Raw genomic sequence first — 144179 nt, 5'->3', positions numbered from 1 at the left:
TTTTTTCTTTCGCGTTTTCGAACTCAGGGCATGATTCTACACCAAAAATGATCATCAGCTTACCGAGTTCAAATATGCTGTAAACTAGTGTAATGGAATAATGGAATTTTATTGGAGGCAGTATTAGCACCGACGAAGATACAGACGGAGCAGTAATCGTTTTTTTCGGTACCACTTTCTTTTTCACCCTTTTGCAAGCCCCTCTTGTTTTCTGTAATATGCTTGCGTTGGCTAACCCCTTGAACGGGCGAAATGAGGGAACTGTCAAGCGACATGTCAACAACTTGTTTGTTTACAGTTCTGCTGTTTGCTACCTAACCTTAGGAAAACTTCGACCCGTTCTACGGACGATGAACACTTTATATATATATTTATTTGATTAAAATCTGTAGTTTGGGGTCTGTAGTAAGTTTTGGGAATATTTTCGGTCCGGATAACATTGCGGCATTCGTGGAATAGGTGACGGCGCATACGAAATGGTTGTGAGCGCAACTGATGGTATGCAACTGAGGGTTCTCCGTAAGAACGGTTGGCGGTGATTTGACCACTTTGACCAGGAGGAAACGCTGTTTTAAATGTGAGAATTTCAAATCGGAACACAATAGAATTGTTTAAAATTATTTTTGTTTTCAGGTGCTTGATTAGTACAAGGCTTGTTGTCCTTTCTGAACCAAATCCTACGGAAAAGTGTCCATCGTAAAGCCAGCTTCCAGTCTAGTCAGCATTCGGTCGGCCAACTTCGGAGTAATATTTAGTTCGCCAAAATTGGTTGAACAGGGAGTCGATGATGGAACTAGATCCGCCAAAATGCTCGAAAGCGATTTGGAACGTTTCGATGAGGCGGAAACAAAGCGGTTCTATAAAATGTATACATTCCCCAAGGGTCGCTCTTCGTGCAGAGGTTCGAAGGAAGTCGAGAAGCAGCTGGCTTTTGGGAAGACTTCCGGCAGCCGGATTATGCGGGCCTGGAGCAAAATTAGCCAGATCGACTCGTCGGCGCTGCGGTTCGAGGCGCCCAAAGATCCCGACCAAGTCTACCGGCAGGATTTCTATGAGTTTATTGCGAAATGGCGCTAGGTGTGAAGTAGTTTCGGATGTTAACTATCCGGTTCTTACATTTCAGTATGATTGTTTTTGATGTTCAAATAATGTTCTCTAATCAACAGTTTGGTGCACTTTTTTTTAAATAAAGGCTATTGTATCCAATTAATAAGTATGAACTACTGAGGAGCCATCCATATATCACGTGAACGTTTTGGCCCCCGAGAAAAATCAAATGGGTTGTGAATTCGAACGAATCAAATACGAGTGATTTCTCGCATCGCTATACAATGCAGGTGCACGTGGTTAATCTAATTAGCAGTTTAGGAGTTCAAGTTCAATTCAGATAAAAAATGGATAAAAAAGGGTCTTTCAAGAACTATTGGAGATAAAACGAAAGAATGACTCAATAATTTTTGGACTAGCTCTGGGTGTATAAATTTTAAATCTGGGAGGACATGAGTAACAAATTCAGATCAAGTTAAAGGGCCTGATTACGAGTGTCACTTCACGGTGAAAACAAAAAAGTGACACCGGTAATAAGGACGGTGAAAGTGATTCCTATTTGATTAACCCACAACTTTTTCACCGTGGATTCGCAATGTGTCACCGTGATCGATTTTCACCGTGAAGTGACACTCGTAATAAGGCCCAAAGACTTTCTTAAGAAGTGGGAGGACATGGTGAACCTTCTGAGTGACAAATTTAGATCAATTGGAAGTGTGTCAAGAACTATTGGAGTAGCTCTATAAGTTTTAAGAGTTTTTGTCACCTCGCCACGTGGGAAGACGAACCGTCTTCGGTGCAAATTCAGTTCAAGTGGAAGAGTGTCTCAAGAACTATTGGATTAACATTATAAGTTTTAAGCGTCTTGCGTCAAGTGGAAGAGTGTCTCAAGGAACTATTGGAGTAACTCCGTAAGTTATAAGCGCCTTGCGTCACCTCGCAACCTGGGAGGACATGGTGAACCGTCTGAGCTACAAATTCAGTTCAAGTGGAAGAATGTCTCAAGAACTATTGGAGTAAATCCATAAGTTTTAAGAGTTTTGCGTCACCTCGCTACTTGGGAGGACATGGTGAACCTTCTGTGCGACGGAAGTATGTCCAACTATTGGAGCTCTATAAGTTTTAAGAATTTTGCGTCACCTCGCAACCTAGGAGGACATGATGAACCTTCTGAGAGACAAATTCAGATCAAGTAAAAGAATAACTCAAGAACCACTGGAGTAACTTTATAAGTTTCAAGTGTGTTGCGTCATCTGGGAGGACAAGGTGAAACTTTTGAGCAACGAATTCAGATCAGATCACTATTGCAGATTCACTCAGATGTATTGGTTGCCTTGTTCTGAATCCTAACGAATTTTCGGATGGATCATAGACCATTAATCTTGTTAATTGCTCTGTTTCCACATCTAGGTGAAAAGCAGAAAATCGTCCACGCGTTTCACATCATCGATGCAATGCACCTGGGTGATCTGGAAGTTCTTTCTCGATTGACGGCGCCAGTGCTCGAAAACGACTTCAAGCGTTTCAATTAGGTGGAAACTGTGAAGATTTTCTACCGAAAAATTGATTTTGAACGATGAGTTTACTGCCCCTAGTCCAATTCGGGAGAACCTGGTGAACCTTATTAGATCAAAACTTCTGGAACATATGGAACAGCTGCAGAAGTACTGTTCCAAAAGTAAGTTTCTTGCATCACCATGCAATTCGGGAGGACCTGGTGAACCTTATTAGATCAAAACTTCTCGGACATCTGGAACAGCTCCAAAAGTGAACTGTTTCGAAAGTTTCTTGCATCACCATGCACAATTCGGGAGGACTTGGTGAACCTTATTAGATCAAAACTTCTGGGACATATGCAACAGCTGAAGAAGAACTGTTCCAAAAGTAAGTTTCTTGCATCACCATGCAATTCGGGAGGACCTGGTGAACCTTATTAGATCAAAACTTCTGGAACATATGGAACAGCTGCAGAAGTACTGTTCCAAAAGTAAGTTTCTTCCATCACCATGCAATTCGGGAGGACCTGGTGAACCTTATTAGATCAAAACTTCTGGGACATATGGAACAGCTGCAGAAGTACTGTTCCAAAAGTAAGTTTCTTGCATCACCATGCAATTCAGGAGGACCTGGTGAACCTTATCAGATCAAAAATTCTTGGACATCTGGAACAGCTCCAAAAGTGAACTGTTTCGAAAGTTTCTTGCATCACCATGCAATTCGGGAGAACCTGGTGAACCTTATTAGATCAAAACTTCTGAGACATATGGAACAGCTGCAAAAGTACTGTTCCAAAAATAAGTTTCTTGCATCACCATGCAATTCGGGAGGACCTGGTGAACCTTATTAGATCAAAACTTCTGGGACATATGGAACAGCTGCAGAAGTACTGTTCCAAAAGTAAGTTTCTTGCATCACCATGCAATTCAGGAGGACCTGGTGAACCTTATCAGATCAAAAATTCTTGGACATCTGGAACAGCTCCAAAAGTGAACTGTTTCGAAAGTTTCTTGCATCACCATGCAATTCGGGAGAACCTTATTAGATCAAAACTTCTGAGACATATGGAACAGCTGCAGAAGTACTGTTCCAAAAGTAAGTTTCTTGCATCACCATGCAATTCGGGAGGACCTGGTGAACCTTATTAGATCAAAACTTCTGGGACATATGGAACAGCTGCAGAAGTTCTGTTCCAAAAGTAAGTTTCTTGCATCACCATGCAATTCAGGAGGACCTGGTGAACCTTATCAGATCAAAAATTCTTGGACATCTGGAACAGCTCCAAAAGTGAACTGTTTCGAAAGTTTCTTGCATCACCATGCAATTCGGGAGAACCTTATTAGATCAAAACTTCTGAGACATATGGAACAGCTGCAAAAGTACTGTTCCAAAAATAAGTTTCTTGCATCACCATGCAATTCGGGAGGACCTGGTGAACCTTATTAGATCAAAACTTCTGGGACATATGGAACAGCTGCAGAAGTACTGTTCCAAAAGTAAGTTTCTTGCATCACCATGCAATTCAGGAGGACCTGGTGAACCTTATCAGATCAAAAATTCTTGGACATCTGGAACAGCTCCAAAAGTGAACTGTTTCGAAAGTTTCTTGCATCACCATGCAATTCGGGAGAACCTTATTAGATCAAAACTTCTGAGACATATGGAACAGCTGCAGAAGTACTGTTCCAAAAGTAAGTTTCTTGCATCACCATGCAATTCGGGAGGACCTGGTGAACCTTATTAGATCAAAACTTCTGGGACATATGGAACAGCTGCAGAAGTTCTGTTCCAAAAGTAAGTTTCTTGCATCACCATGCAATTCAGGAGGACCTGGTGAACCTTATCAGATCAAAAATTCTTGGACATCTGGAACAGCTCCAAAAGTGAACTGTTTCGAAAGTTTCTTGCATCACCATGCAATTCGGGAGAACCTTATTAGATCAAAACTTCTGAGACATATGGAACAGCTGCAAAAGTACTGTTCCAAAAATAAGTTTCTTGCATCACCATGCAATTCGGGAGGACCTGGTGAACCTTATCAGATCAAAACTTCTCGGACATCTGGAACAGCTCCAAAAGTGAACTGTTTCGAAAGTTTCTTGCATCACCATGCACAATTCGGGAGGACTTGGTGAACCTTATTAGATCAAAACTTCTGGGACATATGGAACAGCTGAAGAAGAACTGTTGCAAAAGTAAGTTTCTTGCATCACCATGCAATTCAGGAGAACCTTATTAGATCAAAACTTCTGGAACATATGGAACAGCTGCAGAAGTACTGTTCCAAAAGTAAGTTTCTTGCATCACCATGCAATTCGGGAGGACCTGGTGAACCTTATTAGATCAAAACTTCTGGGACATATGGAACAGCTGCAGAAGTACTGTTCCAAAAGTAAGTTTCTTGCATCACCATGCTGCCGGTGGACGCATAAATGTCCCATGTGCAAAAACAGACAATCGAGAAAATCGCGTCCAAAGTTCGAAAAAAGTAAATGGTCTCAAATATGAAGTATAAGTGCTGAATCGTGTTCTAACATCAACCAATTTTGAATTTGAGCACTAATTTTTGTTTTAGAGCGATTTTATAGTTCCATAGGATTTCCAATGGAACGTGACGCTTATGCGTCCACTTTTAAGAATGTTACAAATTGGCCTTGCATTTTTTCAACAATTTTCGGAACAAACTACCAATTTTTATTTCCCCATATGATAGTACCCCATGAAACATGGTCATGGGCTGCAAAATCTCAATATTGCCAAAAATGCACATGGGACAATTATGCTTCCACCGGCAGCATGCAATTCAAGAGGACCTGGTGAACCTTATCAGATCAAAAATTCTTGGACATCTGGAACAGCTCCAAAAGTGAACTGTTTCGAAAGTTTCTTGCATCACCATGCAATTCGGGAGAACCTGGTGAACCTTATTAGATCAAAACTTCTGAGACATATGCTGCCGGTGGAAGCATAATTGTCCCATGTGCATTTTTGGCAATATTGAGATTTTGCAGCTCATGACCATGTATCCTGGGGTACTATCATATGGGGAAATAAAAATAAGTAGTTTGTTCCGAAAATTGTTGAAAAAATGCATGGCCGATTTGTAACATTCTTAAAAGTGGACGCATAAGCGTCACGTTTCATTGGAAATCCTATGGAACTATAAAATCACTCTAAAACAAAAAATATAGCTCAAATTAAAAATTGGTTGATGTTAGAACACGATTCAGCACTTATACTTCATAGTTGAGACAATTTACTTTTTTCGAACTTTGGACGCGATTTTCTCGATTGTCTGTTTTTGCACATGGGACATTTATGCGTCCACCGGCAGTATGGAACAGCTGCAAAAGTACTGTTCCAAAAATAAGTTTCTTACATCACCATGCAATTCGGGAGGACCTGGTGAACCTTATCAGATCAAAAATTCTTGGACATCTGGAACAGCTCCAAAAGTGAACTGTTTCGAAAGTTTCTTGCATCACCATGCAATTCGGGAGAACCTGGTGAACCTTATTAGATCAAAACTTCTTGGACATCTGGAACAGCTCCAAAAGTGAACTGTTTCGAAAGTTTCTTGCATCACCATGCAATTCGGGAGAACCTGGTGAACCTTATTAGATCCAAGGGGAATGACATATCCTTTTCTAACCGGAATATCCCCATTTATCCGTTTCAAACCGTCGCTAACCGTGTCTAACCGCTGCTCACTTAGCAGCTCGCTTAGCAACGGTTAGCGACGGTTAGAAAAGGATAAATGCGGATATTCCGGTTAGAAAAGGATATGTCATTCCCCTTGATTAGATCAAAACTTCTGAGACATATGGAACAGCTGCAGAAGTACTGTTCCAAAAGTAAGTTTCTTGCATCACCATGCAATTCGGGAGGACCTGGTGAACCTTATTAGATTGTACAAATCTAGTGCGTGGGACATCTGGTCCCAGTAAACTCCAGAAATGAATTTTATAATAGTAAATTTCTTACATGACCATGCAATTCGGGAGGACGTGTAAAACCCTATAAGATCAAACCTCTGCTTTTAGACTTAGTTTAAGTCGTTATTTTGCTTGGTTTTTGTCGGATATGTTACAGCAAAATCACTTCCGACCCCAGCGCCCCATTTTATTTATTGAATATTCTAAAACAATTATCACACGTATGATTATAGTAATAACACTTGAAGTTATAGCGTAGGTCGGTACTCTGGATGTAACGATAGTGAGATTTCTGTTTGACGACGGATTAGTTCCTCCATGAAATATCGTTGGACTGGCAGTTGATTTGATCCTGGAGTGATTGATGAATATCATCCATGGTTGTCAGGAATAACTGAAATGAAATTTAAAATGACTTGTTTATGATTGCATTCACTGCAATGTTTAAAATTAGGGTGGTGTGGGGCAAGATTGGGGGCCCTATGATGAGCCCTCATAACATCGTACATATCAAATTGTTTTTTTTTTCTCCTCTACTTTTCAATATGTATAAGCTGTGCTAAAAGTCGATAAAAAGTTCATAAATTGCAAAAGTCAGAGCCAGAGACTGTACAGACTGTGTCAGTATGGGGGAATCAAAACCACAATCCGTGGCTTACATTGTGCCTAAATGGCTGGCGCCGCTAACCACGCAGCCCACAATTTACAAAAAAATGGCTTATTTTGCCTAGGATCTTAAGGGTTTTAGTACGGGACAAGATGGGTCACCTTTTGGGTAAAGACTCGAGACACTGAAGACCACCTTACAGTACACCGTATCCAATAAGTTCTCATCTTGGTTCTCATACAAAATAAAAATCTAGAAAATATAATTTTAATTCTCATCTGTGATTTATAGTTTAAACACAAAAGCATGTATTCAAGGGATACATAGGAAATACTGATTAAATAAAGCATACGGTTTAAGGTGAAACATCAAGAAATCCCATTGCAATTTTCATTTTCATTTCGCAGCATTTGGTTGGGCAATGAGAGCGCAAGTCAGTCCAAAGCCGATGATAAGGAGGGGTAATGGCTGAATAGTCTTTGCTGACCACATAAACGCCATGGGATAGGAAAAGGGTATTTTGGTGTGGGATTAGGGTGTTGGAACAAACTTGACAATATCAATGCTATTCAGATGCAAAATAATTTTAAAGCTCAATAGTGAATCGCATACCTTCCAAAACCAAAACACAATAATCCACAAAATGCCAAGCAAGTCATAGAAAGAAAAAGCGCCCGATTGTTTATTTTGTCAAACAAACGGAAACTTCTACACTCTCCGACTTGCCAGTCACCCCGGAAAAAATGTCTTCAGTTCTGGAAAATATATTATTCCCAATTAAGCCTTTAATCGAATTGTCCGCGTGGTCTTGCAGTACCCCTGCTAGGTAAGAACCAGTCATTGCCATACATATTAAATGCTAGACATGGCCCCATGGATAGCATTTGCATATGTAAAAGCTTTGCTGATGTGACTTTCCTATTAGGCAATTCTCTCATCTCATGTTTGTCTTCAAAACCTTGTCAAGCATAGAAAATTGAAGGTGATAAACAATACATTACAAGGTTCGAATTCCCATAGAATGAGATCATTTATTCGCACTACAACACCATACCTAGAAGATTATATCACATTGGCTGATTACAGTACAAATCTGCATTAACATGTCTAAAGGGTCTAACTCGTTTTGTAAACAAACATTGTTTCTGTCGCTGTAGGGCTCATCTCGATCCGCCCGCGCATCTGGGGGTCGTTATCAGAAAGAGCGAAGATAGATCTTTCTGATAACGGCCCCCAGATGCGTGGGTGGATCGAGATGAGCCCTACAGCGACAGAAACAATGTTTGTTTACAAAACGAGTTAGACCCTTTAGACATGTTAATGCAGAAATGCGAAAAATCTCCCTTTTCCCCCTATCCGCAACCCGGGGACGCGCCCTGTTGGATTTCGAAAGCCTCGGAGAATATTACAAACCTTCAATGGCATTCCCATACACTAACCCACATTGCCTATTCAGGGGTCTGACTGGGCCTATTACCCTCCCTCAGTTTGTAATATTCTCACCAACTTGGAATTATATTTTCCCGGCACATAAATGACTTCGACAAATGTTCGATATACTATGCAGCAGCATGATCAGTATAACTATATCAGAAGACTTGAAGATCTGATTTTTACAGAATTGTTTGCCATTGGTTATACATTCAGCTATTCCAATCATTACTGCAAAGCACATCGGCCACATGCCTGAATTCAAAGCTTCCTGGAAGATATAATCCAAGCCCAAGAAAGAAAGAAATCCCATTGCAATTTTGCATACAAACTTCGAAGCATCGAACCAAGCCGCACCTTATTATCCTGGATTTGTTCACTTGCAAAAAGAGGCAGCTTTTCCAAATCAAGCGCATTTGTTTACGAATTTTTAAGATTTGTGCTCTTGGAGACGTGAGTAGGGGTCCAAGTTGACCATTGTGGCAGCCATATTGGTATTCTTTGAAGTTTCTCCTTAAAGTAACGTTATTTTCTATTTGTTTTATAAGCCTGCTTCGGCACGCAATGTTCGAAAAGTTTTTTTTTCTTCGATAGCTAAATATTGTCCATAAGGTTAAATTTTAAGTTTGCATCTCAAGTATTCTACCAAATAGATCTACTAAGGCTTAAACAATACACTTTTTAGTGATTATTTTGTGATGAAATTTCAAATAAGTTCAACTTGGGTTGATTACCTTGAAAATGACCGTACTTCTCCAATACAAAATCTCATATTTTGTACCTAATGATTGTGCGCATAGGATATCTAGCTACATGAAATACTATTCATTACAGTACCTGCTGGTGTCATAATACCATCTAAGAGATAAACAAAAATACGCCAAGTTGATCAGTTGATTGCAATATTTTTTTTAAATAATAGAGATTGCTTGTTAACTATTATGTATTCATCTCCCTACAAATTCTATGAAAAATATTCAAATTCGTTCAATTGTCCTATCGGTCCTACCTAAATAAACCATGTCATTTTCTCAAGTGTAGCCTAGAAAAATGTCAACCTAGTCATACACAAGTAAGTTGTTCAGTTAATAAAAGCAGTCAGTTTTTCTCCAAAATGTCACGTCGAAAGCATTGACGTCAACAATGCGTTTGAGTGTTCGCACGTTAGCTTCGAATCTATCAACCCAATTAAGTGCTGCAAATCTCCTTCCCACTTTTAAATTCTTCAGTCGATTTTAATTGCTTTATTTAAAGAAAATATAACCAACTAACATTGTAAAAAATCGAAAAAAAGCGAAAAAATAAATAAATTACTAATCAAAATAAATCGAGAAACGTGGGAAATAGAGCCCAAACAACAATTTGAAGTCAGCTGGCAGTAAAAGGTTCCAAAACTTGTCACAAATCCTATAATGCTTTTATTAGGATTTGTAACGATCATCAAAACCTTCTCAAATCCAAGCGACTTGGAACTATTGCTTGGGAATAGACTCTAATGACCCCGGCGTTTCCTCCGTGTTTATCGAGCATGTCTGATACATATGATCAACCATACTCCATCTGCAGCAACCGGTTCGTGATGAACCGTTGGAGGCACATTAAAGTGTTAAAAAGGTGATATGTTTCACTAAAGAACACTTCATTACAATAATCAAAATGAAACTCCTTCACTTTAATACCGTCAACCCCTGCGAACTTGGCCAGGGCATGATACAAAAAACAGAATAATAATATTAGTAGTTATTAGCTTTGTACGACTATCAACACGCATGAATATGTAACTTGTATGAATGGAATCCATATATAACACACATATCTTTTCGAATGATAGCAAAGTTTATCTTACCTTATACAATGGTTGATTAGTTAGTAGGGGGTGATACACAAATTATGTCACGCATAAATCGACCTTATTCAACCCCCCCCTCCCCCCTATGTCACACTTTTTGTATGCGACATTACCTTCCATTACCTTTTGTTCCGCCTGTAACAAGCTGTCGTCGTAGAATAGCACTCGTCCTGGTTGTTTTCATGACCTTTTTTGGAACGCTTTTGGTCCAAAAACAAGGAATACACCTTCCGAATATTCTCTTCCGTGGTTTCCTCCGCCTTGCGTCTCTTGCTGACCAAGCTGGCGGTCGTATTCGATTGAATAGCGTAAGCGCAAACTAGTCTCGGTGGCAATCCTTTTAATAATCATCTTCGTCGCAGCGAATCTTTACTGCCCCTATTCGCATGACAGTCCCAAATTTGCTGGGTTGCCTATCACAAGAGACTGTTATGCGAAAAGAGGCAGTCTAGAACTTCTTTGATTTCCTTTGCTAAGTAGAAGTAGAAGTAGAAGTAGAAAACCGTTCGAATGATGATCACTCGATCGAGCAGATCGATTGGGATTCCGTGCGGGCTGCAATAATTGGTTCCACGGATTTTGGTAATGCCTCGATTGGTGGCCATGATTACGACCGGGGCCATATCGCTTTTCAAGGTCCTGTTAAGAAAGGAAAAGCATTCGATATCCAACATATGGGCCTCGCCGAAGAACAGCACTCCGGGATTGATTTTCGCTTTACCCTCTTCGCGTCACTCCATGATCTGATCGCGGACTTCCTGTTTGATCCCACCGGTGTTCCTGCAAACAGCGTCAAGAATCCGTTGTCCTGCTATAGATTACATCGATTTCGTGAAGCGTTTCTGCAGCTCTTCCTCCGGGCACTGGACGAATCTTGTTAGAGCTCCTGTGGCATCGTAATATTTTGCCCGTGCCAGTTTGCTGACCTTCCCGGAAGCCTTATCAATCTTAATGACATTCCCAGCTTGAATCTGCTCCTTCATAAAGTACTCGACGATCTTGTTTCCGAGATCATAGTATGTCTCTATATCCGTGATCTTGATTGTCATCCTTCTGCCCCGTGCCGGAAGCCGGACGATCGATCTGTATTTCCACAACTTTACCCTTGATGATTTCCGTCTTCTCCTTGATAGGAACTAACTGCAACACCTTTGCACAATGGATCTCCGAACCGGGCATCCTCGTGAAGGGTTTTTCGTTGCCAAGGGCCTCTGCTATCCTCACGGCAATGGCCGTCTTTCCCACATTAAACTCCCCGGACAACAAAATACACCGCCCGACTATTTTCCCTTCATGCACAATCTGCCCCTTCAGACCGGCAGCCCGCCGGGCGTCTTTCTGGTTCATGCCCTGGGACACGGTACGAGCTTCCAGCATATCGTCCAACCCGAGCCCACCTGTGAAATTAACAGCACGAAAAAGATAAAAAATAGGATCGATCAACGATTGGAAATATGATTGCGCAGCCAGAATTGGTGTAATGTCATCCATGGGTGATTTGCTGGCGGCAGCTCAGCAACAAGAGTGACTCTTTGCTACTTACCATTTCAAACGACAACGAACGGCTTTCGGTATTTTCCGGTTTCCGCTGGGCACGAACTGAAATCCAGGATGAGGAACTGCCTCCATCTTCCACGTTGCCTTCAACAGCAGCATTTTCTCGAGCGCACCGAAAAAATATATATCTTAGACGGCATTAAATAAATAAAATTTTCAGACCATGCACCAAGTTTTTCAAACATAAGCAGAGTAAACAAAACATTGTTAGGCGAGCGAGGCGAAAGCAGGCGAAAAAGGGTAGAAACTGTCAAAACTTGGTGAGAAGGGGTAAGCCAATGCTTAAAAACAAGGTCAAAACGGTAATCACAAGTCCCCTCGGAAAACTCATGCCCAAAGAAAAAGAAGAAAACATGGTACCGAAATTTTTTAGTGGTTTGTACCGCACTCTTACGTCTGTATAAATTCGTCTGTGGTATTAGTAATAATCTTCTCAACTTGGGTCGCACATTAAATTAAAATTGTGATTAGAACAGTTTATAACACTTTGAACGGTACTGTAACTATTTCAGATCAGCTGCCATATTGCTTTCTCTGGAAGGTTTACAATCCATCCTCAAAAAGAGGTATTATTTGGTTGATATATGTGGCGTTATCAATTTAAATCACTGGCGCTTTATTTATGGGTGAGTAAAAGCGGCGGTTTCACGATAAATTTTTAACCGCATGCAAAACATCACTGTCATTACTGAGTAACACCCATTTCTGAATTAGGTATCTGATAAGATTTGAAAAGCCATCGAAGCCATCGATAAAAAATATGTTTCAGGTTGAAAAAAAAGTATATCAATAAAAACAATCTGTTTATTTTTTTTCTGACAGTTTTTTGCTTCACATTTGTTTTTCTTCATAATTGGTTATGAAAGTTAGTTATATCACTTAAAATGTGCGTAATCTCAACATCTGCATATGGTATGTAATATAAGTGTATTGTCCAAGTTATATTACATGAAATCAACTTAGTTTCAACTAATAAAAATTTTTGTTCTATGAATGGATTTTGCAAGTTTTAATACTGCCAAATTATTTAATTATAACTAATAACTACACAAGTGTCCAATTTCACGTACTGAGGACGTCATTTTCAGTACTATAAGAGTATTCGAATACACCTTATGAAACTTGTAAGATGTTTTATAAGCCGCCATTTTTTGCGCTGTTTTGATGATATAGGTGTTCAATTTCAAGTCAATTAAACAAGAAAAATACTTCTGAATAAGTTGTAGAAGTGTCTTTTTAACTGTTATGTAACAAGCGGTGTTACTTGGGACTTGGAGGTAGTGCATACTTTATCTACCGATTCGTGCAAGAAGGCAGTTCGGCGATTCGTTGCTCGCAGAGGTGCGCCACAAGAAGTGTACAGTGACAACGGCACGAACTTCATTGGAGCCAGTAAGGAACTTGAGGAAGAATTGCGGAATATTAACCGTAGCTTGAGCAGCACATTCACCGACACGAATACCCAAATGGAGATTCAACCCGCCATCGGCCCCACATATGGGTGGATGTTGAGAACGGATGGTTCGATCCGTGAAGACGGCACTCGGATCATTGCCCATGTCCCGAAAGTTAGACGACGAGTCGTTTATCACTTTGCTGGTTGAAGCGGAGCACATGGTGAACTCGCGGCCTTTGACGATTCTTCCATTGGACAGCGAGGAGCATGAATCATTAACACCGAACCATTTCCTTATGCTCTACTCAAACGGTGTTCGACAACCAGTCAAAGCTCCAGTGGATGAGAGACAAGCTTTAAAAGGCAGCTGGGAGCTGATCCAGAACAAATTGAACTCGTTCTGGAATCGCTGGATTGTTGAATACCTTCCAATAATATCTCGGCGGTCAAAATGGTTCAGCGATGTTGCACCCATAAAGAAAGGACCCTAGTTGTGGTCGCCGACGGGAAGGTATGGAACCAATGGACACGTGGTCGTGTTTGTCGAAACTATCCAGGTAAGGACGGAGCAGTGCGACTAGCGGACGTTGAGACAACTAATGGAACTTTAAGCAGGAGAGCGGTTTGCAACCTGGCTATTTTGGACGTAGCTAGGCAGGATGAAATAGCAGTGGCCGATCGAGATGATGCAGATAGCGACGGGCGCAGTATAACCAGTAATCGCGGATACGGTGCCGTTGAACAAAGATAGGCACGGCACGAGGGGGAGGATGTTGTAGCGAATGCGTCTATTGGCGCGCCCCCCGAAAGCTTAGACTGTTTGGATGCGAAAGTGTGAGTAGCGTATTCATGCAGAGGCGAACTGTCAGAGACGGTGATAGGCAGAAAAATTGATTATCATTGTTTTGATATCGTGTAGAAAACCCTGAATTGTTAAAGTGAATTGTTAATCTTTATTAATTTGCATAAATACTAATTACAAATAACTAATTCCAGATTTATTTCCAAATCGCACTATTGCGAAACAAAAGTGAACTAAAATTACCTTAAATTACTAAGTACGAGACCAATTGTAAGTAAACTTATCGTTGCTATCTTGTGTTTTCTAACAAATAAACATCTTACAGCTTTGAGCTGATTCTCACCGGCAAAAGGTGAATTTTGCTATAAAGAGCTCCGAAAGGTAACCCCGACCGCAACATAGGGCGAACCAAGGGAAGGACCAACGGTAGCTGTAAAATACGAAGGCGCATCATCAGTGGAAGTCGGGCTTCTACTATGGGATCCACAAGAACCTGCGGTCGGAAAAGATTCACCCCCGCACCAAATGCACCATGTGGAAAACGCTGATAAGACCAGTGGTACGGGCAGATCTCGTGCTCGAGAAGGACATGCAAGTCTTCAAAGTGTACGAACGGTGCGTAGGACTTTCCTAGAATGGACCCCGACCTCACAGCACTCTACGGCGAGCATGCAAAAAGCCGCAAAAGCTGGAAGGACACGATTGGCAGGTCATGCTGTGAGAATGCCGGACAACCACCCGGTGTTGATATACAATCTGGAATGAACTAGACGTTGTAGAGCACAGTGGACAAGGCTGACGAAGTCGAGATGGATTTGGCGAGTGTAAGACATTTCCGAGGCAGCGAACCGGAATGTGTAACACAGAATTATGAACTCAGTCTTAGGGCATGTCCATAAACTACGTAAACTGTGGGGGAAGCAGGGTTTCTGGCCAAAGTCTACGGAGGGGGAGGGGGGTCTGAGATGGCCAACAATGAGCCAACGTAGTTTATGAACAGCGCTTTATCTGCGTAAAGATGTTGTAGTGAACAAATATGGGCAATGAATGAATGAAATGAACCAGAACATAATCAACTGAGTATGTCAAGAATTCGTTTTTTTTTGTCCAGCAAATTTAATTGCCATGCTGCAAGGATGCATATTAGCCTGGTACACGGTTTATATGGGAAAATATAAAAAATGAAAAAATTCCAACTCCTGTATACTTTTTGAGCTCCATTTTGGTCCCATATCAACTGTGCAAAATTTCAGATCGATCGAAGAAACTATATTTTAGCGCCCGCCATTCTTAGTTTTTCATACGATTTACTATGGGGAAAATTTACTTCTTCAAAGAAAAATCGCTTGAGGTCACCCATTGATCCCTAAAAATAAATCGCTGAATGATTTCTGTAGATAACTTCACGAGGAATCAGACCTCCGAAGACCGCAAAGCGATGCGACATTCGTGAAAAAAGTTATTAAGCCTTACCCGATCGATAAAATGACGAGATTTTATTATTTATTGTTATTCCTTACATGTTAAACAGCGTTGGCATGTCATTCGGTTTTCAGTCAATAACTTTTTCCACGTGCCTTAGATCGCTTTGCGGTCTTCAGAGGTTTTGTTCCTCGTAAAATTTCCAACAAAAATCATTCATCGATATATTTTTAGGGGTTAAGGGGCAATCTGTGGCGATTTTTCTTTGAAAAAGTGATTTTCCCCATAGTAAATCGTATGAAAATTGAAAACGGCTGGCGCTAAAATATAGTTTCTCCGATCGAGCTGAAATTTTGCACAGTTGATATGGGGCCAAAATGGAGCTCAAAAAGTGTACAGGAATAAAATGTCTTTTCGTGTCCCACACTAATGCATATTCCACCAAACAAACTTCAACGTTTGGTTGAATTACCCGAACCGCGTTGGTCAGCTTCCATCACCTTTAGCAACGTGCTTGCAATCTGCACCCGACCGCTTCTGCTAGCCCGGAGGGTTTCGGTCAGTCAGTCGCAGTCTGGAGCTTTTGTGTCTACTAACGATAATAAAAAAATCAGAAAAAAATCCTCCCCGTCAAGGTCGACAAAGGCGGCAAGAAAAAAGAAACCGAACAATAAAAGGACTTGCGGGGGATTTTCCAACGATTTTTTTTGCTTTTGTCGCTATCGTCTCGCGCTTCTTCGCGAGGATGGTCAGTTTCACACCAAGTTTTCTGTTTTTACGGCTTTCCCGGCAGTTTGCAATCTCCAGTCGCGCACACGGAGTCACAGCGTAAGTCGATAAAAGTGGGCGCGGCGGCAGCCAGCGGTCCAGGCCAGACCGTCTTCCCCGTGAACTCCAGCTGCTGCTGCTGCAGCCGGGGCAAATCGATATTCTTCGAGATTTCGCTTTTCGGTTCATTCATAGCTGGTAGACTTCTTTTTTTTTTCTTTGTTGCTGTCTTGCGGTGCAGAACTTCCAGAAGTGATGTCACGAGGAAAACTTTCAATTTCTAAAATTTCCTTTTCTTCACATTGCCCCGAGGAAAAAGAACAACGAAGCGTAATAATTTATGGCGCTCCCCGGGCTTTGCTCTCCGTTCGGTGTAATGGAATCGGAAGGTGTTTGAGTTTGAGTGTGTATGCGAGCCTGAGTTTGGTGGTGTGGTTTTGCTCCTTCGGGCTACCAATCCGAGAGGGAAATCTATCTAACGAGATAAATTTTAATGGTTCTCCGGATTAAGTGAGTTTTAATTTAATTACAGAATGCGGCGAGCAGCATTCACGTGCGGGCACATTAGAAGATCGAAAAAGTGCAAGACTGCGATACAAGGCGCACGGCACTACAGCTAAACGGCAGGATTAATTATTTTAGTAAATTTGTTCCTTTGGCGGTCCGGCACCTGATGGCTTCTAGGTTTTATGGCAATTTTTCGGGGGTAGGAGGAGAAGCTTTCTGTTTCGAACCGATGCATTTAATAGACTTTTGTGGGCTACCTGTCACAGTTGATGGGTCTTTCGATAGTGGAGCTGGTGCTGCTGCCATGGCTCCTGGTTCTGTTTTGGCCAGCTCAATTAGGCCAGCGGCAAACTTTGAAATGAGCACCGAAAGTTTATGTCATAGAGAGCGGTGCCGTAGTTAGGATGTCGAACAACGTTTAACGAATAAACGTTATTCGGTTTGTTTTGTTTTAATTTTAATTTTCGAAAGAATTCCTTTGGCAACTCTATTCTAAATTCGATTAAGAAATCATTCGGCAAATTCTATTTAAAGATCTTTGACTATTTCTTTCAAAATTCGTAATATCTTTAATTTTAGACCTGTGTGTCGAGCAGGCCCGTTCACAGAAGGGGGAGGGGAGGGTCGGTTTAACTCTCATAAAAATCAATGAAAGAAATCGAGGAAGAATCTTTGAAGGAACTCCTGAACTAATTCAAGCAGGAACTTCTGCAGGAATTCCTGAGGGTTCATGAATCAATCTTAGAGAGATCAGTAACTTCTGAAGAAATGTCTGATTGGAAATTTAGAGGGTTTGGAGGCGAATGAATTTAAATTAATAAATTTAAAGCCTCAAAAAAAAAGAGGAACTCCAGGAATAATCTTCAAGGAATTATAGTTGGAATCCTCATAAATTCTATGAGGAGTCTCCGATGGAAGCCCAGGAAGGAATTCTAGGAAAATCTCCGAAGAATTTCCCGGAGCAATTCCTGAAGAGTTCTCTGGCATCCCTGGAAGAACTCTCGGAAGAATTCCAGAAGTAATATGTGGGAGATGCCCTCAAACAAATCCTGGAGGAATTCTTGCGGACACTCTTAGAAGAATCCCTGAATTTCTGTAGGAATTCCTGAGGACACTTCTGGAGAAAACTCTGATGTAACTCCTGGAAGCATCCCTGAAAACTCCAGGAAAAAATGTCCGGTAGAACTCCAGGAGCAATCCTCCAGGAGCAAAACTCCAGGAAGAACCCCAAAAGAACTTCTGGAAGAATCCCAGAGAGTATCCTTAGACCCTGCTGAAGATCATCCTGGAGAGATCCATGAAGAACCTCCTATAGGTATCCTTGAAGGATTTCCAGGAGGAATCTCTGAAGAAACATCTACACAAATACCCGAAACTCCTGGAGGAACCTAGGAAGGAATTCCTTCGTTAGAGTTTGTCAGATAAACGATAAGAATTTACCGAAATTTTATGATATTTTACAGAATTTCGTTAAAAACCCGTCACCGAACGCTCAGAAGTTGAAATTTTGGTAAAAATTACCGTAGCTTTAAACTTTTGGACTAATCTCTGAAAGAACCCCTGAAGGAATCCCTGGAGAAACTCCTACACAGCTAGTCGCGATAGATATTTTTACCGAAAACTCAACTGCTGAGCGTTTGGTAAAGGGTTTCAACGAAATTCTGTAAAAATGCCATATTTCGGTAGAATATTATCGTTTATCTGTCAAATTCTAACGAAGTTCGGTAAAAGTTGCCAACCGATTTTTTCCTGTAAAACAAACTTAACGGTTGAGATTTTGGTAAAACATTTCCGAAGTCGGTAATTTTTTCTAAGTATGTAGACTAATCGGAAGGAACTTCTGCAGGGCCTTTTGATTGATCTCCTGGCATCCTTGAAACCTTCCAAAATAATATCTTGAAGAACTTCTGGAGGAATAACTGAGGGAACTTCTGAAGAAATCTCCCGAAGAATTCCTGGAGTCTTTCTGGAACAACTGGGAAGCAACTCCTGGAGCAATCGCTGAAAGAGCTAACGTATAATCCCTGTAGGAACTTCTGCAGGAATACCTGAAGGAACTTCTAGATACTGTTTTGAGCAGTCTCTGTTTACCGTCTCTGCGTTCTAAAAAAAACTCCTGAAAAAATCTGCATGAGGAATCCCGAAGGGATTTCAAGAGACATCTACGAAGGAATTTCAGAAGGGATTCTTGCCCAATCTGAAGCCTCATTTGCAATCCCTGAAGGAACGCCTGGAGAAACCTTTGATTGGAAATCTAGAGGAATTCCTGACGGAACTTCAGAAAGAATCCCTGAAGAAACTCATAGACTAATCTGTGAACGACCTCCAAAAGGAATCCCTGAAGAATCTTCTGGATCCTATACATCCTCGAAACCTCTAAAAAGAATATTTGAAGGAACTCCTGGAGTATTCCCTAAAGGAACTTCTGTCGGAATACTTGAGAGATCTCCTAAAAAATCATGATGAAACTCCTAGAAGCCTCCCTGTATTCTCCTGGATGAATCTCTGAAGGAATTCTTGAAGAAATCCTGAAGAAAAGAACTAGAGAAATCCTTGATTGGAATTTCAGAGGAATCTTTCCTGAAGGAATTTCCGAAGAAACTCTTGGACTAATTCCTGAAGAAACTCTTGCAGGAATCCTTGAAAAAATATCTGGAAGAATCTTTGGTGGATTGGTGGAGTCCAAGAGGTATCACTTAATCCTTCTAGAAGAATCTCTGAAGATACTTCTGGAGCTATTTGAATGATTAATGAAATCAAATGAAAAATGAAAAAAATAGTTGCAAGAGATTCGTATTTGAATGGAAGCCCTGGTATGCCATCTGATTTTTTTAAGAAGTTCTTAATGAGAGGCTTCTGCATAGTATTTCTAAAACAATAGAAATGATAAATATAGAGACCTAAGCACCACTTCAAATTACCAGAACGTAATGTTTTGCCTTTCTCGTACACCAAGGTGTACCGAAAGGCTATATGTTCACTCCAAAAACGAAAATTTGATAGAGCCCCCGGAGGGGTCAAGTGTTATATACCAATCGACTCAGCTCGACGAGTTGAGATGATGTCTGTGTGTATGTATGTGTGTGTGTGTGTATGTGTACAAAAAAGGTCACCTCATTTTTAGATAGTAAACATCAACCGATTTTAACGACCGACGGTTCATTCGACGCGGAATCTGGTCCCATTGTTTCCTATTGAAAATGGTTCGGATCGGTCCAGCCGTTCCGGAGTTATGACCATTTAGGTGTTCCGGATCGGTACCCCAGGAAGTAGCCAGATATGAAAACGCAACAAACCCACACATGCGACCCATCAAACCACGGCATTTTCGATTATCTGATGAACGGGAAGTAGGAAAATAATCTCAGACTATATCTGAACCGGTAGTGTTCCGGAACCGGTTCCGGGTGTCCTGCCGGAAGTGGCCAAATGTAAAAGTGAACATAACCCATGCATGCGACACATCAAAGAGCGGCTTTCTCGATAACCAGTTGAATGGTGAGCAAGAAAGTAGTTTCAGACCATATTTGAACCGGTAGTATTACGGAACCGGTTCCGGGTATCCTGCCGGAAGTGGCAAATAAAAAAATTGAACCAAACCCATGCATGCGACGCATCAAAGAGCAGCCTTTTCGATAACCAGATAATCGGTAAGCAGGAAAATAGTTTCATACTGTATCTGAACCGGTTGTGTTCCGAAACCGGTTCCAGGTGTCCCGCCGGAAGTGGCCAATTAAAACAGTGAACCAAACCCATGCATGCGACACATCAAAGAGCGGCTTTTTCGATAACCAGTTTAATGGTGAGCAGGAAAGTAGTTTCAGACCATATTTGAACCGGTAGTGTTCCGGAACCGGTTCCGGGTGTCCTGCCGGAAGTGGCCAATAAAAAAATTGAACCAAACCCATGCATGCGACGCATCAAAGAGCTGCTTTTTCGATAACCAGATGAACGGTAAGCAGGAAAATAGTTTCATACTGTATCTAAACCGGTTGTGTTCCGAAACCGGTTCCAGGTGTCCCGCCGGAAGTGGCTAATTAAAAAAGTGAACCAAACCCATGCATGCGACACATCAAAGAGTGGCTTCTTCTATAACCAGATGAATAATTAGCAGGAAAATAGTTTCATACCGTATTTGAACCGGTTTTGTTCCGGAACCGGTTCCAGGTATCCCGTCGGAAGTGACCAATTAAAAAACTGAACCAAACCTATGCACGTGACGCACCAAATAGATGCTTGATCGATGACCAGATGAACGGTAAGCAGGAAAATAGTTTCAGACCATATCTGAACCGCTTAGGTATAATAAACTGACGAAGTTGAAGAGATGAATCCAACTGAATGCGTCTGACGATGACCGAAGAATAGTAGGTCGAAACGCGTAACGCTTAACAAGCTGTTTCCGATATTTGTCACCGATAATTACCAATCAATCCACAAATAACATATCTGAACCGGTTGTGTTTCGGAACCGGTTCCAGGTGTCCCGCCGGAAGTGACCAGTTAAAAAAGTGCCATGCAAACCCATGTATGGGAAAATTTAAATTTTATAGCATCAATCCCCTTTTGTGGTTGAGATTACTACGCACAATTTTGATGCAACTGGTTAAGCCCTCGCGCTCTGTAACACGGTTGAAATTTAAATGGGTTTTATTATGAGAAATTTCACTAGCTTGCACTTCTTTTTGTCAAATTTTACTTAAATCTTATAATCAATGATAATAAAATAAAGGCTAAAGTGTGCAGAAAAAAATTTGCCGAAACATCTTGATAATGATCGGCATCCAGTGCTAGTGAAGTTTGTCAAGCAGTCAACTGAGAGGTTTGATATTTTTCAGCTCTGCTTATACGTTTAACATAATTCATAACTTTTGAATATGAGCCATCAATAAGTTTCCAAACTCGATTATGGCTTTGATATAATAATGTTGCTTTTATAATGTTGCTTTTCTGAATAAGGCTGACACAAATTTCGATTTTCTCTTAAGTCATGAGGGGTCCCCCTTGGAAATCTTATTCGGAATTCATCATTTTGAGGAAGGGCACAAATAAATAGGGGAGATCGGGGCATAATGGACACCTGGGGCGAAATGGACACCCCTATTTTTGTCGAAACCGTTGACTTTTATGCTAATCTTTTAATGCATAAGTATAAAGGAACAAATAATCGTTTTATTTTTCCAAAAGTACCATTCATATGCCTCCAATATAACCTAAACATCATTGAAATTGAAATATGTTTTCCATATGGTGAAATTCTTATAATTTCAACACAGCAACAAATAAGGTATTACGAGTGTTTGAGTGTGCCCACCATAAAAACAAGTGAATTTCCACCTTATCTGCATGTATACGTAGATTTAGCAATGGATAAAGTATTTTATTCGTGATTAGAATTTACTCAAAATACAAATTTTAATGTTGTAGTCGATTTGGGGCGAAATGAACACTGGCAATTACGAATAGATGTACGTGCATTGCATACTGTTAGGCGCTTAAGAGTGTTTAAAAAAACCAATTGGATTATTTTAACCTAAAGTTTATTTAATTTACTTTGATGTTATGTAAACTCGCCTAAGATGGAGTATTTAATCTGTGGTATCGATCTCCGTGGGCAAATTACTTAACTGATCGATGTTATCAAAGAAATGGCATAACATATGCAGGGGTGTCCATTATGCCCCGTACCTTCTCTGCCAGCCCTAAAAACACACGATTTACCAATCATTATTTCTTCACAATAAATACATTCTACCTGCTATAAATGATTGAAATACGCAGGAAACCAACTAAAGTTGTAAGTCAACTAATATAAGATAAGTTGGCTTACAACTTTAAAATAATATGTTAAGGTTTCCTCTGTTATACAAGCCTAACGTACTCAATTGCTTAGGGTGTCCATTATGCCCCTCATCTCCCTTAACCAATAAATTTTTAAATTTTTAGGTGAAATTAGAATCCTCTAGAAAATTTATTACCAAATCCGATGAGTTAAGCGGATTTGATTATTGTTTGTGTATTTTTTCATCAAATACATTAATTATTTATCAACTCTACTCCCCCATTAATAAGTCAACGAGCACTGTGACAAAAGAAGAAAATGAGATTTGTTCCGTTCTAGAGTATTCTCAGAATTCAGGAACACTTTAGTTTATGGATCTTGAGTACATGTTCGACGAGAAAGGCACTATCACCACTAGGTGGATTAATCTGGGTTTTTTTTTTTAATTTCAATTACAATAGGGGGTAACTTTGGTTATAGGACAAAACGTCGAAGGTCAAAGGGTCGACGTTCAAAAGGTAACGCCTCTGAATCCCGCCGAAAATGGTCGGAAACATCCTGAAATGCCTCCAAAATCCTCCTTGGACCCCATGTAACACACCTGAGAGGCTCCGAACCCCCCGAAAACTCCTCGTAACGCCTAAGTAACGCCTCTGAATCACGCCGAAAATGGTCTGAAACATCCTGAATTGCCTCCAAAAATCTCCCTAAACCAAAACCCCTACCCCTACTGTTTCTGAGTAGCTTTCCCTCATTTTATGCAGGGCATAAAAAAGGTGCATAAATTAAAAATGCATAAAAATAACTTGCATAAAAAGAGGTTTTAGTGTATTATAATTAGTATTTCCAATATAATTTTGCTCTCTTTTGAACATTAGCTGTTCTTTTTAGTAACGCTTCATGTCAAAAAATTATGGCGTACATCATCGTGCTGCAGGCATAAATAAATTTGAAATCCGCCTCTCGCAGCTTACGAATCTTGGTCCTTCCAGCTGTATTACCAACTACAACCTTCGAGCTATCAACCTTTAAACCTTGTTAATTTACACATTTTGTCCTAGGATTTTTTTTTATTTCGACCTCTCGACCACTTGTATTGTCGACCTTATGCCCTAGTGATTTTTATATATCGACCTTTCGATCTTTTGACCACTTGTAGTTTCGACCTTTTATCCTAAACGATCATTCGACCATTTGACCCGTCGACCTTTTGGCCTTTCGACCTTTTGAACGCCGACCTTATGAACTTCACTTGAGAGAGTTAATAAAAGACGTATGGATTGGCTGTGATTTTTATATATCGACCTTTCGATCTTTTGACCACTTGTAGTTTCGACCTTTTATCCTAAACGATCATTCGACCATTTGACCCGTCGACCTTTTGGCCTTTCGACCTTTTGAACGCCGACCTTATGACCTTCACTTGAGAGAGTTAATAAAAGACGTATGGATTGGCTGTAGTCTGAAGAACGAATGAAAAGTTTTATTCAACTGTTTGGTCTATTAAACAATCGTTGCTAGGGTGAGTGTCACTATAATAGACAGTCGTAGGTTACTACAATTAACTTCAATCTCAATACTCCCCCTTATCCTACGATGCCAAGCATTTTCTTGAAATTTTCATGAACTTGCTTTGTTAGAGGCTTCGTGAATCCGTCTGCCGGTTCCTGCTTCGTTGAAACGTAGTCCAGGGTTACATTTCCTCGATTTAGCGTCTCCCGTACAAAATGATAACGAATATCAATGTGCTTCGTCCTCGGATTGAAACCTTGATTTTTGGCAACGCAGATAGCCGACTGATTGTCACACATGATCGGGACCACCTGCTGCTCGTCGAATTGCTCGAGTAATTGCTGCCACCAGAGAGCTTCTTGTGCAGTTTTTGATAGCGCAATATATTCGGCCTCACACGTCGATAAAGCTACGGCGTCCTGTCGCTTGGAGTTCCAAGATATAGCTCCTCCCATTTTGGTAAAAACGTAGCCCGTCGTAGATTTTCGTTCATCTGCATCTCCTCCCCAATCCGAATCGGAATACGCCGTTAGAGTAGGATTGTAGCATGTGGAAAACTGAAGACGGTTGTTCAGTGTTCCTTTTAGATACCTCATTATACGTTTTACTGCTTCCCAATGACGACGTCCAGGATTGCTACTGAACTTACTGACCATGTTCACGGCGAATGCTATGTCCGGCCTTGTTGCGTATGCAGCGTACATTAAGCAGCCTACCGCTTCCTTGTAGGGTAAGAAATCAAGCTTTGAACTAGTCAAATTGTAATCTTAATTTGAACCATTTCGAAATTCATTAAAATGATACACTTTTTGGGCAAATCTTGTCCCAAAAAGGTTGGTAAATGGATTCTCGTAATATAACCTAATAGAATTGACTTTAAAAGCATTGAATGAAGCGTTTTTTCATTGGAAATAAGAAATTGAAAAATCACTGCGATTTCCCCCATTTCCCCCCCCAGAGGAAGCACATTTTCGGTGCACTCGTACAGCTCACGCATTGTATCACACGCAATAAGTGAATACGTTAATTGAAAGCAAATTCATCGTAGAATCGACTAACCGAATAATATTCCACATTATTTGTCATAAAATTATCAAATTTACGTAATTATTACTTGGAGAATCTTATCTTGAATTGAACCATTTGTAATCTAGATTTGAACTAGTGAGAGGGGGCGAGCTTCTAGTGTTGGCCGGCAGACTGCGCTAGTGGCTGCTTTGTTTACTCTTGGAAGATGAAAAATTCCAAATTTTGTTTCCAAATTTCTGAAGAATTCCGAACATTCTGAGTTGAAATTCCACTGCCTAATGAAACATAGTTATGAGAATTAGCAGATCCATGTGATTTTGGGTTGTTTAGCATGAAATTGGCTGTTGTGGGAATTGCTCGAGCTGCTGCCGCCAGTAGTTCAAATCTAGATTAAAATTGGTTCAAATTATGATTATGATGGTTCAAATTAAGATTAAAATCATTATTGACAAATAATTGAATTTTTCAATGAAATGTGGTGCAAATGTAAACTTTTTACCACTTTACGAAAAGCTAATACCTGTGTCTTTCATATACCTGAGACTTCACCGTAGTAAATTATTTCCATGTGGGTGAAAAAATCAGTCTAAATTCCCGATGCTTCAGAAAACCGCATTTTGGTTCAATTCATGATTACCTACCCTATGGAACTGCCCACTGGAGTCGAAACGGAATTGCAGTTCGCCATGTTGAACCGATTCAAGATGTCTTCCAGATACTGCTGCTGATCCAGGAATAGCCTTCCATTAGAACGATCGCGCGTTATCCTAAATCCTTCATCTTGAAATGATTGTTCAGAAATGCCTTCAGTTTCTTTTTCAGTGCTTCATCATTTGTAAAAATAAGGAAATCATCCACATAGATAGTTACAAAAATCATCCGTTGGTCATTGATTTTGAAATACAAGCAGGGATCTATTGAAGATTGTTCCAAACTAAATTCCTTCAAGGCCTTGTCCAGCTTGTCGTGTCCAAACACGACTTGATTGCTTCAAACCATATAATGCTTTTTTTAGTTTGCACACTTTGGCAGGATCTTCGACAAAACCGTCTGGTTGTTCCATATAGATCGCCTCGCCCGTAAGTTTTCCTTGCAGAAAAGCACTCACTGCGTCCATTTGTTCGATGTCCAGATTATGCTCCACTGCGACTGCCATTAGATATCTGATTGTTGAGTAGCGCACCACGGGAGCATAGACCTCGTCATAATCAATGCCGTAACGTTGGGAGCAGCCTTTAACGACCAACCGTCCCTTGAATCGATCCACTTCTCTTGATCTTTCGTCCCGTTTGTTGCTCAGCCTGTGCTTTGAATTGTTCGTAGACATCCTTCACTTGGTTCTTGGATTCGACAAAGTACAGGAACACTTTGTGACTCGCATCATCAACGAACGTTGCAAAATACCGACTTCCGCCAATTGATGGGACCTCGATGGGACCACACACGTCCGAATGTACTAGGTCCAGCACGTCTGTGGCACGGGTAGCACTAGAATGAAAAGGAGTTCTACTGTGCTTACCTTGCGCACATGCGATGCAGTCGTCCATATCCGTCATCCGCAGCTGTAATCCGTTCACCAGCGAAGTCGTTTTGGTCATGAACTGCTTGCTTAGATGGCCTAATCGTCGATGCCACAGTTCCACCTCGGACATCAAACACGCTTTCTGGATCTTCTTCGTGGGCAGCTTATACATTCCGTCCTCTTGAATGCCAGTTACAACAACATCTCCGTTTTCATCACGCACTTCGCAGCCGTCGTTCTTGAACAGCACCGTCATGTTCTTCTCGCAGATCTTGCTGATGGACAAAAGATTCGTTGACAACTCCGGAACCATCAAGACTTCTTTGACTTCTTCCAGCTCTAGATTTACCGTTCCTTTCGCCACAGACTTGATACGCTGACTACTTGCGGTGTCAATCGGATGCACCCAATCCATTTGCTTGACAAATCCTTCTTCAGTCCGCGTCATATGAGATGTCGCTCCAGAATCGAAAAACCAGCTTTCTCCGCTTCCGCTTCCAACCGCCAGTGTTGCACAAAGCGCCTTACCTTTTGGCTTACATGACGTCGACTTCTGAGGACAGCTCGCTGCATAATGACCTGGCTTGTTGCAATTAAAACATACTCCATTCTTCCTGTCTGCCTTCGGGTGTTTGGATTTCGGTTTCGTGTAAAGAGCTCCTCCTCCTCCAGTACTTGAAGTCTTCAACGGCCATTTTACGTCCTGAATGATTTTTGTTTTCACCACATCAGCTGTGAGATTGATACCGGATGCCTGCAGCCCCATAATCATCGGATTATAATATTCCGGAAGTCCTTTGAGCAGCAAGGAAGCAAGCCACTGATCATTGACTTCGAATCCTATTTCACTCAAATCGTTCGCCGTCGTCACAAGCTGATCCACGTAATCTTCCACCGTTTCGGATTATTCAAGTTCGATGGATGTCAACTTGTCCAGGAGTCCAAACCTTCTGATGAGCCCGTTATCTTGAAACGCTTGTTGCAGCTTATCCCAAGCTTCTTTGGATGTTTTCGCCGTCTTGACCAAACTGTTGTTCTGCTTCTCCAAGGACAAACAAATGGTTGCCAACGCGCGCTCGCACATCTCTGGATCCACTTCCTGGTATTCAGCAAGTTTCACTGCTCGCCACGTTCCCTCGCGTATGAGGATCATTTTCATCGCAAAGGACCAGGAGGCATAATTCTGACGTCCTTTCAATTTCTCCATGGCCGGTAGACTAACTGCGTTTCCGAACGATCGCACCGGCGCCGCTGGCCGCACACCAACTCCACTTGTTGTTGCGCCATCTCCTACGCCGATTCCTCTCGATCCGCCACCAGTACTCCTACCGCCTTGAGAGCTTCAATCCTCCCTCGGAAGAACCATCTTGCACACGCCAGAAATATTCACTTCTTTGCCTTACTATTCTTCAGCTATGGCCAACGACCTGGGCCCATAACCACTTGAGAGAGTTAATAAAAGACGTATGGATTGGCTGTAGTCTGAAGAACGAATGAAAAGTTTTATTAAACTGTTTGGTCTATTAAACAATCGTTGCTAGGGTGAGTGTCACTATAATAGACAGTCGTAGGTTACTACAATTAACTTCAATCTCAATACCTTCGACCTTTTGACCATCGACCTTTTATCATAGAAAAAATCTTAATCCTTCAATTAGCCGAGTAACACACATGTCATAAGAGTAACGGTTGCACAGGTTTTGGTTGTATGGTTCTGTTACAAAAGATCAATGGTCATGGGGTCGACGGTCAAAATGTCTATAGGACAAAAGGTCGAATGGTCAAAAGGTCAAAAGATTGACTATGATAAAAGGTCGAAGATAAAAGTAGTCAAAAGGACGAATGGTCGAAATTTAAAAAAAAACTAGGACAAAAATCAAAAATACAAGTGGTCAAAAGGTCAAAATAAAAAATAAGTAGGACAGAAAGTCGAAAATACAAGTGGTCGATAGGTCAAAATAAAAAAAAGTGACTATGAGAAAATGTTTAAAGTAAGGCGGTTGAAAGGTTAAAAGGTGTAAAAAGTAATACTACTGAAAAGATCAGTATCCGTTAGTTCGAGAAGCGCGATGATGTAAGTCATAAGTTTTTTTTCGCATTCCGCAATCATAATCAATATGAATATTTGGATAGAATAGAAAAAAATATTCAAAACAAATAAAAACATGACGTATAAAGTATTGAAAAATGCAGTGTTTTACTAAGTATATTTAACTAAAAAAAAATAAAACGTAACGTAGGCATCTTCATATTTAGATATTTTAGTAAGTCTTTGAAGCAGATCTCTTTGAAAATATCTAAAGCCAAATTAAATATAATCGCTGTGGTAGTATAACTTGAAGCAACGGCCTATTTTTTAAGAAAGCAAAACATCATTAACAACTTCCGTTGTTCAAAAGGATGTAAGTTCGATAGTAGCAGGTAAATTGTTATACAAAGCGCAAACTAAAGGATCGAGGATATAGAGCAGTAGCCGCAAATCAAATATGTTCGCCTTCCATTGGTAATTGAATATTGAATAAATAAATGTATGTATGTAATGTTTGTACCTAGTCATCACACGTTTCCATTATTATTTTTCAGAACCACGCATACGCCGTTTCTCCAACATATTTTTACAAATCCTCCCTATAAACTCACGATTTCTCCCTAACTCGCCTATGTTTCACTTTCCGGAGAAGCGTTGTTGTGCTTGAAAGTAACACACCCATCCTGCAGCAGTAGTGATTAAATTCCTCGAACGCTTTTAGGATATCCTCCCACACTTTCGTTCTCTGCCGCGTATCGTCGACAACAACCAACGCCAGCAGCCCAGTAATGAAGTTCCTGGCTACATTCACTCATCTCTATCCAACAACGTAGGAGCTTGTTTGGTGGTTCGCGTCCGCGAAAGGCCCATCAGTTCGTAGCTTGTTTTCGATTTTCCTTTTTCTCGCACCTCGTGCCTAGCCTGACGGTCACCAACTAACAACCGGGAGGAATGCCGAGATCCACCCCTTCCAATTACTTGTCTACTGAACGTCGTCGCCGTCGTCCCGGGTATGTCTACATCAACAAATTAATGAGTTAAAAATTTAATTCTAATTTGCGCCAATCTCATCTTGCTGTTCGAGGAGGTGAGGCTGGGCCGGGTTCTCTGCAGCTTCCCAGAGATAGAGCGGTTCAAGTTGACGTCGATATACTTTGTATGTAGCTTGGCGAAAAGGTATAGCACCAGTTGTCGAAGTTTTACCGTTCCGTGCGATACCATGCACTTCAGTTACCTACTTTTTCGTTCAATTTGTGCGCTGAGACCACAACTTTTTTGCTGTTTTTTCATCTGCAGTCGCTGTCTCAACCGGGTGCGTTTCCTTAGCAGCGAAAGGGTTTGCTACCGATGATGATGATGGTTAAAAAACTTGTATAATTAAGAAAAACACCAGCAAAACCATCGTCATCATCATCATCATCCTCTCATCACGCGTCGCACAGAAGTTGAATTTGGTTCCACTTTGGGGAGTCACTAACTGTCCTGTTGGTTGTGTAGCACGTGACAAAATTTTATCTTATCGTAAAGATCCGAGCTTATTGAACTCGGCGAAGTCATGCCGCTAAACTTGGATAGAAATGAAGTATGTAAACTTATCGGCGATCCAAATTGGGTTCATCGTAGAGTGCAGCAAGCTTGTGGTTCATTAATGTGGCACTACAGACAGTTCTCCTGTTCTTCTTCTTCTTCTTCTTGGCGTAACGTCCTCACTGGGACAAAGCCTGCTTCTCAGCTTAGTGTTCTATGAGCACTTCCACAGTTATTAACTGAGAGCTTCCTCTGCCAATGACCATTTTGCATGTGTATATCGTGTGGCAGGCACGAAGATACTCTATGCCCAAGGAAGTCAAGGAAATTTCCTTTACGAAAAGATCCTGGACCGACCGGGAATCGAACCTGTCACCCTCAGCATGGTCATGCTGAATACCCGTGCGTTTACCGCCTCGGCTATATGGGCCCCTACAGTTCTCCTGTATACCACCAAATATGATCCTAAGCAAAAACTCATATTGCCAGTAGTTCCCCTCCGAGAGTGGTTCATATTGCCATGCCCGGAGAAACCCACCGCACATATAGGCGCTTTGTGCAGGACTGAATATTTATTATCACAATTTATCTGTCTGATTATTGATTTCACGGCTGTTCGAGCCCGTATGAAGTTAATCATCAACACTGACTTCTTCTCTCGACCAGCCTAGACAGCTGTATAGTGTCGATAGCGGTTGTCTCAATTGGCTAAGAAGAATAACACTACGGACCACCTGGTAAGATTACACAGGTGGCCTCTAATTCATGGTTCTATTAGTTAGTTTAAATTGTCACCTATATGGTTTCGCATTATGCGATTTACACAGTGTATTCTGTGTATCCTCGCCTTTGGCGTTTTCCATTCGATATTGATCTGGTTTTATTATTGCTGTTCTTTGCTGTGCTGTGATTGTAAGGAGTTTTATTTTGCCTAGCTTGGGAATTGGCGGCTACGGTTAGGGTAGCTCAGATCAATATTCAGCATAAAAGAACAGCAACGATCAATCTTTGCGGACTGTGTAAAATGGCACAGCCCAAGTGGCTTTAGTCAAAGAACATTACTTTCGTAAGGGGAATTTCTATCTAGGAAACCTTGTGAACCCGGTGTTTGCTACTTTCAGTAAAAATGAAATGGCAAACTCGCGCGACATGCCTCGAGTATGTGTGCTTGTCAACAACGCAATCGTTGCTACACTCATCTCTGAACTAATTACTAGAGATATATGTGCTATCACCATCGATGTATCTGTTGGAAGCCTCAACAGGAAATACTTCTATTGTTCGGATTATTTACCGCATGATGAACCATCCCCTACGAATGCATTCAAACAAGTCATCGCATGCTTCACCTCAAAAAGCCTTCCGTTAATTGTTGACAGTGATGCAAATGCACACCATATCATCTGGGGCAGCTCAGACATTAACTTGGGAGGGTCCAGTTTGATGGAATATTTAAGTTGTACAGATCTTGGATTATTTTTGAAGATGCTTGCTATTCGAGGTCTGTGACGACCGCAAGAGGAACCCCTTGATGGAACTCTGATTAGGCACAGCTCAGGAAACAATGTAGAAAGAGTTGGAACAGACGACGTTAGCCTGAATCGGAGGCTTTCGGGACAGCTCGCAAGGCTTACCAGAAAGCTCTTTAGTCTTCTGAACGATTCGGCTAAAAAAAACTTTGTTCAAATATTTCTAGTGTAAGGGAAGTCATCCGGTTAAATAAAATCCTAAGGAAATCTAAGGATATCCGAGTGAACGTACTTCATTTGGCAAATGGTATTTTTACTACCTCTGATGAATTAAAACTGAGGGAAAACTGAAAACATTTGAAATGTCCTCATCTTTGAATATCCGGGAATTGTTTTAACCGTTATGTGGCCGGCATTTTTTTTTGCTTTTTTCTACACCGTGTATTTTAAATAGGTGCTGGGTACCCGGGTACCCTGCCGGCCACATAAGGGTTAAAGAGTTAATAAGGAAAGGGTGGGAATAGTAGTAAGGGTTGAATCCAGGGGTTAGTGGGGAAGGGGACAAGGGATGAGTTATGAGGAGCAGAGTGCATACTGTGTCCAAGGAAGATTGCAGAGGATATTTTGAGGTGTTAAGGACTGTTTAGATGGACGAAGCGAAGGATCAAAGAGACTGTCAACACCCCACGGGGATGTGAAGCAAGGTCGTGAAGAGAAAGATGCTCCAGGATACTCAAGAACTTTCGCGAATCAAGGCTTCAATATCTACGAGCGTAATCGAGTGATTGTTGTTACATTACTCATACTGTACAACATCCTACAGGTCCATGGAGCATTGTTCTGTAAATAAATTACTTTCAAACATGACCTCCAATTTTGATGTCAAAGAACTTCCGCGAGTAAAGGCCTGAAGATCTACAAACATAGCCAATGGTTTCTTGCTACATTACCGATGCGTTGTAACATCCCAGAGGTCCATTGAGCATTGTACTGCAGAGTATTCAATTCTAAAGATATGCTAGATCTTCCAAAAACTTTCGCGAGTTAAGGCCTTAAGATCTACAAGGGTAATCAATGGATTATTCGTACATGACTGATACGATGCAACATCCTACAGATCCATGGAGCATGGTTCTGTAGAGAACTACTTTCCAAAGATGATCTAGGTCCTTTCAAGAACTCCCACGAGTAAAGGCCTTAAGAACTATATGCGTAATCAATGATTTGTTGTTACATTACTGATAAGTTGTACCATCCTACAGGTCCATGAACCATTTTTCTGTAAGGAACTAATTTCGAAAGAAGGTCTAAGTCCTCCAAGAACTTCCACGAGTAAAGACCTGAAGATTTACAAGCGTTATCAATGGTTTGTTGCCACATTACTGGTACAGTGTAACGTCCTACTGGTCCAGGGAGTATAGTTCTATAAAGAAATAATTGCCAAAGATCTTCAAAGTCCTCCAAGTACTTCCATGAGTAAAAGCCTCAAGATCTACAAGCGTAATCAATGAATTGTTCTTATACGGTGCAAGATCATACAGGACCATGAAGCATTGAGCTAAAGAGAACAATTCTCCAAAGATATAAGTCCTCCATAAACTTCCACGAGTAGAGGCCTTAAGATCTACAAGGGCAATCTATGGATTTTCATTATATTACTGATGCTGTGCAACATCATACAGGTTTATGGAGAATTTTTCTATAATGAACTAATTTCCAATGATGTTCCTTGTTTCCCAAGAACTTTCGTGAATAAAGCCCTAAAGACACGGGGATGCTACGGTGATCTGATTTTGTTGCCGCTTATCATGCTCAACCAGTGCTCACTAATACCAACATTCACTCAATACAGCAGCGGGAGAAAATAAGGAAAAACGCACTTTGGCAAACAAAGTTTGCGAAAAGAGGTGTTGTGTGTCTTTTCACAAGCAATTATCACTCTCTGTAGGAACTTTACCTAAATATCTACAATCTGCAATTGAAAATTATCAATTAATGCCGCTTTTTCAAGAACAACACTTTTATTAGATCTAATGTGATGTAAGCGTTTTGCACCGACATCCCTCGTAAAAAGGTAAACATTCAAATTTCACGATTGTGTTGGTGAATATTTTGGCTGGAGCATAAATTTATGCTCCACGTAAGGAGGCACAATCCAACCTGTCAAACTCCATAGTGAAAAAATAGGTTGCCGTCCCCTTGCCTAAAGATCTCTAAGCGTAATCAATGAATTGTTGTTTCATTACGAAGACTGGCGCTTGAGCCTAGCTATTTAGCACTGTAGTTGGAGGAAATGTCAATGTAGAATCCGTAGCTTCCGGGAAGGTAAACCCAGCTCCCTGGGTTAGTGGGTTGGTGTCAGGCCCTGCGAGCCAGCCGTAAAAAAGACTAGCACCGGAAAATCAACAAGAGAAGAATGCGGACCGATACCAATGGCGACGACCACAGCGACGAAGAGGGACTTGCGATTGGAAGCTCGGTACCTGGAACTGCAGATCTCTTAACTTCATCGGGAGAACCCGCATACTCTCCGATATAGTGAAGGACCACGGGTTCAGAATCGTTGCGCTGCAGGAGGTGTATTCGACGGGATCTATGGTGCGAACGTTTAGAGGTAATCATACCATCTACCAGAGATGCGGCAACACACGTGAGCTGGGAAAAGCTTTTATAGCGATAGGCGACATGCAGAGGCGCGTGATCGGTTGGTGGCCGATCAACGAAAGAATGCGCAGGTTGAGGATCAAGGGCCGATTCTTCAACATTAGCATAATAAACGTGCTCAGCCCTCACTCTGGAAGCACTGATGATGACAAAGACGCATTTTACGCGCAGCTCGAACGCGAGTACGACCGCTGCCCAAACCACGACGTCAAGATCATCATAGGGGATCTAAACGCTCAGGTAGGCCAGGAGGAGGAATTCAGACCGACGATTGGAAAGTTCAGCGCCCACCAGCTGACGAACGAAAATGGCCTACGCCTCATCGATTTCGCCGCCTCCAAGAACATGGCCATTCGTAGCACCTTCTTCCAGCACAGCCTCCCGTATCGTTACACCTGGAGATCACCACAACAAACGGAATCGCAAATCGACCACGTTCTGATTGATGGACGGCACTTCTCCGACATTATCGACGTCAGGACCTCTCGTGGCGCTAATATCGACTCTGATCACTACCTGGTGATGGTTAAACTGCGCCCAAAACTCTCCGTTATTAACAACGTACATTACCGGCGGCTGCCCCGGTACGATCTAGAGCGACTGAAGCAACCGAATGTCGCCACCGCATACGCGCAGAATCTCGAGGCAGCGTTGCGGGTCGAGGGTGTGCTCGATATGGCCCCTCTAGATGACTGCTGGAGTACAGTCAAAGCAGCCATCAACAACGCAGCCGAGAGCACTATCGGGTACGTAGAACGGAGTCGGCGAAACGATTGGTTCGACGAGGAGTGCAGAGCGGTTCTGGAGGAGAAGGATGCAGCGCGGGCGGTAATGCTGCAGCATGGAACCCGACAGAATGTGGAGCGATACAGACAGAAGCGGAAGCAGCAGACCCGTCTCTTCCGGGAGAATAAGCGCCGCCTGGAAGAAGCGGAGTGCGAGGAAATGGAACTGCTGTGCCGTTCACAGGAAACACGCAAGTTCTATCAGAAGCTCAACGCATCCCGCAAAGGATACGTGCTGCAAGCCGAAATCTGCAGGGATAAGGACGGGAGCCTCCTGACGGACAAACGTGAGGTGATCGAAAGGTGGAAGCAGCACTTCGACGAGCACCTGAATGGCGAAGAGAATGTAGGCACGGAGGACCAAGGCAGCGGAGGAAATGACTATGTTGGTGCAGCAGAGGACGGGAACGAACCATCTCTCACGCTGAGGGAAGTTAAGGAGGCCATCCACCAGCTCAAAAACAACAAAGCGGCTGGTAAGGACGGTATCGCAGCAGAACTCATCAAGATGGGCCCGGAAAAGTTGGCCACCTGTCTGCACCAGTTAGTAGTCAAGATCTGGGAAACCGAACAGCTACCGGAGGAGTGGAAGGAAGGGATAATCTGTCCCATCCACAAGAAAGGCGACAAGTTAATGTGTGAGAACTTTCGAGCGATCACCATTTTGAATGCCGCCTACAAAGTGCTATCCCAGATCATCTTCCGTCGTATTTCACCTAAAGTAAATGAGTTCGTGGGAAGTTACCAAGCCGGTTTCATCGACGGCCGGTCGACAACGGACCAGATCTTCACCGTACGGCAAATCCTCCAGAAATGCCGTGAATACCAGGTCCCAACGCATCACCTGTTCATCGACTTCAAAGCGGCATACGACAGTATCGACCGCACAGAGCTATGGAAAATTATGGACGAGAACAGCTTTCCGGGAAGCTGACTAGACTGATAAGAGCAACGATGGACGGTGTGCAGAACAGCGTAAGGATTTCGGGTGAACTATCCAGTTCATTTGAATCTCGACGGGGACTACGACAAAGTGATGGACTTTCCTGCCTACTATTCAACATCGTCCTGGAAGGCGTTATGCGACGAGCCGGGCTCAACAGCCGGGGTACGATGTTCACGAAATCCAGCCAATTTGTCTGTTTTGCGGATGACATGGATATTATTGCTAGAACATTTGGAACGGTGGCAGAACAGTACACCCGCCTGAAACGTGAAGCAGCGAAGGTCGGACTGGTGGTGAATGCGGCTAAGACAAAGTACATGCTGGTAGGTGGGGCCAGGGTTGTGCAGTTTCAGGATGGTCAATGTCGAATGACACTCGCTCTAACCATCACTTCATACGACAAAGGCAGTCCATCAAAACATAATCGATTCACGCAAAAGCCACTCAAGCCAACCCTCGTTCAATGCAGAGTCAACCACATCCAACAGCAGCGATCGTCTCTTGTTTTCGAACCACACGATGAAACACCGAAGCGAGTTTTTGTTCTACGCTTTGCATTCTATTCATTGGGCGTGCTATGTTTGTGTTTGCTGCGCCATGCAATACTACTTAACAAATTGACCCTCATCCTGGCATTTTCAGACGAGAGTCACCCAGCAGTGAGTGACATAGCTCTGCGTCGGAACGACGGTTAAGAAGCGTTCGGCTACTCAAGAGATTTGCAGAGAAAGAGCGTGGCGGCGGCAGCCACCGTATCAATGCGTTCGTCTCGAATGTGTTCGATAACAACATAGAGACGGTCGGCTGTAGCGTTGATGAAGGAAGAGGGGCAATGTTGATGTTGCGGCTTTTTTGTGTTATGATGGTGATAATGCACAAGACTGGGTGGGACTGAGCGAGACAGGACAAGCCTTGGCAGCAATGTTACGATAGACGGGGATACTTTCGAGGTGGTAGAAGAATTCGTCTACCTCGGTTCCTTGCTAACGGCTGACAATAACGTGAGCCGTGAAATACGAAGGCGCATCATCAGTGGAAGTCGTGCCTACTATGGGCTCCAGAAGAAACTGCGGTCAAAAAAGATTCACCCCCGCACCAAATGTATCATGTACAAGACGTTGATAAGACCGGTGGTTCTCTACGGGCACGAGACGTGGACCATGCTCGAGGAGGACCTGCAAGCACTCGGAGTTTTCGAGCGACGCGTGCTAAGAACGATCTTCGGCGGTGTGCAGCAGAACGGTGTGTGGCGGAGAAGGATGAACCACGAGCTCGCTGCACTTTACGGCGAACCCAGCATCCAGAAGGTGGCCAAAGCCGGAAGGACACGTTGGGCAGGGCATGTTACAAGAATGCCGGACAACAACCCTGCAAAGCTGGTGTTTGCAACAGATCCAGTTGGCACAAGAAGGCGTGGAGCGCAGAGAGCACGATGGGCGGACCAGGTGGAGCGTGACTTGGCGAGCATTGGGCGCGACCGAGGATGGAGAGCGGCAGCCACAAACCGAGTATTGTGGCGTACTATTGTTGATTATGTCTTGTCTTAATGATGTTGAACAATAAATGTATGTATATCGACACTGATTTTTCATTTGGGCCTAACTGACATTTTCGAGTTCTCTTCATCGATCCTCTCTTTGTGTTATCAGAGAATGTGTATTGAGTTTTCCAAAGATCTTTTGGTTGAAATGCGAAGAAAACGACTACATGTTGCTATAGAAACAAAAAGAATAATGATTTTGCTAGTTTTGATCAACTTATTAGCGAAAGAGAGAGTCGACGAAGAGAAATCGATCAAATCCGTTAGGCCCTTATTAAAAATCATTGTCGATATATTCATGCAAAAGAAAATCCTGGAGAACTCCCTTGAGAAATTATTGATGGAATCCCTGAAGAAATACCTGGGGGAATTTTTGAAGGTGCTCCAGGAGGAGGCGTGAATGGTCATGCTGAATATCCATATTTGCATAACTGTGGCTATATGGAAACACGGGTGTACGTACATTGTACATTGTCATCAGTGTACAATAATGTGCACGTTGTTATCCACACAGCAGACAAATTGGCCGGATTTCGTGAAAATTGTACCTTGCCTTTAACCGTTATGTGGCCGGCAAACTTTTTGCTTTTTTCTACACCGTGTATTTTAAATGGGTGCTGGGTATCCGAGTACCCTGCCGGCCACATAAGGGTTAAGCCCCACTCTTTATATTTATTACATCCTTACATGTTTAACAGTAGACAGGAAAAACTCAATCATGATGTAGTCACCGGCGAGATTTTAATAAACTAGAAGGTTCACCCAGTTAGCCATCTTTCACGGCTTTACGGGTTCGTATGAGGTTTGATCATCAATCTTTACATTATTTTCAGCTTAAGTATCTGTGTAGTGTCGGTCGGTAGCGGTTGCCTGAATGGGCTAACAATAGCAATGCGGACCGCCTGTTGCCTGTTCTGGTGATAAAAGTCTGACTTCTAACTTATAGTGTGATGTGGCTATTGGAATGGGCCAACGTCATGGTCAACGTTGTATGGGAAAATGAAAATTTGATCACCTCAACCCGGAACAAAGCTTGTTCAATGCATGTTATAATTCGTGCAGTTGAAAATCGGAAGTTTTGACACGCGACAATCGATGTTTCTCCTAAACCATACGCCGGACGTACGTCAGGCACAGCGCACTGGATAGAGGACCAGGTCTGCTGTCCAATGTCTGACGTTAGGTTTCACGTATAGATTTTGAGAAAACTCGATTGTCGGGTGTGAGCAAACTTCGGGTTTCAACCGCGACGACACACACTGGGGCAGAACGCTGTTTTGGACAGGAAAAACCTCTAGTTCTCTGGATATCCATCCTAGAGGTTTGATGTCTTCAGAGAAGTGTCTTGTAAGAGTTTGCACTGAAATCTGGTTACATGATATTTAATCTAGACAAGTTGCAACTGATCTAGATCAGTTTCAGCTTTTTATAGAAGCGTCCTAGAAGAAAACTTTCTTCTTTGTTGTTCAAAGTTGTTCATTCTGCTATTTTTGACATTTCTTCCGAAGACACTCAAACTGTAAAATGCACACAAAAGGCACAGTGGGCCACTTTTCTAAAGAAGTCGAAAATCGATTTTGATCAACATTTCCAAGTAAAAAAAAATACGTAGGTTCCCCTACTACCAAACCAAGCAATTTCAGAATTTGTTTCTACCTATCATATGTTTTGTGAGCCTATGTCACAACCAGCAGCCTCACTAAACAATGATGCCCTGCAATATGACAATGCCTAGTCGGCAATTTCCTTTTATGATTTTACTGCTAGCTGTAATTTGTCCTTGTGCAGTTCTTCTCCTTGGGAAAATCATACCAAACGAGCAAAAATTCACAACCGAAGCTTGGGCCCATGCTTCCCAAAGAAGTGCACACGTTTGCATATCTTCCAGGCCAGCTTTACTTTTCGCCCACACTTTCTTCTGACGCTACTACTGCCAGTACTCCAATCATTCTCTTTTATGGCCCCCAAACAACAGTCGTGAAACGAAAACAAAATTCCTCGTTCACGTTTGCGTTGTGCTCCGTCTTTAATTACTATTGTAAACATGTGTCCTTTCCAAACATTGAACTCTTTCTGCTTGGTGGTGCATCGTCAGCGTCAGCTGACGGTATGGTTCAGTGTTATGCATGTTAGCGCTTATTGCCCCAGCAGCAGCAATTCAAGGATAAGAAGGGCGTGTTTGGGAATGTACCCATCTTAGCTCCGAGAGAAAGTGACGTGGTAGAAAACAATTGCCCATCGTCGTCGTCGTCTTCACCGTTGTCTGCTTGGCCATTGTTCGAAGCTTGGTTTTATTGCCCTTAGGGGGTTCGGCAATAAACATTCTACCCACGATGATGAGCAGTATGTATTGTATATATGATATGGTTTATGATAGGCAACAACAGTATTGGATAATCCTTCATATCGGCTGCAACTTTTCAATAGGACGAAACTCTTTTTCACGTCGCTGTGGAGCCTAAACCAGCCATTCTTTTCACTTTCACTTTTCGATACGGGAAACCTCTATCAAGACTATCAAGAGTGATGTTAAATTGCGTGGGAAATCGTCGGTGAAATATACATTTTTGATATAACAGTGTTCACTATTGCAGTTACGCCCTTTTGAAATGATGTTGCCGATACCGATGTATATTCACATCAAAAGATTACCCGAAAAATGTTCACATTTTCTGATAACCCTAATATGTTCAAAGTAAGTGTTGTCTAGTGGACATTTTTTTTCTGAGAAATTTTGCTTCCATTTTCACAAAAAAAATGTTTCTACGATGCTTCGTTCTTGAGTAATGATTTTTCAAAGAAAAGGCTTTTATGGAACATTTGGACATTTTTGAACAAAATTGGCCGTAACTCAAAAACGGAAAAAAGTGCATTCCAAAAATTTCAGCGATTTAAGCTTATACAATAACTTTCTCAAAAATATTTTTTCGAAAATTGTCCACGAGTTCGGGCATAGTTTTTCCGGCTTTTCTTTACGAATTTTCTCAATTGTGGAAAATTTTGTGGGAAAATTTTTCCAGCTCATTTTTTTTTATTTCTGAGAAAAACTGCTTTCATTTTCTAAAAAAAACTGTGTTTCTACGATGCTTCGTTCTTGAGTTATGATTTTTCAAAGTAAGTAGTGTCAGGGGAAAACAAAAAAATTCCACCTGAGTTTTCCGGGAAAATAGGCGACCCTGAATTTTCGTCAATTTTTTTTTGTTCATATATCCATGGGCCCTGCCTGTGGAAAAAGTTTCATGAAATTCATGAAGACCCTTCGGCCCAAACCCGTACGGTAATAATAAAAATCCCCTAGTGTAAAAAAAACAAACTAAAACGAGGTGGAAATATACCTTATTTGAAATCTAAATGACAAGGTAGGTCGGAGATGGTGATGCCTGGGCAGTGGAATGCAGAAGCCGTTTCACGAACCAGCGGGGTCAGATCCTGCTAGAGACACTGGCCATATAAGATTTCGACCTGGCTAATGTCGGTACCAAGAGTACCTTTAGTCGGAATGGTACGGAGTCGATTGATGGCGTTACTTTTGTAATCCTGAAATAGCCAGTAGGTCGTACTGAAGAGTAGGCGATAGCTACACTCACAGCGATCACCTGGCGGTTCGCTACAGTATCGACTACAACAACAGCAGGCAGCGAGTAGAGGAAGAGGCAGCTACGCCAAGGCCAACGGGCTGAACGGGCTCGTTTAGAAGTTAACCATCAATGTTAACTTCTTTTCCCGATCAGCCTAGATAGCTGTGTAGTGTCGGTAGCGGTTGTCTCAATTGGCTGAGAATAACACTACGACCAACTGTTCCGGGGGCAAATGTGCACCAAACAAGGAACCCCAATCCAAGGTGTCTGGATGGACCCGTGCTGATGGATGAATGGTTGAAGGGGTTGAAAAAATGCTCGATCTTTAACGGAGCCCGTAGATCGCCTTTATGTGTTGCGTTACGGTTCAAGATCTACCAAACCGAACCCTAGTGACATACGGTTTTTTTTCCTTCTAAACCATAGGGGGATAATCTGCTCAACAGACACCCTAACAGAAGGTTAGGGTAGTGTAGGTCTGACAGGCCGTCTTCTACAACAAAAGTAAAATCCAGGACTACTCTCTCCTCGTACCCACTAAACCATTCCTATGGTCGCCAAACCCTACGTCTCTCCGGAACCACCAAGAAGGTTTTGCTTCAGAGAGGGGCTAGTGCACATCGCACCCACAAGGTTAGCTGCGTAGCCTGCAGCAACGAACATCGATGACTCGCTTTGGAGAGTCCATCACGGTAGCATGCTGGCGCTTAGCCAGTTTCCCGAGTGGTCCTCGCCACTCCCTTTGTCCTCGGAAGGCGGGCAGGGTCAACCCCGCCCGCGCCCTACTGCTGAGCGGACATCAAGAACTGATGCCCACGTGCAACCCGATCTGACCTGCCCGTAAGGAAGGGTATCACTACCCTTCAGGCCCTATCAGATGCACCCGTAGGTTGCAGACAGCAGGATCTCACCTACCCCGACCCTTGCTGGGGACCCCTTTCCAACCGCGGGCTCGGATCCAACCCAGTAGACCGACGCCACGACAGCACCGCTACCGGGACTTCCTCTCCGCGGCCACTTAATCGTTGTAAGGGTCGATCTCGACCGAAGGGCACCGGTATGACCTACGAAGCCGACTCCGAACCCCTGGACCACCTCTTGTACTGCATCTGGACTAGCCACTCCCCGAGTCCACGCGCCACCTCCTCTGTAGTTCGCAGACGATATGGGTGATAGCCGTTGAAACGGCGCTCCAGCCAAACTCATCCCTACACATCCTCTGGACCAAGTTGTCCGGGTTTGTGTCCTCCCCGCATGTGGCAAGCATGCGGTCACGCATTGTGCGAAAACGCGGGCACACGAACAAACGTGTTCCGCAGACATACGGTTTGTCAAGTTGTAATGGTAATGTGTTTTGGTAATAAGGATTCATGGTACAAAGTCCTTGTTACTGGTGACAGTTTCTAATATTGCATTCATTCTGCCTTGCTGTTAGTTAAAGAATCGGACTTTTTTTTAACCAGTTCATTTATTTGGGGCTCAATCGCGTTTAACGCTTTGCGGAGCCAAAACTCATTTTTTGTATTTTATGTAAAAATATAATTCTTATACAACATAGTTAGTACGGGACGGAGCCAGGATACTCGTGGCAGCTCGAGATTAGTGGGTCATATATGCTTTTAGGATGGGCGTGGTAAGGACTGGGGGTAAGGGTTCTCTCAAGCTCATCCGGAAGGTATAACGTAATGACGTAATCGTTGTCTTCGTAGTGATTGAGCACCAGATTGTAGCGGGCTTTTCATCTGCCGGATGGCCAGGAACAACACAAAGACGAAAACAGAAAAAAAAACCAGATTAATCCACCTAGTGGTGATAGTGCCTTTCTCGTCGAATATGTACTCATGAACTTTTCGTCGACGTTAGCCAAAATGTTCCTGAATCCTGAAAACACTTTATATAGAAAAGCAACAATTTTAACAAAGCCATCATCGATTTTCGAAACTTATTGATGATACATATTTCGATGTTATGTTCAACAGCAAAACAGAGCTGAAAAATATCAGACCTCTCAGTTGACTGCTTGACCACCTTAACCCTAGTTGTGATCCCATTTCATCCACTATGGCAGCGGGGTGAGCGTCAGCTAATGCATGAAGAAGGTTATTTTTATTCACAATCACAGATCACTTTATACTATATTTTATTATCATTGGAAACACGGTGCATGTAAAATTTGACCTTCGTACGAGAAAAATGCAGATTTTTTTTTCATTCAAATTTAAATCGCAATGAGATGAGTGAGGGCTCAACCAGCCGCATCCAAATTGTGAGCAGTAATTTTAGAAGCATAAGAGAGTGAATATTGAAAAACTGTATAAGGTGTTGATACGATTAAATGATATATTTTCCCATAAAACGTTGATCCATCCTACTATACATTCACACCGCAGGAATCGGAAATGGTGTGATTTGAAGAGATCGCTTTGGTCACGGTTTTGTTCTCTTGCATATATGAAGACTTTGACCATTTCTTCGCTTATAATCTTACCCAACGTTTACATGCTATCAAAAAAGCCACAATTTGATTTATTGCTTTGACATTTATTTTGTTCACTTTTATAATTCCAATACTTGATGTGCAGATTGCATGTTTTTTTTTTTTTTTAATTTACGTTTGACCACTTCCGGCGGGACACCTGGAACCGATTCCGGTTGTCTTAAATATGGTCTGAGACTATATTTTTGTCAACTGTTCATCGGGTTACCTGAAAAGCCGAAAATGAATGTGATCTGAGGCTATTTTCTTGCTAACCGTTCGGCAATTTTTTGAAAAAGCCGCGAGTTTATGTATCGCATGATGCATGATTTTAAGTTCTAGATGTGGCCCGAGACTATTTTCATGTTGACCGTTCATCAGATTATCAAAACCGCCGCTATGGTTCAGTTTCCCTTCTATATTTTACCACTTCCGACGCGTTACTCGTCCTGTCACTAGTTCTGGAACACTACTGGTTCTCCCAAATATGGTCCGAGATTATTTGTTGGTTAACCTTTTATCTTGTTACTGAATAAGTCATTGATGTGTCGCATGTATTGGTTCTTTTTTACATTTTACCATTTCTGGCGGGACACCCGTAATCGGTTCCGTAACACACTGATATGGCTTGCGTCTATTTTCTTGCATCTGTTACCTAAAAAGCCGTGATTTGAGGTATCAGATGCATGGGTTTGGTGTCACTTCCGGCCCGGAACCGGTTGCGGAACACTACCGATAGTCTCTTAAATAGTCTGCTAAAGTTCATTAGGTTATCAAAAAAGCCATGGGTTTGATTCAATTTTATATTTAGCCGCTTTCGGAGGGAAACCCGGAGCTAGTCGGCACTACTGACAGTCCATAATGTGGTTTTTAGCCTACTTCCTCAATAATCGATCAACAAGTTGTCGAAAAAGCCGCATTGATGTGCCGCATGCAAAAGTTTTGTCAACTTTTATATACGGCCACTTCCGGCGGAACACCCAGAACCGGTTCCGAAACACCACTGGTTCAGATATGGTCTGAGACTGTTTTCTTGCTAACTACTCATCAAGTTATCAAAAATGCCACAGTTTGATGTGTCGCATGCATGGATTTGGTTCACTTTTATATTTGGCCACTTCCGGCGGGACATCCGGAACCGGTTCAGATATGGTCTGGGACTGTTTTCTTGCTAATTGTCCATCAGGTTATCGAAATTGCCGCAATTTGATGTGTCGCATGCATCGATTTTGTTCACTTTTATATTTGGCCACTTCCGGCGGGACACCCGGAACCGGTTCCGGAACACTACCGGTTCAGATATGGTCTGAGACTGTTTTCTTGCTAACTGCTCATCAAATTATCCAAAATGCCGCAGTTTGATGTGTCGCATGTATGTGTTTGTTACATGTTTATGTATGGCCCCTTCCAAGGGTACTGGTCCGGAACACGTAAATGGCCATAACTCCGGAACGGCTGGACCGATCCGAACCATTTTTAATAGGAAACAATGGGACCGGATTCCGCGTCGAATGAACCGTCGGTCATTAAAATCGGTTGAGGTTTACTGCCAAAAAGTGATGTAAGTTTTTTTGTACACATACACACATACACACATACACACACACAGACATCACCTCAATTCGTCGAGCTGAGTTGATTGGTATATGTGACTTGACCCTCCGGGCCTTCTATCAAAAAGTCGTTTTTGGAGTGAACATATAGCCTTTCCAGTACACTTAGTGTACGAGAAAGGCAAAAACTGGGGGAGAAAACAAGAGAATTAAACCATTATACAAGACAAACGAAGAAGTCGTAAATACATAGCATATAAGTGACATCGCGAGTGCCTAACACATCTCTCACAAGAACAAAGGTTTGTCTACCTCGGGCCTCAAATTGCGCGGACTTTCTCACGCACGCATCTGATCGTGCGATAATGGGATCGATGGAATCGCATGCGTGCGCGTGGCGTGTCACAGAGGTCCAATTTTGAGAAAAGCTGGCAGAAACTCAATTTTTGAACATGTCATATATGGGATACAGTATATTGAGCATTCATCCATAATACCAGGAGCACTAACTGACATTTAAAAAAATTGGAAATATTGATTTTGTATCTTGTTACAGCACTGAATAGCTGCTGATGGAAAAAGTGCTGAATTTTTTTATAAAGAACACAAACAAGTTCAACCACTAAAAAAGTCTATTGATATAAGTAATACAATAGCTTTCAAAAGTTTATTTGTTAGTTCTTGTGTATATCAGACATCTTCAATGGAGCAAGAGATCAAAATAACACTTTTGGCTTCAAAATTGACTTTACATGTCATTAGTACGAAAAATTCTTACTGTTCCACTTCAAAGTGTCTTACAAATCGCTCCACGCTACTCCCCGCGGGGAGATTCCGTTCAAATGCTCGTTTATGTATGCAGAATCGGTTGAAGAAAAATGCAACTGCCAAGAGCTGCCAAAACAATAGCGCCATGATGATATGTGTATAGTATAATTGTATGAAAATCATCAATTTTGTTCGAAGAAATCGTCAAAAAATGAAAATGCATTTAAAATGAAATTGAGTGCTAAATCATGTTCCAATACACTCATATAGGCTAAAACTAGCAGACTTCTATGATTTGACAATTTATGCCAGGTATTTTCAAATCTGGACCACTCTGCGTCTGCAGCAAAATGTATTGGAGAATAGGAGGTCGCCTAACGTTTTCATCGATATATCATTGTTGCGGTCAATGCACACCTACATTTTTGAATGTTTTGGAAAGCTTAAATAGACTCTCAGGTTTCTAATGATGAGTTCGGATTTGAAATCGGTGGTTGCGACCACAGCGAAAATCGCAATTTAAAGAGTGATACGGTCAAAATTTGGTCACACAATTTTTTTCATAGCTTTAGACTGCGTACACCAAAACAGCTGATTTTTGGACCAGTAATGGTACATTATATGTAGCTTATACCATAAAATGTTCATCAAAATCGATTAAGTATTGGTTGATATATAGATAAAACCATCGACCTACCTTTTTAAAATTTTGTACAAAGGCGATCCATAGTAAATTTTCGGAAATTTAAGGTCAGTAAAGCACAATTTTGATTATAGAACTACCAATACTGCTCCGATTTTTATCAAAATTTTACAGTAAAAATACAATTATGAAAATATGTTCTAAGTAAAATTTTGAGCCATTTTGTATGAATACTTTCAAAGTTGTAGCAGTTTCAATATGAAAGAAAATGATCGTGTTCCACTTAAGCAAATATAACTTTGTAACGGCTGGGCCAAATTTAATGAAATTCTTACCCAACATTTTGATATGTATACTTTACATACAGAAAAATTTTGATTGAAATTGGTTCAGTATTTCTGGCTCTACAAATAAAAGAGTAAAAATGTGTTCTTATTTTTAAATCCTCTTTGTACAAAATTTTAAAATTGCAGTTTTCAGAATTCACAATATCTCCGCAAATACCAAACCGATTTTGATGAAAATGTTATGGTATAAGCTACATATAATGGACCATTACTGGTCCAAAAATCAGCTGTTTTGGTGTACGCAGTCTCAAGTTATGAAACAAATTGTGTGACCAAATTTTGACTCTATCACCCAATAATGATAAAATTCACAATGGCAACCAAATCTAAGATGGCTGCCAAAAATTGTTCAACTTCAAATGAAAGGTATATACTTTCCCTTCAAAGAAAAGTGAAGTGTTGTATATGTTACAACATTAAATTTTAAGATATTATGCGATTAATTAGGTGCAATTTGATGAAAAATCGTCATTATTGTTACCGAGGGGTCCATCAATTTAACCCAACCAAAGTGGTTTTCATCCTTTTTTATCATATTCTAGCGAATAAGCAAGAAAAAAAATTGATTTTTTTTTGTAAATGGCGGCCTGGTTTCAGCGAGAATTACTCCAATGCGAATCCGTGGGGTGATGCCTACAGGATCGTGATGACTAAGCCGAGAGGTGTTAAGTCTTCTACAGAGCAAACTCCAGAGATGTTGCAAGGGATCATCCTAGTCCTTGGTCTCCTTTCGTAGGACAGCCGTAGGACTGGGGCTGGCGATGAGGAGAGGATCACCGATGTGGAACTTGCGGGAATAGCAGAGTCCCCAAGGTAAGGGCCCAGGTCTGGACGGAGTTCTGGCTGAGTCTCCCGAGATGTTCAGGTCTGCTATGCATAAATGCCTGGACTAGGGAGTTTTACCAGAAGTATGGAATAGGTAGAGCCTGGTTCTATTGCCAAAGGCAGGTGAACCACCCGGAGACCCATCGGCATACAGACCAAGGCGGGGAAGTGTCCGTGTAGCTGCCGGCTTAGAATAGCACTACGGACCACCTGTTCCGAGGGTAAAAGTCCACTAAACAGGTAACCCCAATCCAAGGTGTCAGGCGACCCGTGCTGAGGGATGAATGGTTGAGGGGGTTTAAAAGATGCTCGATCTTTAACGGAGCCCGTAGCGTGGGTAGATCGCCTTTTTAGGTTGCGTTACGGTGATAGATCTACCAAACCGAAATCTAGTGTCGTCCTATTTTTCAATTTTGGAATATGTGTTCTGAACACATGTTCCATTATTGGAATGATATTGCTGCTAATGTTAAAACCCGGGTCCTAAACTTCCTACTGGGGAGAATTTAGCAGTAAAACAAGGGTGATTCTAGATTTCCGATGCATGGCCAATATCAGTACTCTTGTTTTGTTTTCTAAGAAAACAAAACAAAAACTGTATCAAAATCGATACTTTATTGCCCCTCAATGGCAATTGAGTAATGCGACATGCACTACACTAAGGATACGGGTAATGTCACAATAGATCTAAAAACTGGTCGCAGTGACAAACCCGAACAGGAATAAAAAAAAATAAAAAAGGCGGGGAAGATGCTCGAAAAGATCATCCTCAATAGATTGTTGAGGCACACCGAGGGTGTAAATGGTCTCTCGCACAGTAAGGAACGCGTTCAATAGCGCCAGATGACCGGTCATGGCCGTTGCGCTCCTACGTATGAGGATACCCTGGTTCCAGTACAAGGTTCTAGAGAGATACTTCCAGAATCGAGTACTTGTTTACGAAGCAGAGGTGGGTTGTAAGTGCTTTTCACGTAACTTCAGGAGCCCCACAAGGTTCTATCCTGGGTCTGGTGTTATGGAATGCCATGTACGACGAGGTGTTGAGGTTAGAGTGGATATTGTCGACGTTGCTGACGACATTACGCTCGAAGTCTTCGAAGTCTAACGAGTTGACCACTACCCACTCGATCAAGGTTGTGGAGGCGTGGATGAGACCCAGGAAAGTGGAGTTGGCCCACCATAAAACTGAGGTGATAGTTGTGAACAACTGGAAGTCGGAGCAGCAAGCGATGATCAGTGTATAGATGATTGCTCTATCACTTCGAAGCGCTCTGTCAAACACTTGGGCATCGACCATAAGCTTACCTTCGCTAGCCACGCTGATTACACTTGTAGAAGAGTCTCCACATCTAGGGTGGCGTGATGTCCAATAGCTCTGTGGTGTACGCCGGGTAAGCACAAGTTTCTGTCTAGTGTCGCTACGTGCATACTAAGGTATGGCGGCTCGGCGTGGGGCACAGCGCTAAGTACCTAATGCTACCGTGGTAAGCTGAAATAAGTACTTATAGGCTGATGTCTGGGTTGCAAGCGCGTACTGTACCGTGTCACACGACGTGCTCTGCGTTATTACTGGTATGGTGCCTATCGGCATCCTTATCAGGGAGGATATGTAGTGCTCCGAAATCTACGGCATACGCAGGAATGCCCGGATGGCCCATGGTCAAACGGCAGCGCGCGTGGGACAGTTCCACCGAAGGAAGGTGCACCCGTAGGTTGATTCCGAGGATGGATAGTTGAATTAAAAGGCGTCATGGGGAAGTAACATTTCACCTGACTCAGGTTCTTTCAGGCCATGGTTGCTTCCGACAGTATCTACACTGTTTCGGGCATGCGGGTTCTCCCGAATGTCCAGCTATCACCCTCATCGTCTTGGGGCTACAGAGGAGGTGGCGCGTAGACTCGGAGAATGAATGGCTAGTTTAGATGCGGTACAAGAGGTAGTCCAGGGGTACGGAGTCGGCTTCGTAGGTCATGCTGGTGCCTTAAGATCGAAATGAACCCTTACAGCGATTGAGTGGCCGCGGAGAGAACGTCCTGGTAGCGTTGTTGTCGTTGTGTCGGTCAACTGGGTTGCATCCGAGCCCGCGCTGGGAAAGTAGTCCCCGGTAAGGGCCTGGGCAGATGGAGGCCAGCAACTCCTTTTAGTGCTAACTGATAGGGCCTGAGTCTTAACAGGCCAAATCACGTTGTACGCAAGTATCAGTACAGGATGCTCGGTTGATCTCCTTTAAAAATTTACCTTAGCATTCATATCCACTAAGATCTCGGCGTCCTGGTGACGACTGCAACTCGGGTTGCACATCTGGGAAACTTTAGAAAACCGGCATGTTTGTGGTTTGGATACTCCCGATGAAGCTGAAGAATCTGAATTTCCACGTATTGCCGCTGGGGTCGTCGCCATTGATATCTGGTCGAATAAATTAAAACGTGGTTTCTCAATAGTTTATTAATTGTTGCTGTAGATGCGAGTCACCTTTTACTAACCAAGTAAAATCAGCTAATCAAATTTGTATTGATTTAGGATAGCATCAATTTCTTATCTCCATTTTGTTTCATGACCGATGATGGTTACCGTTTTCTATTTGAACTCCCTCCACAAAAGCGAAAAAAAAAAACTGAGCAATGCAACCGTCCAAGCCAACAAAAATAGAGAGAAGCCAACTAGACACATACCCACCACCAGAGCGAACAGTCGCAAAAAGGCAATAAACCAAGCACCACGACCATCCACTCCCACCGATGATGACGACAAAAACGACGAAGACGACATCGACCGCGCGCGGCGTAACACATCCGAGGCCCGATATTGGCTCAAATTCACTTATGTTTCTCCCATATCGCATCGCCGTCCCATGTGTGTGGGAACAAACACGCCTCGCACATATGTGACCGTCGAAGCCCCTCACCCATCGTGTCGTATAGGTATCGTCGGTCGTGACTCCGACCCGTCGGAGAGCGAAAAAAGAAGGCCGGCTCTCGGTTTTGGACGATGATGCAAAACGCGACATCCACATATGTGTACATATACGGAGAACTCTCAACTGCGAAGAAGCGCTTGGCAATTTCGCTAATCTATAGGACCCCTCGCTTTTGGTTGTTCACCCTCGCACATTTCTTCTTTCCCTGGTGGATGAAATCGGAGTCATTTACCTCTTCGTCTGTCGTCCTCCAGCCGCGGGTTTCGCACCCTCCTGGACACGGAGTGTGAGTCGACGTATGTACTTATCCCCGAAAAGCAATGTATAGCTGTTAGCTGTGTATCGCCACTACCGTCAGTGTGTTGCTTAGGAATTAGAAATTTAGGATTCGCCCCTGTATGTATACATCGTGTACCGTCCGCCGTTGTTGGCTGCGATTTAATTATGCGCATGTCCTTGCCTCGGATTTCAAGCTAGGGAAAGGATACAGAACTACAGCGTAGCGGAGTGGATCCGAATCGACGACGCTCCGGAATGGGGTGTCATATGAATGTGAACATGCTGTGAAAGAGAAGCGCGGTGAGTGACGACCGAGAGGGAACTCACCGCAGTGAGTGCGAAGTTGGGATTGTTTGCATTGATCGAGATGGAGAGAGTTCGCTCCCACTGGAAAGTGAGTGGGATTGCGAGCGAATGGCTTCGGAAGAGTGTGTGTGAGTGCGAGGCTGGTGAGCTTTTTCCACTGACATATTTTGCTGAGAGACTCGGAAAACGGGGTGATGTTTTTGTTTTTTCCTTATGCTCGCTCATTCGGTGGGTGTTATGTACGACGCAGAGTGAGAGAGAGTGTGTGCGTGTGCGGCTGTGTGAGTGCATTGCGAAGGGATTGTGTGGTGTTTGCGAAAGCTCATGTATCTCGAGAGCAAGCGAATTCTTGGAAAGAGTGTGTGCGCGTGAGTGTGAGTGAGTGTGGGGTAAGGACTCACATGGATCCGAAGCCGTCGGTTGCGGTTGTCATGCGGGGGAGTGTGTGAGCATAAGAATAAATTGTAAGAATCAAAAATTCAACAACTCTTATTATTTTCCGATGCGGTGGGAGAGTACAGTTGCCGTGAGAGAGCGTACACGGGTGGTGCAGGTGGGAGCTGAACTGCGTTGCTTCTCGCTTGCTCGGGTTTTCTGAGGGAATCACTGCGGCTCGCTCGCTCACTCGTTCGATGCGATCCGAGCCTGTTTGGCACGGCAGGCGGCTTGTGTATGATTTCCGAATGTGTTTTGCGATATATGTTTGAGAGACTCCGGCCGTCGCGCTACAACTTTTCAGTCGGTCTCAGGCAGTCACGGCGTAAAGCTCAAAATGTGCGGTTCGATAGTTGATATTTGGTTTATTTAGAGTTTTTTGGACATCCAATACACATTGCACTACCAGCTGGGAAAGAGTTGCAATTCGGACTGCTTCGGAAGCGAGTGGTTCTTATGAACAGGTGAAGACAAGTGATTTGAATTCCGGGGCCAAATCCGTTGATCGGATCGGGTCGAATGCAGTTCAGCCGAAAAAAATCGCGATCAAAACAGAAAATTCTCCGAAGTTCGCCTTCGTAGTTGAATGCGCTACCGCAAACGAAAAAGAAGAAAATTTTTAAAACCTTTGGGCTGACGAAAAGAAGAATTTTATTTCAACGACAAGTGTTTCGGAATCTTGAAAAATTGTGCAATTTTAGTTACGTTCTAACCTCGAATCTAAGAGGCAGTGATTTAAGTTTACTAACGAAGCAAAGTGACAAAATCCCATCAAACCAACATCTCAACCACCCCAAGAAACAACATCCAGCGCACCTTGGGAATTCCTGCAATCGAACAAAAGAACCCAGAGGAAAGGTCGGGATTTTACGGTTGGAAATTCCTTTTTTTCCATCTCAAGGACCCTGGTTCGTTCTCACATGTGCGCCGATGCATGTTCTGATTTAATAGCTTCGCTCATAAAAAGGGTCACAGCAAAGTTCAAAGGACTTCCATCCCTACCTGGAGTCATGCAAGTGAGCAGAACAGTCCTGAAATAACAGGGCAAGGAACACCATCTACCCTCATCCCCGTACCAAGTTCTCCACCGAACGAAGCGGAACGAACGAATGCGGAGCGACCTCAGGAGAAGGTCAATAAAATATGTCACCGCTTCAGGTGGTGACGATCGAAGAAGGTAGTCCGAACAGGGAGAAAGGAATCGCAAGGACGACGCAGACGACGACGATGATCGATCGAACCAGGCGAAGGTGCTGAACACCATTTTGCCCATGTTTGTTGTTGGAGTGCAATCGTTCACTTTTCGGACCGCTCAAAATCAAATTTTGGAAAATCGTAAAATCAACAGAAGAAAATTGAGGAATATTAGAGTTCTGGAACAAACAAAAAATTGTGCTTACTGTTGTAGTGCGTTTACTTTCGTGTGAAGAAAATAATATCAAAACAACTTTCGGGATTCTTAGTAGTGCAAATAAAGTAAAGCAAAAAATACAGCCGAAAAACAGGCTGCAATTTACGTGATTTTATGTTAGTGTCCAAAAGCCTAGTGAGCCAGCTGTAGAAAAAGTAACCGTTTTAAGGCCGAACAAAATTGCAATTAAACTCGATTTGTGTTTTGTGTCAACATTCTACGCTACGTTTAAGAAATATTTCGGATTTTTGCTGTAGTGGAACGGTATTGCCAATATAGCAAAGTAGCAGTGTTTTGTACTGGCGCAAATTTATCGAAATTGATGTGAGTTTTCGTGTTTGTGTGTGAATGTTCGTGGGTTAGCGAAGAACGAGAAGAGCAACAAAAAAAAATACGTAGAGGATTTTAAAACAGTTTATTTCCGGTTCTGGAAGCATATGAGTACAGGTATGTTTTGAACAGTGTTTTCTTAACAGACGTGCTTCATAGCATTTTTTAGTTAAATAGACTCCTAAAGGTTAACAGAGCCTTGATAAAACCAACATAAAATACTTTCAGTTTTATTAACTATTCTTCAGTTTTGTGTACTACTTCAGAACTGATTAGCCTGTAAAAAATTGCTAAGAATGCTTCTTTTAAATAATTTGAACAGATTTTCACATGAAATTTCAACCCGTTTTCAAAACAATTAACACCCAAATCGTTAGTCATATCTTTGTTGAAGTATTCTGAGTGCAGAGTGTTGTTAACCCTCGAGCGATCGCGCTGTTGTAATTTGTATAACACGTTGAAAAAAATCTCGCTTTCTGTACTCAGAATTGGCGTGGTGCTGACAGTGGTGGCCTACCACGCGAGTTATGGAAGGTTAAATTACTTCATTAGTTTTGAGTGAAAAGCTTCAATATTTGTTCGATGTCGCATACTACCTAGTTATATTTAGTTACTTTTTCAATATTATTGATCTCACTTGGGTCCACTAGTAAAAACCTGTGTCACGAAATACTTCATTTTTTTAGTGCGCATTGTTGCTTAGTCAATCAATCATTGACTAAACCTTTGATTCAAAAAGATAGCTTCGAGCCTCCACAAGTGAGGGGCTTCCAATTCGATAGTAAAAATATAAAATAAGAAAACTGAAATAGCATGTCTTGATAACATGTTTATCACATGAATTTTACACTGGCAGAATCCGGGACTAGTTCATCTCGGGACTCATGTTTTACTCCCCTTCCAAAGGAAGAAGTTTGTGAGTTTGTCTGGAGATCGACTCGATCCCAGGTTTTCGGCACGAAAATCACGTGCTTTAACCATCACATCTCTGTGATATGTTTTGATTATAGTTAAAACGAATATTTACATTAAACATTATTTTGTTAAGACTAGGCAGTTTTGTATAATTGCTCTATTTATAATCACATGAAATCCTGGAGGAAGTCTTCATCTGAACTCTGAAGGAACTCCGGAAAGGATTCCCAACGGGTTTCAAACTCTGTACAATGTGTCTGCTGTTTTTTTGCCGGAGTTCGTGGAAGAGTTAAGAATTCCTAGCGACATGAAATGGAACTATTGCACACCTCAAATTAAGCGTGATGTATTCAATTCGTACACCAGAATTGTAAAGGCATTTAATAAGGCACTTTTTCTTAACCTTCCTAGGATGCCTATCTGGGTCATATTTATCCCAATATCTTACTAGGGTTCGAAGAAATTCAGCTTTCCAAATATTCTGTTTCATTTTTTTAGTAACATAACTCAGATCCTTATTTTATCGTGAATTAGAGACGTGATTCAAGACAGAGTTCCTTGCATATTCCATTAAATCTATTGGGAAATTGCGGAATATTCTTTTGGAAAATTTTTCATAGATTAAGAAGGAATGTTAAGAATTTAATAAAGAACTGGAATTTTCGTTAAAATGTTCGTCAGGAATAATAAAAAGAAACAGTCAAAGCATTAGAACCATCAAATAATACGCCTAAGTTTTATCAACGGTTACACTTTAACCTCGCTTTACGTCCATTGTTGGCTAACGAAAAGCAATCCTACCAACAAGATAATGAGCAAACTTAACATTTTTTTATGATTTTGAACTAACAATTGTAAAGATGTTAAAAAAATCAGAAATGTTAAGTTTGTTCATTATCTTGGTATTAGAGCTTTTTTTTAACGGTGGGCGTAAAATGTGGACGAAGTGTATCACAGTGAATTTTTCACTTCAGTATTTTTTGCCAAAAATTCACAAATTATTCTCATTAAACACAAGAGCTTTACAAGTTTTTATGCAACAAAAAACATGCAATTCATACAGCAGATTCTCCAGTTATAGCACCTGAGATCCCGCTAGCAATTCTTTTTGAACGTTTCGCAGAAAACACCTCTGCATTCCATCTCTGTTTTAATTTTTTTTTTTTTTGAAAACCTGGGACACTGTTATGAACTCTGACCATATCATGAGCCCACTTGCCCAAACATTCAAGTATTTTCATTGCCATCGTTGATACCTCATTAATCAAAAATAAAAAATTCTAGCTACGCTTGTTGCCGCCATCCTTGAATAAAAAAAATCACGACTTTTTTGCTATTACAATAAATTTTTCTCGTTTTTTGTCATTCGATAATATCAAACAGTATGTAAAATTAACCCCTATTTTGTAGATATGGTCTGAGAAAAAAAAAAAGATTTCTGGATTTTTACGAAGTTATCGGGACTATTTTAATTTGCTCAAATCAGCAAATTTCAAATCAGAATAACTTGAATAGGTATTAGAGAACAGAAAAGCTCAAATCTATCGATTCCATTCTTATTTGACAAATTATTAGAGATAATTAACAGAGCACGAGTAACTTCCATGAACCAAATCACTGTCGAGTAATAGACTTAATGAAACATTTTTTCCATAAGACGATTTTAAGTCTCCGTACAAAAAAATTAAAAAAAAAATGATAAGGAAACCATTATTTATTGTAAAACGTTGGTTTTATCAACCGTTACATTTCTTTGTTATGATTTCCTTCGCTTTATAGTAACCTAGTTTTGTACAATATATTTGAAGAAGTAACTATTTGAAAATTGGTATCTGGAAATAGCTCCCATTTGCAGAAAAAATCTTTGGACATTTTTTACGTAAATTTAAACGCTCAAGTGACGTATTCTTCTGTCACATATAACTCTATTTTTCGTCATACGAAACGTAATTACGCACGAATCACAAGTTGTTTACGTTACATTGAACTCAATTTCACCACAATGACGTATTATGAAGTCAAAAGACTTACAAGGTTATGTCATTAAATTGCTTGCGTTCTGTACAATAAATTTACGTCACGTATAATTCTGATTTTTTCGTAGTGTGTAGTGCAAAAAAAAATATATATATATTTTTTTTTGTCTGTATTAACGAGATTTTTAACCCTAGGCTAGTTCATCTCGGGACCCACGCTTTACTTCCCTTCCGAAGGAAGAACCCACATTTTGTGAGTATGTCGGAAGTGGGATTCGATCCCAGGTCCTCGGCGTGATAGTCTTGTGTTCTAACCACCACACCAGGTCCGCTCCACTGCAAAAAATATGACTGTAAAATGAATGGAGTATTTCAGATGGAATTTAGTGTTTGATGCACTCTTTAACAGCCGAATTTTTGCACCTTTAGACTCTGGGAGATTTGAAACTTTTTATTACGATTGGTAATCACTAGCATTAGCGGAGCCAGCTTTTTCTTTTTTCTTACTCACATGATCACTAGATCAGAGCTGAAGAATCGCTGATCGTAATGTTCACAGCACAAATAAAGAATCATATGACACTTTTTCAGTTAATAATGTCAGCGTACTCTTTGGTTGCTGAATTATAGGAATTGATAACAAGATGTAACATTTTGTTTTATGTTATTAGGTGTCGAAACACAATGTCGAACTAAATCTGCCAAAGCTAGAAGGGTTGGCAAGGCATGTTGTAACAATACTGAATAGCCACCCTGCAAAAGTATGCCACAAAAAATCCGTACGGACTAAGACGACGCACACTGGAGTAACAGGGCCCATTTCATGGCCATAAAGTTGTGATGCGTTTCAATGGTGTATTATGTAGATACTAGCGAAAAAAATGTGATCTTTGATATAGCGGATGCTTTTTGGATTATAAATAGCCATATTAATCCACGTAAAGGTCAGAAATTATTAACCTCTCTAAGGACCACGTATTTTCACCCCCAAAAAACGTCATATTTTTTTCATTTGAGTACAGAGAACTGAAAAATAACTATATTTTAATAAAATGTATTGTATGGAAACAAGGGCCACCTCGTTTCATAGTAATTCCGTTTTTCTTTTGGGTGTACGCTGTTTCCAAACGCCCAAGTTTGTAATCATGATTATTTTGGACCTGAAAAGTTGATTTTAGAGGTTTATTGTCTTTGATGAAGTTGTTTAGTATGTTTGTACTTTTCTTTTGAAAGCTACTGTGCTTTCCCTAGAAATGTGAGTGAAATTCAACTTTTTCATAAGTCGGTGTCTTCATTTATGTCATCAGCAAATTTGTGGGAAATGTCATTGACAATGTCATGACAAGTGGTAGTCGAAATACGCGTATCTGTCAAAGGAATTGAAAGGTTCAAAAGTGATAACACTCATTCGAATTCAGTTTATTTGTTGTAACTTTTTCTAGATAGTTTTGGGAATCGCTTTTTTATTTTGCGGTAGCTTAAATAGTGCCCTGTCGCACAATTAAAGTTACCCCGTTTTACGGTACTAAATTTACTCGGCGCCGTAATGCTATCTGTTGACTGAGCTTTAGTTTTAATTGAGTTAATCTTGAGTTATTCTTGTATGTTTGTCGATTCAAATGTCATGCTACAAAAACATGCCATGATTTCAAAATTAAACTTAAATTGTAACTACAACATAGTTAAAAAGGCGTTAATTTCAAAATGATCTTTTTTTTCGTCTAGTTTTTTTTTCTGGTGCCCGTTTTCTTGTGATTCAGAAATGATATGTCTTAAATTTAATTGTTATTTTGTCCAGATCACGGAATGCTGCAGAATCTGAAAACTTTTTGAATGCTGAAAATAGTTAAACATTAACAAAGTTCATGATATTGAAAACTCTTTCGTAAGAGAGAAAAATAAATGAAACCAGGTGCTGTTTTTTGTTTAACCCTTTGGAGCCGGAGGGGTCAATATGACCCCGGCGATGAAATCGAGCATAACAAACGTGTTCGACGCAAGCGAGGTTGCGGCAGCTTAATTGGCAAAACAATCCGGCTTCAAAGGGTTAAATGATACGCCCTAATCAGGAGAACTGGGTTACATACTCAATTATTTTTCAAACTATCAATATTTCGATAATTGAAGTACTTTGGAAGAGTTATGATGTAAGTATAAAAAAGTAGAGAAAATCGTCAAATTCAGGCATTTGTTCTTATAAAAATATGCATCTCAAAGTGTTTTATTGATTGCCACATAATGAAGCAATACTTCATTCATCTTTAAAAAATATTAGGCTTTGGAAAACCACAGTAAAAAAAATCCGAATTATGGCCTGGAATTTCGTCCGTTTACGCCTGTGCGACGTGGATAAAAGCGAGAAAGTAGGGCTATTCAGTATGAAATGTTTAACGCTTTTAAACGATTCTCCTGAAATTGTTGAAAAAAATTCAAAATTATTTCTTCAAAGTGAAAAAGATTTATTTTAGAAACTTTATGCTGTGGAATGCTGTAGTGCTACTTGTAAAATCCAAAATTAATGTTTTGAGAGTAAGTATAAATATGGTAAATGAGTGTTATTTCCAAGTAGTTACAATCGTTTTCATCACTTATTCTGCTAGGAATAAATAAGATTTTTTTAATGGGCGGATATCATTAACTGCTAACCCTCCTAAGATGTTAAGCTAGACGCACTACGATGGCATTGTGTACGTTCAGCAAGCATGTCTGGGTCATTTGGACCCCAACATCCTATTAGGGGTCGTCCATAAATGACATGCAATTTTAGGGGAGATGAGGGAGTCCCTAAAACTGCTACGAGTCATGTATTAGGTATGGAAAAATAAGCTACAAGGGCCCTTGTTGAAAATTTGGCAAAAAAATGCTACGTCATTTATGGACGTCAACATCCAGCATCGACCTAAGAATTCACAGCCGGCGATGCTCCCAAGTAACATTTATTATTCAAATAGACTACAAGAGGATATTAAAACCACTATAAAACCAAAATAAAAGGTATAAGGTTTAATGATGGTTCTCAAAACCTCTTCAAGACTAATTGGCCATCAAAATTTTACTTGGGCTTACCACTCAATTATGGCTCGCTATTGTAAATAATATGGGAATAAGAGCATGTGGTACTTCGTTTCCAAAGCTCAGAAAGGGGCACATGGTATTTTACTAACATTGAGCCATCTCTATGGGTGTATGTGTTCCATTTCGTGCAGATCAGCTAAACTTGTTCTTATGTAGAAATTTTCAGCTATTTCAACAAGAACAAAAACTGATATCATTTCACTTTGAGTTATTCGTGCGATATTCATTGGATTTTTGACTAACACATCAATATCACATCGAGCTATGACAACAAAAATTGTTCGATTTGAGAAATGATTTAGATATTCTCGTCTACCCGGGAAGACCTTTATTTTTAGTTAATATCATAATGTATGCATGTCAGATAGTTTCTTTAGATCCATGCATGTACATCAGAGTATGGGAGACTTGCTCCACATCAAAGGTGATTCCTTAGGCGATCGAAATTAAGCTGGAGTTAAGACCTTTATATCTACAGTCGTTACAATGCATCAGCTACATTTTAAACCTAGTTTGATGCGTTTTGGTATTTATGGAAGATCAATAAAATCATATGATATTTGTATATATCTCTTAGAAGCATCCTAGATCATCCAAACTATTTTGAAGTTGAGATATAATGTTTAATTGCGTATTGGTCTGCTATCAATAGAGGGGTAGAATTTGACCATTTCAGGCCAAACATGTCTAAAGGTCCTATCTGCAGAAGAGAGGCTCTCTTTAGTTTCTCTCTCTTTCGTTAATATCTCAGCTGTTTATTTGTATCATGATTGTCTCCTTGCATTGAACGATAGTCAAAGCAATCGTCTTTTGATTTGTACTGCAAAAGTAGTTGAAAAGTGTACCATTACATTGCAATAATTGAAAGAGAAAGTAAACAAAGAGAGCCTCTCAAATGCAGATAGGACCTATTGAAATGTTTGGCCTGATTTGGTTTTCACATATAATGCAAGCCATGGGAGAAAAAATCCAGAGCATCAGAGATATCTGAGGTCACCTATAAAATTGTGTAGTTAAGTCCTTCCCAAGTAACCAAAAGTTCTGCTTCCCATGACAAAATGCACTTTCAAGTTCCGCGAAGTTCAGATAAAGTTCCAAACGGAACTTTCTGGCTGCTAAAGAGGCTAACGATGAGCCTTGCTGGAACTTTGGTCACAAGTTCCGGCAATGCTAATTGTTAGCCTCTTAAGGACAAGGTATTTGGAGTACATAGCTCAAAATTTCTAGAGCACCGTTTTTTAGAATCGTTGAACGGATTTGGATGAAAATGCATCACGCTAATTGTTCAGTGGTTGTCAACAGCGTGATGCATTTTAATCCAAATCCGTTCAACGGTTCTAAAAAACGGTGCTCTAGAAATTTTGAGCAATGTACTCCAAATACCTTGTCCTTAAGCAGCCAAAAAGTTCCATTCGGAACTTTATCTGAACTTCGCAGAACTTTAAAGCTGCTTAAGATGCTATGTCGGAACTTTGTCGGAACTTTCAAGTTCATAGAAGTTCAGTTCAGTAGCATTGTGTTTCAATGAAGATTTAATTTATTTCTTTTACAGAAAACAACTGTTTGAGCGCACACGAATAAAAGACAAATATGAATTTATCAAATCAATGAATACCAGGCTTGAGCAAAAAAAATTGCCGCTTATCGGATTCGAACCGATAGTCGCTGCGTGAGAACCCTACGCTCTACCACAGTACTACAGCCGCGATTGAGTGGACAGCAGGTAAAGTCTGACTTGAATCGATTTTCTGTCGGCAGCTAGTTTTGCACATTTGTACAGTAGTGAAGTTAGCTTGACTTTGTCAAGTGTTTTCAGCAGGCTTGATAATCCTCCTCGAAATCAAAAGAGTTTTACAACATGCTCTAGAGCGGTGTTTTGCTTTTGCCTCGTCGCGAGGGAGCGAACGAATCCCAAACAGAGAGGCAATAAAAACTGAGCGAGGAAGAGGGGAACGAAAAAAGAGCCGATGATTATTTCGGATTTTTGAGTGTGATTTTCGCCTCGAGAGTCTTTCTTTGTATGGGAGTGGAACTCGCGAGAGCTTTTTGAGTGTGAGTGGACGTGAGAAACACAACAAGCAATTATGAGTGTTGGACGAACTCCTCGCTGCGCGGCCAGCTCGCGCTCGATGCTGTTGAGGATTTGCGTTGTGATTTTTGAGTTTTATTTTCACTCCTCAGAAAATCGCCAAAATCGCTTCCTCATTTTCTCGCGAGGGAGTTTCTGTCAAGCCTGGTTTTCAGCAGCGCAGCGGTAAGTCGGCAGGCTATCACGCAGGAGGATCCAGTTCAAATCTGCATAGCAGCGACATATGTGAAAATATAATTATCAGAAGCAATTTCCAGACATGAATCACGAACCCCCACCAACAGGGTGTGATTCTGAAAAATACATTTTTGTTTCTGCATGAATTTTGAAAAAGTTCTGTCAGAAGCTGCTTAGAAGGCTATCCAGCGTGCTTATGTGAACTTTCAAGTTCCAAAATTACTTAAAAATGAAGCTGCTTAGAAGGCTAATGAGCAACCTCGAACAAGCTGCTTAGCTTATAAAGTACCCTCTTATCTGAACTTTTGGTTACTTGGGTTCAGATCTACACTTGTAACAAAGCATCGTGCTCATTCAAAAAAAAATGTATCATGTATTTTAGTAGACATGAGTGACCATGTTTCATATGAATAAGAACTGTTCTGGATCATACAAATATTTCCGTGTTTTAATCATAGGCTATTAGGGTAATTTGCCAATTGTTGCATGGCTAAAAAGTCGCCAATTATTGCACACCCCATAAGAAAGGCACGGAGTGTGCAACAATAGGCGAGTTTTTAGCAGTGCAACAATTGGCAAATTAGGGGTAGGCGGGGCATAATGAGCAGCCTAAGCATTTTGCCACCAAATCTAGTAAATTAAATGCAACTAATGTGTAATTTTAACGTTCAATCCCCATTTGAACCTTAACTGGCAAAAGCTAATCGTTGAAATTTCGATTAAAGTTATGAATGTTGTAGAATTTTATGTTTTTAAAAAGTATAAAATCGCGGGTTGCGTTTTAGGGGTGGGACATAATGAGCACCCTAGGTGGGGCAGGATGATCAATATCAGTTTTGTACACAATCAAATGCTAATTGACTATTCTTGTCAATGATAAAGCATACCGGCAACAATCAATGAGAATTTGAAGGGATTACGGGGTTTAATTTGTAGGGAACTGTGGGGTTTCAATGAGTCTTCTATTGAGGAATTTTTAAACGGTGATAATTTACAGATACTGAAATTTTCAAGTTAATAAATTGAAAGTTACAAACAAAACCTTACTATATGCATCAAAACAGAGAAAACCAAAATTAAAATTTGTTTGTTAAAGATGTTTACCATTTTCATTATTTTATCACTAGTTGCTCATTCTGCCCCACCCTACTACCAACTCTTTGAAGCATATTTTTTCAACAAAATAATTATACAAATAGTTGAAAAGTGTTACAAATACATTTCATTGGCCTAGGGAATATCAAGAAAATCGATAGATGCCCACAAAGTTGTGATTTCGATACCCAAAACCTTATTTTAGGACACCTGATTCTTATAATATTTTCCCAGTACATGACCACTTTACGCATTTTGATAATTTTTTCAAGGTAAACAGATTTTTTGACTAATGTTTTGTCATCAACTCATTGGATTTAAGATAATAAGGCTACAATCAAGCAATTTGTTTTGTTAATTTGAAGATTTACAGTGAAAATATAAGGTGCTCATTATGCCCCACCTGCTCATTATGCCCCGCCTACCCCTACCCTATTTCTAGTTTTGCCACTCAAGGATTAGAGGCAACAATAGTATGTTCACTTCAGTGCATCATTCATTTTTCGGTCAAACGGCATTCTGCCAAATGACCTATTCAGCCAAATGACCTATTCGGCTAAATGGCATTTGGCCAAGTGGCATTCGGCCAAATAACCAAGAACCCTTTAATATCGTTTGGGTTTAACATTTGATTCTATTACATAGGAATTTAATACATAGAAAAATAAAGAAAATTATGTTTCAAAATGTATTGTATATTCTAATTCAGCATGAAAACCTGGTCTTACATCCAATTCAATATGATTTTTTCCACGAATTATTTGGAAAATAAGGACAACATTAAAAAGTACGATTTTTATCTAATTTCCATAATACTATCCGAGTAGAGAAAAAAAGCTTAATTACAGCATATTTTTATACGGAAATTAAGGAGGTGAAAGTACTTAAAATATAATCTCAACTTCACTGTTGGAACATCGGCATCATAGCATATTTAGCTCTTGGTAAGATATATCTTATATATATAACCAATAGCAGTGAGCATTTGATTGTTCTTCAAATATCAAATAGTGCTCTTGGTCAGATGGATCAAAAACAAATTTTGGATCTAATTTTCAGTACTTTTACCTCTTATCTCAATCAAACAAATATTACGTTTTGGTTGTCAGTTCTTGACCTCTACTCGGATAAGCAACGATCAATAATGATCGAGTTTATTCTTGCATCTCGCCCAATGCCTCATGACCAGTTCGGTTTTAATGACTAAAACATATTGTGAAACAACTTCCATTTTCCAAAAATAACTACATTGATTTATTGTCCCTCGAATTTTATTTCCAGCTAGTCCACGTCTATCTCGGGCACAACATGAATTTAATTTCCCCCACATCTTCTACGTGACATTATGATACATACACTGGTCAAAAATATATCGGTTAATATTTTTGTTGAGTTGCTAATAATTTTTCCCACCAGATCATGCAACGCCATTACAGTGTAACGAAGAAATATTTCCCTGTGGTTGTGAAATACAAAGTTCCGTATGCAGAAAATCCACGCAAACATTTGCCTGAATCTTTCCTGGGACGAAGACAACTTGTTGTTTACAATTTACCGACGGGAATAGACAATTTATTTCAATAATAGAGCTGTTTTAGCTGTATTCTGTTGCAGTGGAATCCAACCTTGAAGTGTCACAGAGCTTTTGTGGGGTGTGATTTGAAGGTCAGCTTAATAAATGAGTATGCCGAAATGAAAATAGAACGTCGATGAAGAAATAATCGGTTAGCTGCTGCTTTGGTGCGGTTGCCTTCGTCATACGCATAACGAGAAAAACAAATGTAAAGCCGTTGGTGAAGTGAAAAGGAAACATGAAATTTTGGGCTATTTATCGATTTCTAATGCTGTAGGGGTGGGCTATTGTCTACATCTTTTTGCTTCCATCTAGTGATTCATTAGTAAATGTATGTTGAAATATCTTTATTTGTTGGATATTTTCTATCTGAAATGACGGAAATTAGTGCATAACCCGAAGTAAATTTCTACTCTATCATATGATATTTCCACATCGGTTGATGAAATTAATAAACTACATGCACCAAGAGCTTCTAATTTGCACCTTAAGGAAGTAGTAGACATGTTGTCACTAAAAGGGGTAATGTAAAAGCATTCGACTTCACCACTGCTCTAGTCTTCGCCCTCTCTATACAAATACCATTGTCTGAAGTGGCGAAGATTAGGGCAGAACTTTCGAAGTCTAGTGTTTCACTCTATACCAATATATTTGTCAGAAGAGGCTGAGAATCTAGAGCTCTTGTTAGATATAAATCAAACTTTAAAAAAAATACAAGAATAATATTCAAAGTAAAATAAAATAAATAAAATAAAATAGAAATACAAAAGAATCAAATTACTTATTTCTTTATTCAGAATGTAAAAAGTTCGGATAAAGTGAACAATAATCAACCATAGGAATATTACAAAACACAACTCAAACATAGAACACATGGCCAAGACAGCATCAAGTGGCATTTTCCCACCAGAATCATGTCACGGCATAAATTATGTTAATTAATTTGCCACCCCTCTCTCACCTCAGTTGCTCCTCGTCATCCATGTGAACTGCTTCAATAAACCCGAACCCAAGAAAGTAAAGTAGTCTTTACCAAATCCTCCTTCTTCGGTGGCACTACTTGCTGCTCATGAACGGATTTACCTTCAACGCTAAATAGAACAATCATGATGTGTATATGTTCCCTCCACCACGGCCGGTCGTTTCCCGCAGAAATCATCCGCGTTCAAAATTCGGTGTGAAAAATTTAAACCCTTCCGTTTCACTCCACATGTTGCTCTTGCCCTCCCTCGCAACCATCCTCGTCTTCGGTTTTGTTCGAAAGTCATAAATCAAATCTAGGCCTTTCCCAGTTTAAGAGCTTACACTTTACCGGCAACTACGGAGGTACACTCAAACTCAATCCACTGCCCACTGGTCAATCCGAAAGTGGTCAGTCACCACCGCACCGCAGTTAGGCAACCTACTCGCTGTAGTGACAGGGGTGGTGGAAAACTATATGCATTTGAATAGAACCCTATAATCACATTACTCCGCCAAGTGATCCGGTATCAAATGGAAACAATCTGACCAGTGTGGCCACTGGTCAAGCGATCCGGTCCTTTCGGTGATTCCGATATGTTCCCTCCTTAATTTGAAGGGATGTTTGCGTGTAAACAGGCGATAACAATTATGCATCACACACTCACTCACCTTGATCTCACCTCTCGATAGAGAGCTACGAGACACGAGGATTAATTGCGTTTTGACCCTCGTCGTCGTGCGTCCCTCTTACGGAGTGGTCAAGCGATAGGGACGTTAACTATTTTATGATAGCAATTATAGTGGTGGTGATCCTGTGACCGTACCAGTGTTATTCGCACCCGTAGTTGTGGACCAGGTAGTAATTTCTTGGGAGATTTTGATCTCCCTAAAATCAAGTTCGGACGCACATGTAGGGATTGAATAATGTAGTTTATTGCCATTGACTAATGATTTAAGGGTATGCGACAATTGGTAGTTGTGAACAGAATAAAATCAGGATAACAACTAAATGGCTGTGTGGTCATGACTTAATTTCTGCAGTACCGGTACATAACACACAATAAAAGGTGCCTGCTTGTATCAACCAGATCTGTGACGAATTCCAGCTTTGCAGAGTTGATATCCGACACTCTAACATAATGTCCTGCCGATCCTGTAAACGTTTAATCGTATACCAGTAAAGCTATATAACTAAATTCTCCGTTGGGACCGAATCGTAATTAATTAAATTAGTTGCCTTTTCACTCTCATACGGTCTGAAATCATGCTCTCACATGAACGAGTAGCTAGCTGATGTAGATGACAGGTGGAAATGGAACTCTACTTTTACTGTATGAGTATGGAAAACTTGAAGGATCATGTGTTGGCACGAGCGACTTGTGAAAACTACCACTTTGTCTTATTATGCATTCACCTCTTGCTTGCTACCGGAGTTTCGAAACAGCAAGCATATCGTTTGCCTTCTACATATCAAGGAGGCAAACCATTGAAAAATATCGGTGCAAGTGAAGATTAATTCTGCCTGCACACACTCCGGTCAGCAAGGTGTGAAAACCTTCCGAAGTAAAATTCCCTCAGATTGGAAGTTCAAAAACACAGTTCTCGTTGCTCTTGATCGTCAACCGTAAAGTCCCTAAAGTTCCCAAACAAATGCCTTAGGACCTGAACTACAACTGCTCCACACGGTTTTTTTTTCTCGCCACTAGGTGCACAGTCTAACACAGCTGTCGCCTACCGGCAGGCACAACGACGATGATGCGGCAGAAACAAGTGCACCGGCAATGAAAAGACTCGAGGTTTTCACCGCACACCGAAGAACGAACGAACGAACGCTTCTGCTCTCGTGCATATTGCAGGTTCCTCGGTATTCATCGGTGGAATGCCACCAGCTCCCAACCCGCAATGTTCTGCTGATGCTGGAACATTTGCCACCGCCACCACCTACACATAACATATTCCTTATGATGTGTTAATATGTGTCATCCCTTGTTATGCGCTAGGCGAGGTGTGAGTCCCTTCCAGCAGCTTCTACTGACGACGACAGCATCCCTTGCGGGTTGACCGTGTGGCGAGGTGATGAGATGGTAACCGACGTTGTAGTCGTCGTCCTCGTCGTCGTCGTTGGTGGAAAGTGAGGTTTAGCGCATACTTGCTCATTGTCGTTTACGTGCATTACTCGTTTGGACTGTTTGGGGCAAGTAAATGACTTTGGAACTAGCTTTTCTCAGTAATACAAATCTTTAGTACAAATGCTGTATCATTTGAAGAAATAAAACTAAGCTAAAAAACTGAAAGATTGCAGGGCATTTTATCAGTGACAGTTGCTTTTTCAAATATATTTTTCTCCAAAAATTAAAAAAAAAGTACTGTTATTCGTTTCGGATTTTTTTTCTGGAACTTTCTGCACAATTCCTCTGGGAGTTTCTGTCCTAGTAACGAAAATAGCTGCATACTATGGAACTAACACTTAAGGCGAAACTGGAAGTGTTTCCTCACTTTTTGGTTTTTGATTTTTTATTAAATAACGAAGCAATATTTTCAAAATCGGGGTTCGTACACATGTAGCGTACCTATGGATCAAGGTATCTCAATTTTTTTGTAATAGAAAATGTGTTTCGTTTTTGCGGAAACCATTTTTTAATAAAATTTCACAAAAATATGGTTTCTGAAAAAAATGGAAAACATTTTTCACCACAAAAAAATTCAGAAGATACCTTGATCCATATTCTACATGTGCACGAAAATCGATTTTGGAAATATTGCTTCGTTATTTAATAAAAAAATCAAAAACCAAAAAGTGAGGAAATGCTTCCAGTTTCGCCTTGAACGAAAATACTTTTTTTGTTTTTTTACCATTTAAAAATGAAAAAAAGGCTTATATAGTTAAAAAATCGACTGCCGCTATTCTGAGATATTGAATGTAAACAATATGCTTTTTGTAAGAAATCTATGAATAACTTATTCATTTAAGAAAATAGACCTTTGCTGCCTCAAGGAATAAGGGTTGCGTACAAAGGGCTGAATTTCGAAAGGCTGAAATAACAAAAGACTGAAACACGAAAGGCTGATATTACAAAAGGCTGAATGCATCAAAAGGCTGAAATAACATAAGGCTGAAATAGTGGTATGACTAGTTTTCAAACGCATTTGCTTGTTTGTAGATTACCCAGGCGTGGCACTCGCATTGTTTTTGCTTGAGCTTGACGATTGATCGTCCCTTAGCTCATGGTTGGCCAAACTAAGCCTTTTTGGGGGAATCAGAAAATTGTACGATTGTTCATAATGCTATATGGAATATTGAACGCCTACGTTAGAAGCTGTTCATAAACCACATAGACCAAAATTTGGCCATCTCAGACCCCCCTCCCCCCACGTAGACTTTTGTCCATACAAAAAATTTGAAATTTGTATGGAGCGTAGACTTTGGCCAGACCCCCCCCCCCCCAAAAAAAAGTACACGTGGTCTATGAACGGCCCCTTACTAAGACAGTATTTTCAAAGGAATTGCATATATTTCAAAGAAGGGAAAATCTCTGATGATATTGTTAGTATCCGTAATGACAATTTTCGAAACAACATGACTCGAAAGAATAGCTCATGTCTAAAGAAGGAAAAATTAACGATATGAATATTATCAGTTCCTTTTTGTGTTCGTTGGTATGCACCACTAGAGCCTCTTCCCTAAGCTCAGTTTCGACACTAACGCCCACGCTGAGGGTTTCGCGTTCGTTTCGCGTTCGGACTAAGAACTTTATGAAAATTTTCGAGACGCCCTTTGACAATGGGTATCTTTGTACCAGTTACACGATATGCCAAAGCTGAGATCAGTTTGGGCGTTACTGCAAGAAAAGGAAGAAGTGACATACACTGTGGTGCATAATTGATCGGACAAACGCCGATTTTCATACAAAATGGCCAAGTTTCAGATGCCGTAACTATGGTTTGCTTTGATGGATTGAGCTCAATTTTTGACACGGAACTACAAATATGCTGAATTTTGTGTATACAAAGTATAAAATGTTTTCGTTCACAGGTCTGGGCGTGGCAAGGCGTTGAAAAAATTGCAAAAGTGATCGGACAGCGGCACGCGTGTAAATCAAAGGGGTACCGCTGTCCGATCACTTTTGCAATATTTTCAACGCCTTGCCACGCCCAGACCTGTGAACGAAAACATTTTATACTTTGTATACACAAAATTCAGCATATTTGTAGTTCCGTGTCAAAAATTGAGCTCAATCCAACAAAGCAAACCATAGTTACAGCATCTCAAACTTGGCCATTTTTTATGAAAATCGGCGTTTGTCCGATCAATTATGCACCACAGTGTAACTCATATATTCATTTTCGTATTTTCAGCCTTTTCAATTTTCAGCCTTTTTTAATTTCAGCCTTGTGTTACATTTTCTTGATTTCAGCCTTTCGTATTCAGCCTTTTGTGCCTTCAGCCTTTTGAAATTCCACCTTATGTTACCATCCCAGGAATAAAATCTGCATTGAAAATGCACTAAAATGCTCAGATTATAGTTTTTTTTTTGCAAGAAATCAGTGCACAAAAAATTATTAAAAAAAAAAAAACGGCTCTGAGATCATTATCGGATGTTTATAAATACATTCAGCCGGGGCCCGTGGCGTAGTTGGTCACACGTTCGCTTCATATGCGGATGGTCATGGGTTTGATTCCCAGCCCCGGCACTTGCAATTTTTCGTCAGTTGCTCTTCACCGAGAGTGGCTAACACTGACCCTCTTCTGAACCCCATGGCTCAAACGGACCCGGATACCTGGACATCGGCGAACTGCTACTCATAAAGGACCCCCAATCGGACTGGAAAGGAACACGGCCACCTATCATCCTTGTGCTCATCATTCTACCATGTAGAGTAGAGAAGTGAAAGCAGCAGAAAGGCAACCAGTTTGATAAAGTATAATAGAATACATCTAGGCTCTGTACAATACTGTAGGTACAGCTGTCAATTGAAATCGCTCACGTAGTGCCCTAGTGGGCAATAGAGCTGTAAATTAGGTTAAGTGAATAATAATAATAATAAATACATTCACAAGCACATATTGGAATTCTTTCAGGATTATTTTCGATTTGTTCGATTGTCAGACATTTCTGAAAGTTTAAATAATTTTCATAATGATTATTTCAGGAACTTCTCAGACATATGTACAATAAGTTGAGGCATCTGTTATATGGGAAATTGGAAAATTTGATCGTATTCGATCAGATCAAAACTTAAAAGGTTTTATTTGAAATCCCAAATAATTGTGCAACATTTGGGCACTTTAGGTTATGTTTACATTTTGCGCGTCACGTTCAAAGATTGTATGGCATTTAACATGAAAACATTTTTTTTTTGCATTTTGCCTAAGCTCAAATTTTCAAAAAAAAAACGGATGTTAAATTATACCCTAGGATATGCGAAATTTTTTTGCCAGAAACCACAAAGTGATCTGATGAAATGAAAAAGTGACAGCGTTGGCATTGCTTTCCAAAACAGCATGATTACCGGTTTCAGACAAACTTTTCAGCTTATGACGAAAATGCAAAAAAAACTATGTTTTCCCAGGCAAAATTCCATACAAACTGCAATAGCGCAGCGTGTAGACGTAATTCATCATGCTCAAATTTTGCAAAATTACTCAGTGCACTTAATGGAACCAAAAAAGCCTTGATATAAAAAAACACGATGCAAGATTTACTTAATTACTAGAAATTCTTGTAAAAGTCCTTGGAAAATTTTCTATTTTTTTTCCCAAGGATGGCTTTTAATTTTTTGTTTTATAATATCTCTTATGTATTTATCCATAATTCCTCGGGAATAATTTCAATTATTCTTCAGATTGCTATCGGCATTTTTCATTTTTTTTTAATTGTTTAAATTTTTTAAGAAATTTTCTAGAGGAATTCCTCAGATATTTCTTCTGAGATGTCACATTTTTTCATTAATTTTACCAACAGTGTTTCAGAAACCTTTTTGGAATTTGTTCTAGAATTTTCAAGAACTTTCTGATGGAATTCCCCGAAATGTTTCAAAAATGATTTTGAAAATTTCTTCAAGAGGTATATAGGAACCTCAATGAAAGTTTCACAATAGTTTCTTCAGGAATTTTAAAGAATATTCCGAGAGGAAATTTTCAAGACTCTTCCAGAAATTTCCAATTAATTCTCTAGGAGAAACTTCTGAGATTTGTTTGAAACAATATTCCTGATAATCCTTTTAGAATTTCCTATAAAATTAAAAACAAAATTTTCGAAAAACATTCTCAGTTATTTGTCGGGAATATTGTCTCTAGAAATTTCACAGCAATTTCTCTACGAGTAAGAAATTCATCTAGAGCAGTGGTCACCAAATTGCGGCCCGCGGGCCGCATGCGGCCCTCAAGAAGGTTTAGTGCGGCTTGCGAACTGATTTTAAAATATTTTAAAATGTGGCCCGCTGAAAGATTGCACAACTAGAAGGAAAACTTTTCCAATATTTTATAAATTATTGTGAAATAAAATCGCCTTGCACAGAGCTCTTTAATCCTACAAGATTTTCCGAATCAACATTGTCAATTATCAAATTATTCTGAAATTCACTTCGACCATGTTTTTAACACGAAAATTTTCTCTTTCTCGAAAAGTTTGAAATGTGTTTTCTAAAAATATACAATCACTATTATTCACATCAATATTTTCTATGATACCCTAATCCAAAAACATGTAATACTTCAGAAGTTTATCCAATTCCAAAAACATAGACGTTTAATTTCCATATTTTAGCTTGAGAACTCTAAGAGCTGATAAAGCAGTATCAGCTTTATTGTAGAAGATTTAGCATTTTTCTAAACTCGACATTGAGGAAACATCAAATTGAGCCTGAATAAAAAACGTGTTAAGTCAAGATATAGCCTTAATTGCTGTTTAGGACAACATTAAGGAAAAATCATTCTAAAATGAAGTAAGGCTGTTTTGTAGCCGCTCGATCTTTTCAACGTCATATTGTCCCTAATAACTAAAATTTGTAATAGGCGAGAACTTTGTATAAGGAAGTCATGCGCACTCATTTTGGAGAAATGTGTCATTCGGGAAACTGATTTTCGGAGAAATGGGGAATTCGAAGTTTAGTATATATTAAAAGTTGTACAAAACGGATTCTTACTGCCTTGCGGCCCGCAGTCTCTTTGCAAAATTCAATTTTGGCCCGCACAAACTCTAAGGCTGAGGACCACTGATCTAGAGCATCTCTAGTACTTCTCCAGATATTTCTCTTGGAATTGATTGGAGTTTTTAAAACATTTTTGAAAAATTTCTTCAAATAACATGTGCAATAATGTCGGGAATATTTTTATTTCTGATTTTCTTCACATATTTGGGTGTACTCAAAATTGTTGTTGAAGGTTCAATTGAGAATCGCATATTTTCCAAAACCAAAACAGTGCTTTTTTCCCAGATTGATATACAAATCCAAGAAAATACAAAAGTCCGATTGACATAATTGAGAAAACCAACAATCGGACATTCTAAATTTTCTCAAATTGTTTTTTTTTTTTTGATTACCTAATTTGTAAGATTTTGCCCAGTCAACCAGTGATCGTATAAGATGTTGCATAAGATGTTAAAGTGGAGGCGATATGCGTACATTTTACATGCGCCTAAATGGAGGCATGCACGCATATAACTCTACTTTATCATCTTATACAACATCTTATACGATTACTGGTTGTCTGGGTCAGCCCGAGGCTGGTTCATCTCAGTTCATATTGTTGATCATTTTAGAAAAAAGGAGCGTTTTCAGTTTTAGATATTTGCAATTCACAATTGAGCCTTTAAGAATATCATTGTCTTAAAAATGTCTGTTATTTCTCAGGAAATTATTCGGTGACTTCTCCTGAAATTATTTGGAAATATATCCAGTAATTTCTCATGATTTTTTACAAGAATAATTCAGGAAATTCTTTGCTACTCCTTTAAGATCGCCTTGCACATTTCATTAGAAAGTTCCCAATGATTTATATAAAATTTCCATAGAAGTTACTCAGGAATTGCTGCAGGCATCCTTCTGATTTTTTTAAATTATTTTTTTCTGGAACTTCCCCTACCCGAGCAGAGAAGAATATCAAATTGATAACTACGAAATCACATAACCTGTTTTTATATCTTGTTTTGTTATTATTTAATTATCAAGGCAAAGCTTTTCCATAACAAATTTTGTTGGGCAATCTTATTTAGTTGTAATCAAGCTATATATATACATTCACTCAATTACATTTCAATAACATGTTTTGTTGAAGTACAAATTTTGTCATTTTTGTACATACTATTGATCAACTTATCAATAATAACACAACAGTAACAAGTTTTGATATCAATGCGACAATTCGATAATAATGATCTGTCCTTTTGTTTTGTTCTATTTTTGTATTCAGTTAAGAAGGAAATTTCCGAACGAATCCTCTGAAAATTACTTAAATCATATTCGGGAAAACACTTGGAAGTTCTGGAGGAACCCTTCGATACCTTGAAGAGGTCTTCAAAAGAACTCCTGGCGCAATCTTCTTATAAATTCCAAAAGTAATTCTTCTGAGCAATTATTAGAATTCTTGGCAAAATCTTTTGAAAAACTCCAGGATAATTCTTCGAAAAAAAAAACTCCTGGTGAAATTGTCAAAGAAATTTTCAGAGAAATCTCAAGATGAAATGCGGGACAAATAATCACGGGAAATTCTGAAAAAAATCATTGAGAGACTCTGTTCATAATTCTGGACGAATTTTTAAAGAACTCTCGGAGAAATTTCTGGAAGATTATTCTTTTACATTCTCTAAGAATGAATAAAAACTGAAAATAGTATTTTTCGATCATTTAAAGTATTGTTACTCATGTTTTTTGTGGGTTTGTGAGACAAAGTGAATAATTTTACATAACAAGTATCATAATTTACTCAGTTACGATTTTGATATCATAACAAATTTTGCTTTCCGATTATTATCAATAACAAATTTATATCAAAATTTGTTATTGAAATATTTTCCAATTTCACTGTTATTAAGTTGTTATTGAAACTAACGAAACAAGTTGTTAAAATGGTTTTCCAAGAACATTTTTATGTTATGGTATTTGTTATTTTGCCGCTTATGACACACAAGTTTATAACATAATGTCTTCTAGCAGTCTGCTATAAGTTTGACGCACCCTATAGAATAACACTTTTGTCACAAACCACCAGACGGAAATCTGAATATGCATGCAAGTAGCTGAGGGGTAAGATATGAACTTAAGTTTGTAGGAGTTTCACTGCTTGTAGTGGATTGTATATAGATCTAGTACTTAGGAACTGACTTCCTAGTTTGGACCTCTATTCAAAGGTTTTGAAATATTTTATTACTCAGCATCTTGATCTTGCTATTAAGGTGAAACTGGAAGCGTTTCCTCACTTTTTGGTTTTTGATTTTTTATTAAATAACGAAGCAATATTTTCAAAATCGGTTTTCGTGCACATGTGGGGTATGGGTCAAGGTATCTTCTGAATTTTTTTTGTAGTGGAAAATGTTTTTCGTTTTTGCAAAAACCATTTTTGAACAAAATTTCACAAAAAAAATGGTTTTTGCAAAAATGGAAAACATTTTCCACCTCAAAAAAAATTCAGAAGATACCTTGATCCATACCCCACATGTGCACGAAAACTGATTTTGAAAATATTGCTTCGTTATTTAATAAAAAATCAAAAACCGAAAAAATGAGAAAATGCTTCCAGTTTCTCCTTAAGAGGAACCGTACGACATGGCAAGTCCTGCACTGGTGGTGGCTTCATATCATATCATCATATCATATCATATCATATCAATATGTTATGTTAATAACTTAAAAATAATCGATTCTATTATTCAGTTATTTTACTTAAATAACATATCTCCTTATGCTGTTGTTATTCCCTTCTGCTCGGGTATCGTATCTTTGAAATATCATTTGAAAAAAAAATTCCAGATTTTTTTTTTTGAGTTTTGAAGCGTTTGAAGAGAAACGAAATGGTTTGCAAGTAGTGAATCCGTTTTTTACTTGCAGAAGAAACTCCCCCAGGATCTGCTTATAAGTGTCATGCTGTCATAGTAAAAGAGTTTATTGGAGTTAAGACTCTACAATTATTGTCCCTAAAAAGAACCGTCATCCGGAACATGATTTAATCAAAAAATCAAATTTAGATCAAATTTGAAGCATTGAATATTAGTGCGCAAAGAATTAGCACTAGATGGATTTCACGAAAAAAATTGAAAAAAAATGATTTAATTGTTTTTTTATATATATTTTTTTTTTATTTATTTATTTTCAATCTGTATTAACGAGATTTTAAGCCCTAGGCTAGTAGTTCATCTCGGGACCCACGCTTTACATCCCTTCCGAAGGAAGAACTCACATTTAGCGAGTTTGTCGGGACTTTAACTTAAAAGCCAATTTGTCACTCAGAGGGTAAAATAAAATGATGGGCCCAGATGTAAAGGGGTGTAAGTAATAAATTTATCGATTTTAAGCTGAGCATATAAAAAAATCTTTAGATTTCACGCTTTCAGGAATATTTTTGAATTATTTTTACTACGATTTGAAAAAAAAAAAACAATAAATCGGAAAAAACATACATTTTATATGGGATGATAAATTGATGAAATACTTTTGACCTCATTTATCTGGAACTGGGTTTTTGTCACTTACGCCCCTTTGATTCTAACCGCCTCAAACAATAATAAATATAAAAAATAAAACAGCAGAATAAATAAAGTGAACCTTTCTCGTTGTATATTCTAAAAAGAAGATAATTGAGTCATTTTTCAAGTATAATTTAGTATATTAGAAAAAAGTTGGAATTCATTTTTTTAAGATTTACTGCACTAGCTGAAATTTTAAGTTAACAATTTGAACTAAGCTCTTGATTTCACTGAAGCATGAAATACAAACTACACAGCTTTAGTTTCAGGAAATTAAAAGCGACGTAAAAAAATTGCGTATAAGTTACTACTTTACTCAACTATATTTTACAATAAAGAATATCTGGCATGTAATGTTGGATGAATACTGAGAGCAAGCAGTAAAATTATAAACTTATAGAGAAAATGTATGTGATATGGCGGGCTCCTTGTATTACAGATAAATAATGTAATATATTTACCTGTGTATTCACAAACTGCTTGCAACAAATTGACCAATTTTACTTCCTAACCAACAAAGCAATTTACTGCAGAAGTAGTTTGGTAAAAAAATAATTCAACTATTTCAGAAAAAAAATGGTTAACAATTAACGAATATGATATTTGAATCTCATAATAATGTGTTCATAAAAGTTTCACTTTCTTCACGTATCCCCAAGCGTAGGTCAAAATACTTATGAAGACAGAGAGAAAAAAAAATCACGTGATAGATCCACTATTATGAGAAAACACAAAATAATAATAAAATTTGACTTTGCAACATAACACCTAAAAAATCGATTCGAAAGTTCGAAAAGTTATTGCACAGGAACAAAAACAACACCAAAGAATTAATTGAAGAGATAATTTTAGACAAACAGATGGTAAAAATGACAGTTAATTTTCGTATTCATATATTCAGTTATAAATGAATAATCACAAAATAAACTTGTTTGTATTAAATACTCATTTTAACCCTAGGTTTGTGTGCCAATATGATCCAGACAGGCACGCTGAACATGCGCTACGGCATCATGGTGCAAATTGCATAACATTTTAGGAAGGTTAAGAATTTGAAGTTGTCAGTTAAATTTGTAATGCGTCTTATTCCCCCGGAAAGAAGCCATAAGTTTTTGATTTGCAAAGACCACTTGAGTGAAACTTCCACACATACGGTCGTGTACTCAAGGCTCGCAACCTAGCAAAACAGAAATTTAAACAGTCAGTAGTGGAGACGCCCTGTCACAATCGAGTAAAGACGACGCAGCATCGTGAAAAAAAAAACACCACAGACAAACCACCGACCCAGCATAGCAAAAACGAAAAAAAGAAAGAAAAATTGCTCAAGTTTAACTGCACGTACTTTAAACTTTGTCCTTCGGGTGAGGACCTAAAAGGTCCTTCGTCTTATACTTTACCCCACCCCCTTGAATAAACATAATAGGAAATCTTCCACGAAAAGTGCGACAAGCCATCCAGCAGCCAGCCAGCCAGTCAACGCACAAGGGCGACCCAGAAGCAAAAAAAAAGAAGTCCGGTTTTTAAAGTTTAGGGCTATTTGAAAGAATTTGCGCTTCAAGAGCTTCGCGCGACTTAAATTGGTTCGGTCGCTTGCAGGAATGATGCTTTTCTTGTGTGGGTCGTCCGTCGTCTACTGCTGCCGAAGAATGGAAGGATGGGACAGGAAAGCTTCTATGTTCTATTTCAGGCCCCATCTCAAAAGCAACGACCGCCAATGAAAATACCAAAGATGAAAAAAAAATCGTTAAAGCGAAACAAAACAGAGCTGGTGTTTGTGTTTTCTTAGTGCACTGCACACCCCACTATGACAGTGGGTTTCAAACTTGGAGTTGTGGAACGGTTTCGGTTTCAAAAGTAAGTTTTTTTAAACAATGTTCTTAGAACCATCATAAAACCAAAATAAAAGATATTAGGTTTTATGGCGGTTCCCAAAACTATTATAGGACTAATCGGTCATTAAAATGTTGCGACACTCAATAATGATGGCTTGTAATGGAAAAGATAATTATACAGCCGATCAACATTTATCATTTGGTGGCCAGGGATGGGAAATGTCATCAAAATGTAATTTTGTTAATCACTGTTTTTTTTTCTTCCTTGTATGAAATGCTTATCGACCAATAATTAATTTTCCACAACTAATCACCATTATGGGTTGATTGGTAATATAAACGGGCGGAAATTTACAACGAAAACGGTGGAAATTGAAAAATGTCATGATATTTTTTTCATGAAATTTCGTGACACTTGTCAGCTCTGCTTGGGACAGTCAGTTATTTTTTTCGAATTTCTTATGCATGCTTGTCTTTTGTAAGTACCTTAGGATTTTCTCTTGTTGAAGTGTGGTACAGAGCTTTTACATGCAGCTGCAACACATCACTCTTAAAACGTATTTACGTTGAGAACCACTGATCGAAGGGATCCACATCTCAGCGCCGCCGACCGGTGCCGGTACTATTCAAATTTGAAGTATTGCAGCAAACATCCTCCTCCCAGTCTCCTGACTGGGGTATCTCCTGTCTTCCTGCTGCAGATATGGGATGCCATGAGTGACGACTGGCGGTGCAAAAACAGGCATTGCTCTCCTCCACCTCTGCTCGTCGAGAAAGTGAAAGATGTTGTGCGAAAAACGCGAAAGTCGACTTAACGTATTCCAGATTTTTGCATTTGCCAAGTCCCTCCATGGCCCCCACATTTGTCGGTGGCGGTGCTCTGAATGGAAGGATTTTCCACGATTCTTCTTTTGTTCCTCTTTTTTCCTTCGCTCTGTATTTTGAGATTTTCCAGCAGCACAATGGAAAATATAATAAATCTTGTTTTCTTCTCGGTGAATTCATGTGAGGAATCTGCTTGAGAAAGCGCGCTACAGGAAAAAAAAATCCTCGCACGAAATATTAAATTCACAATTCTTTTCATTCAACTATTACTTCAGGTTGGGTAATTTCATCAAGAGTGAAAAATTTTCAGCTCCAAAACGGAATCATAATTTAAGTGCACCCAATTCATTTTCGTCGCTTTCGCGGCTGCCGGCTGCTCATTTCTCGGTCCCTTTTCGTCGCCCCAACCGCGGCGGGCTGACACCTTTTCCCTTACATTTCACAGTCAAATTAGGAATGCACAATTAAAATAAATGATGGTGAACAGTGTAGTTTGTTTCTGCAGTGCAGTGATAAATTAATATCATTTTTTGTGTGAAATAGTGGATTTGCCGCTAGAATTTTATTTCTACCGCGAGCATAACAGTGTTTTAAAGCAGGATAAGTAGGAGGCAATTGCCTCTGGTGCTTGTGCTTGTTTAATTTTGCATTTTTTTTGCCCCGGCATCGGCTGGCGGCTGGTAAATTTTTGATTTGTTTGTCTCATCTGTGTTAGCGTTGCGTGCATATTTTGTCTGTAGTATCGTGTATGTGGTAAGCTAAGCGAGATGGCTGAGTGTGTATGCGGTAGTTCTATACTACCATCGGACATACCAACAGCTTGCTCGATGTGTTCTAGAGTGTACCAGTACAAGTGCACTCCTCTGACGAAAGCTGTAGCAAAGCTAGTCAGTGAGAACGAAAATCTGCTATTCAAATGTAATGATTGTTTGTCGAGCCAGTGTTGTGGCGAGCAGAATTTGGCGCTTTCGACCGTCCAAAAGATCGAAGAGGAAATGAAGAAGATTTCTTCTATTTCTGAGTCGATCAGTGACGTTCGAGAGCAAATTGCTGCTCAGATAAACGACGCGTTGAAGGCCGGGATGGAAGAATTGGGGAGAAAGATAAATAGTGCTATGGAAAAGGCTGTTTTTGAATTGAGTAAATCTGTGAGCAATGAGTTGGAAAGTATGAAATGTTCATTTTTTGAATTCAATTCGTCTAAAAAAGTAGCTGCAATGAATGTTCAGCAAGGTACATCAAGAACGGCTTCGGAGCCGAGCCTGAATCCCAGAGGCAAAAAGCGGAAGGTTCAGGAAGACGCGGACGCTACGTCTGATGATGTTTTTGTTGAAAGTATTAGTTTCGCGGATGTAGTCAAAAGTAATACTGGGACTAAAAGTAAGAAAAAAAGTTACAGGAAGAAAAGCACTGCGAATGAAGAAGTGTCTCGTAAGGCTCGTCCGGTCATTGTGATCAAGCCTAAGGAGTCCAACCAGAGTAGCGAGGATACTCGCAAAATTTTGAATAGTAAATTAGATCCGAAAAAACACAAAATCAGTAACTTTAGAAACGGGAAAGATGGCTCTATTATTGCTGAGTGTGCAACAGGCTACAATGTTAATGTTGTGAAAGATGGCATTCAAAGCGATTTGGGTGAAAACTACAATGCTGTTGTTCCCTCATCGGTGCCGAGGCTTAAAGTGAAGGGCATGAGCGAAAAGTTTTCCTCCGATGACTTCATTCAGATCTTAAAAGATCAAAATGAAGACATCGCTATCAATGAAATAAAAGTTATTAGAATGTATGAAAATCCACACCTTAAGTATAATAAATATAATGTGATAATTGAGGTCGATAAAGAAACTCATAGTTGTTTGTTGACGGCGGGAAAAGTTTTTATTAGGTTTGATCGTTGCCGTGTTGTTCCCGAGATCCATGTCTTGAGATGTTTCAAATGTGGAGAATTTGGGCACATGAGTATGAATTGCAAAAACTGTGAAGCATGCTCTAGATGCAGTGGAAGTCACAAGACATCGGAGTGTACGTCGACTGTTTTGAAATGTATTAACTGTAACAAGATGAATATCGAGCGTAATATTAAATTGGACGATAACCACGGTGCATTCAGTCATGAATGTGAAGTTTTCAAGAAATTGTATAGAAAGAAAAAAAGCAGCCAACATTTCAATGAATAGCAACCAAGTTTCAGTAGCAATGTGAACCAGTTTGATATTTTGTATTTTAATATAGCCGGGTTAACTACAAACTACGTAGAGTTACGTCAGATTGTAGAAGAAAAGCGTCCATTCTTAGTCTTTTTGTCAGAAACGCATATTATCGATGTGAATGCATTTGATCAGTATAGCATACCGGGATATAATGTAGCTGCTTGCGTTTCACATTCAAGACACACTGGCGGAGTTGCTATTTATGTCAAAGAATCAGTTCAATACAAGCTTCTTTTGAACGAGGTTTGTGAAGGCAATTGGTTCTTAGGCATTGCAGTTGTACGTGGCATGAAGATGGGTAATTATGGTGTTCTGTATCACTCCCCTAGTGCAAATGACCAGCGTTTTATTCAAATTTTAGAAAACTGGCTAGAGACGTTTTTAGATTCAAGTAAATGTAATGTACTTGCTGGTGATTTCAATATTAATTGGTGTGACAATCCGAATTCGAATCATTTGAAACGACTAGTAGACTTTTATAACCTTACACAAAAAGTACATGATTTTACGCGTATTGCCCAACACAGTAAAACTCTCATTGACCATGTTTATTCCAATTTTGATTCTGTACGTGTTGTTCTAAGTCCTGATTTTAAAATAACAGACCATGAAACTTTAGTTATTAATATTGACGAAAATGATAGTGTAGATTGTAATGTTGTCAAATTAAAGTGTTGGGAGAAGTACTCGAAACAAGCGGTGTCGAGTCTTGTTGCAAGAAGTGTGGATTTTCATACTATCGGCGGTTCTTTAGATCAAAAATCAGCTGTTTTAACTGACGTCTTGAAAACCTGTACCAATCAACTAGTAGAGCATAAATATGTTTCAATCAAAAATACAAACAGCTGGTACAATTTGGATCTACTGCGTCTTAAACGCAATAGAGACAAACTGTACAAAAAATGGCGTAGAAATGAAAGTTTTAATAATTGGAGAAGGTACAAGGTCGCGCGCAATAAATACTCGCAATTAGTTAAACAAACTCGTTGCGAGTATGTTCAGAGGAAAATTGATCAGCATCAAAACAACAGCAAAGAGTTATGGAAAATTTTAAAGTCTTTGTTGAAACCTAGTAACTCAAAACCGCGGTCCATAACCTTTAATGGCACATTAGAAGAGTCTGAACAAAATATAGCGTGTAGATTTAATGAGTATTTCGTCGATAGTGTTTCATCTATTAATCAATCAATTGCATTAGTAGATGAGCCTGATGAATTAAAACAGCCAATTAACGTCAATAGTAGATTTGAATCTTTTCACCCTATAACATTGGAAGAATTAAAAAATATTTGCTTTTCTATGGGCAAAACGGCTGGCGTAGATAATGTAAATGCAAGAGTTATACAGGATTGCTTTGATGTCATCGGACACAATCTGCTGGACCTGATTAATGAATCGTTACAAACTGGGCACGTGCCACACGTTTGGAAGGAATCTTTGGTGATTCCTATTCAAAAAGTTGCTGGAACGATTAAAGCCGAAGAGTTTCGTCCCATCAATATGTTGCACACATTAGAGAAAATTTTAGAACTTGTTGTAAAAGGCCAGCTATTAGCATATTTAAATAGTTTTAATTTGCTAGTACCAGAGCAATCGGGATATCGGGAAGGTCATTCCTGTGAAACCGCATTGAATCTGGTGCTAGCGAAATGGAAAGAAAAACTAGAGCGTAAAGATACGATTGTTGCTGTTTTTTTGGATCTAAAACGCGCTTTTGAAACAATTTCTCGGCCCTTGTTGTTGAAAACAATAAAGCGCTTTGGATTTGCGGGTTCTGCATATAGATGGTTCGAAAGCTATTTGTGTGACAGAACCCAACGGACTACTTTCAATGATTCAATTTCGAGCCCCGTGGCGAACAGCCTTGGCGTACCACAGGGGAGTGTATTAGGGCCCGTTTTATTCATTATGTATATAAATGACATGCGGCGAGTCTTACGATTTTGCGATATCAATCTTTTTGCTGATGATACCGTTATATTCATTGCAGCCAAAGATCTAGGGGAAGCCGTTTCACAGATGAATGCAGATTTACGTTCTCTGAGTAAATGGTTGAAGTACAAACAGTTGAAATTGAACATAAGTAAAACTAAATTCATGGTCATTACGCGGAATCGAGTAAACTATGAAGTCTCTGTAGAAATTGATAGTGAGACAATTGATCGCGTGCGCGAAATTAAATATCTTGGCGTGATTATTGATGACAGACTAAAGTTTGACGCTCACATCGACAATGTCATCAAGAAAATAGCCAAAAAGTATGGTATTCTATGTCGATTAAAAAACGATTTGACTATAGCTAGTAAAATACAGTTGTACAAATCAATCATTTCTCCACACATTGAGTTCTGCCCGTCCATTTTGTTCTTAGCTAATGAAACACAAATATCAAGGCTACAGCGTTTGCAAAATAAAATAATGCGGTTGATTTTAAGATGTAACAGATTCACTTCCTCAACTTTTTTGTTGGACGCCCTTCAGTGGTTGTCAGTGAAGCAAAGAATTGTGTATTTAACGTTGGTGTTCATTTTTAAATTAAAGAATGGTATGCTACCTAGATATTTGTGTGACCGAATTGAAAGAGGAAGTGACATTCATAGTTATAACACTAGAAACGCGGATCAAATACGAACACCCTACTTTTTGCATGGTGCTTCACAAAATTCCTTGTATTATAAAGGTATAAATGTTTTCAATTCAATGCCTGACCACATCACGAATGCAGTAACTCTACCACAGTTTAAGAGACTATGTATTTCACACGTAAAAGCAGCTTTTTGAACAGCTACTCTGTTGACTTTTTATTTTTGACTAGATTGTGTATCTTGACGAAGTTTACCAACGGATATTTTGTGTGGACAATTTATATTTTTGTAATAGGAGGCACGAACAAACTATAATGGTCGCCCCGATGATGATGATGGATTTTATATTTTTTGACGTAGTATTATTAACTGAACTTATTTTGTGTAGTCTACGAAAGTTTGAGTCTCGCGCGCGGTGACAGGTATAAATGACATTTTTGTATTTATTTATTATGTGGAATATTTGTACTGTTGAAGGATTCTGTAGATTAGTAGTGAGTTGTCTAGTTGAATGTCGGGAATTTCTTGAGAATGAGAATATTGCCGACTGTTTTGACATCGCGCGAACGTTATCAATCCTCGCAATATTTTTGATTTTCTGATCTTTCATGATCACTAGTAACGCTTGCAAACATCTGTAGTTGAGAGCAGCAGTATTTTGAAATTTATGTTTTTGCTGTATAGTATGACAAATTATAATGTTGTTTATATCTGTAAAAAGAATCAGACCGTATTTAATTTGCAAATCTGATTTCATTGATCATAATTAATAATTATCTTAAAGATATATCGTCTAGCTCAAACCTTTGTAGGGGTATGTGGCGGGACCATCATCATCATCATCATCATCATCATCACATGTAATTAAATAAAATAACAAATTCGTACATGCATGCAAAACTCGGGAAGCGGAAATCCCCCCGTGTGTCGCCCTCCCTGCTCCACGCCCCATCTGGGACGACGACGACACGTCGTCGTCCCTTTTGGGGTTGGGGTATGATTCTCCGGAGAGGAAACCTCCTAACACGATGAAGGCGACGACGACGGCGACGACGACAGAAAAAAAAAGACGCCGAGCAACTGGAAAAGAAATACAAACGACACTCGTTGTAATTATTTTCCGCTACACTTCCTTCCCAAAGGCTCGGTTTCCCTTTGGAAGGGTGTCGCCACTGTCGTCGTCGTCGGTTGCCGTCAACCTGCTCAACGTATGACTGTGTGTAATGTGTGCAATATGGGCACAGAAGTGGCAGAAAGGGTTGTGCAGTTCTGCTTTTGGTGGCCCTTTTCTCAGATGGTCGGTAACCTGGCGAAAATGTGATTTTCACCCAACTAGGATGTCAAAACTCGTATGGAATCGATGGAAAGGCATGTTTTCATTTAGCGATGAGTATCATGCTGGTGAATCGACAGTATAAAAGTGTCAACATTATATGTTTGCAAAGCATGTAAATTGACTGGATCTTTTGATCCAGTTTACATTTTAACTATAGTAGTCGCTTTGAAGGCTTTCATTGCAATTGATTATATAACATTCGGCATAATACTGGTAATTAGACGACTGTAAGTTTCAATTTTTAGTTTTTCAGCAAACTGCGTTGCCGGAAAACTAGGGACGGGCTTGGTGGTCTAGTGGCTACCGCTTCTGATTTAAATGCAGAAGGCCCCGGGTTCAATCCCTGGCCCGTCCCTTTCCTCCTACTTTGTATCTTGCTATATACTTTCTCTCTGCTCTCTACATATACAACTCATGTATATAAACATGTTCATAGCCGTCGCTAGAACAGAAACGGGTTGAAAAAGCCGTTTCCCTTCCTTCCAAACTTTCACAGCACAGTGTCACAATCCTATTAGAAAACGCCTACAAGTTATGCAATCAAGCGAACTGTGCCGCACATCTTCAAAATAATAAAAACACACAATTCTATCACCTTCCCCTGGTATCCACACACCAATGTGCGAACCTTCTGCCAACCAATTCCCACCAACACTCCAACATCCGCATGAATTTGTGCTGGCGCAGAGGTATATTCGGCCAGATGTTGGATACAAACGATTGCAATCATCACTTCCTTACCCCTTCCCCACATTGACCTGCAACCTGACGTGGCAGGCGCCATTGTCGCCTAAAAATAGAAGATCACCATCGCTCACACACTGAAGATGCCTGCTAGTCCCCGGCAGTTATCTCATTGGTCCTTGTGTGAGTGTAGCTGGTCTGGCGATACTGGAGTAGCATCCACGGGCGGTCAATCAAGCTCATGCTCAAGCTCAAACTGCGTTGCCGGAAAACTAGAAATTGGGCATAATGATAGTTTTTCATGATTTTTCTTCTTCGAATAACGTTACAATTGGGTCAAAGCTTGTTACACAGCTTATTGTTCTATGGACACTTCCATAGTTATTAACGGAGAGCATCCTCTGCCAAAGATCGCTTTTCAAGTGTATATCGTGTGGCATGCACGAAGATACTTTGTCCAAGTTAGTCAAGGAAATTACCTTTACGTCAAGATTTTGAACTTCCCTGGAGTGCAACCCGTCACTCTCAGCATGTTGATTTTTTATTATTGTTGTGTATTTTGAGCATGTTGCCAGGGAGGTGGCATCATGGTGTATAGCAAGGTACTCAGCTGACTTAAGGGATCCACCTTCCTGATTCTTTCTTTTCTTTCCTTTCCTGAAAAAAAGATGGATAAATTATTGATGGAATTTCTAGATATTACTCAAACAGCACTTCTGTGGAAAATCCCAGATTTCTCAAAAAAAAAAGTCTAAGAAAATGTCTATAGGTATTCCTACAGGACAACTGTGGGGAATTCATGAATGAATAAAAAAATGATTACCTGGAGGTATACCGGCAAGATTTTATACAATACACGGTCTTCAGCGCGAGGCTGTACAAACTGAACGAAACGTAACACTAGACAACGGACACGACACACATTACGTGCGAAAAAATATTTGAAGGATTTAGGCAAGATCTTTGGACGAATCACAGGAAGCGCCTGGAGGTCCTAAGGAAGTAATATTTGGAGAAATCCTAAAAAAAAACATTTCTGGTGGGTTGCTGAGGACACTCATACCTCGAACTCCAAAATGTTTTGATAAAACTGCTTGTTTACAGCCATGCTATTCCCAAATCTTGGTGGGATTATACTGTCAAGTTTATTCCGTAAGTGGATAATGCATCGTATGAAGATCAATCCTATCAATTTGACTTCTTTCTTCTGAAATGATTAGAACGCTTTGTCGAGCATCACACCCGTGATGTTTTTTCTGGCAAACAAGCCTCTCTATGGGAAACAACATGCTTACCAAAAGTCCACTGTGATTTGTTTACACAATATTGTTTACGATATCGGAAAAGCATTCTTTCAAAAACAATTATGTTTGGGTGTTTTATTGGATTTCCAGGATACTTTTGAACACGTACCTTTCGATTCCATATTGGAAGCCGCATTGATTGTCATATTTATTTTTTAATTATTTCCAATTGGATTTTCCAAATGCTCAAAAACCCACGTCTCTTCTCGGTATCACGTCAAGTAGTGAATAGGAAATTAAGTGTTTGTGGATGCCCCCATGCGGGAGTCTTGCCAACACTTTTGAGGAATCTCGTAGCAGAAATAACTCAATGTGGTTTTCCTACTTATGCTTTTGCCCATCACAAGCCTCAACAGCCTATATCTTAGCTGAGAATTCGACTGTAGAACTTAGAATCATTTGATATGTAACTTCCCAGTTTTTACGCAACTTCATTTCCGAGTACTCGGTAAACACTTGATTAAGTGAAACTGACCTAATAAGCCTGAATCTTCAGGATGTTCTGTTGTTCTGAAACCGTTGTGGCAAATCTATGAAAAAATTGCTAAAAGAATTCCTAGAGGATTCCGGAGAGAAATTTTTCAAGAATTATCGAGAAAATTCTTTATATGATCCCGGGAAAAATTCCGGCAGAAATATCTGAAGGAATTCTTGAACGAATTGCTTAAAGAATTCTAGGAATACCCCAGAAAGGAATCCCTGGAGCAATTTGAATAGTAAACCTAGAGAGAATCTTCAACGAAGTCTTGTAGTCTAGGTATACCTGTGGCAATAAGAGAGAAATCCACGGAAATAAATACCGATATGGACCCCCTAAATAATCCTGGTAAGAATACCTTGTCATAAATCTAAAAATTCCTTTAATAAACCTTAAGCGATGCCTTCAGGAAACTGTTCCAGAGTTTTTCAAAAAAAGTTTCAAAAGTTCCTTCAAAAATGTGTACTAGTACTGGGGTACTACTGATATTCTTTAAAGTATTTTTTTTATCTGTATTAACGAGATTTTTAGCCCTAGGCTAGCTAGTTTATCTCGGGACCCACGTTTTACTTGCCAAGGGAGAACTCACATTTTGCGAGTTTGTCGGGAGTGAAATTCGATCCCAGGTTCTCGGCGTGATAGTCAAGTGTTCTAACCATCACACCAGGTCCGCTCCACATCTTCCAAGTATTTCTCCAGCAATTACCATAGCAACTTCCAAATTCTCCAGAAATTCCACTAGGGGTTCCTTCAGAAGCTTCACACAAAGTTGCGTAAAAAAGTTGTGTATAAAACCCCCCAGGAATTTCTTTACCCTTCAGAGAATTACCCTATTTTGTTCGGGTCTTTTCCAGATTTTTTTTCTTTAAAATGCTTCAGAAATTCCGTAAAGCATTCTCTCAAACGATCTTCCAAGGATTTATTCCAAAACTTTCTCTTTTTCTTTCTTTGTTTTGCTCTCAGGAATTTTTTTTTGGAAATCTGATTTTTGTCAGAAAATCTTCCTGGGATTTCTTTAAAAATTCCTCCAGGGGCTCTTTTTAAAATTGTGAGATCCATTCGGCAATTTTCCATCGGGATTCCTATAGAAACTGCCCTAGTGCTTCCTTCACAAATTTTTCGAAAGATTTTTTCAGAAGATCTCCCATGTCTTTTATGATAAATTCGTTTACTAAACTCTTCAGAAATGGAGATATTTTTGATTTTCCTCCAGATAGGGGAAATTGTGTATTTTCGGCAGTTTTGTTCTCTTCGTCATAGTTTTGTTTTTAAGCTGTTTAACTCAGAGTTGGCCTCCAGTCCTTCCCTACCAAAGTGAATTACATGTACGTCCAAGTTTCAGGAAATTAGGCCGTCAGAAACCTCTTATGACGAAGAGAACAAACCTGCCTTCACCCTATATCTTTTGAAAAAAAAAATAATCCACAGATATGTCGATAATTCTTTCATGGAGCCTAGCTGAAACCCATCCTAGGATTCAATTAAAAATATCTTCCACGATTTCCTGAAAAAAAAATCTTCCGGGGATTCTCAAAGAAGTAATGTTATGGATTCTTTGGAAACTCCTCGTAGATCTAATTCAAAAAAAATCATCCAGGAAATTCAGGAAGTTCAGTCAGAATTTTTTTCACAAAATCTTCTAGGGATTCCTTAGACTTTAGAATATCCTCCAGAAATTTCTCCAAGAACTCCAAAAGAAAGTCTTGCACGAATACCTTTTTAAAATGTTGCATGGATTGAAAAAAAATACTTCAAAAATTCCTTACAAAAAATCATGCATGGATGGTTCCAGAAATTTATTTATGAATTTCTTCATTTATTTTTTTTTTATAGAGATTCTTACAGAAATGTTTGAATGCATTCGTTTAGAAAACCTTTCTTGAACTTTCTCAAAAATACTCCATGTTTTTTCAGATTATAATTCACGGATACATTAAGAATAAAAAATTAAGGATTCCTTCAAAATTTTATTTGAACCATTATGAAGAATTTTCTCCAAAACTTGCTTAAGAAATTCTACAAGAGATTATTAAGGAAATTTTCAAGATTTATTCACAAATTCCGCCGCGTATTCTTTTATGTATTTTCTCAGAAATTCCTCCAGGGTTTCCTCCAAGCATATCTCTGGGAATTTCTCTATGAATTCAGCCAGGAATTCATTAAAAAAAAGTTAAGGATTTTTATTAGGAGATTTCTTTAGGTGTTTCTCTTTGAAAATATCTCCAGAGGTTTTGTTGGGTATTTCACCTGTTCTTCAGGTGTGTTTCTTCAGGTATCCTCCTGTAATTTCTATCCATGGATTCTTAATTTATTCCTGTTTTTCAGAAATGCTCTTAGGAAATATTTAAGAATTTTCTTCAGCTCTTTTTTAAATTTCTTCAGCGATACTTTTGGAAATATCTCTAGATACTTCTTCAATATTTCAATTTTTGAAGTTCTTCGAAACTCATCTAAATGTTTCATCCGAAATTCCTACAGGAGTGTTGCATCTGAGTTCTTCTTAGAAGTTTTTTCGGGAATTCTTCCGAGATTTTTTTCAGAAAGTCCACCAGAAATTTCCCTAAGGATTCCTTCAGGAGTTCTTTAAGAGATTCCCCAGAAGTTCTTTCTGGAATACCTTCAAAAATTTTTTTCTGGATAACATCGAGAGCTTAGATTCTTTTCAAAAAGTTCCTCCTTTCAACATTCTGCATCTTCTAGGATTCGTCCAAGAATTTCTTCAGGCAGGAGTTCTTTTTGGAGTTTCTTCAAAGGTTCTTTCTGGAATTCACCCGTTACTTTGTTCCTGGATACTTTCAAGAGCTTTTTTTTTTTGAACCGTCTATGGAATTTCCTCAGGGTTTCCTATTCTCGGGAGTTGCTTCTGGGGTTCGGAAACGCGACATTTCCTCGAGTTTTATAAGTTTTTTTTTTAAATTCTGCCTCAAGTTTCGAAGTGAAGTCCTACTGTGTGAGTGAAATTTTACTGCTTCAGAAGGCCAGCTCCAGCCAGGTTATCCAGGTTATTCAGGTCAGTCGGGAGAGGGATCGCTATAATTACTTCTCGTTTCAAAGAGCAAGCAATGACGCTTAAGCCTAGACATAACCCTTATGTCCTGGCTTAAAAGGACATGAGCTTGGATATGAGGCTTAAATTTCTGTATTCCATCTCAGAAAGATAAAATCCGATGGAGTGACATAAACATTCTTAGCACCGTCACTCCCAACGTTTTTGATGCAAAATTTTTATGCATTGTATACAGAGCGGCTGACGAGATTCCAGGATGCTTTCAATGAATGGCTGTGTTTTTGTAGACTAGACTAGACTAGACCAGACTAGACTAAACCAGACTTACATTATATGCTGAAATTCCTGGAGGAATCTCCAGATAAAACTGCAGTGAAATTGGACAAGACACAAAATGGGTAAAAAACGAAAAAAGTAACGGCTTGATTATCCGCATGATTTGATTGTCCCGGATGATTTTCTTATCCCCGGATAATTGAGCCTGACCTGTACAAAGTATCAAGTATCAAAATATTGATCAGGGTGAAAAATTGAAAAAAAATTACTGTTAACAAAATGATATTCTAAGTGGTTTTTTTTTCAATTAAACACATTCTATATTACACGCATTCACACAAAACCTACTGTTGCATAATCGATGGTTAGATGAAGTATTCTCATTCAAAGTGTCAGTCAAATGAAAATATTTGAAATCAAATGTTTTCTGCATATACAGGGGATGGACAAAATGATCGGGACAGGCAAAATTTTCACTTTTCAAAAAATATTCAATTAGCTGGACAAAATAGCCCAATCTTTTCCAAACTTTGTCCACTGATACACAACTAGTTGATCAACTTATAGTGAAAATTTGAAAATATTTGATGCATTTTTCGAGAAGTTACAGCTGATTGAACATTTTTTGAGAAGTGAAAATTTTGTCTGTTCTGATCATTTTATCTATCCCCTATATGGTGGAATTACTCACGAGCTGTATAAAACAACATTACCCATTTGAATATCATAAAGTTATAGTAAAATTCACTTTGAAAAACTATTTCCCATCAATACAGTATGAAGGTTCAGCTTGTTTTTCTAAAGTAGCTAAATTTCGGAATTCAATCACTCCACAAGAGATGAAAGAAGTTTTTGTTTAAAAAAAATGTTGAAACGTAGAGATGAATGACGCTTGATTTTCGATGGATGAAATATGCTTTTGAACGCTTATCAACAATATATCAATGCTTCACATGTCTCAGAACCATAGGTACTTTTTGAACGTTGGAAAAAGTTACGAAGGATTGACACTTTTTTGGATCTTTCTCGAAAAAATGCAAATTTTTCGCATCAATGTCATTAAATTTTAGTTTTGATATCCAAGGATTTTCTTCGTCTGTTCTCAAGACATCTATAATAAGATATGTCAGAGCCTATTTGGATTAAAGCAGGAACACATTTATTAATTTTTGTGTGGTATTGTAAAATTGACTTATTTTTCTCTATAGGGTTGAAAATGTAATACCGGTACAACTTTATTCGTCGTCCGAAACTATTAAATTTTATTACGTCGCATCCAGTATCAATATATTGTTGATAAACGTTAAAAGTTTCATTCAATTCGGTTCAATGGTTTCCGAGATATGACAATTCAAAAATTATTTGTTTAAAAAATAGTGTTTTACCAGAATGGTTCTAGTTTCGCGAAAGATTAGCCAATCAAGCTCAAATTTGTACTAATGATGCACATATAATAGGTTGACAAACAATAAAAAAATGAGATTTTTTTGATGCACGTTATGAAAAGTTACAGCTTGCTGATTTTTTTTGTGAGAGAAAAAAGAGTTGCTTATCCCAAACATTTTGGCCTTCCCCTGTATACCAAAAAGCTTTAGGGTTCATTTATATAATTACATCGTCTTCAGTTGTGCAGTTGATATCAAATTTTCACAAAGATCCGCCAAGTATTTCTCGAGAAACAGTGCTTTTGCAAAATGGTATGTTAATAATTTCTTATATTGAACGTTTGAAGCTCAACAACTATATTGCACAATTGCTTATTTAATTATGCAATTATGCATCATGGCGCCTTCCAGGAACAATGTGCTTCTTTTGACCTATCGAATCAAGTGATTATTCCCCTTAAAAGTGATACAGAATATATAGTTTTAGAATTGAGCAAGATAGAAAATTGATGCCTATATAAAAGTTGTAGAAAATGATTTTCTGAACAACTTTGTTGTCGTATAAAATTTGACTCAAGGTAGCTTTTTTCAGATTTTTATTCCATTTTTATTTTGTTCGATACCACATTGAAGAATACGAAGCACAGAGGAACATTTTTTCTTTATATTGTGTAGTAAAATTAAAGAAAATAAGATCATGTAAAACAGTCACAATTTTGATGTTCAACAATCCACTTATCGGCAGCAAATAGGCAAATCAATTTCAATGGAAAATAGGTAAATTACAAGTTAAAAATTTATCAAAAATTGGAAACTTCATGCTAATTACGAGAAGTCACAATTAATAACACAAAAAATACCCTTTGCTTGCACTTTTTTTTCTGAAACTTGAATTCTTACCTACTTTTGAATTGAGATGTTTTTGTTTATATAAATCCTCAATTTTCGACCAATTTCGAGAAATAAGCTAGGATGTGGCATGGGGTCACATTGATTAAAGTGAATAAATAACAATGTAACACATGTGCCCTGATATAAAATGGAGAGGCGATTCATTATAGAAAAATGTATACTAGACTGGGTCAACAAAGTCGATTTTTCGGAACAAAGCTTTTTCGATTCCTTTTAGCGTCCAAAACAACTGTGCAAAATTTGGGAGCGATTGGTTGCTTCCCCGTATTCCGCATTGCGATTGAAATTTGTGTGGAATTTAGTATGGGAAAACGTGTTTTTTTGCATTTTTCTCATAAATTGAAATTTTTCGTCTGAACCGATCTAACTAACGACGTTAAAGTATAGCCTAGGATATGCCGAAAAACTTTGCCGAAGACCGCAAAGTGATCCGACACTTGTGAAAAAAGTTATAACGTACAGATTGCCCGGTGGTGCTTAACATTTAACATGTAAAGGAATAACATCAATAATAAAATCTCAATTTTTAGCCTAAGTTACCAGCCGAATAACTATTTTCACAAGCGTCGGATCACTTTGTGGTCTTCGGCAAAGTTTTTCGGCATATCCTAGGCTATACTTTAACGTCATTAGTTACATGATATTGGACAAAAGAATTCAACTTATGAGTAAAATGCAAAAAAGTACGTTTTCCCATACTAACTTCCATACAAATTTTAATCGCAATGCGGAATACGGGGACGCAACCAATCGCTCCCAAATTTTGCACAGTTGTTTTGGACGCTAATATAGATTGAAAAAGCTTTGTTCCGGGTTGATACGATCAAATTTAAAGTTTCTCCATACAACGTTGACCCACTCTAATGTATACACTAGTAACACGAAAAAATCCTTCCATTAAGATTTTCTTCACGCAATTGGTTAAGAAGCTTCGCAAACAACTGCTTCTTTCCAAACCCCTGAAAATTTTCACCACGAATTCAAAACAAGATTCGTCACCGCCGTGTCACCATTCATCAGAATAAATATTATTAAAGTTTTCCTTCCGGTGGTGAGGCCACTAAAGACGACGATAGTCTCTTCCGCTTTGCTCTCCGCCACGACCAGTCTGCCGGTAGCCCCTTATGACGATGGTAGAAGGTGGGGAGGGGCGTGTCGCCCGGTACGGTGAATCTTTAAGCGGAGAAAACTTCTTTTTAGTGGAAAAGTAAAGCACAAGCAAGCGCAGCGGAAAAAAAAAATCTGGGAACCAAATTGAAATTCACTGTCACTGCCTTCCGCCGCCACTTGGTTTGGCCGCCGCCGTTCGTTTGAGTTCGGGAAAGGCAAAACAGTCAGCCGAGAGAAGTTGCAGCAGCAGCAAAGGTCGCTTAACCGCCACCGCCCAAGACCCAACTACCAAACCAAGCGCGGGGATCATGCGGTGGGGCAGGGGAGGTATAAATTGAATATTTTTTTTTCCGCTGTGCTACTCTTCGCTCTGGAAGCGACCTGTGGTTTTTCCTTCGGGGGTAAACACACTGATCCTAATGGTTTGCAAGGTTGTCGACTGCGCGGAGAATATATGTGCTCTTTGCATGTGGGGTTTTATTGGTACCCGAGAAGCGCGTGGCTCCGCTAAATAGTCGGAGTATTCGTGTTAGGCAAATTACTGTGCATGCTTGCCTAGCAAATTGAAAAATTGAGCTATTAAAGCTACCCGGTTTCATGGTTTTGATTTTCAGCTGCTCGCGGAGAGAAAGAAACTTTGTCCGTAAAACGGTTCGCGCAGTTACCTAAAGTCATTATCCAATTTGTTTTCATTTCCTCGACTAACGCGATACATTACTGCCATTGATCGATTTCACGCCATTGTAAAACGGTTTTCTCTTTTCCTCTCGTTGCAGACAGAACAACATCATCGTCTTCTGACAAGAGACCTACCCCCCAACTGTCGCGCATGCAGCTGCTAGACTAGAGATCAGATGAAAGAAAAGTTTGAAATCATGACGGATCAGGAGCATTACAGCCTTCGGTGGAACAACCACCAGAACCACATCCTGCGGGCGTTCGACACCCTACTGCAGACCAAAACCCTCGTCGATGTCACGCTGGTCTGTGCCGAGACGAGCATTCGGGCGCATAAGGTCGTCCTGTCGGCGTGTTCGCCGTTCTTTCAACGGGTGTTCTCCGAAACCCCCTGTAAGCATCCTGTGATAGTGCTAAAAGACTTCCGCGGATGGGTCGTGCAAGCGATAGTAGATTTTATGTATCGAGGCGAGATCAGCGTTCCTCAGGAACGGCTCTCAGTACTGATCCAAGCCGGAGAATCCTTACAAGTCCGAGGACTAGTAGATCACCCTGTAGCAGGAAACACACCAACCCCAGCGCAGTCTCCGGAAGACTTCAGCCTACTGGACTCCTCACTGATATCGCCAACTTCTCCATCATTACCGTCGCCAAACTTCGGCCACCACCACACTCGCCACCCGCATCCAAACTCTACGGCAACGAGCATGCTAAGTGCCAGTACTCCAAAACTCCTGCTGCCACCACAGGTGTTCGCCGACCCTGCTCTCAATCTACCCAATCCGGATCTCTGCACGTCTCCAATGCCTCGTCGAAAGCAAGCTCGCCCGAGACGCCGATCAGGCGACTGTGCCCCACAGGACCTCAGCAGTAAACCCACCAGCCCCGTCCCTCCAAGCATCGACGACAAGGATGACGAAGACAACGAAATCGATCGGGAAGATGACGAAGAACAGGAAGACGAGGATGACGATCTCAAGGAAGTCATTCGGAGAAGCGATAGCGAACACAAAAAAGACTCCAGCCCCCACAAAACGCCAAGCAAAGACGAAGACAACGAAAAAGAAAGCAAAAACAACTCGACCGCATCGACGGCTACCCTTTCCGGAATGGATGGTCCCGAAAATCTGTGCATGAAGAAATCCTCCTCCTCAAGTAGTAGCTCCAGCAGCGGAAACAACTCTACCAACTCGAACAAAGACACAAGCTCTCGGTTATCGGACCCCTCAAGCCTAAAAGACAGCCCTCCAGAATCAACGATCGGTCGACTCTCGCTAAAAGACATCCGGCACCTGAATCGCTCGGCACTGGTGCGCTCGATGAGCTCGCTCTCGCCTCCGCCTTCGTTTCATCTGAACAACAACCCTCCATCCAGTCTATCCCACCACGATAAACGAGTCAAACTGGAGGATCGCGACGACGATCGACTCGGTGACGACGACGGGCCCCATTTTTTAGACCACATGGACCTGGCTCTGGCCGCCCATCAGCACCCTTTGGCGCATCTCTCGCATCATAGATCGTCGCCGCAGCTTCGACCTCCGGGTCTAACACCAGACGGCGAGAACAACAACAGCAGTAGCAGTAAGAACAACAACGGAAACAACACCGGCATGGGCAACGGGTCCAACCGTGATGGTAGCTCTGGTCCTGGTTCGATGTCCGGACCAGGTGGTCCCAAAGATGGTCGGCTGGGTCCAAAGGATTTTCTGCATAGCCCGACGTTAAATTTTCCGCCGTTCTTTAACCAATCGGACGGTGGTGGTCCGCCGAGGCCGCCGCACTCGCCGCTGTCCTTTCCACACATGCCGTCGGTTTCGTCGCTGACGCTGACGCCGCCGCACAGTGAGTATTATACAATAATTGTTTTTTTTTTTTTTGTAATTCATAATTATTGGCAACATTTTTTTTTTTTTTTTTTTATTCAGCAACAATTACAATTACAACTATAACATACACACAAACTTAAAACTATTGGCTCTCCCGGTGTAAAACCATAACTGAGCCGTGATTCGACTTGTTTAAATTTTCATATTTTTTTTTTTTTTTTTTTCTTAAAGCTAAAACATAAATGAGGTTCTCCGGATTGGCTCTACAGTTGTCTTCGGGATTTGCGTTGTCCAGATTTTCTGCAAATGTAGATTACATTTTTAGTTGATCAAATTCTAATCTTATTTTCCGAGATAAACACGTGGATTAGTTGTAGCATTTTGAAGTCCTTGCAGCCCAAAATGTCTCTTATTGTCGGGTGTTCATTTTTTCCCATGTTTCGTAAATCGTTTTTGAGTTTTTCTCTTTTTTCAGCGTACCGTTCGCATGACCATAACACGTGGTCAAAATCTTCATATGAAACTCCACACTCACACATATTAGAATCAGTTAGGTTTATACGATACAGATGACTCTTTAAGCCATAGTGATTAGACATTATTCTTGAGAACGTTTTAATAAACATTCTACTTCCAAGTTCTGTTTCCAAGTTCTTGAACCAAGGATTTTTAGATACTCGAGGTATAATAGAGTAGCACCAACGTCCCATGTCACTTCTGTCCCACGAAAGTTGCCAATCTTCGGTGATATGTTCCCGTATGAAATATGAATATTCTCTGATTTCTGTTCCATGTTGGAATACCATTCCTCTCCTAGCCCCAAGCTTTGCTAAATTATCCGCTTGATCATTACCGTATATATTGCTGTGTGCTGGTATCCAAAGAAGTTTAATTCCAAATCCTTGAGCGATCAAGGATATGATTACTTCCTTTATTAGTAATACTGTTTGGTTCGTACTACCACGAATCTGATTTAACTGTAGTGCTCTTAAGGCACTAAGGCTATCAGAACATATAGTGTACTTCGCAGGAGGAAGTTTCTGGATTAGCTTTAATGTGAATAGTATGGCAGTAATTTCCGCGGAAAACACTGTGCATGGTTCTTGCATGCCGAAAAAATAGCTGATATTCTCATTATATACCCCAAATCCCGCCGTTCCATCTATACGAGAACCATCCGTGTAGAAGATGCTTTGTTTATTTTCCGTAGCAATTTTATGTTGAAAGATATTCTGAGCCACCCTATTTAGATGATGCGTTGGAATGTTTTTAAGCTCTGTTAACAGCGATTCGTCTATATCAGGTTTAAAAGAGTGAGTTTCGATACCAAAAGAGAAATTTCTTGTTGTCGGAGGATTTTTTATATCTATCGTGATACAATAACGGTAGGCAGATAATAATCTACTGGACGGGTTGATTTCAAAAAGATCATCCAAGATATCAACTACCGGGTGCTTCTCTGCTATGGTCTTAATCAAGAATCGGCAATTGAGTTCAAAAAATCGGGTCTGTAGAGACACTATTCCAGCTATGACTTCTACTGATTTTGTATGTGTAGAGTGCATTAAACCTATGCATATTCTCAAACATCGATATTGTATTTTCTCCAATTTGTGTAGATGTGTATTACACGCGGATCCAAAGGTAAAGCATCCGTACTCCAGAACAGATAGTATGGTTGTTTTATAAAGCATTAGCATGTCATTTGGGTGTGCACCCCACCACGTTCCAGTTATGGTTCTCAAAAAGTTAATTCTCTTCGAACAAACTTTTTGGAGGTATGTTATCTGAGCCTTCCAGGTCATTTTGTAGTCGAACCAAATACCTAAGTATTTATGTTCAGTTACGTTTTCAATCTTTTCGCCATACAAAGATAGTTCAAGATTAGGCGGGTTGCGTTTATTTGTAAATAGTATAGATTTAGTTTTCTCCACGGAAAAAGTAAGTCCGTTTTCGGATGCCCAATCCTCAATACGGTTGAGTGATTGTTGCATAAAATGCTCGATTACAGCTCTATCTTTTCCTGAAATACTTAACACCGCGTCATCAGCAAATTGATATAAAACACAACCGTTGGGTAAAACTCGATCAATGTCATTTGTGTAAATGTTATATAGAAAAGGACTTAAACAGGATCCCTGCGGAATCCCGAAGTAGCTGTAGCGGACTGTTTGTAAAGAATTTATGTTGTAAAATTTCATTACTTTGAAGGACAAAAGATTACTCAAAAAGTTAACTAGTTTGGTGGGCAAACCAAGTTTATCCATCTTATCAACTAGAATGTTAACAACGATGGAATCGTATGCCCCAGAAATATCAAGAAAAACTGAAGCACACTCCTGTTTTTTGTTGATGCTTAATTGTGCATTCGATGCAAGTAAAGCCAAGCAATCCCTGGTTCCTCTTCCTTTACGAAATCCGTACTGCGTTTCCGAGAAAACGTTTTGTTTTTCGGCCCACAGCTCGAGCCGGTTCAACAACATTCTTTCCAACAGTTTTCGAATACACGATAGTAAACAAATCGGGCGGTAAGACTCAGGTAAAGATAGATTCTTTCCTGGTTTTTGTATGCTGACAACTTTGATTTGCCTCCAGTCCTCTGGGCAAACGTTTTGTTCTAAAAGATCATTAAAAATTTGTAGTAGAGCTTCTCTTGCAACTTCCGGTAGATTTTTAAGGACAGCCATTTTGATTTTATCCAAGCCAGGAGCAGTATTGTTGGACGAAGATAGTGCCATATCAAGTTCACAGCAAGAAAATATCACCGACTTCGGTAATTTTTTTACCGAAATCTCAACCGCTGAGCGTTCGGTAATGCGTTCGGTAAAGTATAGATTCACCGAACGATCCGTAACGTAGAATGAAACAGAACTGTCAAAATTTACCGAAAAAGTTCGTGAATGGTTACCGAACGATCCGTAACGTAGATTGAAACGGAACTGTCAAAATTTACCGAAATAGTTCGTGAATGGTTACCGAACAGATTGTGAATTCCATTACCGAACATATTGTTTATTTTGGAAGGCTTTTTAATGGAATAGGGTTGTCAATAAAAATAAAATTACTTGGAATTTAATAAAATGTAGTCATTTCAGTTCTGATCTTTTATTAACAAAATCATCTTTCGTTTGGACATGCTTAGAGAATTCATGAATTTGTCCATAAATATAAAAAAAAAAAACAATTATGAACATTTAGTCGAGCGAATGCAAGAATTTTGCTCCTGTAGTGCTCAATGTTTCTGTCTGGCAAACCGCTCCGTTCATGAACAGAAAGAACTGTTTATCCGTTGGCGCTGGTGAAACGTTGAGCACCGTAAACGACTCCACAAGCAGCTTGAATGCAGTCTTCACGTCTTGTGCCACTGGAATAATCCACTGATTCCATCGGAGGACACAGTCACGGCTCGCTTGCATCGGTTCACCCCTGACGAACAAAACCGGAGCTACCGATTCTGTCATGGGCAGGTCGTCTTCCACCTATTTTAAAATAATAACAATTTGCTTATAATTTTAATTTAATTGTTTTGAAAAAAAATACCTTGATCCATTCAATGATGCCCGATAGTGGATTCAACTTTCGCGCAGTGCTATCTTGCTTCCTTTTGGATCCTCTTGAAGGATTCTTCAATCGGATGATCGACAACGCACGAATAAAATCTATAATTACATTTTATCAGTTGAATTCATAAAAAAAAACATAAATGCTGATATACCTGCTCTGATTTCCTTGTAAAGGTGTTCATGCTGCTTCAAAACTTTTGGCTCCATTTGTTCCCAGATTTCAATAAAAGGAGCAGCTGAGGGCTTCATCTTGGCATAATCAATACTGACCTGTTAATAGAAAGATAAATAGAATCACAATTACACTCCGTGATTACAGTCACTAGACTTTGATTATGGCTTTGATAGATCTATTTACCTATCAGATAGACTTTATTAAACAGCTTATACAGTCATTTCATCTATAGTCTGGCGAATAAAATTCGACATGTGTTCGATTGTATTGGGGCCAATCGAGCATGACATCATATCACAACAGATGCATAAATAAATTCATAGCCGATACACACGAGCACGTGTCCGCAATCAAATGGGAGGATGCACACCTTAACGCCACGCTACTGCACTGCAACAGTTTGCAGTACATAATGCCAACGCATTTCTTACAAGGAGGCTGCGTCGACGCCGCGTGAATTCACGCAACGTAAATTAAGGCTGCGGCCAGAGTGGACGCGTCACGCGGCGCGACGCGGTGAGGCGCGTTTTTGACGCGGTTTCCAACGCGGCTTGATAGCCAGAGTGAACGCGGTGCAACGCGTCTGTTCGTAAAGTAAACTGAAAAGTTTTCATAATTTCCGTCACCTTTGCACATGAGTACATGTTATCTGATGAAAAATTTCCAAGAGATATGTGATTATTGTGCTCAACCTAAAATTAAAAATAAATCATTTATCTAAATTTACCCTCAAATGCTATTTACTCCAGATGATTCAGAAGAGATATACATTTGGGACAATGGTGATTCCCTAACCTCAAATCTACCCGTCCTACAGGTACAAATTTTGAAATTTTATGAACAAGTGAGCTTGTAGTCAGAGTTACCACAGGGTTGTATACGTAAAAAATGGCGCCCCTTGGTTTATTTTTAAACAGCAAGGCAATGGAACAAGTTTGTTAACTCAAAAATAGTGTATTTTTATTTTGAAACTGTTTTTAAGCTTACACCCTAGTAGAATACTTTGAGATAGTAAAATAAACGAGAGGGTATCAACCCTTTTTGTGCATGAAACATGGGTAGGGCTAATGTGAAAGCTCTGCTTGTAATGGGTGTAGAATGACAGAGATTTCGATTATTTCCGTTAAGTCTGTAGTCATAAATTTGAAGAAATTACTGATTTTGTTTCGCATAATAGGTGAAAAGTGAGGTTACGAGACGCCACCGTATAATAAACATGTGGTATTATTCATGTTAATATTTTTTATATTCACATTTGAATACATTTGAAAAACAATTTCGTAAAATTAACGTTACACTGAAAGGCAGCTTGCAGTTGCAATTACTATTCTGAGGGTCAACTTAAATGCACAACGCCACTTGATTTGTGCAGACTGATTTTCGTTTCATCTCAACAGATTTATGTTTTCAATTCTACCATGGACCCGATTTACAATTAAAAAAAGTGTCTGTTGGCAGCCGGATTCGAACCAAGAACCTTGAGATCACCAAGCCCGCACGCTACCACTCGGCTATCGAACCGGTTGATAAGTAAGGAAACAAAACGTACACAAGAAGCGTTTGTTGGTCGATGATCACGTTTTGCCATGGTAAATTTGAAAACATTTGTGTGCTCGTCATTACCGTTTGGTAAAAACGGTTTGGTAAAAACGGATGAAATCCACACAAAAATACAAAATTCTCCGCGCGAACCGCGTGACTTCCGCATCAAAAACAGTGCATGCACTGTTTTGTCGTGCGTCGCGCTGCTAAACGCTTTCCGCTTCGCATCGTTCCGCGCGCACTCTGGCATGTTATGATTGTTTTCCTTGTATTCCAATGAACGGAGTTCTGCCGCGCGTCGACGCGCGACCTGTCAAATGCCGCATTGCACCGCGCCGCGCCGCGTGACGCGTCCACTCTGGCTGGCACCTAACGCTCGTGTGCATTAGAGTCTGTCTAGTTAAAGTCTGGCGGACTGTCACTTTCGACCGGAGCCAATCGAACATCGTCATGCTCGATTGGCTCCGGTCGAAAGTGACAGTCCGCCAGACTCTAACTAGACTGACTCTAGTGTGCATCGGGACTCATAGCTACCACGACGGCATTAATTGGCTCCGATTAGCTGTTAAATAAATACCACCTGAAGTAGAAATTATATTCGCCAAACTATAAATATAGTGATTGCCTACGGGACTTTTGACTTGGCCAGAACGATGCTTTGAGCAACGTCAAACGTATGAGCCTCTGCACGAATCTGGTGTACTGCTCACTCCCACAGAAAATTTGAAAACAGCGCGCACAGTAAAAGTCAAATGTGACTTTTACTGTGCGCGCTGTTTTCAAATTTTCTGTGGGAGTGAGCAGGACAGGGCAAATTCGTACAGAGGCTCATAGCGTAGCAACCCGAAAATGTCAAATGCAAAGTTCAAAAGTATAAACAACAGGACCGTCTGTTTACGTATTCTGCTCTGTTTTGCTGATTGAAAATTCACTCACCAGTTCTCCGTTGTATGCTGAAAATACTGGAAAATCTTGAAAGTATTCGCTCAACCTGTTTTCATTACGAAAAGTCTGGCGGTCGCCGAATGTCGCAGCCCACAACTCAATCACTCGCGATCTGTTTGCTTGGTTCGGTACGATAAATTTCAGTTCTTCAATCTGAAAAAATAGTGCAACACAAATAATGAGTTTTTAATTCATGATGTCCGATAACATTACAGGCTTACCAGTGTTTGGATATCCGCGGAGCAAGGTTCAACAACCAGTGGAACGTTCTCTGACGGGGCACTAGATTCGATCCGGCGGCGCTTGATTACCCGTTCTCCAGATTGCCTTGCCAAGTACTCCATGCGATAGTGGATACGACCAGCATGACGATTTGTTCCGCGTGCATGTGCGTGGAACCATAATGCCTGCAAAGGAATATCATTCAATGATGCATGCACATCGACTAACAAGGCTCAATATGTTACCTGTGGTGTTTCCGTGCTCGAAGCTCCGAGGATGGGATACGATTTTACCAGAGAGACAGCAAGTTGATTTTTGTGGAAGTTGGTCGGACGGCTTTATGTTCAGAAAATGAAAGTGAGTTAATTGATGAATAATAATAAAACAGTGGATTACTTACCATCCAAAAAGTGATTTTAGACAATCGCAAATCAAATTATTTATGCGTTTGAAATCCGTTTCCGTAACGCGTGTTCCTTCCCGCAACAGTTCCAGGATGGCAGCACCTTCAACGGTTCTCTCGAAGATCCGATCGATGTGAATCACCTGTTGAAGTAGTTTGTTATCAATTTCAGAAAGCTTTTGTTTTATAAGTCGTGATTTTGTTGACGTTAGTGGGAAAAATCAAATCGCGTGGGGTAAGTCTCCATGTGCATCAAGTGAACAGCACCACAGATAAACGGTAGAAGAAGCAAAAAACATTATCATTTTGAATCTCTAAGATACTATGGTTGGCCAATTGTAAATGGGGCAGTTGTGAAGGGGGATTTTATTGGATTGGACTTTCCAGGTCAGTAAGATAAAAACTTACCTGCTCTAGGCTGATGCCCTGATAAGGGTTGTTTGGATCAATCACTGCTTCAATTTGAGAGTTCTCATCGGTTGCATCGGCCTCTTCTTCAATGAATTCTTCGTAAAGGGTGTCATCTGCCTCAGTTCTGGATTCCGTTTGTAGTTTCTCGATTATTTTGATCATTTTCGTTGTCAAGCTCATTCTACTAAAGTCTCGTTCATTCAATGCCAAAAATGTCTGCATATCGTCAATTTCTTCTTTTTCTGAAAAATATATTTTGTCGAAAATGTAATCAATTGAGCAATAGATGAATTCTTATGGAAATATACCTAGTAATCCCGATTATAGAAACGTCGCGATATGTATTTTTTCGGATCGTTGGGTGTAGACCAAAACGAATACGTGGTATGTATGAAACAATCCTCTATAGATAGCAATTCGTCTTCAGCTGTTACAGTTACTTCATAAGCTTGGAAGTACTCATCGTACCAAGTCGTAGAACATTTTCGGATCAATATATATATTTGGTCATCTACAACCACAAGCTCTCGGATTATTCCATAGGACGGAAACAAGTTATTGGAATGGATCTTTAGTGCAATTATCAGATTTGGACGAAGTTGAATGCCATTGACCAGTATCGATTTTGGCAGCAAAACTGTCTCATTACTTTGATCTAGATATGAATTGCTGAGACATTCTTCAGGATTTGCAAGTTTAGCAGAGATGTATTTTATGTTATCACAGAAAGGATTATCAAGAATGTTGATGATCATGCGGAAGCACTGCCTCTTACCTAGGCTTGAGCAGATGTTTTTGAAGTTTTTGCATGTGGCTGCCTGGTTTTTCCCAATTTTATTAGTTTGCTCGAATTGCAGACAGTTGAACTGTTTCATTGATCCGCTTTTTCTTATGCACAGAACATAGTGTCTCAAATGATGCAGTTTGTTGATTCTTCGGTCAAATTTCGAACAAAATATTTGCTCAAAAAATTCAACATGCTCCTCGAGTTGAAACAGCAAATTTTCCGAAACCACTGGAGACATTATTATTCGTACAATGTTGATGAGATGTCCTATGAGCTTCATGTATTCGCATTCTTCTGGAACATATTCACGAATCAGGAACGGAAGCACGCGCAATAGAAGAAGATTTTGAGCAGAAGTCTGCCTCAATTTATGATTTTTAGGCTGCGAAAGCATTTCCTCGGTAAAATTGGGGGACGGCTTGTTGCAGCGGTCATTGAATCCATAGCAGAAGGTGCTGATCTTATTATTCAGTATTTTTGCAGTAATTTTTCGTTCTTTTTGTTTGTAATAATAGGACAAAACTAACTGGATCGTTAGCGGTACGATACCCTCTGCCAGGTCATGCATTCCATCCAGCGCGAAATTTTCAGTAACATGGAAATGTTGTAAACTGTTGAAAGGTGTACCAGTAACTTTAAGCCCACATTCCTTAGGAGCAATTGAACCTTGCTGAACCAATTCAAGATTAGTGGTATACCAATTCTTATCTCTTATTGCGTGTCCTTCTGACGGGTCTGAATGGAACTGATTTCTAGAAATTTGACAAATTCGGCAAAAATAATTCGCGCTTGGGCTAAGATAACCGAACACGTCGTGTACTGCCAGTGTGTCACCACAGAAAATGGTCATAACGGCCTTTAGGACAAATTTTTCCGAACCATAATACACTTCCACTCCATCTTCCAGCGCTTTAAGGTCGGTAATGAGAGGTTTCAAGATTCTGCCATATCCGTTCTTCTTAACATCAATCGTGGTACAGTACAGCAAAGGAAAAACAGTTCTTGTGGAACTGTTCCACTTATCCGGGAAATTTTGTATCTTGAAGCTAAAGTTCGACACTTTGTTGATCCCTGCTCTCGAGCTCAGGGCATTGCCGAGCTCAACTTCATCTTGATAGATACTGATACGAACGCAATTGGGAAAACTTCGAAAAAGATCTTTCGTTTTAAACGTCTCTCCTGATTTGAAAGTACTGTATTCTGTTACGCATGGGGTATTTTCCGACTGGTCATTTTCCTTTTCAAGAAGACGCCGATTTTGAGGATTACGAAATATCAGCTTCAATGTGTCTATAATACTGATGTAAGACGCTGTTTCATTGACCAAAATTTTTTTGGGTATAGAATTGATGTGACGAACATCTTCTCGGCGGCTTAGCAAAATATCCTTGGAGGTTGGAGCCGGTACAGATAGCTTTTCAAGAAATCTCGACTGTTTTTGAAAAGTGCTAACCTCATCGAATAGTTTTTCCAATCGAAACAAATTGCGAAGCGAGGCAATTTGTTCAGAAGTAAACATTATATTTTGAGACCTGAGAAATACCAGGACGGATGACTCTACGTATTCCAGGACGTTGTTGATAACAGAGTCGCACATTTTTGTGAATTCTGTCACTTTTGATTGTGGCACACCGACATCGTGGGTAATTCTACAAATACTAAGGTTGATGATTTTTTAAATTTCGTCAAATGTTATTTTCGGGTCCAAATTCTCAGATGTTTCCGAAGCCGCGTCTTCCGGAGGAGTTGTTTCTTCCGGGATCGAATTTTCCGAATGCAAAACTGATTGATGTGTAGCATCATTATTTCGAATGGATTTAGAATTTTCGGCGGAACGTTTAACTATAATATGCCGTTTGAGCGTGTGAAAACTTCCATACCGGGAACCGCATTGCTTATAGGTGCAATCAAAATACACCAGAGAAGGATTTAGTTCCCTTTTCCGGATATGCTCACTTATGTGGCGTTGTAAGCCGGTAACGTAATTTGGCACTTCTACCCCACAATGAAAACACTTTATGGAGCCCTATAAAATAAACATTGTATTGTAGCTGGAATCAATATACTTACGGAAAAGAGGTACCAGTCGCGCATCCTGTTGCTGTAGTTTTTCCAAAACTTCCTCCATTTTCACAAAATTTGCACAAAAACTTTTAAACTTTTGAAAACCCGAGACCGACTCGTGCGCACGTCTAAAACAAACAAATATGGCTGCCACCTGAAATTCTAGCCTACCGTTCGTTCGGTAAAGCGTTGCTTTGCAGTACAGGAGTTCGGTAAAAAAATTACAGTCTACGGTGAATCTGGACGATTCACAGATTTTCGTTAAATAAAATGACGATTTCGGTAAAAGATGGCCAATAAATATTTTTTCTTGGTTTTGTTTTAAGGTTTTTCGGTACAGTATGTTCGTTTTACCGATATTTCGGTACTATTTTGGTTTACAGGATGTTTTCGGTAGAAAAAATTACCGAACAACGACACAAAATCTAAGTGTGTTCATATAAACTCAACGGTGTACCCAGATTCCCGAATATTTCGGCTCGACTATTAGAAAAATATTTAACATTTGTTGGGACGTACGGTGGGCAAACTTTTTCCACAAACTGATCAATCCATTGTTCTGAATACTCTGTCATAGATTCAGTACGGGTTTTGCAATTTCTCATCTTTCTGGCAATAGACCAGAGTGTAGAAAGTGATACATCTTTATCTAAAGATTCGACAAAGTTCTTCCAATAGTTACGTTTTTTACTCTTGGTCGTTCTTGTGAAAGCCGCTTCAGTTTTCTTGTATTCAAAATAATGTTCTCTTAAACCCGTGGAACGGAATATTTTGAACGCGTTGGATTTCTCTTCGAGTTTTTGCGAACATTCTCTGTCCCACCAAAATGTAGGATCACGAATCTTATTTTTCCCCGATTTAAATCGTTTAGTCTGAGACTGCATCAGGCATCGTATAAGGGCGTTGGAAAAGTTTTCGTATCTGGTTTTCACGGGATCAAGATTTTTCTGTGAAGATAGTTCTACTGATAACAAGTCTCTAAATTTATTCCAGTCGATATTTTTTGTCATGTCGAAAATGAAATCTTCTGTGAGAGTATCCGTAGCAATTGTTGGAGTGTATTCTGTAATTATTGGCAGATGGTCGCTATCATTGGGATCATCCACCACCTTCCAAGAGCAATACAAAGCCAGGGAGTTAGAACATAGGGATATATCAACGCAACTTGACACATTTGGTGGGCACGCTATTCTGGTATGTGACCCGTCATTCAATATAGACATCTGGTATTCGTCAATTATATCATATAAAATATTAGCTCTTGCATTGTCTCTGAGACTTCCCCATGAAATTCCATGTGCATTCAAGTCGCCCAACAAAAAACATGGTTCTTTAATTTGCGAAAGACTGTTCTGCAAATCTGCAAGAGTACACCGACCATTCGGAGGAATGTATGTCGACAAAATTGCAACAAATTTATCATTAACTTTCACAGAAACTCCTACACACTCTACACTACCTGACGTAGGAACGCTGATCGATTTGAATTCAATACCGTTTCGTATTCCAATCATGACTCCGCCATAAGGCTGCTGGCAGTCTTTTCGAAGTATGTTATAAAAAGGTACACTGAAAAATTTTTCCTCAACCAACCAAGTTTCGCAAATGCAAAATATATCTATGTTGTTTTTTGACAACAGGGCTTTTAGACGATCTAACTTCGGGATGACACTGTGCGCGTTCCACTGTAGAATTTTCAAAGATTTTGTGGAAGTACTACTAGAGTCCATTAGTTCTGCGCAGGGGTTTCAAGGGGCGTCGATGAGGGAGAGAATTTGTTCCAGAGGGCAGTCAATAAAGGGACTAACTTTTCGATCATATCTATCCAGAACTGATCGATGCTCAGAAACTTGCATATGGTTTTAATCAATTCTGAAATGTTTTGTCCAGAAACACGTGGCAATTGCTCAATGTTTTGAGTTTCAATTCTTCGGAACCCTGGAATATCTGATCCGCGTGGTAGAGGGGGGAACGGATCCTGTGAGCTATGTGCTTGCTGATGACCGGCTGTACTCGGTGGTTCAGTTCGCTTGTCTTTCCTAGTCATATCGCTTTTTGGAGAATCTGACTTCCCTTTGAAATCTCTCTTTCTCTTTCTCATCGGCGGTCGAAAACTTCCGAAGGAGCTTTCCCCATCCCCATGTTCATCATCTTTCTGATGACACAGTGGTTCGAAAACATTTTCTGACTCAAACCGAGGACTAACCTGTTGGACCAACGCTTCATACGACGATTTGCTACGGTTTTGTAGAATTTTCTTATGTTCTTTCCTCTTCGCTTGATAATTTTGGCAGTTTTTGATGGAATCGTGTATTTCGTTACAAAGAAGGCATTTCTGGACAGTGTTGTTTGCTTTTTCACAAGCAGACACGTCATGCTGATCTCCACATTGCACGCAACGGGGTTTTGAAGAGCAATACTTACTGGTGTGGCCAAGTCGACCACACTTTCGGCATAACATGACCTTCGGTGAGTAAAGACGGACATTGAGCAGAGCTCCGTTTATGCAGAGTAGATCAGGTAAAGCTGTACCTGCAAAAGTTACTCGCATAGCGTTCGATGGTGTAAAAGAGGCTTCATTAGATGCTACTTCTTCGCGCATAGCGAGTCTTTCGCATTCCAACACAGGAAGCATCGGAAGCTGAGGATTAATGAACTTTCCCTGGCCATATTGCAAGACTTCCTTAGGAGAGATCATTTCGTCGTAGACAACACCGTCAATTTCAACTTCCGCGGACGGAATGTAAACTCTGTACAGCCCTCTGAAACGAGGAAGAATAACCACTTCGTTTGCTTCGTTACGATCGGACATTGTAACGCGAATTTTGCGAAGCTCAACTTGCTTGATTTCTTTAACCGTTTTGAACCTTTGGTGCAATTCGGCTGAAATTAGCAGAAGGTTAAGAGGCTTGTCGATTTTTCGAAAGAAAACCGTGTATGGTCCTCTGGCACTTTCAGGGTATACCCTTACTCGCGGTGCCTCTGGAGTGCTGCGCATATTGTCCACTCCATGCGGGAGTTTGTCAGTATGGGCCACTTCCATCTTATCAAGCGCGTCCCCTGGTGGATCCGGAGGATCACCGGTTCCATCCATCTTTGGATGGAGGGCTTTGCAAGTACAAATTGAAAAAACCTACCTCTGATCGCGTGTTAGTTCCAACCTCAAAACAAAAAAAACAAAAGGGGCTACTTATCTTTTCACCAATCGAACAAAAAGCCTTTGTATATAGCACTAGTACTCAATAATAGAGCTCACAGCACCATTTGGCAACATTGTTTTAGCAGTATTTGTTCCCGAGGCAAAGTTTTTGCAAAAAAAATAAATTTGCGGTGCATAGATAACACAAGTTTACAAAATAAAACGAAAGTCGTGAACTTCTGTCAACGACCAAAATTTTTGAAGCACAATTTAGTGCTGATTTCGAAACCGACCTTCAAAATTTTTAAAGTAGAACAGTTTTTGAGTTTTAGCTCAATATCGAGTTTTGCAACTTTTCAAAATATATAATTTACTAAAATTCAAATATATTGCGTTTTGCTCAACCAATTTTAAATCTTTTTCCATAAATTAAAAGCTGAATACAATACCATTCGATCATTCGAATACAGGTTTTGCGTCAGATTGATGAAATTCAAGATATTGGCGAGTTTTAGGGACGATCTTCTTAAATTTTAGCAAAATTCTCAAAATTTTTTGAAGAAATGTATTTTTTTCAATAAGAAAAAAACAACTTAAAAATTCTCTCTCGACGTTTATTTGACATATCACATGTAGGCGAGTTACAGTAAAATTTTCAGCTCAATCGGAGCATTGATTACGGAGAATGAGATGTGTGAAATGAGCGACGTTGCTTAAAAATAGAACAAAAATCGATTTCAAATCATCAACCTTGTATGGAAAGTCGAAAAAAATTCCGCTCTACAGTAATTTTTTTCCTTCGCGTTTTCGAACTCAGGGCATGATTCTACACCAAAAATGATCATCAGCTTACCGAGTTCAAAAATGCTGTAAACTAGTGTAATTATTGTACATAAATCAAATAATCTCCAATCTTGCCCACTGTCCTTTTCGAGCATGGACAACGTATATGACTACTGGTCTAATAACCGCCTTGTACATAATACATTTAATACGGGGGTGCATATTTCTTGACCACAGTTTCTTCTAAAGAATCAGGGCTGGCAATCGTCCCTCTCGTCACCGCTGCGTGAAGAAAACAATAAAATCATAAATGCAAGCTTAACTTTACAAAACACCGTATGTCGCAAATGTAAACAAATCGAGGTTTTGATGCAAATGCATACAGTGATACGGAATCTATGTGTAGAGTTTCTTCTTCTCATTAATTAGCATTCCAAAAGTTTAAAACAATTTAACTTTAAAACACCTTATGTAACAGTATATTGGAACCAGTATTTTTGTTACATAGGGTAGTAATACCACAACACCCTATCTACCATTTTGATGGTATCATAGCAAATTGCGACATACGATCTTTTGGTGTCACCTTTTTCTAGAGCTTTAAGGAACCACAGTGAGTACCGCTTTCCCGCCACTGCGTATTTCTACCAAGTGTATGATGCATGTGACCATAGTTCAATTGCTGACAGCACAACGCAGATGCGGATTTCAATACCATCTTCAGAGTCAATAATGTACCACAAATACCGTATGTACCAAACGAAAGAGAAAATACCCTATCTAACAGTTTCACTTATTTAAACGAAAATCATCCAAAAATTAATACCAGATCCCTCATTTGAGTTCTATGTTATACAATTAATCGGTCTGATGCTTTGTAGGGATGAAAACACTAGTTACGATTTCATAGAAAAATTCAAAATTTTGGAGGAGATTTTCTCGGATCAATGCGATTGTTACATACGGTGTTTTGTAAAGTTAGGCTTCTATTATAGAACATTTCAAGCCGTGGTTGCTTAGATCTTTGACGGGTGCCATAGGGCACTGCATAATATTCTCTCCTTCTCTTTCACTCTCACAGAAATTATGTAAACAACAAGGCCAAGAATCGTCAAAACCCCATACAAAATCAAAACAGTGCAGTGCCCTATGGGTGATTTAATTTAGTTCAAAGTACGAGTTACGAGTACAGGTTTACGAGCCTGGGAAAGTGTGCCGATTTAAAACTTAATGGCGGCACGGTGGCACCTCTCCAGGAGGTCCTTTAGGGATTCTACACGAATCCCAGGAATCTTTCGCGGTTTCTCCACAAATTTATTCCAGAACTTGTTGATAAGATTCTTTCGAAAATTTGCTTAGGATACCTTCAGAAGTTCCCTATGGGGAGGTTCTTCCAGGAATTTCTTCTGAGATTCTTAAAGAGGTTCCGTCTGGGATTCCTTCAAGAGCTCTTACCAGGATTTCTCCAGGAAGTACTGAAGGAATTGTTCCAGGGATTTTTCTTGATTTGCTTGAGATTTCTGAGATTGTTTTAGGAGTTCACTCCTGTTTTTTTTTTTATTCCTCCCGATTTTCCCTTGAATACTCCTTCCAAGATTACCCCAGCAATTTTTCCTGAGATACTTCCAGGAATTCTTTCCGTGGTTTCTCCACTTTTTTCCAGGATCCCTCTAGGATTTCCTTCTGTGATTCCTGAGGGAGCTTCATCTGAGATTCGTTTTTGGGGTTCCTTTGAGTTCCTTCCAGGAGTTTTTTTCTGAGATTCCTAGCTGGTTCTATTTCAGGAACTCCTTTCAGGATTCCTTCTGGCACTTCAAGGAATTTCTTCCGGGAGTTCTCATGGAGTTCCGGGAATCCTCATGGAATTCCATCCAAGATTCTCCTAATAGCTTCTAAAGAAAACAGAAGGAACTTGCTGGAGTGTTTCCACAAGGAAATCCTTGGAGGAAACCAGAAAAGAGTTCAGATGAATCGTGGAAAGAGTTCCTGATGAAATCCTGGAGGCCGCCCATGAACACAACTATCTGACTAACAGTTTCTTAAGCTAAAATTTGCTTAAGAGTGGTTTGTTCCACTCTTGTATAACAACAATGTTTGTTGGGAGTTTCTTAAAAAAAAAATCAGAAGAACATCCTGGAATAAGTTTCACGAGAAAGAGTTTGAAAAGGAAACTCGGAAGAAGTTTTCGAAGAAATCCACGAAGGAGTTCCTGAAGAAATTCCAGAAGCAGCTCCTGACAGAAGCCCAAAAAAAATCCCGGAGAAATCCTTGATGGAGCTCCCGGAAGCAGTTCCCGAAAGAATCCTGAAAGTAGTTCCAGGAAGCATCCCGGAAGAGGTTCATAGAGCAATACCGGAAGAAGTTTCCGGTAAAATTACCGTAGGAATCCCGAGAGGTATTTAGGTGTATTTCCCTCCCGATCGAACCCAAGATATCGAACTCGTCGAAGCCCATTGTCGCTCCGTGTCAACTGTTTTAGAAAACGCTGCCCCGTCAGATGAGATCGCCGTTTTTGGTGATTTCAATTTAGCTAGTGTTTCCTGGAAGCCCTCTCACAGCGGTTTTCTTTATCCTGATGCAGAGCGATCCGTCTTCCACCCGGCGGCTCTCAATCTCCTTGATAGTTACAGTGCCGAAACATTATCCCAGAACAACCACGTCTTGAATGAGAATCTCCGCAGCCTGGATCTTTGCTTTGTTAGCGCCCAAGACATCGCTCCGTATATCTCTGTGGTTCCTGCGCCCTTGGTAAAGCTTGTTCCTCATCACCCTCCGTTACTCGTTTCCATTCCGGATAGTTTGGATAATGATTTCATTGATCTGCCTGAATCAGTAAGGTACCCCGGGGCAAGTGGGACCTAAAAAAATGCTAGTTTGGTTTTGTCAAGCCAAAAAATTCTAAACATAAACAATTTTATAATTCCAATGGTTCTAAAAGACATTGTTGGTATATTTCTTCTTAGTAATGGGCATTAAAACTGTTTCAAAATTTTTAAATTCTGTATGTTATGCATATTATGAAAAGTGGAACAGATCTTCATTTACACCGTATCACGGGGCAAGTGAGACCTATTCGTTTTTTTTGTAATAATGGCTCAATATAATTGCTGCATATATGTAAGGTAGCATAAATTATAAATATGTTATGCGAATAACTATGTTTAGCGATTTATGTTGGAAAGGTTTTGTGGTATCGTGCATAAATTACGTAATACATATAATAACGAATCACTGAGAAAAAAATGATTAAACTCTAGCAGCTCGTGCAAAACAAATTGATTTTATTTATACAAAAAGCGGTTAAATGCCGAAAGATTTCCAAACTTACTTTTCATATTACATAGTTGATGAGTCTCGCCAGAAGGTTTTTCAACATTTACAGATGTTATGTTTTCCCTTACATAATATTACGATCATTAAATAAAGATTTTTAAATCGTAAACTCCAAATAAGTCGTTTTCCAATTTTGTGATCCTTTTTTTCCGGTTCCTTAACATTCAGAAAAACTCATTATGCAGCGAAAAACGAAAAAAAATAATAGAATTTGCTTGAACTAAAATATGAAAAAATAGATAATTTCGAAAAAAAATATGTTCTATCAAAGACTTCACCATTTTAAACAATAGCTTCATCATCAGAATAGAAGTAATTAAGTATAATTCAACGATTGATTACTTAAGGCGCCGGTTTTTACTTCACTTTTGTGAATTTCGACTTAGGCTGAAGAAAGCGAGATCAAACTATGAAATTGTGTTTGTTTACTCTCATAGGTCTCACTTGCCCCAGATGCTGAAATGCACTGAGGTAAGTGAGAGCAGTTAACAAAAGGTAATAAATGAAAATAAATTACAGCTTTTTCGCTTAAAATAATTTGCAAGCACTCCAAATATTATCCTGAAACTGAAAAAGTTTTACTTTATTTGTTATTCTATTTTTAAACGACGAATGTAGTAGAGTACGTTAATCTCACTTAGTGAATTGAAAATTACATATGAACAACAATAACATATATGGTCTCTTTATGGTGAGAACAATAACAATTTTTGAATTCAAAGAATCCGTTGTTGTAATACCTATGTTTTCTATGAAGAATGTTTGCCTTAAAAATAAAAAATAAAAAAATTATAGCTGTAGGTCTCACTTGCCCCGGATTCTCACTTGCTCCGGGGTACCTTATCATATGATTTCCGTAAAGCTGACCACAATAGTGTATCGGAACTGCTGAACAGCATCGGCTGGGCTACGATACTCGATGCTACCGACCTTGAGAGGACCGCTCTAACCTTCTCGCACGTACTGTTATATGTTATTGACAGACACGTCCCCAAACGAGTGCATCAACAATGCGCGGACCCTCCGTGGTGCTCCAGGGAACTGAAAAAGTTGAAGACCATCAAGAGAGCTGCCTTGCGACAATTCACTAAACATCGTACGTTTTCCCTGAAGTATCACTACCAAAGGCTCAACCACGAGTATAAGCGAGCGAGTCGACAATGCTTTTCCCGATATCATCATGCAATCCAGAGGAAGCTGAAACTTAATCCTAAATTGTTTTGGCGGCATGTAAATCAACAACGCAAGGATGGCGGTCTCCCTTCTTCTATGAAGTGGAACGGTGAAGTTGCTTCTACTACCCAGGATATTTGTCGCATGTTCTCGAACAAGTTCGCTGGCATTTTCTCAAATGAAAACCTAACGGACAACCACATTTCTACTGCTGCTAACAACGTCCCTGTTTATGGTGGAACATTGGGCGCTTTTGATATCAATGCTGAGATCTACTGCCGCTTCGCAGCTGAAACAATCCTTTAATCCTGGGCTGGATGGCGTCCCGTCAGCTCTACTAAAGAGGCACATTTCTAGCCTGCTAACACCGTTGCTTTTCCTGTTCCAAACATCTATCTCCCGCGTCACTTTTCCGTCCTGCTGGAAAATAGCTCACATGTTCCCCGTTCATAAAAAAGGGAGTAAGCGAGACATTGATAACTACCGAGGGATCACTAACTTGAGTGCTGTTTCTAAACTATTTGAACTGCACTGTTGAAAATGCTTTGACATCCATGTGCACAACAGAACATGTGCTCGATGAACAAATTGAGATTTGAAATTATGAAAAGAAATCCACGTACTCCGGTGAGACTCGAACTCACGACTCCCAATTCGCTAGACGGGCGCTTCTATTCCTTCAAGCTACGGAGTCACTCGACTATCTCCGTCGCCAGCAGGCCTAGAACTGAACTCGATTCCACAATCGCACATGGTTATCTTCTTTTCACAATCCAAACCCCCTTCGGATGGGATTAGATGAACATCTAACACATTGTCTGTTGTGCACATGTATGTCAAAGCGGGAGAGGAAGTTATTTTTAATTGTCGAGAGCTTCGGGCACTGCCTTCCAATCACTTATTGGTTGGAAGATAACCATGTGCGATTGTGGAATCGAGTTCAGTTCTAGGCCTGCTGGCGACGGAGATAGTCGAGTGACTCCGTAGCTTGAAGGAATAGAAGCGCCCGTCTAGCGAATTGGGAGTCGTGAGTTCGAGTCTCACCGGAGTACGTGGATTTCTTTTCATAATTTCAAATCTCAATTTGTTCATCGAGCACATGTTCTGTTGTGCACATGGATGTCAAAGCATTTTCAACAGTGTAATTTCCCACATGGCTTGGTCAGCCAAAGCAAAATCAAGAAATTGATATTTGAACTGATTATAATGAAACCGCTGCTTTCCCACTGCAAACACTACTTGAGTGATGACCAACACGGTTTCATGACCGGACGTTCAACCACTACCAACCTTCTGTGTCTCACTTCTTACGTCATGCAAACCATGAGAGAGGGGTTACAAACCGACGTCATCTACACAGATCTATCCGCAGCCTTCGTCAAATTGAACCATGCTATCGCTATTGCAAAACTTCAAAGACTTGGGGTGGGAGGAAGTCTCCTAGATTGGTTTCGATCCTACCTTTCTGATCGCCAATTAATAGTCACCCTCGGCGACGTGCACTCCAGGAAATTTCCTGCGACATCGGGCATCCCTCAGGGAAGCCACCTAGGACCTCTCATATTTCTGTTATACTTCAACGACGCGAACTCATTGCTCGAAGGACCTCGCTTGTCATATGCTGACGATCTCAAAATGTTCCTGCGAATCCGCTCGATCCATGACTGCCACTCTTTGCAAGAACAACTGCACACCTTTGCAAACTGGTGCAGCACGAATCGTATGGTAGTTAATCCGGCTAAATGCTCAACGATCACGTTTTCCCGGAGGAAGAAACCAATCCGCTTCGACTACAAACTTGCAGGCACAACTATCGAACGCGCTACTCAGGTGAAGGATTTGGGAGTTGTTCTGGATTCCCAGCTAACGTACAAACTACACATCTCCTATGTTGTGAATAAGGCATCTAGCGCATTAGGTTTCATTTTTCGAATAACGAAAGACTTTACAGACATTAACTGCCTTAAGTCTTTGTACTGCTCTCTGGTTCGTCCGATTCTGGATTACTGTTCAGTTGTCTGGAATCCATATTACAACAATTCGGCTGAAAGAATCGAATCCATCCAACGACGCTTCCTACGATATGCGTTGCGCAGGTTACCTTGGTTAAACCCTTTGCGTCTGCCAAGCTACGAAAGCCGCTGCCGATTGATTGATCTGGAACCGCTTCGAATTCGCAGAGATACGTCAAGAGCACTGCTGGTGGCAGATTTGTTGCAAGGCCGAATTGACTGCAGCGCTATCCTTGAGCAGATCGATCTTTACGTTCAACCTCGGGCGCTACGGAACAACAATACGCTCAGAATACCATTTCGTCGATCGGATTACAGCTCGAACGACGGGATTGTGGGCATGCATAGGTTATTCAACCAAGTATCCTCTCTGTTCGACTACCACATTAATCGAGACACTTTACGCCGACGCTTTTCAAGTTTCTTCTTAGAACGTAGAACCTAATTTTGATTAATGTTTGTGTATTTCTACATTAGTGCTTAGTTTTACTTTTTGTTAGTTTTGTTTTAATACCATCATTGGGACAATACTTGTCTGTTGATGAGAACTCATAAATAAATAAAGCAATCCCAGCAGTAGTTCTTGAAAGAATCCCGGAAGGAGCACCAGGAAAAAATCCGAAAAAGTTTTTGGATGGATACTAAAAGAAGTCCTTGTAGGATTCCAGGAAGGATCTTAAAAAGAAATCCGGATGAAATCCCAGAAGAAACTCCAGGAGGAATCTCGCATAGAATTCCTGGAAGGAATCCCTGAAAAAAATTTGGAAAAAGTTTCTGGACGATCTTTGAACGAATTCCTGAAGCAGTCCCCGAGAGAAACTTGGAGGAATTCCGAAAAGAATCCCTAGTAAAATGTCAAGAAATACCTTCTGGAAGTCAAAAAAAAAACTTCTGAAGACATTCCCAGAAAAACTTTATGGAGAATGTAGGAGGATATAGGAATTCAGAAATTTCTTAAGAAATCCCAGAAAGAGTCTGTGGAAGAATCTCGGGAGTACTTTCTGGAGAAATCTCGGCATGAGCTCTTGTAGGAATCACAGAACGAATCTCTTAAGGAATGTCGGAGGAATCTATTTGAAGAACCCCATAGAATCATCAAGAACTCACCGTAAATCCCTCATAAAACTCCTGGAGTAGTCCCGGAACTAATTTGAGGAGAAACCGCGAAGAACTTCTAGGAGGAATTACGTATGGAATTCCTGTGAAATCCCAGCAGGACCTCCTGGAGGGGTGCCACCGTGCTGTCATCAAGTCATAACTCAGCACACTCTCCCACGCTCATGAACCCCATATTTTGAATTAAACCAAACCACCCATAAAAGCTGGCAACATCAGAAAGTCCGAAAGCTTTTTTAAGTCTGAATCGTTTTTTTTAAATCTGAATCGTAAGCAATAAGGTCAACAAACGTCAAAGTCACGGTGCACAATATTTAGAAGATGATATATTCGGAAATCTGATAGTTTTTTGATACGGTAAATCAAATCGTTCAAAGACATGAGCAAAGTGATCCAGTACTCCACAACAATTTGATCAATGAAGATGGACGATAAGAACGACATCACATGTTTGCATCAAAAATTGATGCTTACGTCGCGAGATGTATTGTTTTTAATTTTCCACGAAAAATTAATAAAAATAATAATATTTTAACAAAAATCATAAAATCTCAAAATGTTTTCGTCTTAGAAAATCGGTATACGAAATAGGCTTCCAGGAAAAATATAAAATTGTAGGAATGCTCAAAAACAAAATTCACAAATTAAAGAAAAAAGGATCATCTTCCAAAACATGTTTGAATCAAAATCGAAAATTTGGGTATTAGATGGTTAACTTCGCTTGGACTGGGAGATGGATCATTTCCGTCCACTACTGCACTGACCTCCGTTTCCTCCGTTTCCTTTGTCTCCCGTGCCTTCATTCTCCATGTCATTCTAGCGCTCATCGAAGTGCTGCTTCCATCTTTCAATTACCTCTCGTCCGTCCGTCAAGAGGTCCCCGTCTCCAGTGGCGTTTCAAAGCGTTTCAAGGCGTTTCAATGCCTTGCAAGGAGTTTCAGGAGGATCTTAGTTTCACGGGGCATTCAGGAGGTATCAGAAGTATCTGGCACTAACGGGTGGCGGAATTTCCAATCAATGTCTGGTATCGTGTTTGAAACAAATCGCTAAAGAAATTTCTTAATACTTGAAACTTTTTACAGTGCGCTCTATCGAACAATCATTTCTTCACAACTACATACGTACTGCGAATGAAAAAGAAGGGATTCTTGATCGGGTTACACAAGGAACGCAAGGGATTTTGATGGGTCCAAAGAGGTTTCAAAGAGGCGTTTTAGGAAGGTCTTAAGAGGTTTCAGAGGATTTCGGGATTTAGGGAGTTTGAGAGTATTCATAGTGATAAAGCAGGGTATCAAGGAAATCCAGGAGCGTTGCGAGGGGTGCAAAAAGATTTTGGAGGCGTTTTTTAGCAGAGGCTTCAGAAGCTTTCAAAAATGCTACAAGGGAATTCAGATACAATACGAGGTATTCAGTGGCGTTTCAGAGGGATTCATGGAGTTTCATAGGTGTTCAGGTACGCCCCTGAAGTTCCCTGAATCGTTCTGAAACACCACTGAAAAGGCTTGAAATTCAGGAACACTAATCTGAACCCCCTTGAAGCCCCTGTTCATTCTTAGGATAAAGACAGTTGTTTTTTCAATATCAGAAGAGTAATCACGTTCATAATCATTATATGAGGGCCTCAGTTTTGGGGGTTTCAGCAACTTTTGATGGTTCTTCTTCTTCTTTATGGCTCGACGTCCCCACTGGGACTTGGCCTGCCTCGCTTCGTGTTCTTTGAGCACTTTCACAGTTATTAATTGAAGGGCTTTCTTTGCCTGACATTGCATGAATTTGTATATTGTGAGGCAAGTACAATGATACACTATGTCCAGGGAGTCGATAAAATCTTCCCGACTGGAACGGGAATCGAACCCGCCGTCTCTGGATTGGCGATCCATAGCCTTATCCACTAGGCTAACTGTGAGATATAAGATGTACTGAATAAAGCTGTGATAAAGAGAATGATCACAGCAGGCGATATAGCGCATTTGAATGTGATGTGAACTGTCAAGCAGACAATGTTAGCATCCCTGCTTACGTAGCAACAACTCCAGGCGTCACCCAACCGCGTTCACTCTTGCCACTTGCGAACCAACGTCAGCCTGGGTGAGTTGTGTGTGCTGCACGTGAGGGGTGATTCCTTCCCAGAGAAATCCCAAACTCCACATTGGCGAATTCCTGCCAGTTTTTCGTTCAAATGCGAAAAAAAATCGAACCAATTTATTATTTTGCTGGGAGGAATCACTCTTCAATTTGCATGTGAAAGTGAGAAAATTACGACAACACAAAAAAAATTGAAAAATGTGGCGTGATATTCATCGTGGGCTCCGGATGGTGCATGCTTCCGGATGATTTTTTGTGCTTGGACAATTATCGAGGAAGAAATAAAGCACGAAAAAAATAAACCAGCAGCAGTAACTGGTAAGGAAAAGCTATAGTGATTCTGTTATTTTGTGCTTACAGCGTGTTGTTTGCCGTGGAGGAAAACCTCCGGCAATGTCCGCTGCCGAAAAGCAAGATTAGAAAGATCCTGTTGTTTTGCATCGTGCAAATGTCGGATCGAATGCTTACAGCGTGTTGTTTGCCGTGGGGGAAAACCTCCGGTAATGTCCGCTGCCGAAAAGCAAGGTTAGAAAGATCCTGTTGTTTTGCATCGTGCAAATGTCGGATCGAATGCTTACAGCGTGTTGTTTGCCGTGGTGGAAAACCTCCGGCAATGTCTGCTGCCGAAAAGCAAGGTTAGAAAGATCCTGTTGTTTTGCATCGTGCAAATGTCGGTTCGAATGCTTACAGCGTGTTGTTTGCCGTGGTGGAAAACCTCCGGCAATGTCTGCTGCCGAAAAGCAAGGTTAGAAAGATCCTGTTGTTTTGCATCGTGCAAATGTCGGATCGGAAGCTTACAGCATGTTGTTTGTCGTGGAGGAAGAATTCTTGGAAGAATCCCGGCAATGTCCGCTGACGAAAAGCTAGGGTAGAAAGATCCCGTTGTTTTGCTTCGCGCAAATGTCGGATCGGAAGCATACAGCGTGTTGCTTGCCGTGGAGGGACAGTCCCGGCATTGTCCGCTGACGAAAGCTTGGTTAGCAAGATGGTGTTGTTTTCTTTCGTCCAAATGTCGGATCTGAAGCTTACATCGTGTTGTTTGTCGTGGCCGATAAATCTTAGCAATGTACGCAAAAAAAAATATTAGAAAAATCCCGTAGTTTTGATTTTTGCCGTTTATCAAAAGGTGTCGTCAATGTCGGCTAGTCAAAAGAAGGATTATGCTGATGCAGTTTGTTTTCTGTGGCTAGTGTTTCAATGAATGACAATGCTTTATTCTCTTCATCTATAGATAGATCTATAGATTATATATAATGTATTTCATCAGATATCTCGAATTTAAACGACGGAGCAATGGGATAATTTCGGGTATAAAATTGAATAAAGACTCAAAGAGCAAGATTTTTTTTTTCAGAACCACCCAGTACCAAAGCGGTAATTTTCTTGAATGTTACAAGTATAGAGCCTTGCATTACAAACAAAACTTCAACAAAATCACATAAGGTTTTTAAGCATTGCCCTCGAAACTATTTTGAGAGCAAGGACGGCTGTATCGAGCGACCCCGAACGAGAAGAAAAGAGAGAGAGAGATAATGATGACGTTACTGTGCAAGCTAACATTGCTCGTCGGAAAACATCATTCCTACAATTAAGTACTAAAATGTTCGATCTTTTTGGAAAACAAAGTAGCAGCAGCATAGTCAGAATGGTTTCTCACAATGAAAACAGTATTCGGCAGCCATGGCAGCAGCTGCAACGTATGTGACGATGTAATACCCCGGACAGACATGTGATACGAGTGTGATTCCTGTACAACGGTACGCAGTGTCAAGATAATTTTAACAAGACTGACTTGAACTGAGAGAGTTTTCAGTATGGCACTCATTTCAAGCGCAATTGTACAGTGATTCTTGTATCACATGTGTGTCATAAGTATAATATAACAGTTAATTATGTTGAATGGTTGTAAGTTAATACTCCAAATTGAGATAGGGAAATTCAATTTGTGAGATATAAGATGTACTGAATAAAGCTGTGATAAAGAGAATGATCACAGCAGGCGATATAGCGCATTTGAATGTGATGTGAACTGTCAAGCAGACAATGTTAGCATCCCTGCTTACGTAGCAACAACTCCAGGCGTCACCCAACCGCGTTCACTCTTGCCACTTGCGAACCAACGTCAGCCTGGGTAAGTTGTGTGTGCTGCACGTGAGGGGTGATTCCTTCCCAGAGAAATCCCAAACTCCACACTAACTGGAGGACTTTTGATGGTCTCAGGAGGTATTAGCGAGCTTCAGTAGTGTTTGAGAAGCGTTTAGGGGCCTTCAGGGATGTATTAGTGGGTGTAGGAGAGTTCTTGATTGTCTAAGAGAGATCCAGGAGCGATTTTAGGAGGGCGTTTCAGTAAGATTCAGGTGGTTTAGAGTTTTAGAGAAATTGAAGAAATATTGCAGAGGGCATTCATTACGTTTCCTGATACATGTCATGGGGTCTCAAGAGATAACACGTAGCTTTAGCAAGGTTTCAGTTGTGTTTACGAGCGGTTAGAGCATTTAAGATGCTTTCAGGGGGTTTGCTGCGGGACTCAGAAAGATTCAGGAGCTTATCGCGGCATTTTAGAAAGATTTCAGGGTCTCTTTGGAAGTTTATGAGGATTTTCAGAAATATTGCAGGGGTCTCAGAGGAATTTACGAGGATTTTAGGGGGCTTCAGAGGGTTTTGGGGGCCCTGGTGCTTTGTGAATCCCTCTAATACACCCATGAAAGAGCTTCAAAACAAATCTGAAACCCCCCTATAAAACCCTGGAAGACCCTGAAATCCCCCTGTAGCACCCTGAAACTTCTTGGAAAGCCCTGGAAATTCCCTAACCCACTTGTAGATCTCTTAAATCCCACTGTAGCCTCTCTAAAAATATGACAAATTCGGTGTGTTTCTGCTATGATGTGTCTGAATTTGAACTTACTTAGCGTTTTCTGTTATTAAAGGCATACAACATTTCAAGTAAATCGTGCCATCAAGATAATTCTGTAAATAAGTTCTACTTTTTATCACCATAACCTGGCTTATCGAGTAACTGGAAGCCAAAAATCTCCCACACAGTACGCTAGATCACACATTAAAACTCCCAATCTAGATTCGGTGCAATGTTTCGGCATTCGTAATTGCACCCCTCGGAGAATGAACCGCTACCTTCAGCGCACCTAGGTACATAACATCACAGTCTCCCCAACAACACATCACCATATAAAAGCCATTTGTCCAAAACTTTAATCACCACTCTCAGCAGCGCCAACCAAAAAAAAAAAAGAACATCTGAAAATAGCCGAAGGGTCACCTAACGGGCGCGAAAAAACATCGACTGTATGAGCTCAATAAAAATTAAGATATTTCCATTGTTTCGGCCGAACTTCTGTCGGCTGACTGACTAACTGCCTGCCTACCTACCTGTCTTGGGTGTGGGTCACATCCATCCAAAGCGAAGTCGTTCCCGTCGTCATCGTCGTCCCCCAAACGAAGCACCCCATGGGAAAAACAATGACCATATAAAGATACCCACATACATATTCATTTCGGTTTCGGTGGTAACATTTTGGCAGCTTTTGTTTTTTCGGGGGAAAAATCTGCAGCACCCACACGCACACACTCACACGCGACGCCGTCCAGTCACATTAAGATTAGGATCGTAAAAAGAAGTTGGTCCGCGATATCATCTCCATTTCATCTGTCTTAATTCGGTGGACCCATCTGCCGCCCTACCGCGCAGTCGGAATGACCTCCACACGCCGCCCGCGCCCACCGGTAGGTCGTAGTCGTCGAGGTGTTTGGCGGAAAATTCACCGTTAGAAAGCGTTTCGGGCTTTTTATTGGGACGGGAAAATTTTTCGGACTGGGGCAATCATTTGGGAGATTGTTTCCTTTCTGCTGCGGGAGATGGGACTAGATGAGGGGTCCATATTCCTTTGTTTTCTGATTATGTGGTTTCTTCGGGGTCGAAGCTTGGAGAAGAGCCCGAGGGTCGTTAACAAACCTCATACATATACGTGAAGTACGACAACACGTTCTTCTCGCGTGGATCTCCTACAGAGCGCAATTAATGCTTCTCAAAGGAATGAACTAATTATTTCACCTAGCAGTGAGCTTATTTTGCTTGGCTAGCGTTATCGTGCGCCCGACTGTGTAGTAGTTGGTCAGGATAGAGTCTGGGGTGAAGACTTTTTAAATATTCTAAGCGTCAGACGTGTGTCACACGATGCATCATTACAAAGCCGCATATTTGGCAACACTGCACTGCTACCTACTTGATACCTGGTTGAAATTTCCGAGCGGCTAGTTGATTTGGGCATTAAGAGACAATCTGGTTACTTTTTGTAGTGTAAAATGAATGTTATATCTGGCAACACTGATCTGGCATTTGATACTACATCGTATCAAATAAAGACCAATATATCATATCCAAAACGCAAAAGGCAGAGTGTATAGTTCACTATAAAAGCAATCCGATATATTACTATATCGCTCGTTTGACGCTGGCAACACTGACCTTTAAGAGCCACACAAATGTCTTTATCTTAAACGCGATACGAAAAAGGTGATACGGATGTTGTAAGATGTCTCAAACACTATTATCTGCTTTCACATTATGGTACAAAACAGCTTTGGTACCTGGCAACACTGACGCTCCAATATCTAGTATCTAGTCAGGCTGAATATATAAAATCGTTTGCGAGATAAGCACGTCGAGTGTTCGGGAAAACTTATAATACCTCAGTACAATTCTGCAATCAGCACAGTGTATCATTCAATATTGAGTGGCAAAACTAGTTTGGTGGCTAGCAACACTGATTGATGATGTACAACCCAATTAAGCACAAGTAAAGCAAGGTTATAGTTTATGCAAGATTGCAAGATGCAACTTTAGTTAAGCTGACACGGTTTGAACATTTTATCCCAATTTATAGTTTTTGATTGCAATTTTTCCAGAAATCTTGAAAGTTTCGCAAGAATTGTGACTAAAACGTCTGATTGATGGTTTCCAGAAATGGCCTGTTTTTTTTTCTCCAGGTTTTTTTTTTCATGGAGAATTTTTCGAAAGCCGTTAGGTTATTTTAACAAGTATGCTTAAAAAAAGAAATTTTCCATGAACTATGGAATTATATGGATGCACTGGAACCAATTTTTTATGCCATGGACTGGTGATACATACATTTTAATATGCTTTCATGGTTTACAGGGGAGCCTAATAGCAAGGGGATTTAAAAAGTTTTAATGGACGACCCCTAATGAAACACCCTTGAAACCCTCGTGAACCCTCGAAACCAATAATATAAATCATTCTGAGACTCTCTTGGGGTCTCCAGTTCGCCTAGTGGTTAAAGCTATGGATCATCAATCTGGAGACGGCGGACGGCGTTCTGGTCGGGAAAATTTTCTCGACTCTCAGGGCATCGTATCATTTTACTTCCCACACTATGTACAAATTCAAAGCTTCCCACACTATGTGGAAATTCAGCCAAAGAAAGCCCTTCAAATAATAACTGTGGAATTGTTCTAAGAACACTATGTTGAAGAGAGGCAGGCTAAGTTCCAATGCGAACATCGAGCCATAAAGAAGAAGAAGAAAAGCTCCCTTGAAATATCACTGGAACACCCTTAATCATTCAGAGACCCCAACTAACTCCCTTGAGATCCCCTGACTCCACATGGAACTCCTTAGTAACACTCTGGAACCCCTCCTGAGGGTAGCTGAAACACTCTTGAGCTCCCCTGAATCTTTTTATAATCCCTTGAAACGCCATTGAAACATCATGCAACCCCATTGAATTCTCCCAAAACCTCCCGAAGCATCCGTCCCATTCCTTGAAACCACTAAATATTCTCTAAAATAACCGTGATAGCCCCGAAACCGCCTGAAATACTCTAAAACACCAATAAGACAACTCTTAAACTTGCTCAGACTCCGTGAAATGACCTTGAGACCCCCTCAAGCCACCAGGTCAGGAGATCTCAGGGGGTTTCAGAGGAACCATCTGAGATCTCTTGGAATACCCCTGAAATTCCCTTGACACTGAAACACTCTCAATAATTCGGAGACCCCCCGAACACCCCTGAGATCACCTGAATTCTCCTGGAACTTCTCCCAAGGCCAGATGAAACGCTCTTTAGACTACCCTGAATCGTTTTAAATCCCCTTGACATGCCCTTGAAACATCATGTCACTCCTTTGAATCCTTCTGAGACCTGCAAAAGCCTCCTGAGGCATGTTCTTCTCCAAGTGCCCATATGCCCCTTCAAACCGTTAATGACCCCCTAAAACACCACTGGGATTCTCAGAAATCACCTAAAACACCCATAAGATAACCTTAAACTCGCTGAAACTCCCAGAATCGTCCCTGAGCCACCCTGAAACCACCAGGAGCTCCTTTGAAACCCACTGAGATCGCTTGAAATGCCCCTGAAACCGATAACGTCCCTAAAATACCCATAAACTTCCCTGAAACGCCTCTGAAACCCATGATACCACTTAAAGGCTCCTGGAATTTGCTGAACGCCTCTAAAACCCCCTAAAGCCTCTTTGAAACTTTCCTGGAACTACTGTTGCACCCCTTTTTAACCCCCTTATCTTCCTGAAATCTAAAGAGTCACTACTTTATTTCATGAATCCCTCCAAAACTCAATGAAATCAGCCAGAGCACGCAAAAAATCTTCAGAGAGACCCTATGTTGGTCCCCCTTAAGACGCTCTAGATAGCCCTTGTGCCCCTCTCTCTCTTAAATCTTCCTGAGATCTTTTTTTTTTCTCTCCCCTATAAAAGCTACCCGACCGCCGTTGGGGATGTTTTAGAGAGTTTCTAGGTTCTCTCAATTGGCTTCAGGAGGTTCCGAGGGGTTTTAGAGGTGCTTCTGAGCCAGGACGCTTCAGCAGATCTCAGGGGAGTTCCAGGGGGTTCGAGCGGTTTCTAGGGGAATTCCAGCGGGTCACAGGAAGTTTCAGGGACATTTCAAGAGGTACCAGAGGGTACTAGGATGTCTCAGGGCCATTACGAAAGTGTTTTCGGGGGTTTCGGGGAGTCTCAGGTACGTTACATGGGGCCCGAGAGGGTTCTTTAGGGGGATTTCAATGGTATTTCAGGCAGCTTTAGAGGGCTTTCGGTGGGGTTCAGAGGCTTTACGGAGTCGTTTTCGGTGGTTTCGGATTATGCCATGTGGGTAACATGGGATGCGTGAGGGTTTATAGGGAGCTACGGAGGCATTTCAGAAAATTTCAGAGGATTTTCGGCGGATTTCAGAGGCGTTATGGAGGCGTTTCGGGAACTTCGGAGGGTCACATGAGGTTCGTGGCGATTTTACGGGGGTTTCAGAGGCATTTCTGTAAGTCTGGATTTTATGAAACCTCATAATTAAAACCCTTGAAACCCCTCGAAACACACCTGAAATGATTTGAATCGCCTCTGCAACACATTGCCTCTGTAATACATTGAAAGGCCCTCAAAAGCCCCAGAAACCCCCATTGCTTTAAGGGTGTTCCTGAACCCCCATTGATACGGCCCTGGCCTGAAATGGATCTAAACGCCCCCTTAACCACCGTAATCCCACTGAAAGGCACTTGAAATCATCATAATCAATTTGAAAGCCCCTACAACTCCTTGAAACGCCGTTGAAGGGCTCAAAAAAACTCCCTGAAATGTCACCCCTTGAAACGCCCCTGAAATGCTATGAAACGCCCCTGAAACGTTCCTGGAATTCTCTAAAATGCCTGGTAACGTGCTATAGAGGCTTCTGGGACCCCCTAATCTCTCTTATAGTCCCTTGAAGCGTCCCTGAAACCCCCTGAATATGAAAAAAATACTTAAATCCCCATAATCCTAAAAATTCAACGATATCTGATAGAATGCCATAAAAAGGCTCCTATAATCTCCTGAAATGTCTCTGAAGCCTCTTGGAACCCCCTGTATGTGAGCTCTCTGGGAAGTTCCTGGAAACACCCTTGATGCCATCTCAAACGCCCTAATGTCATAACAAAGTGTACCAGTGTACCTTCATTTAGGTAATGATTCGGTACTGCCTTAATAGAATTTTTACCAAAATGGATTCAATTTATTACTTAAATGGAGTACAAGGTTGCAAAGAGGTTTAATTAGCAAGAGTGACTTGAATAGGAGATTTAAAAAGGGTCAAGCGGGAGTTGCAGAAAACTTTCAAGGGAGTTTCAGGATGGGAGGTGCTTCAGAGGCGTTTTCGGGGGTTTTAAAAGATCTCAGGTGAGAATTGTCATTGGACATGGAACACAAAAAAAACCTGCAAAATTACGCCAGACTGAATTTTTTTTGGATTTCGTGTCAAAGTCGGCTCAATTTTATCGTATGTTGGGCCACTGTTGGACCAACATCGAACAACTGTCGGGTTGGGTGGCCAAAATAAAAACAGGTGAATGATAGGTTAATGTCGGGTATGACGTCATCAATGATGGTAAAAGCTTTAACCCTGCAACACCACATATTATGCTTCCTAGCTGGGGTTCAATTGAATGATAAATGGCTTGACTGATGCTTGAGCTGATTATCAATTGCATGAGTGGTTGCCTATCTCAATTTCATCTGGAAATGTCGTTTGATACTGACACTTCGCCACACTGAAGAGGGGGTTTAGGTACATCTCTCAACACTGGAACCCTCCTCCCACCAATATCCCCTTATATCCCGTAAACCAACCTTATACCTAATCTTAAGTACTACAACTGTTCTGAACACAATCAAATTATATTTAGGTAACGTTACCTAAATGGAGGGACTTAAATAGATTTTTCCTAAATGGATTCTACCTAAATGGAGGTTTGAGTGCATATGGATTTGCATTCTACAGGTTCGGCAGTGTTACCAGCTACTTAGTCAACTCTGCGCCATTTATTGAAACGCTATTCAAGGAAAAATGTCTTAGAATACCGCTTCAACAGTGTATCAGAACTTAAGACGCACAAATCTCAAGAAGCAAGCGCCAGACAACAGTGCATTTTATTATTCTGTTCTTGCTCACCTTAAAATAAGAAGTTCAGGTGCGCTGGTTTTGTTTACGAAGAGATTTGTGCTTTCAAAATCGTGAGTAGGTGCCAAAGTCGGCCATTTTGGGTTTCTAACAAGGCTGTCCTTAACTATATGAGTAGTTCAATACTATCAGTGTTGCCAGCTACAAAAGGAAATTTGACACAAAATAACAATTCTATATGACCCTTGACACCTTCTACAAATACTAAAGATAACAATTGTTCTGTTGTAGTATGTACGAGATTCACTTTGCTTCACTTAACCAGTGTTCCCGGTTTAAATCAAATTATGTACATTTCATAAAACAACACATGGTGCTTGGCAGCTGGAACCTACTCCAACCTTGCTAAATTTACTCTAAATTTGCAATACTGCATTAAATTTCAAGTATTATACAAGCATCAGCAGTGTTACTAGCTTCTAAATCAATATTGTTGTTTGTTTATTACCAGGGATTTTAACCTTTTATGGGTCATTCATCCCGTTCTAAATCAATATTGTTTATTTCTTCATTTAAGTAGTTGATGCAGTATAGAAAATATAGAGTGAATCAATATTGTGTGCATCAAGTGAAAAGTTCGATGACCCTTTTTACCAAAGAAATTTGACAATTCGGTTTTGAATGCCTTTTTGTAAGACCTAACTATTTAACTGTACCTGGGCAGTGCTGCCAGTTATCCATAAATTGGTGTGGAATCTCTTAAAACATCGAATGGCATATATTATACACACGCTACACGCTAAGAAAAAGTTACTCTAAAATGAGTAAGATGCACACAAAACTGAGCTAAACTGGAACAGCTAAAAAAATGAGTAAATTGCATTTCCAGCGATAGCGCTGGCCCAAGTGCAAAAATCCAAACAATTTAAGCCGTATAATATTCTTCACATCAGCAAAAATATTATACAACTTAAACTGATGAGATTTTCGCACTTGGGCCAGCACTATCGCTGGTAATAAAATTTACTCAATTTTGAGTTGTCCCACTTTAGCTACAAAATGAGTGAATTTTCTGACCGTGTAGTTGGATCTTTTCCAGATCTCACAGATTTGGACGTGTTTGATTCATCTTGCAAAACTTGTCGCCGTTATTCGAAATGTCTTATTAGTCCGACTTCACAGCCTTTCAGCTCACCCAGCTGTACGAGAAAGCGAACCACTGAAACAAACACTTCGCGCCTTAATGTATGTGGGAAAATCGCCGAATTTTTCCTTGGACCCCACGGACCGACAAATGCGTGTACCACGATGCGATTAAGCGCGGATTGCGTCCCGAGCATCGCTTGGAGGAAAAGCTGTTACACTTTGTTTTCATATGGGAATGTGTCCGTTCGGTCAGCAATCGGTAACTTCTTCGTACACCGATCCGTGGGACCCCTGGACGTTGCCGCGGTGGAACTTTTATATCAATTAAAATTGTAAAGAGACTACCGACCGAGTGCGGCGGTGGTGTTGCTATGCTATAAGAGGGGGTGGAGGACTTCAGGTGTAACTCGCAGATGAATGAGAGCCGGGCGAACTGGACTTGGGTCAGTCGCAACGCAACCAGCCAGCCAGCACAGCGTCATAAATTATTAATCATTCATTTTTCGGACCAAAGTGTTTTATTTGTTGCGGGCGTTGTTGGTGATGATGGGAATGAGTGTGTCGCCGGTGTCCAAGGTACGAGCAGGCGGTCTGAGCAATAATTACGTGAGAGAGCTACACTATCAGGTTATAAATTGACGATGGAAATATGTGAGATAAATTGGATGGAAGATGTGAAACCGCAGCCGGTATGATTAATTTTGGAGTGAATTTAAGGGCTGCAAAATCAAATATCTGTTTAACTGTTACTTCTGCTGAAACGATTTAATGAGAATATTGTTCAAATAGCTGATTCCAAACATAAAACTACTACTTAGCCTGAGTAGTACGCTTCCTACGTCAAAATTTGGTCCAAAAATATTGAAAACTTATAATCTGTGGCCAAAACAGTACTATTCTCCAACGCCATTTATGGGAACAGAAGGGTACACCTTATTCAATGTATTGTAGATGCATCCACTTCTGATCCTCCATCAAATATAAGGTCTTGTTCTCGGTTGTATTCCTCCGTCGAAATTATTCCAAAAATCTTCGATGTGCGAACAATGACGCATTCTTGTACAGTGCGCCGCTTTTAGTGGCATAAATTTTTTTGCATATGGTTTCGATCCATGCTTTTCTGCGCTTCTTCCATTACACTCTACTCGTGTATATGGTTCTCGCTACGGTGGTTTCGTTTCTGTTGTATTCCTCCTATGTACCGTTCTCTGTTGGACCAGCCATAAGATTCAACATCTGATCCTGGCGGCATTCTTCTCGTTCGTCACTCGTTGGTACTCCTCGTCATCACTGCATCTCTGATAGCTATTTTGACACGTTTTTTTTTTTTTGGGAGCTCACCTTTGAAATCATCGGATAATAGTATGGTAAATATAGATTTCGAACGGTTACGAGATGTTAAAGTTGCCCTGGATTGAGACAATTTCTTTAAACATTTATTCACAAAATATTCGAAATATGCTAATCTCCTCCTTTCATTTCCTCTTCAATTTCAGTGTTCAGTCTGGACTCCCCGCTCGGGCTCTTTCCTCCCGGGATGGACCCCGGCAAGATGTACAGTCCCCTGCTGGAAATGTCCGACCCCCGTGGGATGCACCACGACGGCCCACCGTTCCATTTGAAAAAGAAACGTAAGTATTATCGCAAAAAAAAAAATATCAAATCCTCAGCAGAAGTTCATTGCAACACGTTAATGTTATCTAGCGAAGGCGAGCGAGCGGCGGGTGCATCGTGTAGTGCCAATTAAAATTTTCCCCTTCCCCACTACTGTGATGGACGGCGACGCCGCCGCCGGTAGGGCGTTCTAAATCAGAACCTACCGAAAGTATACGTTAATTATCATCGTCATTGCCAAAAAATCCAAAGTGTACTGTTATTTTTTATTTACTCGTTTTTTCGGGGGTGGATTTGTGAGAAGACTGCTGCAATGCAGACGAAGTCGCAGTCGGGTCGGAATGGCAGCAGTAGCAGCAGTGGCATTATTGATGTAACTTTAACAAAACCGCACTGAAGGAAGACATCGCCAAAAGTTACACCGGCACATGTCGTAAATTGAAAAGCAAGGGGGAACGAGGGAAAATTCACCTTCAATGAGTTGAAGTACTGTCTGTTGAACTGGGAATTGATGAGTTTTCCGATGATTGCAATGCTATTCTTGGATAAAAACAGTACCTACTTATCAGAAAGGGTTACTTTCAACTGGATTTAAAACTTTCGTCAATGACTGCCTACTCCGGCACTGGAAGCAAGTAGGAGAGATTGGTCTAATACGCATCCTCTGAGGAATGGTTCAATTTTACCAATAGATTGCAAAGCAAAGCAAAGCAAAGCAAAGCAAAGATAACCGTACACATCGTAGTTGCTACTCCGTGATTGACCAGAACAATCGAAGTTGCCCAGAGAGCCAATGAATGTGAAAGCTTGGGACTAGCTAACCATTCTCCATGTGCACAATTCGAGAGTTCAGCTATTTAAAGTCAATAACGGCGCTGGCCACGTCCTTATGGTCATCAGGAAAGGGAAGGAATGTTAGTTCGACAACCGTTGCTACTAGAAACCGTGGAATCCACAGCATCCCCACAGTTGTCACGGGAAGGAATGGTGGTTAGTAGGGTAGGGTAAGGTGTGGATCTAGGAGCCACCTCTGTTAGGTGATATGATCCACTAGTTATATGGAAATACACGTCGCGGTCTTCATCACGATTATGATTTATTTGATCACGATGACCACTGATCCCGGATTTCGTGCTCGCGTTTCCATCGCCCTACCGTGGAAACCGACTGATCTACGATTATTGTAGCGCGATTCTGAACCCGGATTTTTCACTCGCACTTCCATCGCCCTACCGAGAAAACCGACTGACCAACGAATATTGTAGCGCGATTCTGATCCCGGATTTTTCACTCGCACCCCCATCACTCTTACCTGAAAATTGTCTGCCATTCGAAAATTTCAATTTTACCAATAGATTGCATTGAAAAAGTTCAATATATTTTCTACAAGAGCCAGATGATAGCCATTTCTCAAAAATTTGTGAAGAATTAGCCTAAGTTAAAATTCACGAATAAAAAGAAATTGGAAAAAAAAATTCAAAAATTGTTATTTTTTGACAAATAAAAGTGGCCCTCACGTCGAAATTTTAATTGGAAATACATCTGAAATTATAGTTACATGTTTGTCAAAAACTATAAATTATGAAGGCATTCTTTACAATGCTCAAGGAGTTCCTAAATAAATACCTCATGAAAAAAAAATCAAGACTTGCGTTACCTGTGGGTGTTTTGTTACAAGATATTTTCAAAAAAAAAAAAATGGTGAATATGACGCTGTGGCTTATTTTTCAAAAGTTGTTGAAACCTGGAAATTGTAAGCTCTTTTGGATTCAAATGTCATAGAAAGAGAATCCTCTGAGTTTAAGCCAAAAATATTGAGATTTAAAGGTGGCGCATTAGCCTCAAAGTTAGATTTTCGAGATATGTATTTGATGAGCATTATTTTTTTCCAAAAAAGTCACGCAAAATATGAGGTTTTTTTTAATTTCTTTTTTTTTCTTCTTTTCACATAAAAAACAACTCGGGCCTCAACGATAACTTTTGAATCGCTTGACCAATTTCAATTTTTTATGCGGGATTTTGTAGATATTTCTAATGCCTAACTTTGTTCTGAACGATTTACTCGTCAAAATATTCATTTCTATGATACTTTTCACTAAAAACTGCCAAAACCAACCTTAAAATTTGAGTTTTTTTTATAGATTTTTATTTTATTTTTTTTCAAACCACTCCAACAATTGAAATATTTGTCCATGTTGAAATTATAATTACAGGTATAGTTTATTCTCAGCATTTTCATGCAACGAAAATATCAAAATGAAACATACAAAATCACGCTAAAGATTTGAAGTTGGTCAAGCGGTTAAAAAGTTATCGATCCCTCATTTTTTTTTGTAAAAAAAAAAGAAAAAAAAAATAAATGAAATTTTTAAAAACTCGTATTTTGTTTAACTTTGGAAAAAAGTAATATTCTAAAAGTTTATTCGGAAATCAATTTGTGAGAGATTCATGAAAAAATATTGAAATTTTGTTGAAAATTGAAAATATAAATGGCACTAGTGGTGAAAACATAATTTTGATTACTATTAATATTCAACTTTGAGATGATAGCGCCACCTCTAAATCTCAATATTTTTTGCTCAAACTTCAGTGCTTTCTCTTTTTGTGTCATTTGAATCCAAAAAAGCTTACAAACTCAAGGCTTCAACAACTTTTGAAAAAAAAAAATAGCTGCAGCCTAGTGAATATTCTTCCAATGTTCTCTGTGGATTCCCAGAAAATTGGATTTGCACTAAAAATTCACCATTTTAAGCAGGATTCCATCAACATGGGTTACATGACTACAGAAAACGACGAATTCGACTGTTTTCGAACCTATCATCGTAAGGGTAGTAAGTGATGGTCGTTGAGGTCAAATTATTTATCAAAATGAACACAATGGGTTCATAAAGAAATCTCATAATGGCTTGGGTCGCAATTCCTCTTGATGGCAAGCTTGGATTTTTAATTATTTTGGAGGAATTTTTTACTCTTTCAATACTGACTTACCATTATTTTCAGATTTTTCAATAGTTTTATTCAGAATGTGTTCAGAATTCTATCAAAATATTCGACATATCATCTTTAGGGGTTCTAATAATTTTACTTCAAAGTTCTCTGTTCTTTTATTAACGTATATCTAAAAATAAACAATTTTAACTTCAGGGTACTCTCGAGAAGCTCTAGCAATACTATCTATAATTTCACCCAAAAGAGACTTTGTAAAAAGTTGCCTTCAGAATTGCGTCAACAGTTTTAGAAATTTGGTAGCATTTTCCTTTTGGTATTTTACCATACACACTTTCAGGAAAAAACGTGCTTAGGATTATTCCATGAATTTTAAATATTTTTTCATTAAATTTAAAAGGGATTTTTGAAGGAGTATTTTTCAGTCTCCCAATTTATGATCATGTTTCTCTGAGTTTAATTTTAAATTCTATCTACGCTGTAATTTCTTCAGGAGTTGGACCACTGTTGTGACTAAGAATTATTTCCGAAAGCCCCTTCATAAACCATTATTCCACATTTTTTCTTTTCTGTAATTATCGAGGAATTTAAATTCCTGCAGGAATTTCTTTTATGTTTTTAGCAAAAATCTTGTATAAATTTCTAGAAAATTCTTCAGGGTTACCTCCAGGAACACTGGGGATTGTTTCAGGATGTATCAAAACATTTCTGGAATGTTCACGGAAACACGATTCTTGCAGGATTTCTTAAAATGGTTTAAACCAGAGTTTTTCTTGAAGTTCATTTAGTAGCCCTTCAGAATACTTCGTTATCTATGCACTTCTTCGAAAGTTCTTTAAAAATACCATCGGAATTTCCAGGAGTTTTTCTTCGGAATTTATTTCTTCGGAAATTCTTCTACCATTTTTTAAAGAAATTGGTCTAGGAATGTCTCCGGGGATTTCTCCAGGAATTCCTACAAAGTTTTCTTCAAAAGGTGAAATTACAGGAGTTTTTATCACAAAAACTCGGAGATTTTTTCAGAAATTCCTCCAAAGGTTCCTTCAGGCTTAATTCCATAGATTCTGGGAATTTCTCGGGAATTTATTTGCAATATTTTTTTTCTAGAAAATTCTCAAGAGATTCTTCTGGAGTTTCTCCTAGAAGTTTTTCCAATAATTCCCCTAGGTTTTCCTCCAGGTTTAGCTTCGGATTTATTCAGATCTTCTTCCAGGCATTTTTTCTGAATTTTGTCTTGAGATTCTCTCAACAATTCCTGCAGAAATTAATCCAGAATATATTCCATGTCTTTTTCAAGAATTCCCTATATTTGCCCTATATATACCTTCAGTGATTCCAGAGTGCCCACAATTGCAAATTGAATTTCTCCAGGATTTTTTTTTTAAATTTTTGTATGTTTAAGCAAGATTTTGTTCAGAAATTTCTACAGGTAGTATTTTAGGAATTTTTGTGCACAAATCCCTTCAGAAAGTGTGTAAGACGATGTGTAGCCGTGCGATTAGGGTCATCGAGCTTCTAATCGCACCATGCTATGGGGTGAGGGTTCGATTCTCGCTCCGAGCAATGATACTTTTCGTGAGAATAGTTTCTTCTCCGTATCCACTGGTGCATGCTCCGTGTGTCCCTTGTCTAGTGTTAAGTTGTTATGCAGTATGTACAGCCTCTGGCTGAAGACCGCGTCCGCGTCTTTTTCTTTTTTTAAGATTTTTTGAGAATTATTTCAGATGTATCCTCTGGAGCTCTTCTAAGTAAGGGAGTATCCATTTGGTACGTCACGCTAAAATTGGGAATGTTTGACCCCCCCCCCCCCCCCCCTCTTCGTACTTGTTTTTCCTACTCTTAATACATTGCTTGTAACACTTTCACAAACCCTCCCCCTCCCTCCTAGGAACGTGACGTACTTAATGGATGACCCCTTAAGGAATCCTAAGAAATTCATCGAGGGATTTTTTAAGAATTCTACCAGTACCTTTGTCTACGATTGTGCAAATATTTTTAAGAGATTCCTTCAGAAATTCCTCTACGGATTTTTGTGGACATCTCTCCAGAAATTTCTAGAATATCTTTTTTTTTAATTACTTGCTGAGTTGTTCCGGAAGTTTCTCATTATTTTTCTCTGAGAATTAAGGGGATATCTTAATGTGTTTCTTCAGGAATTCTCATAAGCTTTATCCTACGCATTCATTCAGGAATTGCTTTAAAGATAACTTCAGATATTGCCCCAGAAATTTTTGTACAGGAATTTCTCCAAAAAAAATTCAAGAAGTGCTTCCAGTAGTTTCCAAAAAAAACTTCGGAAGATTTTTTTATTTTATTTTTTGTTAAGCAATCCTCAAGGAATTAGTCAGCACTTCTTTCAGGGATTCCTTAAGGAATTCATGCATGAATTCAAGTAAATTTCGTTTCTTCAGGAATTCTTATAAGCTTTATCCTACGCACTCATTCAGGAATTGCTTCAAAGATAACTTCAGATATTGCCCCAGGAATGTTTGTACAGGAATTTCTCAAAAAAAATGTCAAGAAGAGCTTCCAGAAGTTTCCAAAAAATCTTCGGAAGTTTTCTTTTTTTTAATTTTTAAGCAATCCTCAAGGGACTAATCAGAAATTCCTTCAGGGATTCCTTAAAGAATTCATGCATGAATTCTAGTATTTTTCGTGCAATTTCTGGAAGAATTTCTGAAAAATTCCTAGAGAAGTACCGGAACGAAATCTTCAGGGTCAGACATCCCAGGAGATATTTCTGATGAAGCCACAGGAGCAATTTCTAAACAAAATCCTTGTAGGAATTTCTGCAGGAGTCACTGAACGATTTTTTTTTCAAATTCTTGGAGACACTCTGGGAGAGATTTCCGAACAAATTTCTTTATAATTGGTAAAAAAAAATCGAAAGCATATCTAATTTTCTATTTTTAGAAAAATCCATGAAAGAACTTTTGAAGTGATCCCTCGCTGAAATTCCTGAAGAAATCAGAAGATGAAAAAAAAAATTTCAACGGAATTTCAGAAGGAATCCCAGCAGGAGCTCCTGAAGATATCTTCAGTAGCGTCACTGAAGAAATCTTAAAAAGTACCTTTGATTGAATCTCTAAAGCAATATCTTCTTCTTCTTCTTCTTCTTGGCGTAACGTCCTCACTGGGACAAAGCCTGCTTCTCAGCTTAGTGTTCTATGAGCACTTCCACAGTTATTAACTGAGAGCTTCCTCTGCCAATGACCATTTTGCATGTGTATATCGTGTGGCAGGCACGAAGATACTCTATGCCCAAGGAAGTCAAGGAAATTTCCTTTACGAAAAGATCCTGGACCGACCGGGAATCGAACCCGTCACCCTCAGCATGGTCATGCTGAATACCCGTGCGTTTACCGCCTCGGCTATATGGGCCCTTTTAAAGCAATATCTTAAGAAATCCCAAAAAAAAATCATGAAGGAAACTTAGGAGGAACTTCCTAAAACCTTTTTGGAGAAATGCCTGGAGAAACTGTTCGAGAGTCCCTTGATGTAAATCGATTCTGGGGGATATTCTGATGAGTTCCTGGAGAAATCTGTGACCGAATTCTTGAAAAAAAAAATCCTGTAGTAGTACCTGGAGAAACGCATAGATAAGTGTTTTCATAGATCTCTGGAAAAAACTCTTGAGATATTTCTTAAGGAATTACCATAGAAATTTCTAGGCAATATTTAAGAAAAAAGTCCTCAAGAATTTGTGGTGAAGCAATTGAAGCTTTCCTTAGAAGAAATGCGGGATAAATTTCTGGAGAAACGCATAGAAGAATATCTGGAGGAAATCCTGCAGAAATCTTTGGAGAAATTCCTGCGAGAATCGCCTAAAGTGACAATGCAAGAATTTCTGGAAGAGTTCCTGCTGGATATTCTGGATGAATCCCTTAAAAGTTTCTAGACACATTCATGCGAAAATTTCCAATGAAATTCTTAGAGCCATTCCTGGACAAATCTGTGATAGACTTCCTGAAGAAATACCTAAAAGAATTTGTGAAGGAATCGCTGGAAACATTAAAAAAAAAAACACTAGAAGAATTTATAAAAGATTTTTTAACGGGTTTCTGAAGAAATGTAGGAAATTCTAAAAGACTCCCTGGAGAAATTTACGCTGATTTTTTTCAAACGACTCCCTAGAAGAATTTCTAAAGTAACTACTGGTGGAGTTTCAGAAGGAACCTAAAGATATCTTCCAAAAAGAGTTCGTGGGAAAATTCATGAGGGAATATCTGAATGAAGCCCAGGCGACATCCTTCTTATCTCTGAAAAAAAAAATTAAAAAAAAAAACAATCGGTAGCCGTTAACCGTTATTCAACGGCGTTAATTTCTTTAACGATTCAGCGTTTCAGTTATTTTCTGCTTTTCTCGTAAACCAAAACCTCCATTTAGGTAATGAGTCGGGACTGCCTAAATAGAATTTTTACCTAAATAGATTCATTACCTAAATGGATTCAGTCTATTGCCTAAGTACAAGGTTGAAAAGAATTTCAAGAAGGGAGAGTGACTAGGAGATTTAAAGGGGGTCATGCGGAGTTCCAGAGGACTTTCAAGGGAGTCTCTGGAAAAGAGGGGCTTTAGGGGCATTTTCGGGGGTTTTGGAGGTTCTCAGGTCAAACTTGTCATTCAAACAACTAGATGAGCACGAAACACGAATAACCCTGCAAAATTCCGCCAGACTGAAAAAATATTCAATGTCGGGTCAATTTTTATCGTATGTTGGGCCACTGTTAGACCAACATCGAACAACTGTTGGGTTTATATTGATGGCGGTCTGAAATTTAAGATGGCGGCTTAAAATTTAAAATGGCGGCTGTTTAATGGAGTTTTGGGCTATAAAACCATGCAGTATGAGTATACTTGGTGTGAGTAAGATGTCAGGAGTCCAAAAATGGGAACCTGAATATCAAAGACGGCGGTCTAAAATCCAAGATGGTGGCACAAAATGCAAGATGGCAGCTTATTAATAGTTTTTAGGCTCTAAAACCATGCAACATGGGAATATTTGGTGTGGGAAAGATGTCCAGAGTCCAAAACTGGATCCTTAAATGAATATCAGAATTTCCAAGACAGCCTTACGAAAAGAGCGAACCGTTCGGCAATTTTTCATGGATCATTCGTTGCTTTTTATATGCCATAAAACATTTTCCCTATAAATACTGCAGTGTGTTGTTGGCGCATATTATACCAATTCTCCCTATAACGCTCCGCTCAAGCAAAAGGATATGAAATTATCGTATTTTTTCGCCATCGTCCTCGCTGTCGACGTCGTCGTCGTATGTTCGTTCCAGGCTTCCCCTGTTGCCAAGAGGGCCACATTTCCCCATCAGACGCAGAGGAACATCGAAAGCCGAAAAAATAAAAACGGATGCTCATATTCATAACGATGTTTATAAACTTACATGTCTGTCTCTCGGTCGACTCCTGGCTCTTGGCGTGTGTCATCGTAGTCGTCGTTCGTTCTGGAGTTGGTTGTTGGTTGTTGGTTAGCTCGGTAGCTCTAGCTCCCAGGCATGTCTCCGCTTCCTTTCTGAGCTCTGTCTGTGCGGCGTATGTCGTAGGTTCAAAGTTCCCGGAACAGTAGTGGAACCCCACATGCTCCCCGCATGTGCTTCCTGGTGCTACAGTTTTTTTTTTCACTTTCTGGTGGAGCACCAACCCCTGAGAGATGGCAACATTTTTGGCGGAAATTTGCCAAATAAATTCGGTTTCCACGTTCACATTCCGGCCCCGGCCTGTGTGTGATTATCCATGTGGTGAACGATTCAACCGGGCGTTGAACGACTTACGTTACGTACGGAGAAGTGCAGAGCCGACCGTGTATGATTGTGTGGTTTATTTGGGGCCGGGGCCGCCGCGCCGGTAGTTCATAGAGTTCTTTTGGCTCGGCTCGTGGAGTTGGCCGAGTGCCACCACCGCCAGTGCCAGTAGGATTGTGATGGAAAGGTAAGGAAGTCTCTACCTTCTATTCATAGTCCTGGAAGAGAATAATGTGGTTAAGAGAGCTTCGTGGCAGGGTTAAACCGGTGCGATGGTAGTTCAGGTCACGGAAAGTTGACGTTATCTTGTGCAGTCATCGGCAATTTGCAGTTTCTACTTCAGTGGATGTGGGTTTGAGTTCGCAATTGGATGGTTTATTGGGAGTTTATGGAGGAGATGGAACAGGAAGTGTTAGCTTTGGTGATGTGTGAAATACTATTCATGGGAGTGTTGGAATACACAGCTGAAAGTGAATGTTGAAAACTAGCCAAAATAAGTAGCTTCTAACTGACAATCCCCTATGCAATTTGTTCCAAAGTTTAAAAGAACTGGTTACAAGGTATCCAACTTATTAACGACGTCACTCAGCGCTACCTAAACGCTCATAATTGCCAATCTCACTCACATCAATTTATCACACTTTATCCCGCGCTTTTTAACCCGCCCTCAAAAGATCAAGCCAGACAGAACCAAACACTCCCAACATGCCGGAATCCCTAAAACCCTCATTTTTCACGACCGCACTCTTGTGTGATAAAATTATTCATATCTTTGGCTTTATCTCAAACTTGATCAAGACACATAACCCCCATCTGCACGCGCGCGCTTTTATGGTTCATCGGAGTTCTCCTCTTCCCGACCGCCACTCCGACCATCAACAACTGATTAGCACACCAGTGCCGCCAGTGTAGTGTGCATCGCGGTGGTGGCGGCATCCAAACCAGCTCAGAATTACAATCATAAATGATGCCAACGCCGAGAGGACGACGACGGCGACGTGCGAGAAATCCTTCCATTCGATCCGCGCGCCACTCTATATTGCTTGCTATCGAAGTTCCATCGCGCGCAGTATCATCCAGCAGACGAAGAGTCAACCATGAAAACAGCGATGCGATGATGATGAACGATTTGGTGCTTGATGGTGGCGTGGCGGCACGGCGTGATGGAGGCGATGACGATGTTAAAAACAAACACCCTTCCGAAAGCTGCCCCGAAGTTCATATGTTGCCGGGCCGGGCCGGGATGGAACTGGGTTGACGACGACAAACTTTCCGAAGCAATAAAACGCTCGATTGAAACTCTGTTTCAGACTTTAAAATGTGTAGCATGCGGAGGTGCTCTGAGGAGACTCGACTGTTCTGTAGGGTTGCCAGATGCACAAAACTAAGCTAATTCCAAACGTTGAAGGCAAATCTACTAAACCTTTAGAATAGTTAAATATTTTGGATTGGCTTTCTCATTCACTAGGCCAAGACAAGTACATATTTTATACTGTTCCGACGTTTCGGCCTTTTGGTTGTGGCCTTCTTCAGGGATTGTACTGTCTACTGTCTACTGCCATAAATAATATCTCCTGATTTGCCTATGGGAGGGAAGATTTAGTTTTCATGCCTGCTGTTCGCTAGTTTAACAATTTTGAAATTTTTTCTTTTAGCTACACAATTACTCAACACTGCAACGACCGTTTCAAAATGGATGTGATTTAATGTTTTCTATATTTCATCGTTCAATCTAATACACCTAGTGTAATGACTGGTGCACGCCACATTAACAACCAGGACAAGGTTTCATATCCTAATCCCGGTAAATGCCCAAAATGTGAATTGCAGCATGAATACTTGCACACATCTTAAAGGCAGTTTTTAGGAAGAGAATATGCATTGCCATATCCGATTCCTCTACTATCTATAATAACATATACTCTCTCATCTCTACACACCTGGCCAAGTCCCTGCTAGATTTTATAAATTTCATAAGTTTATACACTGGAACCTCTTTTAATGCACTTGGCTGAGGGAGAATAATTTGAAATAGCCCAGAAAAGGGGGATCCAAAGGGCTTTTAAGGGATTTGAGGAGCCTTTTAAGGGCGTTCTGTCAGGTTTTGTTGGCGATTACGAGTAATTCGGGGGCATTTCAATAGTATTAAGAGACGTTTCAAGGAGCTTTGAGGGCAATTTAGGAGCCTTTGAAGGGCGTTGCAAGGGATTTGAGGGGTGTTTCAAGCACGGTTGCAAAAATTCCGTAGCTTCCAACGAACGTGAGTTTTTGTTTTTGTCTTTTCACCACACCGCTTCTGACGTTGAAGCCCCTGTCCTTCACGGAGGCAATTGAAAAGAGAATAAAAATTCTCTCTTCGCTCACACCGGGAAGACGGCGAGGTTCAAAAGCAACATTTTTCCTGTGACCGGCACTCAAACGACAAAAATTCACCACGTTTGCTTATGGGCGAGTCGCATTCATGCGGCCGGCGTTGACATGAAGCATCCATCAGCTCAGAGCGTGTGTTGATGATGGTGCAGTCATTACCACCACAATGTAGTTGAATTTTTCTGCGTTCACTTTCAAGTATCTCACAGCGGAGCTGAAAATGAATGTCAAAAACATTCAGTTCAGCAGAAATTCATTCAATTGAATGAGATTTTTGCAACCCTGGTTTCAAGGCATTTCGGAATAATTTCAAAGAATTTCAGAGGGTTTCAGGAACATTTGAGGGCATTCCTTGAGATGTTAGGGGCGTTCGATAGCATTTCAGGAGCTTTTCAAGGGATTTTCAGGTGCGTTTAAGGGGAATTCTGGAGCCTGTTAAAGCCGTCCAGGGGGGTTTCAGAGGCATTTCAAATTGATTATGATGATTTCATGGGCGTTTCAATGAGATAACGGAAGTTTCAGGGACGTTTCGAAGCATTTCAGGTCAGGGTCGTATCAGGGATTTCAAGAACACCTTTAAATCAAAGGGCATTCCAGATGCGTTTCAAAGGATATTGTGATGGGGTCACTGAGTATCATCTAAAACTTCCTGAAATGCTTCAAAGATCTCTCCAAAACTCCCTTGGACCCCATGTAACGCACCTGAGACGCTCCAAAACCCCCAAAAACACCTCCGTAACGCCTCTAAATCCCGTCGAAAATGCTGTGAAACTTTCTGAAATGCCTGAACATCATTGCAATAGTTTCCATCATTATTAAATTTCCCTATGCATAATATTGGTTCTGAGTAGCTTCCCTCTTTTTTTGCAGAACATAAAAAGGTGCGTTAATCAAAAATGCATTACATGCATAAAAAGAGGTTTTAGTGTACTTTATAAGGTTATTTGAAACTTTCAACAATTATGCAATAACATGAATCAAGACAACATAGCAAGAGATGTACTAGGTTTAGGTTCGTCTAGGCTACATGGCGATCACCACACACTATATGGTCGCTCATGAAAATCAAACCAACTGTCGTTTATAGTGATTTGTGTTAACATAGTGATACGATGCCTTTGAGCAAACTGCCTTTCTAATAGTAAATTTCATTTTTTTTATGATTCAAATTGATTGCACGATATCTA

The 144179-nt window shown here is 40.1% G+C and overlaps 2 protein-coding genes, 1 long non-coding RNA gene and 1 pseudogene across 4 annotated transcripts; 2 read left to right on the top strand and 2 right to left on the bottom strand.

The window, feature by feature from the left end:
• Nucleotides 1-116: 116 nt before the first annotated feature.
• On the top strand, nt 117-962 carry LOC134291449 (uncharacterized). Its single transcript, XR_009999096.1, has 2 exons — nt 117-577; nt 634-962. It is a non-coding gene; the product is annotated as an uncharacterized LOC134291449 (long non-coding RNA).
• Nucleotides 963-6356: 5394 nt separating this feature from the next.
• On the bottom strand, nt 6357-12052 carry LOC134283978 (ruvB-like helicase 2; annotated as a pseudogene).
• Nucleotides 12053-51102: 39050 nt separating this feature from the next.
• LOC134290799 (protein jim lovell-like) lies at nt 51103-132116 on the top strand. The gene is made up of 4 exons (XM_062858000.1): nt 51103-53609; nt 94758-96504; nt 131805-131939; nt 132013-132116. The coding sequence occupies exons 2-4, from the start codon at nt 94836-94838 to the stop codon at nt 132114-132116; spliced, it is 1908 nt and encodes a 635-aa protein (XP_062713984.1). The 5' UTR covers nt 51103-53609; nt 94758-94835.
• Nucleotides 99674-106133, bottom strand: LOC109403469 (uncharacterized). 2 transcript variants are annotated; one of them, XM_029867680.2, is made up of 9 exons: nt 104058-104194; nt 103747-103991; nt 103336-103481; nt 103181-103271; nt 102935-103120; nt 102705-102866; nt 100204-100321; nt 100029-100147; nt 99674-99967 (listed from the first exon to the last, which is right to left on the bottom strand). In XM_029867680.2, exons 2-9 carry the CDS (start codon nt 103969-103971, stop codon nt 99683-99685), a joined length of 1332 nt encoding a protein of 443 aa, XP_029723540.2. In that variant the 5' UTR covers nt 103972-103991; nt 104058-104194; the 3' UTR covers nt 99674-99682. The 2 variants fall into 2 exon arrangements, with proteins under 2 accessions (XP_029723540.2, XP_029723538.2); XM_029867678.2 differs by lacking the exons at nt 99674-99967; nt 100029-100147; nt 100204-100321; nt 102705-102866 and having other exon boundaries at nt 102936-103991; nt 104058-106133.
• Nucleotides 132117-144179: the final 12063 nt, after the last annotated feature.

The sequence above is a fragment of the Aedes albopictus genome, chromosome 3, assembly GCF_035046485.1.
Source record: "Aedes albopictus strain Foshan chromosome 3, AalbF5, whole genome shotgun sequence".
In the NCBI taxonomy this organism is placed as follows: domain Eukaryota; kingdom Metazoa; phylum Arthropoda; class Insecta; order Diptera; family Culicidae; genus Aedes; species Aedes albopictus.
Note: the sequence above shows the minus strand (reverse complement) of the source record. Positions and strands in the feature narration are given on the sequence as shown.

Bases quoted from the DNA above. Each gene is read 5' to 3' on its own strand.
- LOC134290799 (XM_062858000.1), top strand. From the start codon at position 94,836: ATGAAAGAAAAGTTTGAAATCATGACGGATCAGGAGCATTACAGCCTT. The intron at 96,505-131,804 runs GTGAGTATTATA...CTTCAATTTCAG, and splicing joins GACGCTGACGCCGCCGCACA to TGTTCAGTCTGGACTCCCCG. The intron at 131,940-132,012 runs GTAAGTATTATC...AATGTTATCTAG, and splicing joins GTTCCATTTGAAAAAGAAAC to CGAAGGCGAGCGAGCGGCGG.
- LOC109403469 (XM_029867678.2), bottom strand. From the start codon at position 106,133: ATGTGCGACTCTGTTATCAACAACGTCCTGGAATACGTAGAGTCATCC.